At 46.1% G+C, this 144179-nt stretch overlaps 4 protein-coding genes across 4 annotated transcripts in view; all 4 read right to left on the reverse strand.

Moving 5' to 3' along the window:
* TEX11 (testis expressed 11) overlaps positions 1 to 34051 on the reverse strand; it is a gene marked incomplete at its 5' end in the record, with an annotated part of 118119 nt that extends 84068 nt beyond the window's left edge. Inside the window, 2 exons of the mRNA XM_082264254.1 lie at positions 5391 to 5512; positions 33919 to 34051. Coding sequence (XP_082120380.1) covers positions 5391 to 5512; positions 33919 to 34051 — 255 coding nt within the window. The remainder of the gene's footprint in view (positions 1 to 5390; positions 5513 to 33918) is intronic.
* A 7103-nt stretch (positions 34052 to 41154) lies between these two features.
* Positions 41155 to 42346, reverse strand: LOC309560261 (serine protease 23-like; the record flags this gene model as incomplete). Its single annotated transcript, XM_082263842.1, has 1 exon — positions 41155 to 42346. The coding sequence occupies one exon, from the start codon at positions 42344 to 42346 to the stop codon at positions 41291 to 41293; it is 1056 nt and encodes a 351-aa protein (XP_082119968.1). The 3' UTR covers positions 41155 to 41290.
* A 30841-nt stretch (positions 42347 to 73187) lies between these two features.
* SLC7A3 (solute carrier family 7 member 3) lies at positions 73188 to 118951 on the reverse strand. The gene is made up of 11 exons (XM_082262700.1): positions 118473 to 118951; positions 110454 to 110612; positions 96881 to 97052; positions 95272 to 95381; positions 91765 to 91987; positions 90058 to 90197; positions 86835 to 86937; positions 86362 to 86573; positions 83225 to 83391; positions 75972 to 76080; positions 73188 to 73386 (listed from the first exon to the last, which is right to left on the reverse strand). Exons 1-11 carry the CDS (start codon positions 118840 to 118842, stop codon positions 73247 to 73249), a joined length of 1905 nt encoding a protein of 634 aa, XP_082118826.1. The 5' UTR covers positions 118843 to 118951; the 3' UTR covers positions 73188 to 73246.
* Positions 118952 to 144065: 25114 nt separating this feature from the next.
* The window catches only part of LOC309560634 (uncharacterized protein), a gene marked incomplete at both ends in the record, with an annotated part of 9352 nt that continues 9238 nt past the window's right edge, over positions 144066 to 144179 (reverse strand). Inside the window, one exon of the mRNA XM_082264255.1 lies at positions 144066 to 144127. Within this exon, the coding sequence (XP_082120381.1) occupies positions 144066 to 144127 (62 nt within the window). The remainder of the gene's footprint in view (positions 144128 to 144179) is intronic.

Here is a 144179-nt window from a genome sequence, read left to right on the forward strand (position 1 = left end):
ATTTACCTTGACATTTTTGTTGCAGGGGATGCCTGAAATCTGACTTGTACCTTAGTGCAGACTTCTGGGAAAATCAGTGGACCAATCACATGCATGAAATTACATTTACTGGGGGGGGGGGGGGGGGGCGTTCTGTATACCATCTGTGTACAGAACTCCTCCAGGATACCATAATACCATATTGCATTTTCCTGATGCCAACATGGCAGCAAACATGTGATATAGGGGTGGAGGGGCGGAGCTATATCACTTGTATGCTGCAATTGGTGTCAGGAAAGGAAAATGATGGTATTTGCTATTTTTCAGTATCCACCCCTATATCACATGTATGCTGCCATGGATTGGCGTCAGGAAAGGAAAATTATAGTAAGTGTTTGATACAGTTTTATGTTTTACAGAAAATCACAGTGGCTGCAGAGTGAAAAGGAAAGCTTGTTTTTAATAACATTCAATTACAATCTGACTTGTGTAGCGATTGTGTACGCTATATTATTATTTTTTTTTATTTGCTATAATTTTCCCTTTAAATTTTTTTTTAATGGTTTAGTGTCATGTTATTTATCATAAACTTTTTTTTTTTTTTAATACAATTTTTGTGGTGCAGAGATTTGTTTTAGGTACTTTTTTTTTTTCTTTTTTTCTGTGAGAGAGCGGCGCGGTGTTGTTCTATTTTTTCCCTTTAAATGTTTTTTAATCTGTGGGTTATATTTGTAGGAAGTTAAAAATGGTTTAGTGTCATGGTATTTATCGTAAAGTTATTTATTTTTTTTTTCATATAATTTTTATGGTGCAGAGATTTGTATTAGGTACTTTTTTTTAATTTTGTTTTTATTTTTTTTAATTTTTTTATCTTCTTTCTGTGAGAGAGCGGCTCTTCAGTGTAATCCCCCAATCACTGTAGAGTGTTTCCTCCTGCTCTATGCTCACAATGAGTTTAGTGGAGGAGAAACGCGCCGATGTTTCTTATTAATCTGAACCTTTTATTCTCCATTATCAGCATATAAATGGAGTCTTTGCATAAATTGTGTAAAAAAAAAAAAAAAAAAAAGAAAAAAAAAATAGTTTTGCTAAAACTCAGAAAGCAGAATATTGGAATTTGCAGACAGACATTGTTCCCGGCAATCCTCCTTCAGATGAATCGTCCGTCTTCTGCGAGCCAATCCTACAAACTATTTGTTCCCCACATATTCAGCTATTTGTTCACATGTGTGTCAGTTGTTGAATAATTACTTTTTTTTTTTTCCAATTTTTTTGTGACCATGGGATCCCCCCTGCCAGGTAAATATTATAATTATATATTATAAATATTAAATATATAATAAATTAATATAATATAATATAATATACTATAATATAATATAATATACTATAATATAATATAATATAATATAATATACTATAATATAATATAATATACTATAATATAATATAATATAATATAATATACTATAACATAATATACTATAATATAATATAATATACTATAATATAATATAATATAATATAATATACTATAATATAATATAATATAATATAATATACTATAACATAATATACTATAATATAATATAATATACTATAATATAATATAATATAATATACTATAATATAATATAATATACTATAATATAATATAATATAATATAATATAATATAATATAATATAATATAATATAATATAATAATATACTATAATATAATATAATATACTATAATATAATATAATATAATATAATATAATATAATATAATATAATATACTATAATATAATATAATATAATATAATATAATATAATATAATATACTATAATATAATATAATATAATATAATATAATATAATATAATATAATATACTATAATATAATATAATATATATAATTAAATAATAAATATAAAATATTGTAAATATTATATTATAATATAACTATTAGAAATAATATCAATGAAGATTAACCCCTTGATGCTGACGTAACACATATACGCAGCCCCCACTGCACCGGGCTTTTTGCCATGAGGCCACATATCTGCGTATCTCCCTTTGTGCCCCAGGCCCGGCCCGGTACTAACGATCGGGACCCTGAAATCCTTATTCTGAGTCACCTGATTGCTGTGGTACCCTTTGATTAGCTATCACAGTGATCCGTCACTGTGAATCCCGCCCCTGTTTTGGGAATGGAGAAAAAGTGTGTGTACAATAAATAAATAAATATAAAAAAATAAAACAAAAAGTGTGTAAAATAAATAAATAAAAAAATAAAAATAAAAAAAGTGTGTGCAAAATAAATAAATATTAAAAAATAAAAAAGTGTGTGTAAAATAAATAAATATTAAAAAATAAAAAAAGTGTGTGTAAAATAAAGAAATAAACATAAATAAATAATAAAATAAAGGAAAAAATGCCTAGATTAAGGTTTGATCTAGGTCAGTGCCAGGGTTAGCGTTTGGGTCAAAGGTCAGGGTCAGTATACTGTATTTTGGGCAGGATTTTTTTGGTTATAAATTAGTGTGTTTTAGGTCAGATAAAAAAAAGAAAAATGCGCACTATTATTTCTGGGCGGTACTACAGGTACAAATAACATTCACGCGTGGTATCGCTGTGATAATCAGGAGCGGGAAACTTTATTTTGGGCTGTTCTTTGGTGGTAGGTTATGGCAGTAACAAGAAATACATAGATACACTTTGAATTTTTTTTTTTTTGGCCAGAGGCAGGTTGTGTGTGTGTGTGTGTGTGTGTGTGGGGGGGGGGGGGAATAAGTTCTGTAGTTCTCCTTTAAAACAAAGGATTTATAGCTGACACCCTCATCCCCTATTTCTATGGTAGAATAGGTCTCCCAGCCTGATCTGTAGCAGTATGTGTATATGGTGGCCTAAGCCAGTGCTGTTCCACTGGCCATGCCCACCGACGCGTTTCACACCGCCCACCAGGGCTTGAACTGGCCATAGACGGTTTGAATCTCAGAACCGGCCGAGGACCAAACTGTGTATGGGCAGGATAAATATACCAATCAGTTTGGGTACAACCAGCCTGCCAGATTTACTTGCGATTATCGCTAGCAACTGCCTATAGCCACCAGCAATAATGACTACCATCTCCCAGTGGGGATGGCTTCCCCCGCTCCCCCGCCAGGAGTATACAATGCCTCGGCAGGAGGGATTCCCATAAGCACTGTCTGTGGGGGAATCGTGGTTGCAGGAAAGAAATTTGCAACGTTTATGATCTGCCTTAGTCATAGAGGTCGGACGAAACTCGTCAGTGGATGTGACCACTAAAGTGGCGCTGGCTGAGGCCACCATATACAAATACTGGTACAGGTCGAGCTCCAAGAGTGTTGGATTTAGTTTCTATCATACACACACCTGGATTGTGATACCCCGGCACCCCTATTCCTGGGCACGAGTGGGACATCCCATTATTTTCCTGCTTAGAGCGCCACTACAAGGTATAGGTGGAACCTATTTCTAGGGGTGTCAGAGGAGCTTGAAGAGCGTCGGTTTTAGGTTCTATCATACACACTATTGGATTGTGATACCCTGACACCCCTATTCCCGGGCGCCAGTGGGACAACCCATTCTTTTCCTGCTTAGAGCGCCACTACAAGGTATAGGTGGAACCTATTTCTAAGGGTGTCAGAGGAGCTTAAAGAGCGTCGGTTTTAGGTTCTATCATACACACTATTGGATTGTGATACCCTGACACCCCTATTCCCGGGCGCCAGTGGGACAACCCATTCTTTTCCTGCTTAGAGCGCCACTACAAGGTATAGGTGGAGCCTATTTCTAGGGGTGTCAGAGGAGCTTGAAGAGCGTCGGTTTTAGGTTCTATCATACACACTATTGGATTGTGTTACCCTGACACCCCTATTCCCGGGCGCCAGTGGGACAACCCATTCTTTTCCTGCTTAGAGCGCCACTACAAGGTATAGGTGGAACCTATTTCTAGGGGTGTCAGAGGAGCTTGAAGAGCGTCGGTTTTAGGTTCTATCATACACACTATTGGATTGTGATACCCTGACACCCCTATTCCCGGGCGCCAGTGGGACAACCCATTCTTTTCCTGCTTAGAGCGCCACTACAAGGTATAGGTGGAGCCTATTTCTAGGGGTGTCAGAGGAGCTTGAAGAGCGTCGGTTTTAGGTTCTATCATACACACTATTGGATTGTGTTACCCTGACACCCCTATTCCCGGGCGCCAGTGGGACAACCCATTCTTTTCCTGCTTAGAGCGCCACTACAAGGTATAGGTGGAACCTATTTCTAGGGGTGTCAGAGGAGCTTGAAGAGCGTCGGTTTTAGGTTCTATCATACACACTATTGGATTGTGATACCCTGACACCCCTATTCCCGGGCGCCAGTGGGACAACCCATTCTTTTCCTGCTTAGAGCGCCACTACAAGGTATAGGTGGAACCTATTTCTAAGGGTGTCAGAGGAGCTTAAAGAGCGTCGGTTTTAGGTTCTATCATACACACTATTGGATTGTGATACCCCGACACCCCTATTCCTGGGCGCCAGTGGGACAACCCATTATTTTCCTGCTTAGAGCGTCACTACAAGGTATAGGTGGAACCTATTTCTAGGGGTGTCAGAGGAGCTTGAAGAGTGTTGGTTTTAGTTTCTATCATACACACACCTGGATTGTGATACCCCGACACCCCTATTCCCGGGCGCCAGTGGGACATCCCATTCTTTTCCTGCTTAGAGTGCCACTACAAGGTATAGGTGGAACCTATTTCTAGGGGTGTCAGAGGAGCTTAAAGAGCGTCGGTTTTAGTTTCTATCATACACACTATTGGATTGTGATACCCCGACACCCCTATTCCTGGGCGCCAGTGGGACAACCCATTATTTTCCTGCTTAGAGCGTCACTACAAGGTATAGGTGGAACCTATTTCTAGGGGTGTCAGAGGAGCTTGAAGAGTGTTGGTTTTAGTTTCTATCATACACACACCTGGATTGTGATACCCCGACACCCCTATTCCCGGGCGCCAGTGGGACATCCCATTCTTTTCCTGCTTAGAGTGCCACTACAAGGTATAGGTGGAACCTATTTCTAGGGGTGTCAGAGGAGCTTAAAGAGCGTCGGTTTTAGTTTCTATCATACACACTATTGGATTGTGATACCCCGACACCCCTATTCCTGGGCGCCAGTGGGACAACCCATTCTTTTCCTGCTTAGAGTGCCACTACAAGGTATAGGTGGAACCTATTTCTAGGGGTGTCAGATGGGGAGGGAATAATGCAGGGAAAAAAACACATGCAAGAAGACGAAAAAATGTACGCTTTCTACAAAACAGAAATTACATTTGGCTGAATTTTTTTTTTGGGGGGGGGGGGGAAGCTCAGGAAAAGCCTCCCTCTGATCAGGGAATCTCATTGGCATTGTACAAACCTGGGGATCAGGAGGACCCCGACCTCCATCCTCTTCTAGATTCTTCATTTCATGGTATATCTGGGTGATGAGGTTGCTGGCCTCCGTCGGGTTCTGCTGTTTCAGGAGGTTTTTAATGGACTCTTTAAATAGGAAAATACAGAAAAAGACCAAATTACTATTTTCATTCATGTTGCCTCGTGGCATTTTGTAAATATAAATTGCATGTAGAAAGTGGCCTGGTCATGAAGGGGGGGGGGGGGAGGGGTAAATAGGGTTGCCACCAGTTTGGGATTCACCCAGACAGTCCGGGTTTTTCCATCATGGGTCGGGGTTTCAAGCAGACTAAAACCCGGACACATTCTTCAGACCGGGCCGTGACTCCCCAAGTAACCAAGATAGTCACACAGAAATGTGTTGCCGTCCGGTAGCTGCAGGAGGCTGTCTGTGGGTTCTGCATCAGTGTGGGGCAGGGTGATGATTGGATGCTGCCATAACCCCGGTGTTTAACGTCAAAGTACCAACGTATAACTGCGGGGGGCGCTCCAGAACAGGTTAATATGTTTCTAAAGCATTCCCATTTCTCCTCGCCATTCCTATCTGTGATAGAAGGTCCAACTCCACCTCCTCCCTGTGTGCCCAGGCCCCCCTACAGGAGGACTGGTGGTCCCCCCCTATCAGCAGCCCTGTGGGTAAATCTTCTGAAGGTTAGATGGTTACACTTAACCTCCAGAAGATTTACCCCCTTAATGACCAGGCCATTTTTTGCGTTATGCATCTGGAAATGAACAACAAATGCATCTGGAATGCATCCAGAAACTAATTTCCCTGTCCCTGTCCCTGTCCCTTTACCTATTCCTGTCCCTGTTCCTGTCCCTATACCTGTCCCTGTCCCCGTCCCTTTACCTATTCCTGTTCCTGTACCTGTCCCTGTTCCTGTCCCTGTACCTGTCCCTGTACCTGTCCCTGTTCCTGTACCTGTCCCTGTCCCTGTCCCCGTCCCTTTACCTATTCCTGTCCCTGTCCCTGTACCTGTCCCTGTCCCCGTCCCTTTACCTATTCCTGTTCCTGTACCTGTCCCTGTTCCTGTCCCTGTACCTGTCCCTGTACCTGTCCCTGTCCCTATTCCTGTTCCTGTACCTGTACCTGTCCCTGTACCTGTCCCTGTACCTGTCCCTATTCCTGTCACTGTACCTGTCCCTTTACCTATTCCTGTTCCTGTTCCTATACCTGTAACTGTTTCTGTACCTGTCCCTGTCCCCGTCCCTTTACCTATTCCTGTCCCTGTTCCTGTCCCTGTACCTGTCCCTGTACCTGTCCCTGTCCCCCGTCCCTTTACCTATTCCTGTACCTGTCCCTGTTCCTGTCCCTGTACCTGTCCCTGTACCTGTCCCTGTCCCCGTCCCTTTACCTATTCCTGTTCCTGTACCTGTCCCTGTTCCTGTCCCTGTACCTGTCCCTGTACCTGTCCCCGTCCCTTTACCTATTCCTGTCCCTGTTCCTGTCCCTGTTCCTGTCCCTGTTCCTGTCCCTGTACCTGTCCCCGTCCCTTTACCTATTCCTGTTCCTGTTCCTATACCTGTAACTGTTTCTGTACCTGTCGCTGTCCTTGTCCCTGACCCTGTCCCTTTACCTATTCCTGTACCTCTCCCTGTTCCTGTCCCTGTACCTGTCCCTGTCCCTGTCCCCGTCCCTTTACTTATTCCTGTACCTGTACCTGTTCCTGTTCCTGTCATCCCTGCATGGCATGCCCAGAAGCTGTTTAGCAGGGAATGACGTGCCTGCACCGGAAGTGACGAGCGGGGCCGGTGCAGGCGCATTGATTCCTGAGAGTGATGACGTTCAGCTCCCAGGAGTCGTTGCAAACAGGAAGTGACGGAGCAGGCCGCGGCCACAGAGGGAGGAAGTGGAAGGAAGATGAGTATATTTTCTTCTATAACAAGGTAAGTAAAGAAAAAGAAATTCGGGAGCATCCATTTTTTTTCAGGGCAATCTCAGCAAGCGGATTGGCCAAAGTTGTTTTTGAGCCCGGAACTCCGCTTTAAGTGGTTAAAGGGGCCAGGAGGCACCGGCTCCAAGAGGTTTAATCCTGTGTCCGGGTTTTGCTGGATACCTGTAACCTGGCTGAGTACACAGGTGGGTCATTATATACTCCTGTAACCTGGCTGAGCACACAGGTGGGTCATTATATACACCTGTAACCTGGCTGAGCACACAGGTGGGTCATTATATACACCTGTAACCTGGCTGAGCACACAGGTGGGTCATTATATACACCTGTAACCAGCCTGAGCACACAGGTGGGTCATTATATACACCTGTAACTTGGCTGAGCACACAGGTGGGTCATTATATACACCTGTAACTTGGCTGAGCACACAGGTGGGTCATTAAATACACCTGTAACCTGGCTGAGCACACAGGTGGGTCATTATATACACCTGTAACCTGCCTGAGCACACAGGTGGGTCATTATATACTCCTGTAACCTGGCTGAGCACACAGGTGGGTCATTATATACACCTGTAACCTGCCTGAGCACACAGGTGGGTCATTATATACTCCTGTAACCTGGCTGAGCACACAGGTGTGCAGGGTCATTATATACTCCTGTAACCTGGCTGAGTACACAGGTGGGTCATTATATACTCCTGTAACCTGGCTGAGCACACAGGGGGGTATTATATACACCTGTAACCTGGCTGAGCACACAGGTGGGTCATTATATAATCCTGTAACCTGGCTGAGTACACAGGTGTGTGGGGTCATTATATACTCCTGTAACCTGGCTGAGCACACAGGTGGGTCATTATATACTCCTGTAACCTGGCTGAGCACACAGGTGGGTCATTATATACTCCTGTAACCTGGCTGAGCACACAGGTGGGTCATTATATACACCTGTAACCTGGCTGAGCACACAGGTGGGTCATTATATACTCCTGTAACCTGGCTGAGCACACAGGTGGGTCATTATATACTCCTGTAACCTGGCTGAGCACACAGGTGGGTCATTATATACACCTGTAACCTGGCTGAGTACACAGGTGGGTCATTATATACACCTGTAACCTGGCTGAGTACACAGGTGGGTCATTATATACACCTGTAACCTGGCTGAGTACACAGGTGGGTAATTATATACACCTGTAACCTGGCTGAGTACACAGGTGGGTCATTATATACACATGTAACCTGGCTGAGTACACAGGTGGGTTATTATATACACCTGTAACCTGGCTGAGTACACAGGTGTGCGGGGTCATTATATACTCCTGTAACCTGGCTGAGCACACAGGTGTGTGGGGTCATTATATACTCCTGTAACCTGGCTGAGCACACAGGTGGGTCATTATATACTCCTGTAACCTGGCTGAGTACACAGCTGGGTCATTATATAATCCTGTAACCTGGCTGAGTACACAGGTGTGTGGGGTCATTATATACTCCTGTAACCTGGCTGAGCACACAGGTGGGTCATTATATACACCTGTAACCTGGCTGAGCACACAGGTGGGTCATTATATAATCCTGTAACCTGGCTGAGTACACAGGTGTGTGGGGTCATTATATACTCCTGTAACTTGGCTGAGCACACAGGTGGGTCATTATATACACCTGTAACTTGGCTGAGCACACAGGTGGGTCATTATATAATCCTGTAACCTGGCTGAGTACACAGGTGTGTGGGGTCATTATATACTCCTGTAACTTGGCTGAGTACACAGGTGGGTCATTTTATACACCTGTAACTTGGCTGAGCACACAGGTGGGTCATTATATAATCCTGTAACCTGGCTGAGTACACAGGTGTGTGGGGTCATTATATACACCTGTAACCTGGCTGAGTACACAGGTGGGTTATTATATACCCCTGTAACTTGGCTGAGCACACAGGTGGGTCATTATATACTCCTGTAACCTGGCCGAGTACACAGGTGGGTTATTATATACCCCTGTAACTTGGCTGAGCACACAGGTGGGTCATTATATACTCCTGTAACCTGGCTGAGTACACAGGTGGGTTATTATATACACCTGTAACCTGGCTGAGTACACAGGTGGGTTATTATATACACCTGTAACCTGGCTGAGTACACAGGTGGGTCATTATATACACCTGTAACCTGGCTGAGTACACAGGTGGGTCATTATATACACCTGTAACCTGGCTGAGTACACAGGTGGGTCATTATATACTCCTGTAACCTGGCTGAGTACACAGGTGGGTTATTATATACACCTGTAACCTGGCTGAGTACACAGGTGGGTCATTATATACACCTGTAACCTGGTTGAGTACACAGGTGGGTCATTATATACACCTGTAACCTGGCTGAGTACACAGGTGGGTCATTATATACTCCTGTAACCTGGCTGAGTACACAGGTGGGTTATTATATACTCCTGTAACCTGGCTGAGTACACAGGTGGGTCATTATATACACCTGTAACCTGGCTGAGTACACAGGTGGGTTATTATATACACCTGTAACCTGGCTGAGTACACAGGTGGGTCATTATATACACCTGTAACCTGGCTGAGTACACAGGTGGGTCATTATATACACCTGTAACCTGGCTGAGTACACAGGTGGGTCATTATATACTCCTGTAACCTGGCTGAGTACACAGGTGGGTTATTATATACACCTGTAACCTGGCTGAGTACACAGGTGGGTCATTATATACACCTGTAACCTGGTTGAGTACACAGGTGGGTCATTATATACACCTGTAACCTGGCTGAGTACACAGGTGGGTCATTATATACTCCTGTAACCTGGCTGAGTACACAGGTGGGTTATTATATACTCCTGTAACCTGGCTGAGTACACAGGTGGGTTATTATATACTCCTGTAACCTGGCTGAGCACACAGGTGGGTCATTATATACTCCTGTAACCTGGCTGAGCACACAGGTGGGTCATTATATACACCTGTAACCTGCCTGAGCACACAGGTGGGTCATTATATACCCCTGTAACCTGGCTGAGTACACAGGTGGGTCATTATATACCCCTGTAACCTGGTTGAGCACACAGGTGGGTCATTATATACTCCTGTAACCTGGCTGAGTACACAGGTGGGTCATTATATACACCTGTAACCTGGCTGAGTACACAGGTGGGTTATTATATACACCTGTAACCTGGCTGAGTACACAGGTGGGTCATTATATACACCTGTAACCTGGCTGAGCACACAGGTGGGTCATTATATACACATGTAACCTGGCTGAGCACACAGGTGGATCATTATATACACCTGTAACCTGGCTGAGTACACAGGTGGGTCATTATATTCACCTGTAACCTGGCTGAGTACACAGGTGGGTCATTATATACTCCTGTAACCTGGCTGAGCACACAGGTGGGTCATTATATACACCTGTAACCAGCCTGAGCACACAGGTGGGTCATTATATACTCCTGTAACCTGGCTGAGTACACAGGTGGGTCATTATATACTCCTGTAACCTGGCTGAGCACACAGGTGGGTCATTATATACTCCTGTAACCTGGCTGAGCACACAGGTGGGTCATTATATACTCCTGTAACCTGGCTGAGCACACAGGTGTGCAGGGTCATTATATACTCCTGTAACCTGGCTGAGCACACAGGTGTGTGGGGTCATTATATACTCCTGTAACCTGGCTGAGCACACAGATGGGTCATTATATACTCCTGTAACCTGGCTGAGCACACAGGTGGGTCATTATATACACCTGTAACCTGGCTGAGCACACAGGTGGGTCATTATATACTCCTGTAACCTGGCTGAGCACACAGGTGTGTGGGGTCATTATATACTCCTGTAACCTGGCTGAGCACACAGGTGGGTCATTATATACTCCTGTAACCTGGCTGAGCACACAGGTGGGTCATTATATACTCAGGTCTGAGGAAAGCTCAGAGCTCCCAGTGGGGGAGATGGAAAGTCTCATTAAGGTGAGAGAGAGGCCAACCAGGAGCCAAAGCGTCTCAGTTCCAGGTCTTATTGGGGTGTCAGGAGAACCCCAATCCATAGGCCAGAGGTGGGGCGCTGTGACTAGAGAGCCAAGTATCCAGGAGAGTTGGACAACCCAGTCTCAGACACTGGGAAGAGGTACGGTATGCTACTGTAGTTGAAGCTGGGTGAGCTTATGAGCCAGGTGGCTTGGCATTTTCACAATTGTTTTCTGCTGAAGCTGGAGAAGATCCCGTGCATGGGAAGTCATTTGTTTGTGAACTTTTGCTTTCTTTTTATATAAAAGTGCCCCTTAAAAGATCGTTCCTGTCTGCCTTACCTGAAAACGCACTGAGCCAATCCCCCCCCCCCCCGCCGTGTCACAATGGGCAATAAAAGTCTATCATACATGGAGGGAAGTGCGGTGGGGGTCGGAGGGGTTAGGGCGGTGTACAGCGTTTGTTCACTTTCTCCCCCCCCCCCCCCTCTCTCTTTTTTTTGGAAAAATGTGAACTTACACTTTTTAATCGGTGCCTAATGCAATTATACTGCTGCAGGTGGCCCTCCTGTGCCAACCGGCGTAGATATACGTCAGTTGCACGCCTGCAGCTAGGGGGCAAGCTCACACCGCTGGCGGTGCGCTCCCGCCCCCACTTGTCAGCGGGGACTCCAATGCACGGCCACCCGCGATCGCTCCCCGCTGAGAGAGAAGGACGGTCGGATGTTGTAAACACAGCTGACCGTTCTTCTCTCTAGAATGATCACAGAGCTCCTTCTATATAGGAACACAGGTCTCTATGGTCATTTCACAAGCCCCTCCCCCATAGTTAGAAACACGCCCTAGGCTCACATTTAACCCCTTGATCACCCACTGTGTTAACCCCTTCCCTGCCAGTGTCATTAGTACAGTAACAGTGCATATTTTTAGCCCTGATTACTGTAGTAATGTCTCTGGTCCCCCCAAAAGTGTAAAAAAATGTCAGTCCGGGGTCCGATCTGTCCGCCGCAATGACGCAGTCCCGCTAAAAATCACTGATCACCGCCATTACTAGAAAATAATAAATCAATAAAAAATGACAAAAATCTTTCCTGTAGTTTGTGGACGCAATAACGTTTGCGCAAACCAATCAAAATACACTTATTGCATTTTTTTTTTTTTTACCAAAAATATGAAGCGGAAAACAAATTGGCCTAAAATGATAAACAAAATTAGATTTTTAATATTTTTTTATTGGGAATGTTATATAACAGAAAGTGAAAAATATTGGTGTTTTTTTTCAAAATTGGAGCTCTTTTTTCATTTTTTTGTTTATAGCGCAAAAAGTAAAAATCGCACAGGTGATCAAATACCACCAAAATAAAGCTCTGTTTGTGGGAAAAAAAAGGACATCAATTTCATTTGGGTACAGCGTCGCACGACCGCGCAATCGTCCATTAAATAATGCAGTGGCGAATCGCAAAAAAAGGCCTGGTCATTAAGGTGGGGGAGGGGTAAATCCTTCCAGAAGTGGTTAAATTGTTATTCCTGAATCATTTGTATTAAAGGGTAACTCCACTTTTGTTGCACTTTCCAGTTTTAGTAAATCAAACCCCTGTGCAGCTGCTCCAGACCTTAATAAATGAGGGGGGGGGGGGGTTGTAGGCTGCGCTGACTTACACCATCCAATCATGTGCAAGCAAAGATGCTGGGGTTTTTTTTTTTTTGTTTTCTTTGTTTTTGTTTTTTTTTTGTTTGTTTTTTTGTTTGTTTTTCCTTGCATGTGATTGGGTATTGCACTGACTTCCATCATCCTATCATGTGCAAGCAAAGATGCTGGGTTTTGTTTGTTTTTGTTTTTTGTTTTGTTTTTTTTGTTTTTTTTTTGTTTGTTTTCTTTTTTTCGTTTTTTTTTTTTTCCTTGCATGTGATTGGGTATTGCTCTGACTTCCATCATCCTATCATGTGCAAGCAAAGATGCTGGGTTTTTTTTTTTTTTTTTGTTTTCTTTGTTTTTGTTTTTTTTTGTTTTTTCTGTTTTTTGTTTGTTTTTCCTTGCATGTGATTGGGTATTGCGCTGACTTCCATCATCCTATCATGTGCAAGCAAAGATGCTGGGTTTTTTTTTTTTTTTGTTTTCTTTGTTTTTGTTTTTTTTTGTTTGTTTTTCTGTTTTTTGTTTGTTTTTCCTTGCATGTGATTGGGTATTGCGCTGACTTCCATCATCCTATCATGTGCAAGCAAAGATGTTAGGTTTTGTTTTTTTGTTTTGTTTTGTTTGTTTCCTTTTTTTTTTTTTTTCCTTGCATGTGATTGGGCATTGCGCTGACTTCCATCATCCTATCATGTGCAAGCAAAGATGCTGTTTTTTTTTGTTTGTTTTGTTTTTTTCCTTGCATGTGATTGGGTATTCTTTGCAAAATGAAGATTCGCCTCGTTTACTAAGCTCTGGAGCGACTGCACTTTTGCCGGGTGCTCAGTCTATTGGCCTTTAGTAAATCCCACCCAAATGTTTCTTGTGTTGGAGTATAAATTGTTACCTGATAATCCTACAAATGGAGACGCTTTCACCGTTGGGAACATTCTTGAAGAAAACCTGGTAAAATAGAAATGTATTGATTGTTATCAGATGCTCAGTGATGAATAATATAATACAATGGAAGCAATGTAGAGAATTCTGAATACCGGGTGCCATCGTCAGACTCGCCTACAGGAGTGGATGAAGCCATGGCCTGGAAAAGGGGTGGGGGTGGGCAGGAGGGGTGGCTGCCCTGCGCACAATGGTTTATTGCAGAGATGGGGGGCACTAATATATATCACAAATGTAAGTACACCCCTCCCATGTGACAACACTGAAGAAATGAGACTTTGCTACAATGTAAAGTAGTGAGTGTACAGCTTGTATAACAGTGTAAATTTACTGTCCCCTCAAAATAACTCAACACACAGCCATTAATGTCTAAACCGCTGGCAACAAAAGTCAGTACACCCCTAAGTGACAATGTCCAAATTGGGCCCAAAGTGTCAATATTTTGTGTGGCCGCCATTATTTTCCAGCACTGCCTTAACCCTCTTGGGCATGGAGTTCACCAGAGCTTCACAGGTTGTCACTGGAGTCCTCTTCCCCTCCTCCATGATGACATCACAGAGCTGGGGGATGTTAGAGACCTTCCCCTCCTCCACCTTCTGTTTGAGGATCCCCACAGATGCTCAATAGGGTTTAGGTCTGGAGACGCTTGGCCAGTCCATCACCTTTACCCTCAGCTTCTTTAGTAAGGCAGTGGTCATCTTGGAGGTGTTTGGGGTCGTTATGTTGGAATATTGCCCTGCCCCCCAGTCTCTGAAGGGAGGGGATCATGCTCTGCTTCAGTATGTCACAGTACATGTTGGCATTCATGGTTCCCTCAATGATCTGTAGCTCCCCAGTGCTGGCAGCACTCATGCAGCCCCAGACCATGACACCCCCACCACCATGCCTGACTGTAGGAAGACACACTTGTCTTTGTACTCCTCACCTGGTTGCCCCCACACACGCCTGACACCATCTGACACCAAATAAGTTTATCTTGGTCTCATCAGAGCACAGGAGATGGTTCCAATAATCCATGTCCTTAGTCTGCTTGTCTTCAGCAAACTGTTTGTGGGCTTTCTTGTCCATCATCTTTAGAAGAGGCTTCCTTCTGGGATGACAGCCATGCAGACCAATTTGATGCAGTGTGCGGCGTATGGTCTGAGCACTGACAGGCTGAACACTACAGGAACACTGACCTCTGTTTTATTCACTGGCTGAATGTCCAGCAGTCTACAAGGACATTTCTAATTAGGGCAGATGTGTGCTGCAGAGACCTGAGTACCCATCAGGGCCGGCCTTAGGTGTTTAGGTGCCCTGTGCGAGCTAATCCTGTGGCACACCCCAACCGCATGCGCGTGACCCCCCCCCCCCCACACACACACACACTTTCTTGCACCTTTTTTGCTCTTTATTTTACTTTTCTTTTTTATGATCACTAATAACTTAGCCCCCCCTTACATTAGAGACCCCCATAACATCAGAGACAGTCACAGAGGCCCCACTTACATCAGAGACCCTCACAGAGCCCCCCTTACATCAGAGACCCCCTTATATCAGAGATCCCCCACAGAGCCCCCCTTACATCAGAGAACCCCCCTTACATAAGAGGCCCCCCCTTACATCAGAAACCACCACACAGAGCCCCCTTACATCAGTGACCCTCCTCACAGAGGCCCCCCTTACATCAGTGACCCTCCTCACAGAGGCCCCCCTTACATCAGTGACCATCACAGAGGCCCCCCTTACATCAGTGACCCTCACAGAGGCCCCCCTTACATCAGAGACCCCCCTTACATCAGAGACCCCCCTTACATCAGAGACCCCCCACACAGAGCCCCGCCTTACATCAGAGACCCCCACACAGAGCCCCTCTACATCAGAGACTCCCCTTGCATCAGAGACCCCCCCACACAGAGCCCCCCTTACATCAGAGACCCCCCTTACATTAGAGACCCCCACACAGAGCCCCCCCTTACATCAGAGACCCCCCCACACAGAGCCCCCCTTACATCAGAGACCCCCCACACAGAGCCCCCCTTACATCAGAGACCCCCACACAGAGCCCCCCTTATATCAGAGACCCCACACACAGAGCCCCCCTACATCAGAGACTCCCCTTGCATCAGAGCCCCCCTTACATTAGAGACCCCCCTTACATTAGAGACCCCCCCACACAGAGCCCCCCCTTATATCAGAGACCCCCCACACAGAGACCCCCCCTACATCAGAGACCCCCCCTACATCAGAGACCCCCCTACATCAGAGACTACCCTTACATCAGAGACCTCCCCACACAGAGCCCCCCCTACATCAGAGACGCCCCACACAGAGCCCCCCTACATCAGAGACCCCCCACACAGAGCCCCCCTTACATCGCCCCCCCCCCCCATACATCAGATAGTTTACTTACCTCAGTAGGGAGGCACACGCTGTCTGCAGCTTTTCTTTTTTTCTTTAAACTTCCCGCCCACACATCCCCAGGGAGTGTGGGTGGGGCAGGAGGAGGAGGAGAAGGGGCGGGAGGAGGAGGAGCTGACGATCTCTCCTCTGGCATCCCTGCAGAGAGGAGGGATCTGTCAGCGGCGGCGGATCTGAGGCTGAGCTGTGTGAGATACACAGCTCAGCCCTGCAGCTATAGGAGACCGAGGTACAGCGGGAAGTAAGCAGCGGCCGCGGCTTGTGTTAACCTGTCCAGACCGCGGTCGCCGCTTACCTCCCGCTGTGCGGCCTGATCATCTGCGAGCTGTGATGGCCGCACGGCGCCCCTGTTGCCCATGGCGCCCTGTGCGGCCGTACAGCTCGCACACCCCAAAAGCCGGCCCTGGTACCCATCAGCAGATATCAAAGGCTCATGGCTGATTCACTGCATGACAGATAAAAGCCTCCTGTTGGCTTCTTCTCCACTCCAGGTGGTGTCCCTCAAGAAGCACATCCCGCTCCTTCCATCCACAGTAATAAAGTCCTGGGCCGCACTCTGTGTGTCTGTGTGTGTCAACCATTCTTCAAAGAGAAAGTACAAACTTCAGCTACAATCCCTGCCCGATGGCCCCAATTATGGCCACTTTGTGTCTGTCTATCCCATAAAATCCCAAAAAAACACATTTACGTTTTTGGTTGTAACATGAAAAAACGTGGGAAATTTCAAGGGGTGTGAATACTTTTTCAATGCACTGTTTCTGAATTAAGAGAAACTATAAAACGGGAAAAGTAGAAGATAACCGTATGTGGTGTTTACGGCCCCGTCTGTGGTGTTTACGGCCCCGTCTGTGGTGTTTACGGCCCCCGTCTGTGGTGTTTATGGTCCTCCCGTCTGTGGTGTTTATGATCCTCCCGTCTGTGGTGTTTACGGCCCCGTCTGTGGTGTTTACGGCCCCGTCTGTGGTGTTTATGATCCTGTCTGTGGTGTTTACGGCCCCGTCTGTGGTGTTTACGGCCCCGTCTGTGGTGTTTACGTCCCCGTCTGTGGTGTTTGCGTCCCCGTCTGTGGTGTTTACGTCCCCGTCTGTGGTGTTAACGTCCCCGTCTGTGGTGTTTACGTCCCCGTCTGTGGTGTTTACGTCCCCGTCTGTGGTGTTTACGTCCCCGTCTGTGGTGTTTATGGCCCCGTCTGTGGTGTTTATGGCCCCGTCTGTGGTGTTTACGTCCCCGTCTGTGGTGTTTACGTCCCCGCCTGTGGTGTTTACGTCCCCGCCTGTGGTGTTTACGTCCCCGCCTGTGGTGTTTATGGCCCCGTCTGTGGTGTTTATGGCCCCGTCTGTGGTGTGTACGTCCCCGTCTGTGGTGTGTACGGCCCCGTCTGTGGTGTTTGCGGCCCCGTCTGTGGTGTTACGGCCCCGTCTGTGGTGTTTACGTCCCCGCCTGTGGTGTTTACGTCCCCGCCTGTGGTGTTTACGTCCCCGCCTGTGGTGTTTACGTCCCCGCCTGTGGTGTTTACGTCCCCGCCTGTGGTGTTTATGGCCCCGTCTGTGGTGTTTGCGGCCCCCATCTGTGGTGTTTGCGGCCCCGTCTGTGGTGTGTACGGCCCCGTCTGTGGTGTGTACGGCCCCATCTGTGGTGTTTGCGGCCCCGTCTGTGGTGTGTACGTCCCCGTCTGTGGTGTGTATGGCCCCATCTGTGGTGTTTGCGGCCCCGTCTGTGGTGTTTGCGGCCCCGTCTGTGGTGTTTGCGGCCCCCGTCTGTGGTGTTTGCGGCCCCGTCTGTGGTGTTTATGGCCCCCGTCTGTGGTGTTTGCGGCCCCGCCTGTGGTGTTTGCGGCCCCGCCTGTGGTGTTTGCGGCCCCGCCTGTGGTGTTTGCGGCCCCGTCTGTGGTGTTTGCGGCCCCGTCTGTGGTGTTTGCGGCCCGTCTGTGGTGTTTACGTCCCCGTCTGTGGTGTTTATGGCCCCGATGTAGCTCACAGAACCCCCCCTCCCCCCCCCCCCCCCCGAGCCAGGACTGGGAAATTCCCGAGCGGCCATCATTATAAAATGCTGTATAATAAAGCTAATCTCACTAGAAGCCTCCATAGATGACCCTCTATTAGTAACGCCTCATCTTCGGATTGCTGTGATTTGTATTGGCTTTGTATATGAATCTGTAGAAAAGTCCCTGCAGGGATTTCGATTTGCTGGGTCTTTCGTTTTTTATAGAACCGTGTTGGAACAAGCCTGCGAATACAGATGAGTCAACGTCTGAAATAATCCGTCAGTTGTGGCGTTTTCAATATCGCCGACCTCAGCAGTCCTTCGTTTCTGAACTGGAAGTCTCGCCAAAGTCAAAAGGAATCCGAACCGATCTACAGAATGAGTGTACTGCAGAGCAGCCTGAAAGATGAGGGGGCCAAAAATACAGCCCGAGACCCTGTCCTCCATGATTCTACCAGGGGTCCTAACTAAGGAGGGTGGGAACCCATGAGACTGGCAGTCAAGATAAGGAAGTATGGGGCCTGGTGAGACTGGCAGTCAGTCTAAGGAAGTATGGGACCTGGTGGGACTGGCAGTCAAGATAAGGAAGTATGGGACCTGGTGGGACTGGCAGTCAAGATAAGGAAGTATGGGACCTGGTGGGACTGGCAGTCAAGATAAGGAAGTGTGGGGCCTGGTGGGACTGGCAGTCAAGATAAGGAAGTATGGGGCCTGGTGGGACTGGCAGTCAAGATAAGGAAGTATGGGACCTGGTGGGACTGGCAGTCAAGATAAGGAAGTATGGGACCTGGTGGGACTGGCAGTCAAGATAAGGAAGTGTGGGGCCTGGTGGGACTGGCAGTCAAGATAAGGAAGTGTGGGGCCTGGTGGGACTGGCAGTCAAGATAAGGAAGTATGGGACCTGGTGGGACTGGCAGTCAAGATAAGGAAGTATGGGACCTGGTGGGACTGGCAGTCAAGATAAGGAAGTATGGGACCTGGTGGGACTGGCAGTCAAGATAAGGAAGTATGGGACCTGGTGGGACTGGCAGTCAAGATAAGGAAGTATGGGACCTGGTGGGACTGGCAGTCAAGATAAGGAAGTATGGGACCTGGTGGGACTGGCAGTCAAGATAAGGAAGTGTGGGGCCTGGTGGGACTGGCAGTCAGTCTAAGGAATGGTGCGATTGGCAGTCAGTCTAAGGAATGGTGGGACTGGCAGTCAGGCTAAGGAAGGGAGGGACCTGGTGGAACTGGCAGTCAAGTTAAGGAAAGGTGGAACTTGGTGGCAGAGGCGGCTCTAGGCTTTGTGAGGCCTAAGGCAAAACTTGGACATGAGGCCCCAATCCCACCCATGATGGGAAAAATAATTCAAGCGATAAAAATGAACTGTATAAATTGCATATATTAAGAGCCTTCACCTTTGTACTATGAAGGTTAAAGTTTCTAGAATTTTCTCTAACCAATTCTTCTTTAATCAAAGATCATTAAACATCGGGTATATATATATATATATATATGTCTGCTCTTACATCACAGTCCCCAGCATTCCCCTATAGGTCATGATTCCCTGAGTCCCTCCTTACATCAGAGTTCAGTGTCCCCCCTTACATCAGAGTTCAGTGTCCCCCCTTACATCAGAGTTCAGTGTCCCCCCTTACATAAGAGTTCTCCTTTAAATCAGATTCCCCCCAGCATCTCCTCCTTACATCAGAGTCCACAGAATTCATTTTTACATTGGAGTCCCCCTCTTAAATCAAATTTCACAGAGCCCCCTTTACATCAGAGTCTCCCCCTTACACTGTAAGAGGGAAGTCTGAAGACTCTGATGTAGGAGGAGTTCTGGGAACCCTGATTTAAGGGGGAATGTTGGAGACTCTGATGTAAGGGGAGTTCTGGGAACCCTGATTTGAGGGGGAAAGCTGGGGACTCTGGTGTAAAAAGGAACTCTGTGGTCACCAAACCTCCCCCTTGCATCAGAGTTTCCAGAGACCTCCTTACACTTCCCTTCCTCAGTTCGCCACAGTCTAGGGCACGGCAAGTCCCACTGCAGAAGACTGCCGTACCTGAGTCCCCACAGAGGGCGCTGTAAATTCCAGTATAGTGCACTGCCATTCCTCCCTGAGGAACTACTGCCTGCTATGCTAAGACTTGTACTTCTCTCTGTGGGGACTAAGGCATGGCAGCCTGCTATTCTGGAACTTGTAGTGCCCTCTGTGAGGGACTGAGGATTCCTCAGTCCTCCACATTCTAGGGCACTATAAGTCCCAGCACAGTGGGCTGTCATTCCTCAGTCCCTCACAGCTGGGGGGGAAAACAACGGAGTTAAACATCTAAAGGACAACTCCAACCAAAACTACCAATAATGTACAGAGTCCATATGCTATATAATGTCACAGCCCCGCTACCCCTCACCTTCCACCTCGGGTGCTGTCATTGTGTTGGGCAAAGGGCTCCAGCTCCACCATGTTTGGCTTTGATGTCAGATATGCAGGACTGGCTCAGCTCCACTCTCTTCCCTGGCAACTGACTCTGGCGTCACGGGGGGCCTCTCCTCCTCCCCCAGCCACCCAGGGGCCCTCTCCTTCTCCCCCAGCCACCCAGGGGCCCCTCTCCTTTTTCCCCAGCCACCCAGGGGCCCTCTCCTTTTTCCCCAGCCACCCAGGGGCCCCTCTCCTTTTCCTACAACCACCCAGGGGCCCTCTCCTTTTCCTACAGCCACCCAGGGGCCCTCTCCTTCTCCTCCAGCCACTCATGGGCCCTCTCCTTCTCCAGCCACCCAGGGGCCCTCTCCTTCTCCAGCCACCCAGGGGCCCTCTCCTTCTCCTCCAGCCACTCATGGGCCCTCTCCTTCTTCTCCTCCAGCCACCCAGGGTCCCTCTCCTTCTCCTCCAGCCACCCAGGGGCCCTCTCCTTCTCCTCCAGCCACTCATGGGCCCTCTCCTTCTTCTCCTCCAGCCACCCAGGGGCCCTCTCCTTCTCCTCCAGCCATCCAGGGTCCCTCTCCTTCTCCTCCTCCAGCCACCCAGGGTCCCTCTCCTTCTCCTCCTCCAGCCACCCAGGGTCCCTCTCCTTCTCCTCCAGCCACCCAGGGTCCCTCTCCTTCTTCTCCTCCAGCCACCCAGGGTCCCTCTCCTCCTCCAGCCACCCAGGGTCCCTCTCCTTCTCCTCCAGCCACCCAGGGGCCCTCTCCTCCTCCAGCCACCCAGGGTCGTTCTCCTTCTTCTCCCCCAGCCACACAGGGGCCCTCTCCTTCTCCCCCAGCTACCCATGGGGTCCTCTCCTTCTCCCCCCCCCCCAGCTACCCAGGGGCCCTCTCCTTCCCCCCCAGCTACCCAGGGGCCCTCTTCTTCCCCCCCAGCTACCCAGGGGCCCTCTTCTTCCCCCCCCAGCTACCCAGGGGCCCTCTTCTTCCCCCCAGCTACCCAGGGGCCCTCTTCTTCCCCCCCAGCTACCCAGGGGCCCTCTCCTTCTCCCCCAGCCACCCAGGGGCCATCTCCCTCTCCCCCAGCCACCCTGGGGCCCTCTACCCCAGCCACCCAGAGGCCCTCTCCCCCAGCCACCCAGGGGCTCTCTCCTTCTCCAGCCACTCAGGGGCCCTTTCCTTCTTCTCCTCCAGCCACCCAGCGGCCCTTTCCTCCTCCCTCAGCCACCCAGGGGCCCTCTCCTCCTCCCTCAGCCACCCAGGGGCCCTCTCCTCCTCCCTCAGCCACCCAGGGGCCCTCTCCTCCTCCCTCAGCCACCCAGGGGCCCTCTCATTTTCCCTCAGCCACCCAGGGGCCCTCTCCTTCAGCCACCCAGGGGCTACTCACCCCCTTTGCGTAGTAGACACCACAAATCTATGACCAGCCTGCAGAGTGACAAGTCGGGGCCTGGTTACCTGTATGTTCCTGGGCCAGGGCAGAGCTCTCCTCCCAGAGCAACAACCGATGATAGCAGAGTGAGCTGACCGGGCAGTCACTTCCTACTGATGCAGGTACACCCACCGATTCCTCCACATTTTGGGATTACATGATCAGACGGCCAATCCCCAGGCAGAGAAGGCAGGGTAACTGTCAGAAGACAACAGACACCTGGCAGCCGCAGTGAAGGGACTGCAGCATACTGCTGCAACTTTTATATCCAAGGATTTCAATCTTTTACTTGGGAGACTGCGCCCTGCTAAATGTTGTCGCTCTACCACTGGCCGTGAGGCCCCTGTAGGTGCGAGGCCTTAGGCGACTGCCTAATTTGCCTAATTAGAGAGCCGCCTATGCTTGGTGGACCTGGCAGTCAAGGGATGGATGGGACCTGGGACACTTAGTCAAGCTAAGGAAGGGTGGGATATGGTGGCACTGGCTGTCAACCTTAGAAAAGGGTGGGACTGGCAGTCAAAGAAGGGATGGGACCCGGGCAGACTTTTAATCAAGCTAGGGAAGGGAGGGACCTGGTGGCACAGTCAATCTAAGGAATGGCAGAATTTGGTGGCACTGGCAGTCCAGCAAAGGAAGGATGGGACCTGGGGGGACTGGCGGTCAAGCTAAGGAAAGATAGGACATGGGAAGACTTCCAGTCAAGCTAAGGAAGGGGTGGGACCTGGTGGGACTTCCACTCAAGCTAAGGAAGGTTGGGACTGACAGTCAAGCTAAGAAAGGGTTGAGCCTGGTGTGACTAGCAGTCAAGCTAAGCAAGGGTGGGACTTCAGACAAGCTATGGAAGGATGGAACCTGGTGGCCCTGGTGGAACCTGGTGGCCCCGGCTGCCAATCTAAAGGTGGGTTGGGAACTGGTGGCACTGGTAGTCAAACTAAGGAAGGGTGGAACCTGGTGGCACTGGTAGTCAAGTTAAGAAAGGGTGGGACTGGCATTAAAGCTAAGGAAGGGTGGGACCTGGTGGGACTGGCAGTCAAGCTAAGGAAGGGTGGAACCTGGTGGGACTGGCATTAAAGCTAAGGAAGGGTGGGACCTGGTGGGACTGGCAGTCAAGCTAAGGAAGGGTGGAACCTGGTGGGACTGGCATTAAAGCTAAGGAAGGGTGGAACCTGGTGGGACTGGCATTAAAGCTAAGGAAGGGTGGAACCTGGTGGGACTGGCATTAAAGCTAAGGAAGGGTGGGACCTGGTGGGACTGGCATTAAAGCTAAGGAAGGGTGGAACCTGGTGGGACTGGCATTAAAGCTAAGGAAGGGTGGGACCTGGTGGGACTGGCAGTCAAGCTAAGGAAGGGTGGAACCTGGTGGGACTGGCATTAGAGCTTCCTCCATGGGATCCACCTATTCTGGTGGCCATTTTATGTTCCAATCCCCCTGAGCACACAGAAATGTGTCCTTCACAGTCCCCTTCCCACCATTTTACCACAAACTTGTACAGCTTGCACAAAAACTGTCCAGCGCTGTCATTTTCCCGCCATTTTACCTCAGAATCACGCAAAGTGCACAGAACTTGTCCGTGCTTGGTCAACTTCCCGCCATTTTACCACAGAACTGCACAGAGCACACAAAAACTGTCCAGCATTGTAATCTTCTCCATTTTATCCTAGACTCACACAAAGCTCACAGAATATTGTTTGGCATTTGTCACCTTCCTGCCATTTTACCTCAGAATCCTGCAAAGTGCACAGAACTTGTCCGTGCTTGGCCGCCATTTTACCACAAAACTGCAGAGAGCACAAAAAAACTGTCCAGCATTGTAATCTTCCTGCCATTTTATCCTAGACTCACACAAAGCTCATAAAATATTGTTTGGCATTTGTCACCTTTCCATTATTTTACCTCAGAACCGCACAGAGCACACAGTTACCTTTCTGTCCGCCTAGTTGTAATGAAGAAGCACACCCTCACATCTACTAATGTCATCATGCAGTCAGACACACAGATACATCGTGAGAGGATAAATGAGGAATTTACTAGTAGGGGTCCAGGAAACGGGGTTTTGGGGTACACAGACACCCCATTTGCAGGAGGACCTGTCTACACATAATTCCCTATTGTCTTCCATTGCTCCATGTTTTGTCTGTCCTTCACCATGATGGTTCTCTGTCAGGAACTATTTATAACAATGACATTACTAATGTATGGGGTGTACAGATAAGGGAGATTGTACAATCTAATCCTAGTGTATGGCCAACTTCAGAGAGATTTCACCTCACTTCCTGCCAAGGTGACAACTATTTTTTTTCCCAGCAGGAAGTAAAGGAAAAATATGCAACAAAAAAGAAAAAAAAAAGTGTCTGTTGTCATCACCTTGCCGCCATTTTACCAAAGAACCACACAAAGCACACAGAATATTGTCCGGCATTGCCACCTCCCCGCCATTTTACCACAGTACCAGACAGGATGCACAGAAAACTGTCTGGTGTTGTCACCTTCCCGCCATTTTACCACAGAATGCACATAAAGCTATCTGGTGTTGTCACCTTCCCGCCATTTTATCACAGTACCAGACAGAATGCACAGAAAACTGTCTGGCGGTGTCCCCTTCCCATCATTTCACTACAGAGCGCACATATAACTGTCACCGTTGTCACCTTCCCATCATTTTACCACAGAGCGCACATATAACTGTCCGGCGTTGTCACCTTCCCGCCATTTTACCATAGAGCGCACATATATCTATCTGGTGTTGTCACCTTCCCGCCCTTTTATCACAGTACCAGACAGAGCACACATATAACTGTCGGCCGTTGTCACCTTCCCGCCATTTAACCACACAGCGCACATACAGTATAACTGTCACCATTGTCACCTTCCTGTAATTTTACCACAGAGCGCACATATAACTGTCCGGTGTTGTCACCTTCCCGCCATTTTACCACAGAGCGCACATATAACTGTCTGGTGTTGTCACCTTCCCATCATTTTACCACAGAGCTCACATCTGTCTGGCGGTGTCACCTTCCATTCATTTCACCACAGAGCGCACATATAACTGTCTGGTGTTGTCACTTTCCTGTCGGCCTAGTTGTAATAAAGAAGTACACCCTCACATATAGTAATGTCATTTTTATACACAATATACAGTCAGACATGTATATAACAAGAGAAAATAAATTGAATGAATCATCATCAGATATAAAAGTGGGGTCCAGGAAGTGGAGTTTTGGGGTACACAGACACCCCATTCTCAGGAGGACCTGTCTACATAATTCCCTATTGTCTTCCATTGCTCCATGTTCTGTCTGTCCTTCACCATGATGGGTCTCTGTCAGGAACTATTTGTGACTTTAATATAACAATGACATTATTAATGTGTGGGGTGTAAAGATAAGGGAGATTGTACAATCTAATCCTAGTGTATGGCCAACTTTAGAGAGATTTCACCTCACTTCCTGCCAAGGTGACAACTATTTTTTTCCCAGCAGGAAGTAAAGGAAAAATCTGCAACATGGATCAGGTAAAATAAAACTGTCTGGTGCCATCACCTTCCCGCCATTTTACTACAGAACCGCACCGAACAGAGTATTATCCAGTGTTGTCACCTTCCCGCCATTTTACCACAGAACCACACCGAACAGAGTATTGTCCAGCGTTGTCACCTTCCCGCCATTATACTACAGAACCACACCGAACAGAGTATTATCCAGTGTTGTCACCTTCCCGCCATTTTACTACAGAACCACACCGAACAGAGTATTGTCCAGTGTTGTCACCTTCCCGCCATTATACTACAGAACCACACCGAACAGAGTATTATCCAGTGTTGTCACCTTCCCGCCATTATACTACAGAACCACACCGAACAGAGTATTATCCAGTGTTGTCACCTTCCCGCCATTTTACTACAGAACCACACCGAACAGAGTATTGTCCAGTGTTGTCACCTTCCCGCCATTATACTACAGAACCACACCGAACAGAGTATTATCCAGTGTTGTCACCTTCCCGCCATTATACTACAGTGCCAAACAGAAGCCATAGAAAACTGTGCAGCATTGTCCCCTTTCTGCCATTTCACCACAGAGCGAACATATAACTCTCCGGCAGAGAGATTTCACCTCACTTCCTGCCAAGGTGACAACTATTTTTTTCCCAGCAGGGAGTAAAGGAAAAATATGCAACAAAAAAGTAAACAAAAGTAAAAAAAAAAAAAAAAAAAAAGTGTCTGGTGCAGTGGTTCTTAACCTGCGTTCGGTGAGTCAGTCTCGCGGGTTTGGCGGAGGACTCATATGATTCGTGATGACACGCACACCCTCCTCCGCTAGCACCACTTTACTGTCAGTGACTATTTCTCCAATTTCGGGAGTGTCCTTCCGCTCCCGCTCATGGAAACACACAACATCCCCACAGTACAGAGCCCGGACCTGGCGGAGTGCTTCACATGTCATGTGACACTGACACGCTTTGAGTCAGTGCACTGACGGCGAGGACAAGGACAGACTGAGCGGAGTGAGAGCGGGGACTCGGAAACTGGAGGGGAGAGAGGTCCAACTCCTAGGCCTAGGAGGAGGCTTAGTGAGTGGCGGCTCACTGAGTGAGTCTGACACCAGTCTGACACCAGACCCAGGCCAGAGCAGGCCGCCCACTACTAGGCCAGAGCAGCAGCCAGCCCAGAATCAGGAGGACTAAGGTAGGTAGATGTGGTGATGTGGTGTTCTCTAGAGAAGTGTTTTACTAAAAATGGCGCCCACCCACTGTGTATAACAGTTATACACAATGAGTGAGTGCAGTATTGGTATGGCATTTTTTTTTTTTTTTTAAGTTAGGAGAGCCATTTTTTATTTTGGTTAGTTGGTTGGTAAAGCCAATGGTCAGCGCTCAGTGTTAATGCAATAGTTTTGTTCTTTAATGGTTTTGTTCATTTTGTGCACCTATGTATAAATATATACCATCCTAAATATATACCTATGTTTTGAATTTGAAAAAATCCTATTTTATTTTTCCAATTAAGAAGGGTTCGGTGAATGTGCATATGAAACTGGTGGGGTTCAGTACCTCCAACAAGGTTAAGAACCACTGGTCTGGTGTCATCACCTTCCCGCCATTTTACCAAAGAACCACACAAAGCACACAGAATATTGTCCGGCATTACCACCTTCCCGCCATTTTACCACAGTACCAGACAGAATGCACAGAAAACTGTCTGGCAGTGTCACCTTCCCATCATTTCACTACAGAGCGCACATATAACTGTCTGGTGTTGTCACCTTCCCATCATTTCACTACAGAGCGCACATATAACTGTCTGGTGTTGTCACCTTCCCAACATTTTACCACAGAGCGCACATACAGTATAACTGTCACCGTTGTCACCTTCCCATCATTTTACCACAGAGCGCACATATAACTGTCTGGTGTTGTCACCTTCCCTCCATTTTACCACAGAGCGCACATATAACTGTCTGGCGGTGTCACCTTCCCATCATTTCACTACAGAGCGCACATATAACTGTCTGGTGTTGTCACCTTCCCATCATTTCACTACAGAGCGCACATACAGTATAACTGTCACCGTTGTCATCTTCCCATCATTTTACCACAGAGCACACATATAACTGTTTTGTGTTGTCACCTTCCCATCATTTCACTACAGAGCGCACATATAACTGTCTGGTGTTGTCACCTTCCCATCATTTCACTACAGAGCGCACATACAGTATAACTGTCACCGTTGTCACCTTCCCATCATTTTACCACAGAGCGCACATATAACTGTCTGGTGTTGTCACCTTCCCTCCATTTTACCACAGAGCGCACATATAGCTGTCTGGCGGTGTCACCTTCCCATCATTTCACTACAGAGTGCACATATAACTGTCTGGTGTTGTCACCTTCCCATCATTTCACTACAGAGCACACATATAACTGTCTGGTGTTGTCACCTTTCCGCCATTTTACCACAGAGCACACATATAACTGTTTGGTGTTGTCACCATCCCGCCATTTTACCACAGAGCACACATATAACTGTTTGGTGTTGTCACCTTCCCGCCATTTTACCACAGAGCGCACATATAACTGTCTGGTGTTGTCACCTTCCCGCCATTTTACCACAGAGCGCACATATAACTGTCTGGTGTTGTCACCTTCCCGCCATTTTACCACAGAGAGCACATATAACTGTCTGGTGTTGTCACTTTCCTGTCGGCCTAGTTGTAATAAAGAAGTACAGCCTCACATATAGTAATGTCATTTTTATACACAATATGCAGTCAGACATATATATAACAAGAGAAAATAAATTGAATGAATAACCCATCAGATATAAAAGTGGGGTCCAGGAAGCGGAGTTTTGGGGTACACAGACACCCCATTCGCAGGAGGACCTGTCTACACATAATTCCCTATTGTCTTCCATTGCTCCATGTTCTGTCTGTCCTTCACCACTGAAGGACAGACAGAACATGGAGTTCTGGGGTGTATAGATAAGGGAGATTGTACAATCTAATCCTAGTGTATGGCCAACTTCAGAGAGATTTCACCTCACTTTCTGCCAAGGTGACAACTATTTTTTTCCAGGCAGGAAGTAAAGGAAAAATCTGCAACATGGATCAGGTAAAATAAAACTGTCTGGTGCCATCACCTTCCTGCCATTTTACTACAGAACCGCACCGAACAGAGTATTATCCAGTGTTGTCACCTTCCCGCCATTTTACTACAGAACCACACCGAACAGAGTATTATCCAGTGTTGTCACCTTTCTGTCACTTCACCACAGAGCGCACAAATAACTGTCCATGCTGTCACCTTCCCACTATTTTACCACAAAGCACACATATAACTGTCCAGTGTTGTCACCTTCCCGCCATTTTACCACAAAGCACACATATAACTGTCCGGTGTTGTCACCTTCCCGCCATTTTACCACAAAGCACACAAATAACTGTCCGGTGTTGTCACCTTCCCGCCATTTTACCACAAAGCACACATATAACTGTCCGGTGTTGTCACCTTCCCGCCATTTTACCACAAAGCACACATATAACTGTCCGGTGTTGTCACCTTCCCGCCATTTTACCACAGAACTGCACAAAGCACACAGATACCTGTCCGGCGTTGTCACCTTCCTGTCAGCCTAGTTGTAATGAAGAAGCACACCCTCATATCTACTAATGTATTATACACCATACAGTCAGACATATAAATACAACAAGAATGAAATACCCAACAGATATAAAGTGGGGTCCCGGACTCCCGGCAGAGTTTTGGACCCTGACACCCTATTCTCGGGAGGGTCTGTCTACACCTAATTCCCAATTGTATGTCATTGCTGCGTGTTATATCTGTCATTCACCTTAAAGGATCTCTGTCAGGAAATTGTGCAATCAGAATATATAGTGTATGGCCAGAGATTTCACCTCATTTCCTGCCAAGGTGACAACAAGTTCTCCAGGCAGGAAGTGAAGGAAAAATCAACAAAGAGCAGTTAAACTGTCAGGCGTTGTCACCTTCCCACCATTTCACCACAGAGTGCATATATTACTCTCCGGTACTGTCACCTTCCTGCCATTTCACCACAGAGCGAACATATAACTGTTCAGTGATGTCACCTTACCGCCATTTTACCACTGAACCAGGCAGAATGCACAGAACATTGTCCAGCGTTGTCACCTCCCCGCCATTTTACTACAGAACCACACAGAGCGCACAGAACATTGTCCAGCGTTGTCACCTCCCCGCCATTTTACTACAGAACCACACAGAGCGCACAGAACCTTGTCCAGCATTGTCACCTCCCCGCCATTTTACTACAGAACCACACAGAGCGCACAGAACATTGTCCAGCGTTGTCACCTTCCCACCATTTTACTACAGAACCACACAGAGCGCACAGAACCTTGTCCAGCGTTGTCATCTTCCCGCCATTTTACTACAGAACCACACAGAGCGCACAGAACATTGTCCAGCGTTGTCACCTCCCCGCCATTTTACTACAGAACCACGCAGAGCGCACAGAACCTTGTCCAGCGTTGTCATCTTCCCGCCATTTTACTACAGAACCACACAGAGCGCACAGAACATTGTCCAGCGTTGTCACCTTCTCACCATTTTACTACAGAACCACACAGAGCGCACAGAACCTTGTCCAGCGTTGTCATCTTCCCGCCATTTTACTACAGAACCACACAGAGCGCACAGAACCTTGTCCAGCGTTGTCATCTTCCCGCCATTTTACTACAGAACCACACAGAGCGCACAGAACCTTGTCCAGCGTTGTCACCTTCCCGCCATTTTACTACAGAACCACGCAGAGCACACAGAACCTTGTCCAGCGTTGTCACCTTCCCACCATTTTACTACAGAACCACACAGAGCGCACAGAACCTTGTCCAGCGTTGTCACCTTCCCACCATTTTACTACAGAACCACACAGAGCGCACAGAACCTTGTCCAGCGTTGTCACCTTCCCACCATTTTACTACAGAACCACACAGAGCGCACAGAACATTGTCCAGCGTTGTCACCTTCCCACCATTTTACTACAGAACCACACAGAGCGCACAGAACCTTGTCCAGCGTTGTCACCTTCCCACCATTTTACTACAGAACCACACAGAGCGCACAGAACATTGTCCAGCGTTGTCACCTTCCCACCATTTTACTACAGAACCACACAGAGCGCACAGAACCTTGTCCAGCGTTGTCACCTTCCCACCATTTTACTACAGAACCACACAGAGTGCACAGAACCTTGTCCAGCGTTGTCACCTTCCCACCATTTTACTACAGAACCACACAGAGCGCACAGAACCTTGTCCAGCGTTGTCACCTTCCCACCATTTTACTACAGAACCACACAGAGCGCACAGAACCTTGTCCAGCGTTGTCACCTTCCCACCATTTTACTACAGAACCACGCAGAGCGCACAGAACCTTGTCCAGCGTTGTCACCTTCCCACCATTTTACTACAGAACCACGCAGAGCGCACAGAACCTTGTCCAGCGTTGTCACCTTCCCACCATTTTACTACAGAACCACACAGAGCGCACAGAACATTGTCCAGCGTTGTCACCTTCCCACCATTTTACTACAGAACCACACAGAGCGCACAGAACATTGTCCAGCGTTGTCACCATCCCACCATTTTACTACAGAACCACACAGAGCGCACAGAACATTGTCCAGCGTTGTCACCTTCCCACCATTTTACTACAGAACCACGCAGAGCGCACAGAACCTTGTCCAGCGTTGTCACCTCCCCGCCATTTTACTACAGAACCACACAGAGCGCACAGAACCTTGTCCAGCGTTGTCACCTTCCCACCATTTTACTACAGAACCACACAGAGCGCACAGAACATTGTCCAGCGTTGTCACCTTCCCACCATTTTACTACAGAACCACGCAGAGCGCACAGAACATTGTCCAGCGTTGTCACCTTTTCCGCCATTTTACCACAGAGCTGCACAGAGCGCACAGAACCTTGTCCAGCGTTGTCACCTCCCCGCCATTTTACTACAGAACCACACAGAGCGCACAGAACATTGTCCAGCGTTGTCACCTTCCCACCATTTTACTACAGAACCACACAGAGCGCACAGAACATTGTCCAGCGTTGTCACCTTCCCACCATTTTACTACAGAACCACACAGAGCGCACAGAACATTGTCCAGCGTTGTCACCTTTTCCGCCATTTTACCACAGAGCTGCACAGAAGATTGTCCAGTGTTGTCATCTTACCGCCATTTTACCACAGAGCGCACACATACTTTCCGGCGTTGTCACCTTCCTGTTTTTTCACCACAGAGCGCACATATAACTGCCCAGTGTTGTCACCGTCCTGTCGGCCTAGTTGTAATAAAGAAGAAGTACACCCTCACCTATAGTAATGTCATTTTATACACAATATACAGTCAGACATATAAATACAACAAGAGAGAATGAATTACCCATCAGATATAAAAGTGGGGTCGAGGGGGAAGAGTTTTGGGGTACCCTGACACCCCTTCTCAGGAGGACCTGTCTACACCAGATAGTATTGTAATGCTCCGTGTTATGTCTGTCATTCACTATGGGGGTTCTCTATAAGGGACTGTTGTGGGGGTGCTTGTCCCTTACCACACCCGGGTGATGTTTTGGGGTGACAGGACGGTACCCCCTGAGTTTATAATGTCTAGATGTCTTTATAGATGGGTGTGTGGTGTTCCTACCTTCCTGTCAGTGAAGAGGACCTGTCTCATCTCACGGAGGTGACCAAAGTCCCGCCCCATACAAGATGGAGGCCAGAAAGGGCCCCAGCAGGGAAGGGAAACCTGTGTATGTACACCAGGAATAGGGATCTCACCCTCAGTCAGGTCTTAGTCATAGGGATCGTTGAGCTTTGACGGAGAATGACCTGTATTAAGGAGGGGTCCGGCGGCGGAGAAGATGTCAGACTGGTCATGAAGCGATGTCAATAAAGTTTATTGTAATTGAAGAAAAAAGCATAGTAATGTATGGCCTGCAATACAGTTTATGGACGCCACTACATGGCCATTCTGACATCCAGACTTAATGCCTCCTCTAACGCATTTCACTCTGTCAGAGCCTTCTAATACTTACGAATAAAGCGGAACTAAACATTCCAATCCTTTACGGCCAAGGAAGCCGCCATCTTAGCTCTTGTTTGATCTGAGGTCGCCATGGTTCCGCACATGTAATCAGTCTCCCGCCCTTTTATCTTCCTCAATGCATGTTGGGATTTGTAGTACACCCCCTATTTTGTAGCAGAGTGTGACCCCCCCCCCCCCCGATGTGCGGATATATGGGAACAGCCTGTCATTGCTTTGTAGAGGCTCCCCACCCTCTGCTGTTCACATCCACCTGTGATCCCAGCTGTAGGAACCCATTGTACGCCCCCTAATCCCCCTTGGGAATGCAGCCCAAATCCTCCGTTAGGCTTTAGAATAGGTTGGTTGGAGAAAAAACCCAGAAACCTTTCTGCCCTTTGTACAATGGTGATAACTCCGTGAGTCAGCAGATCTGTAGGAGCAGAATAGAGGGGCGCTAGTCTGTGTGGGGACACCGGGAGGTGGGACAACATGAGGCAGGGTGGGGGACACAGAGCGGAACTCTAGCTTGGAGCCCCTGAGCACCACATCTCTTACCTGAGCATCTGACCAGGTGACCCCAAAGGCCAACAGACGTCCCCCCCCCCCACCCACTTAGGAAAGTGGGGGAATTCCTTCAGGATGTTTAGGAGGACCTGTCTGCAGGTTTGGGAGATTTAGGGGCCCAAGGCCTGTGACTGAACCGGGCCCCTTGCTTAGGTCTGGCCCTGGGGTTTGAGTCCTGGGAGGAAGAAGGGGAACTCTTCTTGACTTCAGGGACGGGAGGAGTCTTTCCAGCTTTCTTTAGGCTTTTTCTGCTGGAGAAACGAGAACTTTTCCTGCAAGTGAAGTCCTTCATGGAGTTGTCTATGGGTCAGGATTGGAGGCACCAAAGACAAGTTCACCATCAGAAGACATGAGCAGCAAGCGCTTCTTCCATCGCTTATCCACAGACCAACATTTCAGATGAAGAGTTCTCCGCATGTTCACAGACTCAATGTAGGAAATAAGATGGACAATGTCAACCACCCTTCCATGTCATAAAAGTAGAGCTGAAGGCAACATCACTAAGCTCTATTGGACATCCTCCCTCCACCTCCTAATCGCTTTGAGTGGCTGTAATTGACTTACCCTGCTCACCTGGGCCTTGGTCAACTCCATGAAGGAGGTCACTGTTGGTTCACTATGGGTCAGGGATAAGGTTGGAGGCACCAAAGAGTCCTTCACCATCAGAAGACATGAGCAGAATGAGCTTCTTACATGGCTGATCCACCGACCAACGTTTCAGATTAGGAGTTCTCCGCATGTTGAAGACCTTGTCAACGAACCCGTCCACATTATAATGAAGAGCTGAAGGCATCACTGTACCCTACTCAGTAAGGGTGGGCCTTAGTGAACCAACAGTGACATCCTTCATGGAGTTGTCTATGGGTCAGGGTTAGGGTTGGAGGCACCAAAGAGACCTTCATTATCAGAAGACATGAGCAGCAAGCGCTTCGTCCATCGCTAATCCACAGACCAACATTTCAGATGAAGAGTTCTCCGCATGTTCACAGACTCAATGTAGGAAATAAGATGGACAATGTCAACCACCCTTCCACGTCATAAAAGTAGAGCTGAAGGCAACATCACTAAGCTCTAATGGACATCCTCCCTCCACCTCCTAATCACTTTGAGTGGCTGTAATTGACTTACCCTGCTCACCAAGGTTGGGCTTTGGTCAACTCCATGAAGGAGGTCACTGTTGGCTCACTATGGGCCAGGGATAAGGTTGGAGGCACCAAAGAGTCCTTCACCATCAGAAGACATGAGCAGAATGCCTTTCTTACATTGCTGATCCACAGAACAACATTTCAGATTAGGAGTTCTCCGCATGTTGAAGACCTTGTCAACCAACCCGTCCACATTATAATGAAGAGCTGAAGGCATCCTCCCCAAGTTCTATCACTGACTTACTCTGCTCAGCGGGGGTGGGCCTTTAGAGAACAGAGGCTGCATATGGGCAGCACAGAGGCTTAGTGGTTAGCACTTCTGCCTTGCAGCACTGGGGTTCTTGGTTCAATCCGGACAATGACACTACCTGCATGGAGTTTACATGTGGATTCATTTTCTCTGCCATGACCACCATTTTCGGGGGTATGGGGGATTATCTTTCTCTGCCACTGTCTACCAATACAGAGCAGTTACATTTTACTGCCACTGACTACCAACGCGTATGGTTTGGGGGAATACATTTTCACTGCCAGTGACCACCAATGTGGGGATGGGGAGGTTAATAGTACTGACACCAGTGTTGGGGGTTGTTATTTGGGGCCACCAATGGTTGGTGTGCGTGGGATGCACTCCTTCCTGCCTTCCCACGCTAATCTCCTGACATTCCAGCTATCTGGTGATCTATGGTGTTCAGTCCGCCGTGTGTTTTGGTGTTCAGGCCGCTGTATATTTTTGTTATTTTTGCTCTGCGGGTCATTATGGGGTCCTGAGCAAATGAAGACCAACGTCAAGCAGTGTCACCGAATGTTCTCTCATGTATGTCCATTATACAAACACAGCTCAGCACCCGCTCTGCTCTCCGGGCTTTTCCAAGGTCAGCTGGAATAAGAATGATCAAATGACATGTAGAGGGGCCCCAGACACTGTGAGGGGCCTCTAAAGTCCTAGCGGAATGCAGGTCACCACCATGAAAGCCAATGTAATCCCACCAGACTTCTAACCCTAAACTGGATGTGATCATTAATCCTGCCTAATTCTCAGTATCTGCTCCTATTCTGTACAGAGTCCGCACAATACCACTTCTTATGTGTCCTGTATGGGGGACAGGTGTGTCATAGGGGGTGTCAAATATTGGGGACAGGTGTGTCCCATATAGGAGACAGGTGTGCCATGTATAAGGGACAGGTGTGTCATAGGGGGTGTCAAATATTGGGGACAGGTGTGTCCCGTAAAGGAGACAGGTGTACCATGTATATAGGGGACAGGTGTACCATGTATGGGGGATAGGTGTGTCATAGGGGTGTCAAATATTGGGGACAGGTGTTTCCCGTAAAGGAGACAGGTGTGCTATGTATAAGGGACAGGTGTGTCATAGGGGTGTCATGTATAGAGATCAGGTGTGTCAAAAGGGTGGGTAGTATAGGTAACAGGTGTGCCATGTATTGAGGACAGGCATGTCCTGTATAGGGGACATGTGTGTAGTAGGGGTGTTGAGTATAGTTGACAAGTGTGCCATGTGGGGCAGATGTGTCAAATATGGGCGACATGTGTATAGGGGACAGGTGTGCTATGTATAGGGGACAGGTGTATCATAGGGGTGTCATGTATAGGAGACAGGTGTACTATGTATAGGGGACAGTTGTATCATGTATAGGGGACAGGTGTATCATAGGGGTGTCATGTATAGGAGACAGGTGTGCTATGTATAGGGGACAGGTGTATCATAGGGGTGTCATGTATAGGAGACAGGTGTGTCATGTATAGGGGACAGGTGTATCATAGGGGTGTCAAGTAAAGGGGACAGGTGTGCTATGTATAGGGGACAGGTGTATCATAGGGGTGTCATGTATAGGGGACAGGTGTGTCATGTAAAGGGGACAGGTGTGTCATAGGGGTGTCATGTATAGGAGACAGGTGTGCTATGTATAGGGGACAAGTGTATCATAGGGGTGTCATGTATAGGGGACAGGTCTGTCATGTAAAGGGGACAGGTGTGTCATAGGGGTGTCATGTATAGGGGACAGGTGTGTCATGTAAAGAGGACAGGTGTGTCATAGGGGGTGTCATGTATAGGGGACAGGTGTGTCATGTAAAGGGGACAGGTGTGTCATAGGGGTGTCATGTATAGGGGACAGGTGTGTCATGTAAAGGGGACAGGTGTGTCATAGGGGTGTCATGTATAGGAGACAGGTGTGCTATGTATAGGGGACAGGTGTATCATAGGGGTGTCATGTATAGGGGACAGGTGTGTCATGTAAAGGGGACAGGTGTGTCATAGGGGTGTCATATATAGGGGACAGGTGTGTCATGTAAAGGGGACAGGTGTATCATAGGGGTGTCATGTATAGGGGACAGGTGTGTCATGTAAAGGGGACAGGTGTGTCATAGGGGTGTCATATATAGGGGACAGGTGTGTCATGTAAAGGGGATAGGTGTGTCATAGGGGTGTCATGTATAGGAGACAGGTGTGTCATAGGGGTGTCATATATAGGGGACAGGTGTGTCATGTAAAGGGGACAGGTGTGTCATAGGGGTGTCATGTATAGGAGACAGGTGTGCTATGTATAGGGGACAGGTGTGTCATAGGGGTGTCATGTATAGGAGACAGGTGTGCTATGTATAGGGGACAGGTGTGTCATAGGGGTGTCATGTATAGGGGACAGGTGTGTCATGTAAAGGGGACAGGTGTATCATAGGGGTGTCATGTATAGGAGACAGGTGTGCTATGTATAGGGGACAGGTGTGTCATAGGGGTGTCATGTATAGGGGACAGGTGTGTCATGTAAAGGGGACAGGTGCGTCATAGGGGTGTCATGTATAGGGGACTGGTGTGTCATGTAAAGGGGACAGGTGTGTCATAGGGGGTGTCATGTATAGGGGACAGGTGTCTTGTTTAGAGAACAGGTGTGCCATGTATGGGGCACAGGTGTGTTTAGAGGGGTGTCGAGTATAGGGGATGGGTGTGTCATAGGGTTGTCATGTATAGGGGTACAGGTGTGTAATAGGGGTGTCGAGTATAGGGGTACAGGGTGTCATTTGTAGGATGGAGGGGAAAACATGCACATCTAAAGGGATGTTGGGGATTCAGCAGATAATATTTCCTCTCCGTCTCTCCTCCCCCGCCCTTAGCTGTTCCCTCTTTCATATATATATATATATATATATATACACACCCTGACACTTCATCACTTCTGTGACTTCCTCCAGCACCCCACATGTCAGGCTGGGGATATCGGGGTGCTGTGGGTTGTTATATATTATACTAGAAGTTGGTATCACTCCGGCCTCCCGGCTTGGTGGCCAAACATGCATTTCTCTGCAAGGTAACGCAACTCGCATCACCGCATGGCGCTCCGTGCATTGCATTCAATGTTAGTATAACGCACAGCCAACCAACCCGCAGTACAACGCAGGGGGGGTCACACACTAACCAATAAAAGCTGACCAATCCGTTTTTCTACCTTAAAAGGCAAATAAAGTATCATTTAAAAATTAGGAAATTTTTGCTTAATTAAGGATATTATTTAGAACAATGATGTAACATTGTAACATTGCTTCCTCCAACTTTAATTCTGAGGAATCACAATTGTTTGTAACTTTTTTTTTTTTTTTTTTTAAAGGTTTATATTTTGTATATATAATTTTTTATTCTATCAAATTTACAGTGTGTAAATATAATATAGTAATAAACTTTTTTTTTTTAGTGTGTGTGTGTATATATATATATACTAAATGTATATGTGTGTGTAAGTGTATATATACAGTATATAATATATATATATGTATGTGTGTATATATATATATATATATATATATAATCAGTATCTCACAAAAGTAAGTACACCCCTCACATACTGTGTGTATGTATGTGTGTGTATGTGTATATATATATATATATTTAATAATAATCCCAAAAATAGAATAATAAAAAAAAGTTAATAAAATTGAAGTTCATAACAAAGAAAATGTATAAGTTGAAGCTGATTGGCTCCCATGCACAGATGCACCAGATTTTGCACCCTCCCGTTTTTAGTAAATCATCTCCTATGGGTCAGTAATGATTAAGGCAGTAAGGATCCAAAATGCGTTTAGCGGACCATTTGATGTAACCCCTTTTTTGTATTGAAAACATTTCGGGGCTCACTGCTGTGTGCAGGATTTCATACTTTGCATTCTTGGATTGCAGGTAAACCGGCAGTGGCTGCAATGAGGCGGCAGGAGATCAGCAGCACTGAGATGGAACAAAGGATGGGGGAAAACAAAAGGTAAAAACAAGGATTTTATTAAATAAAATGACAATGGTCGATCGTACACAGAGAAATGTCACCCGATTTTCGGGGTTCATCTACCTTTTAATACAAAAATAATAAAGTCCAGACTAGCAGACGATGCAATATATTAATTTTTATCATAAGGTGCGCGTTGTCTCATTAGAAGGATCTCTATGTATATTCCATCGTCCCCGGCTCGCGGTCTTCTCACTGTCAGACGTATTTCGGTTGGTTGAATCTCTGGGATTCGGGGGGGGGGGGGGGGATGTGTAAGTGCAGATGCTGATTCTTCTCATTAACGATCCGGAATAGAAATCCGGGGAAGAGCCGGAGGTGGCAGCCGGGGGAAACACTCGGCAATGCTGACTGATTGCTGCTGGGATTGCGTCCTGCAGATGTGATGTGTTTAATAGAACATCTGTCCCGGAGGAAATCCTGGCCTGCCGCTCAGGTCCGTCTATTAATGAAAGCAGACCTTATCTGCCCCCCCCCCCTCCTTCCTCCCCACTGAAAGGGAATCTGTCGCTGTTTTTAAAGCCCAACTGAACTTTCATCTAAATCAGCGAAACTCATTTTGGATGCAACAAAAAAAGTTGTGTAAATTCTTAGTTTTCTTTGTTTGTGGAAGCAGTGGTCTCTCTGCAGAGGTCTCCTGAATCCCTGCTAGAGCTCTTCAATCAGCCGGGAGCCTGAGCTTTGTGGATTGCAGGGCTTTATGTGCGGGGGGGGGGGGCGTGCTGGACTTCTCCAGAGAGACCGCTGCTTCCACACAAAGAATGAAGGTCCCCCTCTGCAGCATGCTGGCAGGAGACGGGTTTCTCTACTGGCTAAAGCAAAGGTGATCACCCCGGTGAATGCAACCTAAAGGAGCCAGGTAACTCCTGAGCTGGATAACTCTCCGTTATTCCATACATTGTATTCAAAGGGACAATTGGAACCCTGATGAAGGGGGACTTTATAGACCCTGAAATGAGTCGGCTTTGTTTCTCTTTTGACTTCTGAAATAAAACAGGTTTTGACTTTCTATAGACTTGTTAGCCCCCCCCCCCCTTGGCTTTATGTCTGCTTCTAGTCAGTTGGGTGAGATCTGGATGTTAGTCAGCCATGTGGATCATGGAGGGTACAGGTAAGTAGTCCCTGCGGCTACAGTGCTCGGTGTATACAAACAGCTGTATGGAAACCTATTTAAAGGCCAAATTGAAAAAATCCTCCATTGCAGTGGGGTCCCCCCCCCAATTATAAGGGTTGAATGTCCATTATATCTGAGGCAGGGGTCCCAAAACTTTTGAGTACGAGGGTCACATCATATAGTTTACAAATATTCAGGGGCTGAAAAAATACAGATTTTATAAATTAATGTATGAACACGTTCCAAGAAATAACTTCACATCAGAAGCTCCCCTTACTACAGAGTCCTCTCCTTCACATCAGAGTTCCAGTCAGGGTCCCTTCTTACATCATAGTGCCCCAGGATTCCCTTTCAGAGTTCCCCTTTACAGCAGGATTCCCTTTCAGAGTTCCGCCTTAAATAAAGGTCCCCTTCCGAGTCCTCCCTTACATCGGGATCCCCTTCCGAGTCCTCCCTTACATCGGGATCCCCTTCCGAGTCCCCCCTTACATCGGGATCCCCTTCCAAGTCCTCCCTTACATTGGGATCCCCTTCCGAGTCCTCCCTTACATCGGGATCCCCTTCCGAGTCCTCCCTTACATCGGATCCCCTTCCGAGTCCTCCCTTACATCAGGATCCCCTTCCGAGTCCTCCCTTACATCAGGATCCCCTTCCGAGTCCTCCCTTACATCGGGCTCCCCTTCCGAGTCCCCCCTTACATCGGGCTCCCCTTCCGAGTCCCCCCTTACATCGGGATCCCCTTCCGAGTCGTCCCCTTACATCGGGATCCCCTTCCGAATCCCCCTATACATCGGGATCCCCTTCCGAGTCCTTCCCTGCAACGGGATCCCCTTCCGAGTCCTTCCCTGCAACGGGATCCCCTTCCGAGTCCCCCCTTATATCGGGATCCCCTTCACAGCGGGATCCCCCTTTGTGGTCAAGTCATGGTCGTGGACGAGCTTTATGTCATTATGTTTTAAGTTGTGGTCAAGCTTCAAGTCCTGGTCAAGGTTTAAGTCGTGCTCAAGCTTCAAGTCCTGGTCAAGGTTTAAGTCGTGCTCAAGCTTTAAGTCATTCTCAAGCTTTAAGTTGTGGTCAAACTTCAAGTCAAGGTCAAGCTTTAAGTCATTCTCAAGCTTTAAGTTGTGGTCAAACTTCAGGTCAAGGTCAAGCTTTAAGTTGTTGTCAAACTTCAGGTCAAGGTCAAGCTTTAAGTTGTGGTCAAACGTCAGGTCAAGGTCAAGCTTTAAGTCATTCTCAAGCTTTAGGTTGTGGTCAAACTTCAAGTCAAGGTAAAGGTTTAAGTCATTCTCAAGCTTGAGGTTGTGGTCAAACTTCAGGTCAAGGTCAAGGTTTAAGTCATTCTCAAGCTTGAGGTTGTGGTCAAACTTCAGGTCAAGGTCAAGGTTTAAGTCCTGGTCATGGTTTAAGTCTTGGTCAAGCTTTAAGCTGTAGTCAAGCTTCAGGTTATGGTCATGCTATAAGTCACAGTCAAGCTTTAGGTCCATCATTCATCATGACAACTTCCATTGGCCTTGCGTATCCAGTAGCAAATCTGAGCATATTTTGGAGGAGTCAACCTAACTGCCACATTATATTCTCTGGACTCTCCAGATACTTCCACCCACTGATGTCCAGAGAAGACCCCAATAACTTTCCTCTTCCAGCGGCCGCCATGCCGCAATCTCCCATAAACCCCCGAGCCGCTGGCCCCGGGACGGGCATCACAGTGCTGGTACAGCAAATGTGGTGTTTGCTCCTGCACTCTGCATGATCGGTAGACCAGCTCTCCAGGCCGGTCGCTGTCAAATCCCGAGAAGTGGACGCGTTTTCCAGCAAGATCCCGCAAGGGAGGGGAGGCCGCTAGGTCCATATAAGGGCGCGGCTGCGCGCGCCGAAGTTCCAGCAAAGCGTAATCATAATCCATGCTCAGTTCTGTTGGGGCCCCGATCCACGCTCGGGGTAACCGAGTACTTTTCACACGTACCCAACGCAGGGAAGGCTGGGCTCCAGGTCTTAGGAAACCAACGCTCAGCTTGCGTGCTCCTTGGACGTAGTCCTGACCATCGTGGATGCAGTGAGCCGCTGTTAGCACATGGCGTTCTGTCACCAGCACGCCAGTGCAACCTGTGGACACGCGAACAGCTGCTGCAAAAGGGTAATCTCTCAGAAACAATCGACCAATAGAAAAGCGAGCATCTGGTCCATAAATCTGCCTCCGGGTTCTCCTAGACTTTACATTTCTTTCCTTTGAATGTCTTCTGCTGCCCCCAGGCACTTTCACTGATACCATCGTCATCATCCGGCTACCGTTGGGGTACACGGTCTCATAGTCGAGCTGATGATCCTCATCAAATGTTTCTGGCTGAGACTCATGCAGGACGCAGGACTCCCGGCAGACTGTGGTGAACTCTGGGGTGCCATTGGCTGTGAAATGAGATGGCGGTAAAAGCAGCGTCTGTCTGGCCGCCAGCTGGATGACTGGGAGGTCAGAAGTGACGATGGGGAGGGTGACCAAATAAAGGAGTAAGATAGAGGAGAGCCAGACGTTCATCATAGTCATGTCACTGCGGAGAAACCACAAGAGAGAAACCGTTAAATCATACAGAAAACCGATCACTAAAATCTCAGAAGATTCTACAACTTCAAGTCCCCACATTCACCCTTCCAACGCGAATCCCCAACCCTCCCACCTCGCATGAATACCACAATGGTCAGAGGAGCTGCCCCTCCTGCCCACTCCTTGTCCCGGGCCTGGGAGGAGCCCAGCCGGTCCCACCCTCTACAGGAAAACTACAGGAGGAGCAGAGAAACTACAGGAGGAGCAGAGACTAGACCAGTCACTTTGTACAAGGAGAGAGAACAGAGCTGTGGGAGGGGCGCAGCAGGCACCACCCAGTACAAAAAAATACAGGAGGGGACGGAGACAAGACCAGTCTCCCTGCACAAGAGAGCAAAGCTGTGAGAGGGTCCCAAAAGGCTCCACCCACTGCAGAAAACTACAGGAGGGGACGGAGACAAGACCAGTCACCCTGCACAAAGAGAGCAGAGCTGTGGGAGGAACCCAGCATGTCCTGCCCACTACAGAAAACTACAGGAGGGGACGGAGACAAGACCAGTCTCCCTGCACAAGAGAGAGCAAAGCTGTGGAAGGACCCCAAAAGGCTCCACCCACTACAGGTGGGGACAGAGACAAGACCAGTCTTCCCGCACAAGAAGAGAGAGCAAAGCTGTGGGAGGGGCCCAGGAAGACCTGCCCACTATAGAAAACTACAGGAGGGGGTGGAGACCAGACCAGTCTCCCTGCACAAGGAGAGAGAGCAGGAGTGAGCGGCCTTCTTTTCAGAGGGCAGTAAAGTCTGCCACCAGTGGGAGAGGTCTAATACCGGTGTCATTGGAACAGACTGGTCCATTTTATAATGTACTAGTGCTCATTTCATCTGCAAGTGAGGACAAGCTTGAGCTGATTTATATTACTTATAGTCTTAGGAACATTCGACCAGAGGAGAAACACCCTAAGGAAATTCTATCGGAATAGAAAACACACTAAGAACATTCAACCGAAGGAGAAATACACCAAGAACATTTAATCAGAGGAGAAACACACTAAGGACATTCAACCAGAATAGAAAACATGCTAAGAACATTCAACTAGAGGAGAATACACACTAAGAACATTTAACCAGAGAAGAAAATACCCACAGGAAATTCTATCAGAAGATTAAAAACACACTAAAGACTTTAAACCAGAATAGAAAACACACTAAGGACATTCAACCAGAATAGAAAACACACTAAGGACATTAAACCAGAGGGGAAACGCACTTAGGACATTTAACCAGAGGGGAAACGCACTAAGGACATTTAACCAGAGGGGAAACGCACTAAGGACATTAAACCAGAGGGGAAACGCACTAAGGACATTTAACCAGAATAGAAAACACACTAAGGACATTCAATCAGAATAGAAAACATGCTAAGAAAATTCAACCAGAGGAGAAACACTTTAAGAACATTCAGCCAGAATAGAAAACACACTAAGAACATTTAACCAGAGGAGAATACACGCTAAGAACATTCAATCAGAGTAGAAAACACGCTAAGAACATTCATCCAGAATAGAAAACACGCTAAGAACATTCAGCCAGAGGAGAAACACGCTAAGAACATTCAGCCAAAATAGAAAACACACTAAGAACATTTAACCAGAGGGGAAACGCACTTAGGACATTTAACCAGAGGGGAAACGCACTAAGGACATTTAACCAGAGGGGAAACGCACTAAGGACATTAAACCAGAGGGGAAACGCACTTAGGACATTTAACCAGAGGGGAAACGCACTAAGGACATTTAACCAGAGGGGAAACACACTTAGGACATTAAACCAGAGGGGAAACGCACTTAGGACATTTAACCAGAGGGGAAACGCACTAAGGACATTTAACCAGAGGGGAAACGCACTAAGGACATTTAACCAGAATAGAAAACACACTAAGGACATTCAATCAGAATAGAAAACATGCTAAGAAAATTCAACCAGAGGAGAAACACTTTAAGAACATTCAGCCAGAATAGAAAACACACTAAGAACATTTAACCAGAGGAGAATACACGCTAAGAACATTCAATCAGAGTAGAAAACACGCTAAGAACATTCATCCAGAATAGAAAACACGCTAAGAACATTCAGCCAGAGGAGAAACACGCTAAGAACATTCAGCCAAAATAGAAAACACACTAAGAACATTTAACCAGAGGAGAAAACACACTAAGGAAGAGAAAGCACACTAAGGAAATTCTATAGGGAAAAGAAAGCACTCAAGGAACATTCGACCACAAGAGAGAGCACACTAAGGACATTTAACCAGAGGAGAAAACCCACTAAGGACATTCGGCAAGAAGAGAAAACTAAGGACATTCTATAGGGAAAAGAAAACATTTGAGGAACATTCGACCACAGGAGAGAGCGCACTAAGGACATTTGATTTGTGCCCCATTCTCACCCCAGCTGGTTATGTTGCACAGAATTGATATACAGGAAGTTCTGCTGGATGAATATAAATAGCCTCCTCAATTTAGAAATCACGTTCGTCCAGATGGCCTGACTAAGGACTTCCTCGGTCTGCGATCAGATCCGTCTCATGTATTCAGAGTCTGGCCGTATACCGGAGGAGACCCGTCACACATGACAGGGGAATAGAATTTCAGGGAAATTGGAGGCTGCAGGTGATAGACGACCCGGAGAACGATCGTTCGGCAATGCCTGAAAGCGTCCTCCAGCGTTCCTCACCAGGAATGTGCGTTTTCTGATACAAAGTATTTTGGCTCCAGGATAATTCTTTCATCTCCTGGAAGAGAAATATTTCTGAAGAATCCTTTTTATCACATAGAAGAATTTACTGAATCCTTTCCATGCGCTGAATCTCCTCTTATAACCAAATCTATTACCAGGTTTATTTATTTTTATACTTTACAGCAGAGCTCAGACTGGGAGAGGGAGAAGCAGCACTGGGTGGTAATCGGGTATGCTGCAATGCTCATGCGCTAACAAGGGGTATCCTGATAGGAGGAAAACAGTAGGGTAAAATAGATGAGCTGCTTCTCCTTTCATTGTCCAATCACAGGCCTGAGAAAGGGACCATCCACAGAATATTGCACATAAATTATAAAATAACTGGAAAAGCTTCTAGATCCCAACAACTCTGGGCCGTTATCCATCTGATAGAGTGTAGATGTCCCCGCCGCTGGAAATCAAAGACCTAACAACTCAACCAAGGGCTAAAAGGGGGAAGGAGGACCTCAGTTATGGGGGATGGAGAACCTTGGCTTTGGGGGATGGATGACCTCAGTTTTGGTGGATGGAGGAGCTTAGCTATGGGGGGATGGAGGCCCTCAGTTATGGAGGACCTCAACTAGGGGAATGGAGGGCCTCAGCTTTTGGAGATGGAGGAGCTCAGTTATGGGGGATAGTGGAGCTCCGTTAGGGGGGATGGAGGTGCTCAGTTATAGGGGGATGGAGGAGCTCAGTTATGGGGGATAGAGGAGCTCCGTTAGGGGGGATGGAGGTGCTCAGTTATAGGGGGATGGAGGAGCTCAGTTATGGGGGATAGTGGAGCTCCGTTAGGGGGGATGGAGGTGCTCAGTTATGGGGGGATGGAGGAGCTCAGTTATGGGGGATAGTGGAGCTCCCTTTAGGGGGGATGGAGGTGCTCAGTTATAGGGGGATGGAGGAGCTCAGTTATGGGGGATAGTGGAGCTCCGTTAGGGGGGATGGAGGTGCTCAGTTATGGGGGGATGGAGGAGCTCAGTTATGGGGGATAGAGGAGCTCTGTTAGGGGGGATGGAGGTGCTCAGTTATAGGGGGATGGAGGAGCTCAGTTACGAGGGATACTGGAGCTCAGTTTTGGGGGATGGATGACGTTGGTTTTGGGGGATGGAGGAGCTCAGCCATGGGGGATGGAGGCGGAGGCCCTCAGTTATGGAGGATGGAGGACCTCAACTAGGGGGAATGGAGGACCTCAGTTTGGGGGGATGGAGGAGCTCAGTTATGTGGGATGGAGGGCCTCAGTTTTTGAGGATGGAGGAGCTTAGGGTTAGTGGAGCTCCGTTATGGGGGACAGAAGGGCTCAGGGATGGAGGAGCTTAGCTATGGGTGATGGAGGAATTTAGTTATGGAGGACATCAACTAGGGGGAATGAAGGACCTCAGTTTTTGGGGATGAAGGAGCTCTGTTATGAATTTGAGGGGAATTTGTACTAGGAAGGGGGATTGAGGGGGGATTTGTGCTGGGTGGGGGTGGAGAGGATATGTACACGGAGGGGAAATTTTGAGGGGTAGAGGATTTGTGCTAGGAGGGATGATTTTCTTCGGAGGGGAAATGTAGGGGAGGTGTGCTAGGGAGGTGTTGGGAAGGGGGGATGGGGAAGAGTATTTCTGCTAGGAGGGGAGGTTGTGATATAGTAGGGGGGGGGTTGTACTGGGAGGGTTTTTTTGGGGAGGGATTTGTGCTAGTAGGGATGATTGGGGGATGTTTATGCTAGGAGTGGTGATTCAGGGGTATTTATGCTGGGAAGGGGAAGTGTATTCCTGTTAGGAGGGGGGGGCATTTTTTGTACGGGGGGTATTTTCTGTTTGGGAGGAATTTGTGCTAGTGGGGATGATTCGGGGATGTTTGAGGGGAATTTGTACTGGGTAGGGGGATTGAGGGGGAATTTGTGCTGGGGGGGGGGATGTGTACTCAGAGGGGATATTATGAGGGGGGTAGAGGAATTGTGCTAGAAGGGATGATTTTTTTTTTTTGGGGGGGGGGGGTCATTTGAGCTACAGGGGTTTGGGGGAAAGGGGTGAGAAAAAATGTGTACTGGGAGTGGAATTTCAGCAGGGGGGTAAATTTGTACTGGGAGGAGGGGGGTTTTGTGCTTGGGGTAAGCATTCAGATCAGTGCTCAATTTTAACTTTTTTTTTTTTGTGGGGGGGGGGGGGTTGCTGACACCTAATGCTCATACATCTTGGGGGGAGAGCGCAGTTTGGTATGTTTGCCCTAGGAGGACTGGGGCAGGGGGGCAATTGCCCCCCGGGCCACTCTGATGCCCTGTAAAAAGGCTGCACTGCTTCTGCCACAGACAAGCCTAAAGGATTCCTGGTGAAGAGAAGTAAAAAGTCCCCACCACTGACCTACTGAGTGCGGGTTGAAGACCAGGACAGAGCTCAGGCCTCCCCTACCAGCATGGATGGTGTAAACTGTGTCTGAGCAGAGGCCGGTTCCATGCCCCACTGGAGACTCTCCTCCCCTGGCCAGCCTCGACCTAGCTGTCCCAGCTATACCCTGGTGGCCAGATCAGGAACCTGGATTTGGCCAGCGAGTAGAGAGTACCTGGAGCGGAGCTTCAGCCTGGAATGCGGGTCAAGAGGAGGACAGGAAGAGGAAGAGTGGGAAGAGGCACCATGGGCCTCTGGTTTGTACTTACCTCCTGGGCCGAAAGTTGCCAGTCAGCCCCTGGCTGTAGAAGACCTTGTCTCGTTTGTCCCCGTTGCCTTGTTTGTCCCCATTGTCTCGTTTGTCCCCATTGTCTCGTTTGTCCCCGTTGTCTCGTTTGTCCCCCGTTGTCTCGTTTGTCCCCCGTTGTCTCGGTTTTCCCCCATTGTCTCGTTTGTCCCCGTTGTCTCGTTTGTCCCCCGTTGTCTCGTTTGTCCCCCGTTGTCTCGTTTGTCCCCCGTTGTCTCGGTTTTCCCCCATTGTCTCGTTTGTCCCCGTTGTCCTGGTTTTCCCCTGTTGTACCGTTTGTCCCCCGTTGTCCCGGTTTTCCCCTGTTATACCGTTTGTCCCCCGTTGTCCCGGTTTTCCCCTGTTGTCTCGTTTGTCCCCCGTTGTCTCGTTTGTCCCCGTTGTCCTGGTTTTCCCACGTTGTCTCGTTTGTCCCCGTTGTCTCGTTTGTCCCCCGTTGTCTCGTTTGTCCCCGTTGTCTCGTTTGTCCCCGTTGTCTCGGTTTTCCCCTGTTATACCGTTTGTCCCCGTTGTCTCGTTTGTCCCCATTGTCTCGTTTGTCCCCGTTGTCTCGTTTGTCCCCTGTTGTCCCGGTTTTCCCCTGTTATACCGTTTGTCCCCCGTTGTCCCGGTTTTCCCCTGTTGTACCGTTTGTCCCCGTTGTCTCGTTTGTCCCCGTTGTCTCGTTTGTCCCCCGTTGTCCCGGTTTTCCCCTGTTATACCGTTTGTCCCCCGTTGTCCCGGTTTTCCCCTGTTGTACCGTTTGTCCCCGTTGTCTCGTTTGTCCCCGTTGTCTCGTTTGTCCCCCGTTGTCCCGGTTTTCCCCTGTTATACCGTTTGTCCCCCGTTGTCCCGGTTTTCCCCTGTTGTACCGTTTGTCCCCGTTGTCTCGTTTGTCCCCGTTGTCTCGTTTGTCCCCCGTTGTCCCGGTTTTCCCCTGTTATACCGTTTGTCCCCCGTTGTCCCGGTTTTCCCCTGTTGTACCGTTTGTCCCCGTTGTCTCGTTGTCCCCCGTTGTCCTGGTTTCCTCCGTTGTCCCGACACTTTGTGTCTTTATTCAACCTTTATGTAACTGTAATATTGTTACAGGAAATGTAGAGGATCAGCAGGTGATTGATACCTAATAGCATTGACCATATCAGGAGCCTCTACTCATACATAGAACCTTCATCCTCACCCAGAGGAAGACTTTCATTCTAATGTTCTCCTCCGGTGACACCGATGTTCTCTATTCTCCTCCCTCCCGGCCCTGACATGATATGCTATAAGTTCATTCATTTCCCACCAATTGAGGCTTCCTTACCTCGATGACAGCCAGGTCCCCGCATTAATGGAACTCCATCTTCCTGCCGGCCAAGGTCGGAGCGGTGATCACTCTGTCACAAAACAAAGAACAGACGCCGGAATATTAGAAACTCTGGCAGGAGAGGCAGAGCAGTGCTGGAGCTGCAATGAACGCCTGACACCCGGTGTGACATTTCAGGAGGCGCTGAGGTCACCGGGGCTCAGTGTCAGGTTATGGGCCGGTGTGCGATGTCAGACATTGTATGCGATTCGTACCGCACTGCTCTGCAAATCACACCGACTCTGTCACTACATCAACATTCATTGGACAGGAACCCAATATAAAAACAAAAGTCATCATCTGATATGATTATAGTATACATACCCAATCACTGACTGACGTACAGAGCCTTGCAAAAGTATTCACACCCCTTGACATCTTCCACATTTTCTCATGTTACACCCAAAAAGGTAAATTGGGATTTTATGTGATGGACCGACACAAAGTGGCCATAATTGTGAAGTGGAAGGAAAATGATACAAATAAATCTGTGCAAAGTGTGGGAGGGGCATGATTGTCTACCAAAAAACAACAGATCTCCCAGTAGCTAGCAACAATAGACCCCTCTCTCAACAGTAGATCCCTCGCCAGCATCAATAGATCCCTTACCAGCAACAAAAGACTCCCCCAGCAACAGCAGATCCCTCACCAGCAACAGCAGATCCCTCACCAGCAACAATAGATTCCCTCACTGGCAACAATAGACTCCCCCAGCAACAGCAGATCCCTCACCAGCAACAATAGACTCCACCAGCAACAATAGACTCCCCCCAGCAACAGCAGATCCCTCACCAGCAACAACAGACTCTCTCAGCAACAGCAGATCCCTACCAACCACAATAAACTCCCCCAGCAACAACAGATCCATAACAGTAACAATAGACTCCCCCTCCCAACAACAGATGCCTACCAGTAACAATAGACTCCCCCCAACAACAGATCCCTCACCAGTAACCATAGAATCCCCCCAACAACAGATCCCTCACCAGTAACAATAGACTCCCCCCAACAACAGATCCCTACCAGTAACCATAGAATTCCCCCCAACATATCCCTCACCAGTAACAATAGACCCCCCCCAACAACAGATCCCTCACCAGTAACCATAGACTCCCCCCCAACAACAGATCCCTCACCAGTAACAATAGACTCCCCCCAACAACAGATCCCTACCAGTAACCATAGAATTCCCCCCAACAGATCCCTCACCAGTAACAATAGACTCCCCCCAACAACAGATCCCTCACCAGTAACCATAGACTCCCCCCAACAACAGATCCCTCACCAGTAACAATAGGCTCCCCCCAACAACAGATCCCTCACCAGTAACAATAGACCCCCCCCCAACAAACAGATCCCTCACCAGTAACAATAGACTCCCCCCCCCAACAAACAGATCCCTCACCAGTAACAATAGACTCCCCCAACAACAGATCCCTCACCAGTAACCATAGACTCCCCCCAACAACAGATCCCTCACCAGTAACAATAGGCTCCCCCCAACAACAGATCCCTCACCAGTAACAATAGACCCCCCCAACAAACAGATCCCTCACCAGTAACAATAGACTCCCCCAACAACAGATCCCTCACCAGTAACAATAGACTCCCCCCCCCAACAAACAGATCCCTCACCAGTAACAATAGACTCCCCCAACAACAGATCCCTCACCAGTAACAATAGACTCCCCCCAACAACAGATCCCTCACCAGTAACAATAGACTCCCCCAACAACAGATCCCTCACCAGTAACAATAGACTCCCCCCAACAACAGATCCCTCACCAGTAACAATAGACTCCCCCCAACAACAGATCCCTCACCAGTAACAATAGACCCCCCCCCCAACAAACAGATCCCTCACCAGTAACAATAGACTACCCCCAACAACAGATCCCTCACCAGTAACAATAGACTACCCCCAACAACAGATCCCTCACCAGTAACAATAGGCTCCCCCCAACAACAGATCCCTCACCAGTAACAATAGACTCCCCCCAACAACAGATCCCTCACCAGTAACAATAGACTCCCCCCAACAACAGATCCCTCACCAGTAACAATAGACGCCCCCCAACAACAGATCCCTCACCAGTAACAATAGACTCCCCCCAACAACAGATCCCTCACCAGTAACAATAGACTCCCCCAACAACAGATCCCTCACCAGTAACAATAGACCCCCCCCAACAAACAGATCCCTCACCAGTAACAAAAGACTCCGATAAACAACAGATCCCTCACCAGTAACAATAGACTCCCCCCAACAACAGATCCCTCACCAGTAACAATAGACTCCCCCCAACAACAGATCCCTCACCAGTAACAATAGACTACCCCCAACAACAGATCCCTCACCAGTAACAATAGACTCCCCCCAACAACAGATCCCTCACCGGTAACCATAGACTCCCCCCAACAACAGATCCCTCACCGGTAACAATAGACTCCCCCCAACAACAGATCCCTCACCAGTAACAATAGACTCCCCCCAACAACAGATCCCTCACCAGTAACAATAGACTCCCCCAACAACAGATCCCTCACCAGTAACAATAGACCCCCCCCCAACAAACAGATCCCTCACCAGTAACAAAAGACTCCGATAAACAACAGATCCCTCACCAGTAACAATAGGCTCCCCCCAACAACAGATCCCTCACCAGTAACAATAGACTCCCCCCAACAACAGATCCCTCACCAGTAACAATAGACTCCCCCCAACAACAGATCCCTCACCAGTAACAATAGACTCCCCCCAACAACAGATCCCTCACCAGTAACAATAGACCCCCCCCCCCCAACAAACAGATCCCTCACCAGTAACAATAGACTCCCCCCAACAACAGATCCCTCACCAGTAACAATAGACTCCCCCCAACAACAGATCCCTCACCGGTAACCATAGAATCCCCCCAACAACAGATCTCTCACCAGTAACAATAGACTCCCCCCAACTTCCTGCTGACATAAAGCCCTGGGCACAGCCCTCCTCCCACCACTAACCACCCCTAAAACCTCATTATCATTTGAAAAGTAATTATCAATCTTTTTAAACCGGCAACATTCCATGAAATAATCCCCCGGTGATCCCGCCATGAAGGCCTTGCATAGACACTTCCTGTTATAGGGTGACAACGCTCTGTCCCCGTCTACCAATTGTGTTCCTATGTTGTCACCTTGGGATTCCGATGGACACACATTACACAAGCAGGGTCCACTGTTGTCACCCTCAATGAGAAATGCAGTGCAGCCATCACTGGAGTGCACAGAGACAGGAAGTGGCTGTAAAGAGGCTGCGGGAGATCCGCAGCACTCAGATGGTACAAAGGAGGAACAAAAAATAAAATAACAATTGCGGGAAAAGGAACTAAATTGAGCACAAAGGCAACTGAAGTTCCTCCAGTTGATTTGTAGGCAGTGAGTGAACGGGTGACACGGAAGCCGATCTTTGCTGCCGTTGTCACTGTGAAGCACAAAACATGGAGAAGACAAACCCCCCCCCCCCCTCAACCCCAATCCAGGGTGAGGACACGCCAAGGAGGCCATTCCAGGTGCTTAGGGTTGTCCACCTTCCAATGGTCAGCAGCTGTACTCACCTCTCGGTGGAAGTGAAATCAGAACCGGCTCCCCGTAGAGAACACCAGATTTCTGAGCGAATAAATAATTGTCCGCTCACAAAGCCGCTGTTGTTCCAGTCACTCCACCCAACTCCGAGCCCGACATGCACAGAATATCCAATCCCCCGGGAGAGGAGACCTTTCTTCTCTATTCAGACCTGACTTCACTGACTCTATAGAAAGACCTCTGTCTGAGCATAGAACTCTGCTTGTCCCAAGACTTACCTACCTCTGCCCGAGCTCTGCCCCAAGCATCAACTACTCTTTTGGTAAAATAATACTTTCTAAGATTCACTTTGAACCAGGGGCGTACATACAGGGGTCGCCATTGCGACCCAGCCTCATGCTGCTCCAGGGGGGCTGTGTGCCCCCCCCCCCCTGTACACCTGGATTGGAGGCCACGGGGCAGGCACAGCGACATGTAGAAGATCCCTCCATGTACCGGCTTCTCCTCCTCTCCCACCCGCAGACATTCAGCAGCTGCAGGAGGAAAATGGAGGGCTTTGGTTCCTCTACATGCCACTTCCACTACCTTTCTATCCCTGTCCTGCTGCCCCCGGCCCCTATGTGCTTTCCTTGCCCCCCTGCAGCTCTGCCAGGTTTCCTCCTCTCAACTCCCGCAGACATTCAGGGGCTGCAGGAGGGAAATGGAGGGCATGGGTTCCTCTACATGCCGCTTCCACTACCTTTCTATCCCTGCCCTGCTGCCCCCAGGCTCCTGTGTGCTTCCCTGGCCCCCCTGCAGCTCTGCTGGGTTTCCTCCTCTCACCTCCCATAGACATTTAGCGGCTGTAGGAGGGAAATGGAGGGCTTTGGTTTCTCTACATGCCGCTCCCACTACCTTTCTATCCCGGCCCTGCTGCCCCGGGTTCCTGTGTGCTTCCCTGGCCCCCCTGCAGCTCTACTGGGTTTTCTCCTATGACCTCCCACAGACAGTCAGGGGCTGCAGGAGGGAAATGGAAGGCATTGGTTCCTCTACATGCCACTTCCACTACCTTTCTATCCCTGCCCTGCTGCCCCGGGCTCCTGTGTGCTTCCCTGGCCCCCCTGCAGCTCTGCCGGGTTTTCTCCTCTCACCTCCCACAGACATTCAGGGGCTGCAGGAGGGAAATGGAGGGCATCAGTTCCCCTACATGCCGCTGCCTTCCTATCCCTGTACTGCTGCCCCGGGCCCCTGTGTGCTTTCCTGGACTCCCCTCACCCGCGCAGAGCTGTCGGGTTTCCTCCTCTCACTTCCCGCAGACATTCAGTGGCTGCAGGAGGAAAATGGAGGGCATTGGTTCCTCTACATGTTGCTCCCACTACCTTTATATCCCTATCCTGCTGCCCTGGGCCCTGTGTGCTTTCCTGGACTCCCCTCGTCTGCCACAGCAATGCTGGGTTTCCTCCTCTCGCCTCCCCCAGACATTCAGCGCCTGCAGGAGGAAAAAGGAGGGCATTGGTTCCTCTACATGCCCCTCCTGCTGTCTTCCTATCCCTGTACTGCTGCCCCGGGCCCCTGTGTGCTTCCCTGGCCCACTCACCCCCCTGCAGCTCTCCAGGGTTTTCTCCTTTTACCTCCCGAAGACATTCAGCGCCTGCAGGAGGGAAATGGAGGGCACCGGTTCCTCTACATGCCACTCCTGTTGCCTTCCTATCCCTGTCCTGCTGCCCTGGGCCCCATGCAAATTCAAGTTCCATGTACAAACTCCTCCAGGAATATCAGCGCCGGTTCCTCTACATGCCCCTCCTGCTGCCTTCCTATCCCTGCCCTGCTGCCCCGAGCCCCATGCAAGTTCAAAGTCCCATGTAAAAACTCCTCCGGGAATATCAGCGCCAGTTCCTCTACACGCCCCTCCTGCTGCCTTCCTATCCCTGCCCTGCTGCCCCGAGCCCCATGCAAGTTCAAAGTCCCATTTAAAAACTCCTCCGGGAATATCAGCGCCAGTTCCTCTACACGCCCCTCCTGCTGCCTTCCTATCCCTGTCCTGCTGCCCTGGGCCCCATGCAAATTCAAGTTCCATGTACAAACTCCTCCAGGAATATCAGCGCCAGTTCCTCTACACGCCCCTCCTGCTGCCTTCCTATCCCTGCCCTGCTGCCCCGGGCCCCATGCAAGTTCAAGTCCCATGTAAAAACTCCTCCAGGAATATCAGCGCCAGTTCCTCTACACGCCCCTCCTGCTGCCTTCCTACCCCTGTCCTTCTGCCCTGGGCCCCATGCAAGTTCAAAGTCCCATGTAAAAACTCCTCCAGGAATATCAGCGCCAGTTCATCTACATGCCCCTCCTGCTGCCTTCCTATCCCTGTCCTGCTGCCCTGGGCCCCATGCAAGTTCAAGTCCCATGTAAAAACTCCTCCAGGAATATCAGCGCCAGTTCATCTACATGCCCCTCCTGCTGCCTTCCTATCCCTGTCCTGCTGCCCTGGGCCCCATGCAAGTTCAAGTCCCATGTAAAAACTCCTCCAGGAATATCAGCGCCAGTTCATCTACATGCCCCTCCTGCTGCCTTCCTATCCCTGCCCTGCTGCCCCGGGCCCCATGCAAGTTCAAGTCCCATGTAAAAACTCCTCCAGGAATATCAGCGCCAGTTCCTTTACATGCCCCTCCTGCTGCCTTCCTATCCCTGCCCTGCTGCCCCGGGCCCCATGCAAGTTCAAGTCCCATGTAAAAACTCCTCCAGGAATATCAGCGGCAGTTCCTCTACACGCCCCTCCTGCTGCCTTCCTATCCCTGCCCTGCTGCCCCGAGCCCCATGCAAGTTCAAAGTCCCATTTAAAAACTCCTCCGGGAATATCAGCGCCAGTTCCTCTACACGCCCCTCCTGCTGCCTTCCTATCCCTGTCCTGCTGCCCTGGGCCCCATGCAAATTCAAGTTCCATGTACAAACTCCTCCAGGAATATCAGCGCCAGTTCCTCTACACGCCCCTCCTGCTGCCTTCCTATCCCTGCCCTGCTGCCCCGGGCCCCATGCAAGTTCAAGTCCCATGTAAAAACTCCTCCAGGAATATCAGCGCCAGTTCCTCTACACGCCCCTCCTGCTGCCTTCCTACCCCTGTCCTTCTGCCCTGGGCCCCATGCAAGTTCAAAGTCCCATGTAAAAACTCCTCCAGGAATATCAGCGCCAGTTCATCTACATGCCCCTCCTGCTGCCTTCCTATCCCTGTCCTGCTGCCCTGGGCCCCATGCAAGTTCAAGTCCCATGTAAAAACTCCTCCAGGAATATCAGCGCCAGTTCATCTACATGCCCCTCCTGCTGCCTTCCTATCCCTGCCCTGCTGCCCCGGGCCCCATGCAAGTTCAAGTCCCATGTAAAAACTCCTCCAGGAATATCAGCGCCAGTTCCTTTACATGCCCCTCCTGCTGCCTTCCTATCCCTGCCCTGCTGCCCCGGGCCCCATGCAAGTTCAAGTCCCATGTAAAAACTCCTCCAGGAATATCAGCGGCAGTTCCTCTACACGCCCCTCCTGCTGCCTTCCTACCCCTGTCCTTCTGCCCTGGGCCCCATGCAAGTTCAAAGTCCCATGTAAAAACTCCTCCAGGAATATCAGCGCCAGTTCCTCTACACGCCCCTCCTGCTGCCTTCCTATCCCTGCCCTGCTGCCCTGGGCCCCATGCAAATTCAAGTTCCATGTACAAACTCCTCCAGGAATATCAGCGGCAGTTCCTCTACACGCCCCTCCTGCTGCCTTCCTACCCCTGTCCTGCTGCCCCGAGCCCCATGCAAATTCATGTTCCATGTAAAAACTCCTTCAGGAATATCGGCACTTTTACACACCTTTTGTGTCTTCAGCAAAAAGAAATACCTTGCCCAGCAGACCTTCAGTTACATCGTATGACCAAAAGCCGGTTGACTCCTGACTGTCACATCTATATGAGCTCCATTAGACATCCAGTTCCCAAGCCATAGGCAAATAATACAAAACCCCCCTCCAACCCCTTTGTGGCTATAATATTCTCCAATATCCAGGGAAGACTTTCCACAAGATTTTGGAGGGTGTCTGTGGGAATTTGCGCCCATTATTGACTGGTACTAATGTTGGATGAGAAGACCTGGCTCACATGTTTGGCCTCACGTTGGGCACCAAAAAAAAAAAGCCCTTGGTCACGATCAGGGTTCCAATTCATCCCAAAGGTGCTCAGTAAGTTTGAGGTCAGGGTTCTGGGTTTGTTGGACATCCAATTCCAAAACCATAGCAATTATTATGGAGTTGCCCCCTTTGTGGCTATGATATCCTCCAATCTTCTGGGAAGACTTCGTCCAACATTTTGGAGGGTGTCTGTGGGAATTTGTGCCCATTTGTGAGGTCAGGTACTGATGTTGGATGAGAAGATCTGGCTCACCATCGGCATTCCAATTCATCTCAAAGGTGTTCAGTAGATTTGTGGTTAGGACAATCGAGTTGGACACCCATCCCATCTTAAAACCCTGGTCATTAATATGGAGCTAACATCCTCTGCTTTTTCTTGTAAGGTTTTCAACAAGATTTTGGAGGGTGTCTGTGGGAATTTGTGCTCATTTGTAAGGTCAGGTGCTGATGTTGGATGAGAAGACCTGGCTTCCATGTTGGGTCTCACGTTGGCACCAGGAAAAAAGCTCTGGTCACCATTGGCGTTCCAATTCATCCGTCAGGGCTCTGTGCAGGACATTCGTGTTCCTCCACACCACACTGGTCAAACCATGTCTTAAGGGAATTGCCAAGCCATGGACATTGATGGGGTGCTTGAGGGCTGAAGCTGGGAACTCGAGTTCCTCCACATCAGACTGGTCATCCATGTCCTTATAGAGCTGGCTTTGTACAATGGGGTGGGCACAGTCATGCTGGACAGAAAAGGGTGTAGGATTGAGGTCCAAAGGTGATCAGTAGGGATGAGGTGCAAAGGTGATCAGTAGGGATGAGGTGCAAAGGTGATCAGTAGGGATGAGGTGCAAAGGTGATCAGTAGGGATGAGGTGCAAAGGTGATCAGTAGGGATGAGGTGCAAAGGTGATCAGTAGGGATGAGGTGAGGACACTGGAGTTCCTCCACAATAAACTGGTTGTCCATGTCTTTATGGAGCTGGCTTTGTACACCGGGGGGGGGGGGGGCAACGCTAGAATAAAAAAGGGTCTTAACCAAACCTGCCACAAGGTTGGAAGAGCACAATTGTCTACAATGTCTTTGTTTGATGGAGTATTACCAGGACAGTTCACCGGAGACACCTGAACTGCATAATTTGGAAGGGATGTACCTTTGGCAATATGGGTTGGTTAGGTGTCTAAAACATTACATTAAACCATATGGTGTATAAATCACTTCCACACAAATAGAGCAGGACTTGGTACCAAGCCTTGTGGCACACCACTGTTTCAAATGTCCAGGGCTGCCATCAGAGGGGTACAGCCCATACACATGTAGGGGGCCCAGGAGTCCTGAGGGGCCCCAAACACGGTAGAGGTTGCCACCTGTCCTTGCAATACCATTCAATTTCAAGCTCCGCCATTCTCCACAGACTGGCACTATGTGGGGGGTCCTGCCCCTCACTAGCCTTCACACACAGCTGTGGACCCTGCCTTCCCCTGTTCACTCCTGGACAGGAGGAGCAGCATTTACTAGAACCATTCACCTTTATGTTCCTGGGATTGAGGACATGAGACTGGAGGAGGAGGACATGGGACTGGAGGAGGATGACGACATGGTAGGCAGGCCCTGGGAATTGTTGGTGGTCAGGCCGGGGGGGGGGGGTCAGGCCTAAAACTGTGTAAGGGGCCTCAAAATTTCTGATGGCTGCCCTGAATGTCCTTCTGTTACAAACACACTTACCTCTTTCAGTTCTGGTAGCAGCATTTACAATCCCGTACTGCCATGTGCTCTGCATCTCGTGCTGCCACTTGTAGGGTTGGCAATGGACCTCACAGACCCGGGCATAGGCTGCAAGGAGAAAATCATTCGTGGTCAGTTCATGAAATGCATCTACTGATGTCTCAACAGTTTTCATCCTTCATTTCCTTTTTAATGAAGAATAATAATAATAATAATAATAATATTTTCCTTCTTTGTGGTTCAAATTTTACCATTTGGAAGATTTGAAGTCAATATATTTTTACCTGCTACATTCCAGAGCACACCTCAGAATGGTTTCATTATTTTCTATGCTTGGTGTGCCTGGAAGGGTTGGGATTAGTATGAAGTTACAGTTAGGATTAGGTTTTGTATGAGGTTAGGGTTAGTATGAAGATTAGGGTTAAGGGTTAGTATGGAGATGGGGTTCAGGGTTAGTATGATGTTAGGGTTAGTGTGAAGTTAGGGTTAGTATTAACATAGGGTTCAGGATTAAGGGTTTGGGTTAGGATTAAGGGTTTGGGTTAGTATAAAGTTAGGGTTCAAGGTAATGGTTATTATGATGTTAGCTTTCAGGGATAGGGTTATTATGAAGTTGGGGTTAGTATAAGGTTAGGGTTAATATGAAGTTAGGGTTAGAAGGAAAATAGGGTACAGGGTTTGGGTTAGGATTAAGTTAGGGTTCAGGGTAAGGGTTAGTATGAAGTTGGGGTTCAGGGTTAGAGTTGGTATAAGGTTTGGGTTAGTATGAAGTTGGGGATCAGGGTTAGTAAGAAGTTGGGGATCAGGGTTAGTAGGAAGATAGGGCTCAGGGTTTGGGTTAGTATGATGTTAGGGTTCAGGGTTATTGTTAGTATGAGGTTAGGAGTTTGGGTTAGTGTGATGTTAGGGTTAGTATAAAGTTTGGGTTAGTATAAGGTTAGGGATCAGTACGATGTTAGGGTTCAGTGTTGGGGTTAGTATGAAGTTTGGGTTCAGGGTTGGGGTTAGTATGAAATATGAGTTAGTATGAATTTGTACACATTTTTTTTTTCAAATAACCCCCCATGATAAAATGTATAAATTTGTCTTTTTACTAAGTGAACATTTCTAGAACCCTCTTTAGCCCTTTAGTTTGTGCCCCCCCCCCCTTTATAAACTGCACATTGACAAGTCCAGCATTGGATTATTTGCCTCCTGAAATGAAGCGTGGGAGTCGAGATTTGAATATTATTTTGAGTGACATAATAAAACCCAAATTTCCCATCCTGGAAATGAATCATCTGCATTTTATTTCATCCTCCACCCAGGCTTCTCCCAGCTAATTGCCCAGCTTACCTATCTCTGCCAGGTAATTGGTAGCACGCAGGTCCCGCTCAGTGAAAGCTGTAACCCACTTTTCCTTTCCCAGGTAGTCTGCTCTGCCTCGTGTCACCCAGCTCCCTCCCCGTACAGGTAGACTCAGTGATTGGAGGGGGGGGGGGGGTTGGACAAGCTACTGCATGACAGGAATGCTCGCTCATACTGACAGCGAGCGAGCGGAGGGATAGGTCCCAGTCACCTGCTGGAGAGCTTGTAAATGGTACACATATTAGGTAAAGTGGTGGATTATTATATCACGGGCCCGGGGGGGGGGGGGGTTGCTTTCACTTTAAGCCCCGGGGGGGGGGGGGTTGCTTTCACTTTAAGCCCCCCTGCTAATTTAAAGCTGAAGTTTTATCTGCTTATATTTTGCCTTTACTGCCCCCCCCCCCCCCCAACTCATGCATCAATATGCCAATAACCTTTTTAATTCCATTCTATACATTATTATTACTATATTCTATACCTAGTGATGTCACTATTGGGCCTCTGTTCTTCTCTATGCAATGCAGGCAGATCATGGCTGGTGGGAGGGGCCAGCAGGGTGTTGTACATAGCTTCCTGAAAACATCACAGCGCCGTGCCTCAGGGCTCCTCTAATAAGCACTGATGTGAACAGTGGGAGGAGCTATGCAAATATTTAAATGGCTTGATGGGTGGGTGGGCAGTCCTAGGCAGACCTAATTTGAATGAAACTAAATTATTAGTCTGCAAAAAAAGAAAACGAATGCAGCCACCACTGAGAACTCTTATAGACTATAGACTTTTTATCAAGTAGACGGTATCACTCCTGTCTGGCCAAATCCATTCCCACTTACCTATCAACATGCTTTAGGGTTTGTTCCCAGCCGGGTATGATGGCTCATATCTGGTGGAGGTGAAAGGAGCTTCTGTAACCCTCAGGAGACATTTAAAGCCAATCCAATCCCTAAAAAACAACTTTCCCAAATTGCCACATTTTTACCAAATCTGATTTTCCAAATAAATTTTGTTGGAGAAACGTGATCTGTCAGTTCTGCTCACCGCCAAGAGTTACCTATATACTGTAATGGTGGCAGAGAATATGGAGACAACGCATGGAGTGTGCAGGCGTGGTTGTATTATTATTAAAAAAAGAATAGCGCACACATGCAAAAGAAATGACTATCAAATATGGAGACAATCCATAAATAAAAATGGGGGTTTGGTCCCACCATATGGCCATATCGTGCTCAAGCCCACCACTGCGTCAAAGTACCCCATTATCAGTGGGTTGTATTCTTGTTTAGGAGACCTGGTCACCTCATTATGGAGAGTTTGGCAGCCTTGGATTACGTACTTACATGTGGCAACTGACCACTCGCTACTTCTTCTTAACTATTTGGACAGACCATGACTCCTGGACCCACCATTTCTTTTTCCCTTTCTCTTCTTCATTGTCTCTTCTATCTGCATCCTTTAGGGTTTGTAGCAAACAGGGCATTGATGGCTCATATCTGGTGGAGGTGAAAAGAGCTTCTGTAACCCTAAGGAGCCATTTATAGTCAATCAAAGCCCTAAATGAAAACACTTTTCCCAAATTGCCACAATTTTACCAAATCTGATTGTTCAGGAAATTTTGGAGAAACGTGATCTGTCTGTTCTGCTCACCCCCCAAGATGGTATACTATGTTCAAGTTACCCATATTATGGTGGCAGAGAATATGGAGACAATGCATGGAGTGTATTTAATTTTTTAGGAGACCCGATCACCTCATTAGGGAGAGTTTGACAGCCTTGGACAATGTACTTTCACGTTGTGATTGACCGCTCTCAATAACTTTGTTAACTATTTGGACAGCAGATGACTCCTGGACCCCCCATCTCTTTTTCCCTTTCCCTTTGCTCTTGTTAACAGGCCAATGGTGAACCCTCATAACCTATAATTTTATGTCCCAATAGGTTGACCATCAATAGAACCTGGAAAACCCCATCTCTGTGAAACAAATTAAAAAAACAGATAAATGGCATAATGATCAAAGAGAAAGTCATGGCCATGGAAAGTAATGGAGAGTTTTGCCGCCTTGGACAATGTACTTTCATGTTGCGATTGACTGCTCTCAATAACTTCTTGTTAACTATTTGGATGGCAGATGACTCTTGTACCCCCCCCCCCCCCATTTTTCCTTTTCACTTTCTCTTCTCTATTTTCTCTTTTTAACGGGGTAATGAGGAACATTTTTGGCCCTGGACAGGTGAAAAGAGCTTCTGTAACCCTCTTCTGGAGCCATTTAAAGCCAATCAAACCCTTCAAAAAAAAAAACACCTTTCCCCAAATTGCCACAATTTTACCAAATTTGACTGTCCAGGAGATTTTGGAGAAATGTGATCTCTCAGTTCTGCTCACCCCCAAGATAATATACCATTTGCAAGTTTTTTTTTAAGAAACACACTTGAACGAACACCCGGTGCATAAAAAACACGCAAACGTGCAACACACAAAAAGTGCACAGGGCATACACATGGCCCTCCTCCGAAAAGGAAAGGCCCTGACCCTGATCCCCCGGGGCTCAAGACTCCTGACAGGGATTGAGGTACTCACTATGGCCTGCCCAGCTGAGACCAGGCAGACCCCGTTCTCCAGGGGGACTGCCGAAACAGCCCACCCCCAAGTACTAGGTGGGGCTCCCCCAAAGGGAGACCCCATGAGAGAGGGCGAACTTAGCCAGAAGGCCATATCCACCCCCTCCCAAGACTTTCAGGGCAGGCCTGAGGACCTACGCCGTACTAATCGTGCAAGTGACAACCAGAAAGGACAAACGTGAACACACGACAAATAAAAAAGAGTGGGGAAGGGGAAGTGGAGAAGTGCAGGTAGTGTCAAGGTGCCTTGACATACCATTTGCAAGTGTCCCATTATGATGGTGGTAGAGATAATATGGAGACAACACATGGAGTGTGCATACATATTGAGTATAATTGTTTAGTAGACCGTCCCCTCATTATGGAGAGTTTGGCAACCTTGGACGCACTTGCATGGTGTAGCTGAAAACACTTAATAGCTCCTAGTTAACTATTTGAACGGCAGACGACTCTTGGACCCCCCATTTTTTTTCCCTTCCTCTTCTTCACTTTGCTTTTGTTAACAGGCTAACGGTGAAACAATCGCCTATAATTTTATGGCCAACAGTTTGACCATCAATAGAACCCTTTAAAACTCCACCCATGCATATCACCAAAATAAAAAACCAGATCAATGGCAGAACTATCATTGAGAAAGTAATGGCCACCTAAACGGACAACCCCTAAAAATGATGGCGAATTTGGCCGCTCTCAATAGCTCTTTGTTAACAATTTGGATGGCAGATGAGTCTTTGACCCCCCATATTTATTTTTCCCTTTTATCTTCTTCATTTTCTCTTTTTAAAAGGCTAATGAGGGACATTTTTGGCATTGGACAGTTTCTGTAGCCCCCAGGAGCCATTTAAAGCCAGTAGAACCCCTAAAGAAAACCCCTTCGCCAAATTGCCATCATTTTACCAAATCTCATTGTCGAGGAAATTTTGGGGAAATGTAATCTCTCATGTCTGCTCATCCCCAAGTTGGAATACCATTTGATGGTGGCAGATAATATGGAGACAATGCATGGAGTGTGCATGCTACTTATTGTTTAGGAGACCCTGTCACCTCATCCATTCATGGTAAAGTGAAGGGTTCTGTGTGAAGCCCCCTACCCCGCCACCTAATACTCCCTTAGCAGCATTCCATCTCCCATGACCGCCATTGAAAAATTCTGTGTTGACAACTTTTTAGGATACAAGAGGCTTTATCATCCCTAAAACCCAACTCTGGTCAGGTCAACTAAATGAAGTGTTTTTCCAGACTGGAGATCACCTTAAATGTCATCCATTCAGGGTTTACACCTTCTAAAGCAATAATTGGTGTACAATGGATTTCATCCTCAGGCCACCATCCTGAGTAATTTACGGCCGCACATTACTTTCAGAATATTTAACCCTTCACATAAGGATTGGTCGTTGAATAACTTGCATTCCTCAGCTCGTAAACTACCATTGATGAGCCTCGAGGTGTCTACAGGTGTGAGAATGACTCCTCCGATTCCTGGCCATTAACGTCAGAGGTTATCTACAGTAGGGTAAGACCTAGGAGCAGAGAAAGCCAAGTGCAGCACCCACCTCCACCAATCAGAATCCATCTTGTAGTCTGACTTTGGAAAGGCAAACTCTGATTGGTTGTTTGCTCCATGCAGCCCATAACTCTACTCAACCCGATGATGTCTGCTAATTCAAAGCCAGGCAAAACCCGGGTCAGGAGCAATATTTCTAATAAATGGTGTAATTTGGGGGGGGGGGGGGAGCTGTTATGGTCTGAAGTTGCAGTTAGACTGAGAACAGAGAAGGAAAATCTGTGTGTAACCATACATGAAGAAGTTACAGTGTCTTGAAAAAGTATTCAGACCCCTTGAAATTTCCCACATTTTCTCATGTTACAACCAAAAATGTAAATGTATTTTATTGGGATTTTATGTGATAGACTGACACAAAGTGGCCATAATTGTGAAGTGGAAGGAAAATGATACAAATAAATCTGTGAAAAGTTTTGCATTTGTATTCACCCCCCGGAGTCAATACTTTGTAGAACCGCCTTTCCCTGCAATTACAGCTGCAAGTCTTCTTGGGGGTGTCTCTACCAGCTTTGCACATCTAGAGAGGACATTTCTGTCCATTCTTCTTTGCAGAATATCTCAAGCTCTGTCAGATTGGATGGAGAGCGTCTGTGAACAGCAATTTTCAAGTCTTGCCACAGATTCTCAATGGGATTTAGGTCTGGACTGTGACTGGGCCATTCTAACACATGAAACCATTCCATTGTAGCTCTGGCTGGATGTTTTGGGTCGTTGTTCTGCTGGAAGGTGAACCTCAGCCCCAGTCTCAAGCCTTTTGTGTTTTTTAGTTGTAACATGACAAAATGTGGGAAATTTCAAGGGGTGTGAATACTTTTACAATGAACCGTATTTGCCATTCTTAAATAAACTTTCAAGTACTTTGACTTGGTATCAATCTCATGTAGTCCTTGTACAGCACAACATTGGGAGCATGAAACTGTCCAAAATGTCTTGGTATGCAGCTTAAGAGTTCCCTTCACTGGAACTAAGGGGCCAAGCCCAACCCCTGAAAAACACCCCCGCACTATAATCCCCCCTCCACCAAATGATTTGGACCAGTGCACAAAGCAAGGTCCATAAAGACATGGATGAGCGAGTTTGGGGTGGAGGAACTTGACTGGCCTGCACCTCAACCCGATAGAACATGGAGACTGCCAGCCAGTCCTTCTCTCCCAACATCAAATGCCTGACCTCACAAATGCCCTTCTGGAAGAATGGACAAACATTCCCATAGACACTCCTAAACCTTGTGGACGGCCTTCCCAGAAAAGTTGAAGCTGTTATAGATGCAAAGGGCGGAGCCAACTCAATATTGAACCCTACGGACTAGGATGGGGATGCCAATAAAGCTCATGTGTGTGTAAAGGCCGGCGTCCCAATACTTTTGACAATACTTTTTGACTATTCTGGAAGTACGGACAAACATTCCCATAGACACTCCTAAACCTTGTGGACAGCCTTCCCAGAAGAGTTGAAGCTGTTATAGCTGCAAAGGGCGGAGCCAACTCAATATTGAACCCTACGGACTAAGACTGGGGCGCCATTAAAGTTCATGTGTGTGTAAAGGCGTCCCAATACTTTTGACAATTCTGGAAGAATGGTGAAAAATTCCCATAGACACTCCTAAACCTTGTGGACGGCCTTCCTAGAAGAGTTGAAGCTGTTGTAGCTGCAAAGGGCGGAGCCAATTCAATATTGAACCTACAGACTAAGACTGGGATGCTATTAAAGTTCATGTGTGTGTAAAGGCAGGCGTCCCAATACTTTTGGTAATAGAGTGTATATCTTGACATTTTTTTGGGGGGGGGGGGGGGATTGGTGGGCAGGGGTTGGTTGAAAGGCCTAGATGACCTTGTCCAACCACTGGGGAAGCAGATTTTTTTTAATATCCTCATCAAGACCTAACCGACCAATTACCCATTGCAGTGGGGCTGGGCCAAAGGCTGATTTTAACATTTAGTTGGGCTTTAACTTATTGCCAGTGACGGATCCAGGACTTTGTAATTTTTGAACCAATGAAAAGCCAGAAAACCAACGAATAAAAAAAAGACACAATATTTATTTGTACAAAAATACAGTTAGCAGTACGTCTGATATTCTATAATATACGTTACATTAGAATCCTACATAAAAAAAACATCACTTTTTATACAACAAACAGGAAGGCCATTTATAAAATATAAAATATAATATACAATATAGGAGTTACATTACACAACTAGATCACATAAATACAATGTTTCCTTTCTGATTCCTGCAATTCATAACACAGTTACAGTGCAATAAAACAACGATGGAAATGACACCGGATGAATGCAACTCAATAAATACGGGAAAAAAGGTATAAAATATTTCCTGCTGAGCTGTCACAGTAAGGGCCATTTATATCTTTGTGCTGTATAAAAATGTGCGTTATCACAATGCACAGCAATCATTACGGGGGGGGGGGGGGATTTACTAAACTGGAGCACTCAGAATCTGCTGTGCATGGCAGCCAATCAGCTTCTTTAATTATTTACTTGCTGCCCGCCCACCACCAAATGAAGGCGGGGCATTGTGGCTCTCCTCCTGGGACGACATCGTATGACAGCGCCCCAGAGTGGCCGCTCTTGCGGGCCCACAGCGCGGCGATTGCAGTTCCTAGGACCCTGATCTTGGTAAAGAGCCAATGTAATCGGCTGTGTCCAATCACACTGCTCCTAGCCTCACACTGTCAGAGCATGCGAAATCTGGTGCAGCTCTGCACAGAAACCAATCAGCTTCCAGCTTTTATTGTCAACGCTTAATCACTTAAGGAGCAGGCTTATTTCTGACACTTATTTACACGTTAATCTTTTACCAACCGCCCACCGTAGTATTACTGCAGCAGGGTGGTTTGGCTGCGCAAAATCACGTAGTACTACATGATTTCGTGCATATGGTCTCGGCGGCGCGTGAGCCGATCTCCTGCTGCGATTAGACACAGCAGGAGGCGGGCCGCAGGAGGAGCCGCGCTGTCCTCCCGCGATCTTCAGAGAAACTGACAGAAGACCCGCCTGTTTATGTAAACAAAGCAGGTGGATCTTCTGTCAGACAGGCAGAGAGAGATTAGCAGTTTCATCTAAGCTACAACCCCCGATCTCTCTGTGACTGTCAAAGAGCACTTCCCCCACACAGTTAGTAATCACAGTTAGGCATACATTAACCCCTTTGATCACCCCCAGTGTTAACCCCTTCCCTGCCAGTGTCATTTATACAGTAACAGTGCATATTATTTAGCATTGATTACTGTAGTAATGTCACTGGTACCCCCAAAAAGTGTCAAAAGTGTTAGGGGTTCGATCTGTCAGCCGCAATGTCGCAGTCCCGCTAAAAAACGCTGATCGCCGCCATTACTAGTAAAAACAAAAAAAAATTAATAAAAATTCCAAAAATCTATCTCATAGTTTGTAGATGTGATAACTTTTGTGCAAACCAATTAAAATACGCTTTTTGGGATTTTTTTTTTTACCAGAATACAAATTGGCATAAACCGATAAAAAAATTTTTTTTTTATTTTTTATTGGGACTGTTTTATAGCAGAAAGTAAAAAATGTTTTTTTTTTTTTTTTAAATCGTCGTTCTTTTTTTTGTTTATAGCGCATAATCTAAAATTCGCAGAGGTGATCAAATACCACCAAAAGAAAGCTCTGTTTATGGGGGGAAAAAAAAAGAACATCAATTGTATTTGGGTACAGAGTCGCACGACCGCGCAATTTGTCAAAGTAATGCAGTGCCGAATCGCAAAAAAATGGCCTGTCATTAAGGGGGGTAAAACCTTCCGGAGCTGAAGTGGTTAAAATAAGTATTTTTTTTGCCAGAAAATAACTTGGAACCCCCCCCCCCCCTAAAAAAAAAAAAAAAAATAATATATAATATTTTTTTATATATATATATATATATATATATTTATATTATATATATATATTTTTTATATATATATATATATATATATTTTTTTTTTATATTATATATATATATTTTTTATATATATATATATATATATTTTATTTTATATATATATATATATATATATATTTTTTATATATATATATATATATATATATATATATATATATATATATATATATATATATGTATAGCAAAGACTCTGGAGACTAAAATGGTGGTTGTTTGTCACGCTGTATTTGCGCAGCGCTCTTTTAAATGCAGTTTTTTGGGAAAAAATACACTTCACTAAATTTTAAAAAAAAGGAAACCGTAAAGTTAGCCCATTTTTTTTGGTATAATGTGAAAGATGATGTCAGGCCGTGTAATTAGATACCCAACATGTTACAGTGTAAAACTTGCGCACGCTTGTAGAATGGCGGCAAACTACGATACTACAATCTCCATAGGCGACGCTTTAAAACATATTTTTAACGGTTACCAGTTTCAAGTTACAGAGGAGATCTAGCGCTAGAATTATGCCCCCCCCCCAATTCTATTGCATGGTTTGCAATGAGCAGCATTAACACAAGGCACAACGTGGGGGGTAACACATCACAAACATGTAAATGGTCCTTAATGCAGGAAATTAAAACAAGTCTTCTAGATCACAAACACAAATGTAAGAGGGGGGGGGGAACCTAAAAAAACAGTAGTACAAAGATATAAAACCAAATTAGTTACAGTGTATCTCCAACCAAAATATTTTTATTTTATTTTGGATAAAATTGGGAAATAGTATCCTGGCGGGATATAAACCAGATATCAGACAGTAATAGAAACCTGACAGGGGTTCTTCTAACCTTTCCCCATCCTATCCAAAGAATAAAAAAATAAATGTTTTGGTTGGACGTACATTTAAAACATGAATGGCCGTCTGCGGTTGAGGTTAGTCCTCACTACAAAAAATAAAAAACAAAATACATGTATACTATTATTTTGTATAAGCTCCCACCTCTCACACACATGGCGGCAGTTGAATAAAATAAATAAAACTCACTAATCAAGTATCAATGTGTTCCAGTATTCAAACATTATGGAAATAAGTGCTCAAAATAACGAATTTACCTATTGGAGCAGTGGAAAGTCCTTTGAAGCTCTACTGAACAGAACCAGAAAATGTATTTTCCTTTACTCGTTGCCCTTTACTAGAGTAAATCATGTAAGGCTACTGCATGGCAAGTATATGACCAATGTTTGTATACACCTGACCATCACACCTACAACCCCCCTCCTATATAAATTATATGGACACCTCCCCAAATGATGGAGTTCAGATGTCTCCAGTGAGAGATCCTGGCAATCCTCCATCATACAAAGACATAGACAAATATGCTCTTCCGACAGTTTGGTGAAGACCCCTCTCTGTTCCAGCATGACACCCCCCGTGTACAAAGCCAGCTCCGTAAGGGCATGGTGTGACCAGTTCCATAAAAACATCAGTTGATTGGTTTTGACCAGCTCCATAAAGATATGGGTTGACCAGTTTGGACCAGCTCCAAAAAGACATGGGTTGACAAGTTTGGACCAGCTCCAAAAAAGACATGGGTTGACCAGTTTGGACCAGCTCCAAAAAGACATGGGTTGACAAGTTTGGACCAGCTCCAAGAAGACATGGGTTGACCAGTTTGGACCAGCTCCAAAAAGACATGGGTTGACAAGTTTGGACCAGCTCCAAAAAGGACATGGGTTGACCAGTTTGGACCAGCTCCAAAAAGACATGGGTTGACAAGTTTGGACCAGCTCCAAAAAGACATGGGTTGACCAGTTTGGACCAGCTCCAAAAAGACATGGGTTGACAAGTTTGGACCAGCTCCAAAAAAGACATGGGTTGACCAGTTTGGACCAGCTCCAAAAAGACATGGGTTGACAAGTTTGGACCAGCTCCAAGAAGACATGGGTTGACCAGTTTGGACCAACTCCACAAAGACATGGGTTGACCAGTTTGGACCAACTCCACAAAGACATGGGTTGACCAGTTTGGACCAACTCCAAAAAGACATGGGTTGACCAGTTTGGACCAACTCCACAAAGACATGGGTTGACCAGTTTGGACCAACTCCACAAAGACATGGGTTGACCAGTTCCATAAAGACATGGGTTGACCCGTTTGGACCAGCTCCATGAAGATATGGTGTTACCAGTCTAGGAACTCCAGTGTTTTGTACAGAGCCCTGACCTCAACCCTACGGAACACCTTTGGGATGAATTGGCACACTGATGGTGGGCCAGGTCTTCTCATGGAACATCAGTGCCACAAGTTCCCACAGACACCCTCCAAAATGGGATGTTCAACAAGCTCATCTAATTAGAGGAACTTCAGTGTCCTGAACAGAGCCCTGACCTCAACCCTACTGAACACCTTCGGGATGAATTTGGAACGCCAGAAGTGAGCCAATTATTATCATCCAACATCAGTAGTTGACCTCACAAATGGGCACAATTAAGACACCCTCCAAAATCTTGCGGAAAGCCTTCCCAGAAGAATGGAAGAGTTTATAGGCACAACTCCATATTAATGGCCATGGAGAAGGGTGAGGGAGGGAGTCAACTCTATATTAATGGCCATAGTGAAGGGTGAGGGAGGGAGTCAACTCTATATTAATGGCCATAGTGAAGGGGGTGGGCATGGTTTTGGACTACGATGTCCAACACGCTCATAAAGGTGTGATGTTCAGATGACCTCAACTGTTTGGTCTTCTAGTACATGTGGAACCTGCAACTTATTAGAACAAGCTTCATAAACTGCTCCATATGAGATAGCAGCTGTCAGATTTCGGAAAATGGTACAGTCAGTACTGGTTGGGTATTACGTTCGATCCTCTAATAAGGGATGAACAATGTTTTAGAAAACTCACACAAGTGAAAACAAAATGAGAAAGGTGGATGAAATGTAGATCTCCACTATTCGGTAACATTAAGGTTCAAGTAGCACTTTGAGAAGACACTGAATATCAAGTAGAAGTTAAATACAATAAATATTTCCTAAATCTGTAAACTTTAAAGTTCTTCATCACTTCAGTCCGGAATGTTTAAAATATGTCTTCCATGTGTAAAGACGGCGAGTACAATATCAGCCGGGGTATCGGGGAAATCTTGTGCTTTCAGTTCATTTTAAACGTTATTAATAACTTTTCTGGCACGTTGCAATGGGAATGTATCATCAGCATTACAACACTGCTACTGATTGTGTTATTTTGTATCTCATTATAAATGAGACAAAAGAAACAGATATAAAAAAAAATAAAAAAATGTGTAAGTGAGGAACATGAAGGCTACAGTACTAGAGATGATACTGGCAGTATCATTTCACTCTTCTCATGTAGTCTTCATGTTCCTCACTTACACATTTTTATTTTCTTTGGCAACGTACGACCATCATGGAGTCTCCCCATTGAGACGATGTAATACTGCACTAGCTGCCTGAGAAGAATGAAAAGTCACCATCACTCCAATGAGGGTTCTCCTGGATTTATTGGTGGAACGTCACATTGGCAAGACACAGTTGACTTTTCGGGGGTTGTGACGGTGTTCACCCGTCACTGGGAGTGAAAGACAGATACTTAATGGTTTGAATTGCTTCAAGTGGGACAGTAATGTTTGTCAGCCATGTATCTCGAGAAATATGTGAGGACTTTTCCTGTTTTGATTCTGAACATGTTCATTGAAAGAGCTAATCACATTGTCTTCTGTTCCATGTCCTTCAATGTCAGAGACAGGCTTTCCCTATTGTTTGTGTATTGAGATAATGTGTTTTCCATGTCCTTCAATGTCAGAGACAGGCTTTCCCTATTGTTTGTGTATTGAGATAATGTGTATTCCATGTACTTCAATGTAGGAGATGGACACACTGTCATTGGCAGTCTTGTCCTATTGTCTATTGAGGTGGGATGTGTATTGTGTTAAGTCTGCCTGTCCCATTGTTAAATGTTAATGTCCTCACTGTTTGATTCTGAACATGTTCATTGACAGAGCTAATCACATTGTCTTCTGTTCCATGTCCTTCAATGTCAGAGACAGGCTTTCCCTATTGTTTGTGTATTGAGATAATGTGTATTCCATGTACTTCAATGTAGGAGATGGACACACTGTCATTGGCAGTCTTGTCCTATTGTCTATTGAGGTGGGATGTGTATTGTGTCAAGTCTGCCTGTCCCATTGTTAAATGTTAATGACCTCACATTGTTCTGCCCAGATGGCCAGATAATTAGTTCAGGTTAATTCTGTTTCTGTATACAATTTCATCTGCATAGGATAATGTAATCAGGCAACACCTGACCTGTGTGTAGTAATTTGATCAGGAGGGGGATGTGCTCATGTGTGTATAAATTGAGTGTGAGACTGTTCAATAAAGAGTGCTACTTCACCCTCAATCTAGATCAGTGTTTCTCAACTCCGGTCCTCAGGGCACACTAACAGGCCAGATTTGAAGTATTACCTTGGGGAGATGCAGACTAGAATACTGCAATCACTGAGCAGCAAATAATACCACCTCCCTTGAATAATCACTAAGCTCTTGTAACAGCTTGTTCCTGTTCCTGCTTCACTCTCTGGGGAAAGAGAGGTTCACCCACGGGAACCTGGAGCCTTGTCGTAGGTCCAGGGTGGGTAGGAGACTGTGAGACCCCAACCAAGCTGCGGTGGTTTGTAGGGTCTGAGGTGGTTATGGTGTCTAGAGCCCTCAGGAAGCACTAGGAGCATCCGCCAACGGAGGTACCCAGTCGGGGTGCCAGTTCATCCGTTACAGGGGTCTTGTAGGGTTCTTTCTTCAAGGCAACATGGTGACGAGGAAGATGGCAACCATATCAGACTATTGCAACTTTCCACCAATAAATCCATGAGAATCCTCAATGGCGTGTTGATGAATTTTCAGTCTGTCACTGTGGCTTCACACGGCGCCATCTATCGCCATCACTACAAACACCCTCCCTTTACATTGGTTGAATACTGCGAGGAGTGCAGCCCAGATCTGCATTACACTAGAAGCTGCCCGGAGAGTGACCAAGCAGATCTGAGGACCGCAAGCTGTAGGCAGGAGAAGCCTGGACTGCAGAGCTTGCCATCTGTAGGTCTCGTGATCTCACCCTACAATAGACTCATGCACTGGAAGAAGAATAGACGACTGTCGTCATTGATGATTACCACCTGTCGACCACAGAAATGAAGATGTAACAATTGGGTCCATCATTATTTGAAATGGATGAAGGCAGATCCCCCTAATAAATATACTGTACACGCCATCATTCTCCGAACTCAGAGAGGTCAACACACCGCCGCTTCTGAGAGTTCCTGTCCGTTCGACTTAGGAAGAGCTTCCTTTTCTGTAAGAAGACTGTCCTTATTTTTATCCTTGCGCTCCTCTGTGCTGTTCCATATACCGTAAGCAAAATAGATGAGGAACCCTAAAACATTAAAAAAAAGAAAAGATCATCATAAAATGTTTCATAGTAACATAGATAGTCTCAACTGGATAGACTTGTCTTTTTTTTTTTTTTTTCAACCAGACTATGTAACTGTGGGTATAGGATTGTATCATTCTATTTATTTTTACCTTCTATTGATTGAACTGGGTAGACTTGTGTCTATTTTTTTTTTTTCAACCATTCAATAGAAGGTACAAATCCTGTGGCTGCTGACTTTTACTATAAGCAGTGCTTTAAGTGCCCCAAAAGAGGTGCCGGTACTCTATTATAGCCTATACATTTATTTTAAATCAGGGCCCCCACAGAGCGCCCCCTCCACATTAGGGTCCCCACAGAGCACCCCCCATCCCACATCAGGGTCCCCACAAAGCACCCACCCTCCTCACATTAGGGTCCCCACAGAGCCCCCCCCATCCCATTCCATCCCACATCAGGGTCCCCACAGAGCACCCCCCTCCTCACATTAGGGTCCCCACAGAGCACCCCCCCCCACATCAGGGTCCCCACAGAGCGTCCCCCACCCCACATCAGGGCCCCCACAGAGCACCCCCCCTCCTCACATTAGGGTCCCCACAGAGTCCCCCATCCCACATCAGGATCCCCACCCACAGAGCACCCGCTCTCCTCACATTAGGGTCCCCACAGAGCCCCCCATCCCATATCAGGGTCCCCACAGAGCACTCCCCCTCCTCACAGGTTCCGCACAGAGCCCCCCCATCCCATATCAGGGTCCCCACACAGCACTCCCCCTCCTCACAGGTTCCCCACAGAGCTCCCCCATCCCATCCCACATCAGGGTCCCCACAGAGCACCCCCCTCACATTAGGGTCCCCACAGGGTCCCCAGAACTGCTCCTACTCACTGTGCTGTGCTGGCCTGGAGTAGCTGGAGGGAGGAGGTGGGTGGAGCCAACACTCCACTCAGCGCGCAGCAGAGGAGGAAGGAGGCTCTGCAGTGTACGCCGGGGCCTCGCTCTCCTCCTCCTCAGATGACATCACTGGTTGCTAGACGCCGAGCGGCGATAGCAACCAGTGCACTGCAATACAGGCCAGCAGCGTGGCAGCTCTGTCGCTGGCCTGGGCTGGGACTCCGGAGCATGGGGACTCACTGGTGGTGACTGGTCTGGCTCTGGAGTGGGAAATGAGCGTACCGGTATGCTAAGGCGCACGGAGAGGTGGCGGTATGCTCAAAAGCCATATTTGGAAGTGGCGGTACTGAGTACCAGTGCGTACCGGCCCACTTAAAGCACTGACTATAAAGGACACACACCTGTCCAGGGATCCCGCGATGTCGGCACCCCAAGCCGATCTGTCCATCAGGCAGCGGCATCTTCACTAACGGAAGTGGGAAGTGAAGCCTTGCGGCTTCACAGCCTGTTTCTTGCTGCGCTTTCTGAATGGTCCCGCTGTCTTCTGGGACCTGTGTGTCCCACGTGACTAAACCTTGAGGGGCGGAGCGAAACAAGTTGGGGGGCATGGCCTGGCAGGACCCCAGGCAGAGGCCATCTCTCCTACTATTGTACTACTCGCATGGTTGTGTGGCATTGGGGATCCCTTCCCTCCACTCTCCAGTGTCTCCCAGAAGGCAGCGGGGGGTAGAAGGAAGGCCAGGGAGTTCGTAGAGTGCTGCAAAATGATTGCGATGATCTTCCCTGGAGGTGGGACCGGGTACCTGGTTTTGTCAGGTATCTGCTCCCCCCGAAAGGTGCCAAATGTGGCAGCAGAAGCAAACAAGCAGAGCTTCCCCTTTTGGGTCAATCTGTGCTTGGTTAGCTGCTTTGAAGGGCAGGGGAGATGTTAGGGGTCTAATAGGCCCCTGATGTCTTCCTAAGAGAACCTGTTAGAGCCAGGGAGGCAGCTAAACAAGCACAATCTATGCTTGATCAGCTGCTTTGGAAGGCATGGGAGACATCCTGGGTCTAATAGCCTCCTGATGTCTCCATAAAGACCTGTGAGCTGTCCAAAGCTATCAAACAGGGGGCTTGTTAGCCCCTTAGTGGTAGCAATGAAGTTAACTGAAAAAAAATAAAATAAAATAAAGTGTAAATAATTTATTAAATAAATGTAAAATATTAAATCTAAATATATAAATTTACATACAAAAAAAAATAAAATGGTAAAACATTTTTTTTTTAAAGCAGCACCGCCCCCCACATGCTTATGTGAGGTTTTCAACATGAACATCGGAGTGAGAGCAATAAATAAGGGCCACCATTCACGATTTCCTTTAAATTGATAACCTTAAAGCGCCCCCTATGAAAAGTTTTAGGTACTGTCTTTTATCGTCATTTTGCAATATAAAGTCTTGACATGTTTGGTATCTATTTTCTCCACCCAACCTCCTCTTTTCTACCCAACCAAAAACTGGGCATCAGATTGGGTTTGTGTACACTAAAATTAATTTTAGTGCATTTTTTTCCCTTTAAAATTTGCCCGTAATAAATGACTGCACAAAAATCGTGCATCAAAAAAAAAAAAAAAAAAAATTGTAAAAAAAAAAAAAAATATGAATTTAGCAATAACTTTACATAAGCAGATAATGTCATCTAAGTCCATAATTCTCACCTATCGCCATCCACACTGCGAATCGGATCCAAGTTTCAGGCTTCAGCTGCATCATGAAGTACAGGTTTATGAAGACGCTGAATAATGGGAGGACGGGGAGGGCCGGCACCTGGAGGAGACACGACATTAAACTAAATTTACTTCTGAAGCCATTATCCTCCCATACAGAGGTCATCACAATGATAAGATAGAGAGATACACACCTGATAACAAGACATTTTATTCATGATATAAAAAAAATGGATTTTTGTAAAATCTTACCGTAAAATCCTTTTCTCTTAGCTCATCGACAGACGTAGTCCTCGGTGATACACCACCTTCGGGTTATGTTACCTCCGCAGGAGCAGGACTAGACAGGAAATTAAAAAGCTCTGGCCACACCCTAGGGGCAGTCCCAGAGGGTATATCCTCTCTCTCTCTGCCTCAGCAAATCAGTTATGTGAAAAAGCAGTGCTTAGAGAATTTAACCCAACCCAACTCCAAAACAGAGGGGCGGGGACTACGTCTGTCGATGAGCTAAGAGAAAAGGATTTTACGGTAAGATTTTACAAAAATCCATTTTTCTCTAGCGCTCATCGACAGACGTAGTCCTCGGTGATACACCACCTTCGGGACGTCCCAGAGCAGTATCACAACTGAGGTGTGGGAAAATGGAAATCAAATCCCAATCTAGAAGGCCCAACCGGTGCCAACTAGAAGTTTACAATGCTCATCCTTAATGATGAGACTCAACCAAAAAAGAGAAAACAATTTTTTTTTTTTTTTTTTCAAACAGAAAAAAACCCTCGAGGTAGACCACCGGTCTCCTCAAATTGCGGCCTGCAAAACCTTGCGGCCAAATGAGGCATCCGCCGATGCCGTCACATCAATTTTATAGAATTTTGTAAAGGTATGTACCGACGACCAGGTGGCCGCCTTACATACCTGGACCACTGACGCCTGATGGCGAAAGGCCCAGGAAGTACTGAGCGCTCGAGTGGAGTGCGCCCTAACAGGGAACGGAGGACTCTGACCCTTAATAGAATAAGCCTGTACCACCGTTTGTCTAATCCATTTGGCAATGGTCGCGGCAGATGCAGGCAAACCCTTTCTGGGGCCATCCGTGATCACAAAAAGTGAATCCGTCTTACGGAACGATTCCGTAGCCTTCAGGTATACTCTGATTGCCCGAACCACATCCAAGGAATGCAACGCATGTTCCCGATGATGCTTGGGCTGAGGACACAAGGAAGGTAGTACAATATCTTCATTCAGATGAAAATCTGAAACCACCTTGGGAAGAAAAGATGGCTTAGGATGAAGTACTACCTTATCCCTATGAATCACTAGGTATGGGGACTGGCATGATAATGCAGCCAGTTCTGACACCCTGCGAGCAGAAGTAATAGCCACCAAGAAGGCCACCTTCTAGGATAAAGTAAGCAAGGGAATCTCCCTGATGTTTTCAAAGGGAGGTTTCTGTAGAACCGACAAAACCAAATTAAGATCCCAGGGCGGTAAGGGCGCGCGGACTGGAGGAGCCAGGTGCCGCACCCCCTGGATGAAATTCCGCACCAAGGATTTGGTAGCTAAAGGCTTCTGAAAGAAGATTGCTAATGCTGAAACTTGACCCTTGATGGTGCTCAAGGCTAGCTTCTGCTCAACCCCTTGTTGCAAAAAGGCCAATATTCGAGTCACCGAATAGGTACGTGGAGGAAATCCTAAAGATTCGCACCACGCAATATAAGACTTCCATGTGTGATAATAGACTTTGCTGGAAGTCGCTTTCCTTGCTTTAATAAGGGTAGGAATGACTGAAGTAGACAAACCTCTGTCCTTCAGTACTTGGGTCTCAATGGCCAGGCCATTAAAACCAGCGACTGTAAAGCACGAAGGTAAATTGGTCCTTGAGACCACAGACACTCCCTGAGACGAAGTTCCCACGGAACGTCTGCGACTAACATGTCCAAGTCGGCCAGGCCGGCTTGAGGAGGCCAGCCTAGAATTTCTAGGACCACTGGCGCTGATTGGATCTGAACCAGGCGTCCCTAGAGCTATCTGGCCCCGACCATCCGAGAAAGTCTGGTCGTTTTCTGTTCCCACACATTTATCAGATACCTGATAGTTATCAGGAAAGGTGATCTTTTCTGGTTGAACCTCAGGGACCGAAGTCACCCGACTAGAGGCTACTTGGCCTATCTGGTCAACCAGATCCGATTCCTGTGAGGTATCGGGACTAATCTTAGGAAAAGGTAAAGGAAAAGATCTTTTCAGGGAACGGTAACTACCGCTTCCTGTTGTACTTAACTGTTGGAAGGGAAGAATCGCACCGGTAGTAGTGGTTGATGCTCGATCTAATGTCCTGAATACCGGTGAAAACGTCCCCCCACCCTGAAACCGGGTGGGGGCGCACCTTCAGGCTGTGTACTCCTTTGCTTCGGGTTTGGCTGGGTTGGTCCCCTTCTTGAACCCTCCTGGAGGAGTCTTGCCTTTCCCGCTAGTACCAGCCGGGCGCCCTTTATGGGCGGTAAAGAAAGGTCCTCGCTTGTTGCGAGGTCCCTTAGCTTTTGCAGCCTGTGGCAAAAAAGTGCTCTTGCCCCCAGTGGCATCCTTAATGATTTCATCTAGGTTGGCTCCAAATAGACGATTCCCCTGAAAGGGGAGATTGGTCAAGGTCTTTTGGAACCTAGGTCAGCTGACCAGCATTTTAACCACAGCACACGTCTGAGGATCACCGCTGACATAGATGCATGCCCTAATAGGGGAGTAGTGTCCAAGGCTGCGTCACAGATAAACCGTAGCCCTTGTATGATCTGTTCCATCAAATCAGATGTCTCCTGGGGAATATCTTTCCCCCTAAGATCTTGGCGTACCAATCTCGCCCATTCCATAAGTGTATGGGAAACTAGACCAATAACGATTACTGGTCTAAATGCTGACCCTATCAGAGAAAAGATAGTGCGGGACTCTGCTTCTATCTTTCGATCCACCGGGTCCTTAAAGGACGAAGTGTCCTCCACTGGAATAACCGTGGCTTTATTCAGCCTGGAAATAGGCGGATCCACGACTGGTGGTACCGTCCATTTCTTAATGATGGATTCCTCAAACGGATAGCGTCTAGCAATACGCTTGGAAATAGTAAAGGTACGTTTAGAATGCTCCCATTCTCCTTTAATCTGATTACCAAAACATTTAGGTACAGGAAAAGCCTTCGCCGTCTTGATGGGCTTATTAGTCCCAAAAGGCCTCTCTGTTTCAGTTGCCTCTGCCGGTAAAGCCTCAAGTTTTAAGGTTTCTTGCACTGCCACAACTAGTGCGTCCACCAATGCTTCTTCCTGAATTATAGCAGGAGAAGAAGCGTCCTCCTCACTGTCTGAGGGGGCTTTACCTGGGATAACAGCCCTTGCAGAGGAACCTGCAACTGCCGTGACCATCTCTGAATCTGAGTCAGAGGTGTCAGATGGTATAGGGGTAGGCGGGGGTCGCTTCCTAGACCCCCGTCCCTGACAGGCCGCCTCCACCCGAGCCACCATAGACTCCAAAATTGCTGTAAATGACTCTATACTCTGTGCACCGGCGGGTCCCGAGGCCCCCTCGAGGGAAACAGGTGGGGGAATATGTGTGGCAGGGTCCATAATAACTCCAGTTACTTCCTGGATAATATAATTCAAAAGTAAAGAAAAAAACTTTTTTTTTTTTTTTTTCTTTTCTGACCCCCAGCGCCACAAAAAAGCCCCTTAGTGTTACCTGCTTAGGGATCCCTATCGATCGAGAGAGAGAGAGATAGACCCCCAGGCTCACCACTTGATGCTCAGAGTTAAACTGCAACAGCTTACAGCGCTGTCTTGACAAACAGGAAGTCTTTTGGCTGGCTGCCCAAGAAGAAAGGAGGCGGCTCCGCCCCTCTGCACGCCTTCCGGCGCCTCCCCCAAGCTCCACGAGGTGTAGAATCACCTCAAACATGGCCGCCCCCATGCTGGAGACACGAGGCTACGCCAAAATGGCGGCTCGTGCGATCCAGCAAAAAAAATGGCGGCGGCCTAAACTGAATAGCGGTGTGCTGCAGGGCACACAACACTCTCTCTGCATGGGGATATGGCGTGGTTGGCGGTACCGGCCCTGGCGGACCGCATGGCCGTTCGGGAGGCCTGCTAATAGCTGGAGATCTGATTTGGAAGGCAGTCTACATGTCCGTGGCTTCTGACTGGTAGGTAGCTTATACTTAACCCATAAGATTCCCAGAATGCCACAGATTACATCTTTAAAACATGTATACAATAGATAGTTAGCTCCCAAGCCAAGCCTCCTGGCTTTTGCACACATAAATCACACTCAAAGTAGGAGGATTTGTGACATGTTATAGGATAGAGAGGGACTCTATCTTACCATACAGAGAGGGGCCCGCGTTCACCACAAAACCCGTCAGAAAAAAAGGGGGAACATACTACTCACCATACCGGAACCAGGCGGGCACCAACTCCTGACAGTACCCCTCTCCACCGGGGCGGGAGGGCTGTCGACCAATACGGACGCCGTGACTCATGGTCTTTGGCGTTTCAGCGAGACGTTTAACTCGCGGGGTCAGTCCCTTAATGGGACTTTGTCGCGGCCGACCCAGCGCGGAGCTATGGCCTGCACGCGCTCGTAGGCTGAACTGGGGTGACCACCGGATCTCAACATCCAGCCCGTCGCCCAGTTCAGCTTTCTTGCTTGAAGATCTCACAGGAACACTGGAGAAAAAAGCTGTCTAAAAAATCTTTTTAAGAAAAAAATCTTGCCAGGACCGAAGATCCCAGCAAGGTATCTAGGTCCTTACTCCTAACTAGACAGAAAATAACTGATTTGCTGAGGCAGAGAGAGAGAGGATATACCCTCTGGGACTGCCCCTAGGGTGTGGCCAGAGCTTTTTAATTTCCTGTCTAGTCCTGCTCCTGCGGAGGTAACATAACCCGAAGGTGGTGTATCACCGAGGACTACGTCTGTCGATGAGCGCTAGAGAAAAATATATATATATAAATGTAAAGTAGTGAGTGTACAGCTTGTATAACAGTGTAAATTTACTGTCCCCTCAAAATAACTCAACACACAGCCATTAATGTCTAAACCGCTGGCAACAAAAGTCAGTACACCCTTAAGTGACAATCTCCAAATTGGGCCCTAAGTGTCAATATTTTGTGTGGCCGCCATTATTTTCCAGCACTGCCTTAACCCTCTTGGGCATGGAGTTCACCAGAGCTTCACAGGTTGTCACTGGAGTCCTCTTCCCCTCCTCCATGATGACATCACAGAGCTGGTGGATGTTAGAGACCTTCCCCTCCTCCACCTTCTGTTTGAGGATCCCCCACAGATACTCAATAGGGTTTAGGTCTGGAGACATGCTTGGCCAGTCCATCACCTTTACCCTCAGCTTCTTTAGCAAGGCAGTGGTCGTCTTGGAGGTGTTTGGGGTCGTTATGTTGGAATACTGCCCTGCGGCCCAGTCTCTGAAGGGAGGGGATCATGCTCTGCTTCAGTATGTCACAGTACATGTTGGCATTCATGGTTCCCTCAATGATCTGTAGCTCCCCAGTGCCGGCAGCACTCATGCAGCCCCAGACCATGACACTCCCACCACCATGCTGACTGTAGGAAGACACACTTGTCTTTGTACTCCTCACCTGGTTGCCCCCACACACGCCTGACACCATCTGACACCAAATAAGTTTATCTTGGTCTCATCAGAGCACAGGAGACGGTTCCAGTAATCCATGTCCTTAGTCTGCTTGTCTTCAGCAAACTGTTTGTGGGCTTTCTTGTCCATCATCTTTAGAAGAGGCTTCCTTCTGGGATGACAGCCATGCAGACCAATTCAATGCAGTGTGCGGCGTATGGTCTGAGCACTGACAGGCTGACCCCTCCCCCACCCCTTCAACCTCTGCAGCAATGCTGGCAGCACTCATACGTCTATTTCCCAAACACAACCTCTGGATATGACGCTGAGCACGGCACTCAACTTCTTTGGTGGACCATGGTGAGGTCTGTTCTGAGTGGAACCTGTCCTGTTAAACCGCTGTATGGTCTTGGCCACCGTGCTGCAGCTCAGTTTCAGGGTCTTGGCAATCTTCTTATAGCCTAGGCCATCTTTATATAGAGCAACAATTCTTTTTTCAGATCCTCAGAGAGTTCTTTGCCATGAGGGGCCATGTTGAACTTCCAGTGACCAGTATGAGAGAGTGAGAGCGATAACACCAAATGTAACACACCTCCCCCATTCACACCTGAGACCTTGTAACACTAACGAGTCACATGACACCGGGGAGGGAAAATGGCTAATTGGGCCCAATTTGGAGATTGTCACTTAGGGGTGTACTCACTTTTGTTGCCAGCGGTTTAGACATTAATGGCTGTGTGTTGAGTTATTTTGAGGGGACAGAAAATTTACACTGTTATACAAGCTGTACACTCACTACTTTACATTGTAGCAAAGTCTCATTTCTTCAGTGTTGTCACATGAAAAGATAGAATAAAATATTTACCCAGCTGTCATACATATGAGTGCATGCGGCTCTGTGGTTCTGTTCTAAGAGCGCATTCACCCAGCAGGCTGTCACTAACACCCAGTCCTGGGACAAGATTACTAAGCACCCAGGGCAAAGACGACAAATTGCCCCCACCTTCTATTAGGATCAGGGCGGACCCATCCGTGCTATAAACCATTGCGCCCAGAGCAGCCGTCCCTCTTGCCCACTCCTTGTCCCAGTCCAGCCAACACCTCCCTGCCTGACTTAAGAGCCACCTAAAAGGGTGCAGCTATGGGGCTAGCAGTGCTGAAACAAGGCCATCTAGCCCCCAGGACAAAGATGACAGTCTGCATCCCCCCTACCCTTCCCTAAGAGTTAGGGTCAGGGTGCCAACATCCCTGCAATAAACCATTGCGCCCAGGGCAGCTGCCCCTCCAGCCTAATCCTTGTCTTGGCCCTGCCAACACCTCCCTGCCTGCTTTAAGATCCACCCAAAAGGGTGCAGCTATGGGGTTAGTGCTGAAACAAGGCCATCTAGCCCCCAGGACAAAGATGACAGTCTGCGCCCCCCTACCCTTCCCTAAGAGTTAGGGTCAGGGCACCCCCATCCCTGCAATAAACAACTGTGCCCACGGCAGTCACCCCTCCTGCCCACCCCTTGTCCCGACCCTCGGAGATAGTATCAGTTCTTTCTTTGTATATCAGCACCGGCCAGGGTTCATTCGCCTACTGATTATAAGATCTTCGGCCATGGCGGGGGGAGGCGGAACCTACCTTAAAGGACAGTTTGGTTTGGCATTCAGGCTGCCTCCAGATGATCCCGGTAATGGCGGCGGCGACCGCGGACATTACCACTAAAGACACGATACAGGCGGGGCACCCGTTCAGAAGATCTTCAATATTAAAAGACAGCAGAGCGCACAGGGCAACGAAAAGGACCGCTGTACAGGAAAACGGGACAATTAGGGGAAAGGCAGAAAAAGGCAACACGAGAAGCTGAACTCCGGGCAGAAATAGAAGATGGATAACAATGTATACATCATATAGATACACACACATTCTCTTAATAAATGCAAAAAGCATTTTAAAATGAATTAATGTATTTTTTTTATTTTTATTTATTTTTTACAATTTTATCTTGTTTCATTAATTTTTATTTATATATATATAATAATTTATTTTATTATAATTTACAATTTATTTTGTTTTATTATGTATTATTATTTTATACAGTTTATTTTTACAATTTTTTTTAAAAGCCTTGGTGGCGGGGGGGCTTTAGTCATATCAGGGGTCCAAACTGGCCCCTGATGTCTTACGTTTGAAAAAGAGAGAGGGACTGAGGACAGAGGATCCCCAGTCCCTTTCTCTGCAACCTCAGCTGCACTGAATAGTGAACGAATGGGAAGTGCTCTGTGCTGAGCGGCTTCCTGTTCATTCACAAACTGAAGCATAGTAAACACACTCCTCCAGATTTACTCCCACCCATCAAGGCAATTTCGACACACACACACACACACACATTAACCACTTGCCGACCGCCGCACGACTATCTACGTCGGCGGTCAGCCCCTCACAGGCAAACTAACGTAGGGCTACGTTGCTTGCTTGTGAGGGTCTAGGGAGCGAGCGCGCGCCCCCGGAGGCGCGCTCCCGCGTGGTCACGGACCCCCCCGCGCGTGTGACCAGCGGACCCGATGTCCGCCGGTCACTCGGCGATCGGCGGGGGAGAGGGAGAATGTCAGGCAGCTTGTGTAAACAAGCCACCTGTCATTCTCCTCGCTGTAAAGACACTGATCACATGGATCTACTATGTAGATCCGTTGATCAGTGTCCTTACAGCTCAAGCCACAGCCAATCACAGTAGAAAGCACGCCCCTAGGTACACACACAGCCCCTCCCTCCCAAATAAAGTTAACCCCTTCACTACCAGTGTATTTTTACAGTAACAGTGCATATATATAGCACTGATTACTGTAGTAATGTCACTGGTAACCCCAAAAGTGTCAAAAATGTCAGTCAAGGGTCCGATCTGTCCGCCGCAATGTCGCAGTACCGCAAAAAAAAAAATCGCAGATCGCCGCCATTACGCGTTAAAAAAAAAAACAACAAAAATGACAAAAATCTTTCCCTTTGTTAGTAAACGCGATAACTTTTGCGCAAACCAATGAAAATACGCTTTTTGCGATTTTTTTTTTACCAAACATAGGTAGCATAAAACAAATTGGCCGAAAATGTTAAAAAATTTTGATTTTTACATTTTTTTGGGGGGGAATTTCATATAAAAAAAAAGGGAAAAATATTGTTATTTTTGCAAAATTGACGCTCTTTTTTTGTTTATAGCGCGTGATCAAAAAATCGCACAGGTGATCAAATACCACCAAAAGAAAGCTCTGTTTGTGGGAAAAAAAGAACGTCAGTTTCATTTAGGTACAGCGTCGCACGACCGCGCAATTGTCCGTTAAAGTCACGCAGTGCCGAATCGCAAAATACCCCCTGGTCGGAATGGGGGTAAAATCTTCCGGGGCTTAAGTGGTTAAGATATATATATATATATATATCTTATAAATAAATGTAAAAAGCATTTTAAAATGTAGTAACACATGAACAGTGTCAGTAAGGCAGAGATTGGTGTCAGTAAGGCAGTGGATGCTGTTGGTAGTTTTTTTTTTATTATTATTATATATATATTTTTTTTTTACTAATATTTAATTTTATTATTTTTATACTATTTTATTTTGTTTTATTATGTATTATTTTTTTATTTTATTATTTTGTACAGTTTTTTTTTTTATTTTTAGTATTTTTTACAAATTTTTTAGAAGCCCTGTTGGGGGGCTTTGGTGAAATATGACCCCGGATGTCTTACATCTGAGACTGAGGACAGAGCTTCCCCAGTCCCTTTCTCTGCTGCCTCAGCTGCACTGGACAGGGAGTGAATGTATGGGAAGTGATCTGTGCTGAGCGGCTTCCATTTACTGAAGCATAGTAAACACACTCCTCCAGATTTATTCCCACCCATCAAGGCAATTTTGACACCTATATCTTATAAATAAATGTAAAAAGCATTTTAAAATGTAGTAACACATGAACAGTGTCAGTAAGGCAGTGGATGCTGTTGGTAGTTTTTATTTATTTATTTAATTAATATTTAATTTTATTATTTTTTACAATTTTATTTTGTTTTATGTATTTTTTTTATTTTATTTTGTATAGTTTTTTTGTTTATTTTTAGTATTTTTTTCAAATTTTTTAGAAGCCCTGTTGGGGGGCTTTGGTGAAACACGAGGGGTCTAACCAGACCCCGGATGTCTTACATTTGAGACTGAGGACAGAGCTTCCCCAGTCCCTTTCTCTGCAGCCTCAGCTGCACTGTACAGTGAGTGAATGGGAAGTGATCTGTGCTGAGCGGCTTCCTGTTCATTCACAAACTAAAGCCTAGGAAAATCAGTAATGATCACTCACTGTGTTCATTCAGGAAAGGAAGAAGCTGGTAAATGACATCCTGAAACATCCCTCCGTGTGCCTGCAGCAACAGCTGGCAGGAGAGGAGGGAAGCTGGCAGTGCTATTGGGTTTGGGGGGGCCATCATGTAGAATCTGTACTGCACAGGGACGATTAGGGTGTGCCCAGGCATACCCAGCGCACCCTCTGCGCACACCCATGGTGCTAACAAAGGGGCACGTTCATAGGAGGAGAGAGCAGAGAGATGAGCTAATCAGTCATCTGCTTCTCCTTTCACTTTCCAATCAGAAGCTGGGGGAGGGACTAGGCTTGTGCTGTGCTGTGTGAAAATCTCAGGACTGGACGGACACAAATGCTAACCCCCCCCCCCCCCCCACATATGAATCTCATCAATGTATTTGCCCGGAGTTCGGCCTTCGTAGATCTTAGTGACAGTAAACACTCACATAGGACGGTCACACATCCGTAGACGATGTATCCCGAGTTCTTGGTGGGCTCTTTGCTGGTTGGGAACAGAAGATGTTTCGGCAGGAAGGTGTCGGGTTGGGTGGAGTATGGGGTGATCTGGAGGTCGCTTTCGGCTGCCCCGTTGTCGGCATCATTCAGCTTGACCATCTCGGTGTCCTTGTGTCGGAGGATCATCAGCTCTGGTTGGTACCTGAGGGGTCCAAAGACAACGGTCAGATGGTAATGCCTGCGGCCAGGATAAGGGGTGGGCAGAAGGGACGGTAGCCCTGGGCGCAATGGTTTATTGCAGGGATGGGGGGGGGGGGGGGGCACCTTGACCCTAACTCTAAGGGAAGGAGGGCACAGTTTGTCATCCTCGTCCTGGGCACGGGGTACCGGGGAAGGCAAAATATAAGCAGATTAAACTTCAGCTTCTGTAAAACATAGAGAGACATTATAGAAGATTTCTTACCGGAGGATGACGACGCAAGCCGCAACCAGAGAATACGCCAACAAAGTGCCGATGGACATCAACTCCATCAGAGCGTCCAGCTCAAACAGGAACGCCATGAGAGCTATGAGGGGGGCAGAATAATAGACCAAAATTATATTATAATAATAAATAATAATAATAAATAATAGCAACCAAGGAGAACAAATAATGACATAATAACAAAAATAATTACTAATAGCAACCGATAATAACTACTACTGCTACTACTAATAATAATAGATCATATTAGTTATCATTATTAGTTATTGTTATTTTTATTTTTTTATTATTATTAACAATAACTCATAATAATAATGATGATAATAATAATAATGATAATGCCATTGTTGTTTGTAGCTCTTATTTATTGTTGCTGTTATTATACTTTTTTATTAATATTTTTATTATCATTATTATGAGTTATTGTTAATAGTAATAACAGCAGCAATAAATAAGAGCTACAAACAACAACGGCATTATTATTATTATTATTATCATTATTATTATTATTATTATTATGAGTTATTGTTAATAATAATAAAAAAATAATAAAAATAACAATAACTTATAATAATAATAATAATAATAATAATAATGATAATAATAATAATAATAATAATGCCGTTGTTGTTTGTAGCTCTTATTTATTGCTGCTGTTATTACTATTAACAATAACTCATAATAATGATAATAAAAATATTAATAAAAAAGTATAATAACAGCAACAATAAATAAGAGCTACAAACAACAATGGCATTATTATTATATTAGTTATTGTTATTTCTATTATTATTTTTTTATTATTATTAACAATAATACTCATAATAATAATAATAATAATAATGCCATTGTTGTTTGTAGCTCTTATTTATTGTTGCTGTTATTATAATTTATTATTATTATTATTAACAGCAATAACAATATTAAGATTAATAATAATAAAAATAATAATTATTAATATTAAAATAACAGCAATAACAATAATAAGCGTAATAATAGCAAAAAAACAATAATAATTATTAATATTTTTATAATAACAGCAGTAAAAAAAATTTTAATCATCATCATCAATTATAATACCAGCAATAATAATAATAATTTTAATAACAATAATAATAATATTGATCCTTGAACAGAGATGTGGATCTGGATATGTTGCAGACCTCATATTGGAATATTCTCTGTACAGAAAGAAGGTGACCATGAACCCGGACAGATTTCGGATTATATTGGCAGTTTTGGACGTGTTGCACAGAGCGATATCAATGTAACTCTTTGGCTCCATCGTTTAGCCGTGGTGCGATACTGACTGTCATTTTACGGATGTCCTCCAGCATTTCAGACATTTTTAGAGGCGCTCGCCTTTTTTTTTTTTACACCGTAAATATTGAGATTTTACTCTGCCGGGACTGATCTCCATTTAGCAGCAAATTAATGAAGCAGAAATTATTTCAGAATTCCCATCTGCCGCAAAATATTCAGAACATTACCATCATCCCATTTGCAGATTGTCCAAAATGATAAACTATAAAATTGTGTAATATAAATCTGTGGGAATGTTTAGACCTGACACACCATGGAAATACGGGTCTGCTGTGAAAGAATTTACAGTTTTAAAAATTTACTCCAGGCAAATTGCTACATACATATACTTTAGTTTCTTTAGTTTGCAGTCTTGAAACCGAGCTCAGGTTATCTGGTTGTGGTCTGGAGCCGAGCTCAGGTTATCTGGTTGTGGTCTGGAGCCGAGCTCAGGTTATCTGGTTGTGGTCTAGGGCTGAGCTCAGGTTATCTGGTTGTGGTCTGGAGCCGAGCTCAGGTTATCTGGTTGAGGTCTAAAGCCGAACTCAGGTTATCTGGTTGAGGTCTAAAGCCGAGCTCAGGTTATCTGGTTGTGGTCTAGGGCTGAGCTCAGGTTATCTGGTTGTGGTCTAGGGCTGAGCTCAGGTTATCTGGTTGAGGTCTAGGGCTGAGCTCAGGTTATCTGGTTGAGGTCTAGGGCTGAGCTCAGGTTATCTATTTGACGTCTAAAGCCGAGCTCAGGTTATCTGGTTGAGGTCTAAAGCAGAGCTCAGGTTATCTGGTTGTGGTCTGGAGCCGAGCTCAGGTTATCTGGTTGAGGTCTAGGGCTGAGCTCAGGTTATCTGGTTGACGTCTAAAGCCGAGCTCAGGTTATCTGGTTGAGGTCTAGGGCTGAGCTCAGGTTATCTGGTTGACGTCTAAAGCCGAGCTCAGGTTATCTGGTTGAGGTCTAAAGCAGAGCTCAGGTTATCTGGTTGTGGTCTGGGGCTGAACTCAGGTTATCTGGTTGTGGTCTGGGGCCGAGCTCAGGTCATCTGTTGGTGGTCTGGAGCTGAGCTCAGGTTATCTGGTTGTGGTCTGGAGCTGAGCTCAGGTTATCTGGTTGAGGTCTAGGGCCAAGCTCAGGTTATCTGGTTGAGGTCTGGGGCTGAACTCAGGTTATCTGGTTGTGGTCTGGGGCCGAGCTCAGGTCATCTGTTGGTGGTCTGGAGCTGAGCTCAGGTCATCTGGTTGAGGTCTGGAGCTGAGCTCAGGTCATCTGGTTGAGGCCTGGAGCTGAGCTCAGGTCATCTGGTTGAGGTCTGGAGCTGAGCTCAGGTTATCCGGTTGTGGTCTGGAGCTGAGCTCAGGTCATCTGGTTGAGGTCTGGGGCTGAGCTCAGGTCATCTGGTTGAGGTCTGGGGCTGAGCTCAGGTCATCTGGTTGAGGTCTGGGGCTGAGCTCAGGTCATCTGGTTGTGGTCTGGAGCCGAGCTCAGGTCATCTGGTTGTGGTCTGGAGCTGAGCTCAGGTCATCTAGTTGAGGTCTGGAACCAAACCCAGTTAGTAAAGTACTCCTGTAAGACTCAGACATGAGGATCCTCCATGTGGGTGGTGAGCTCGGGACCAGGCTGAAGGGTAGGCAGAAGAGTTGACTGCTTCGGACATTGCAGCTGGGGAAGGGGAAGCATAAAGAACAGGACCTACAACCTAGGCTGCTGGGGAAGTTTACAGCTCATGGTGAGAGAAGGGAAAGAAAGAAGGTGAACTTTGACCTTTTCAACCTGAGTGCTAAAGCACTATTGCAACATATTTTGGCCAAAACATAATGTTTGTATGTTACTGTCAGCATATAAAGGGTTGCCTGGGTGTGGCCTGGGTGTGACCTGGGGCCAAGCTTTTGTAAATCCACATTTTCCCACCTGATATAATTCCAGACACGATGGTTGCTATCAGTGGCGTCTTGGTCCTCTTGTTGACTTTAGCAAGGAATCTGAAAAGCAGCCCGTCTTCAGCCATGGCATATATCACCCGCGGCATAGGAAACATGGAGCCCAGCAAGCTGGAGAGCAATATACAGGTTATGAATAAGGGTTGGTTACTATATTGAAGTTAAATTAAGATTCTAATGAATGAGATACATGTATTCATTTCTTTATGAATGGACTGTATGTACATGTTCTATACAAGAGCGGGTCATTACAATGAACTTAAATCAACTTTGAATGCAAATGATGAGATACAGTCTCTTCATAAATCTTATGAATGGACTGCATGCACGTGTTATGAATGAGGGCTGGTCATTATAATGAACCTAAATCAAATTAAGATTCTAATGAATGAGAAACATCCATTTTTTTGATGAATGGACTGTATGTACAATTTATAAACAAAGGCAGGTCCATAAAAATAAATAAAATTTACTTGAGTTTCTAATGAATGAGATACAGTCCATTCATAATTCTTACGAATGGACTGCATGTTATGAATACGGATTGTTCACTGTAATGAAGTTAAATCAAATTTAGATTCTAATGAATGAGATACATCTATTATTTTTATTTATTTTATTATTTTTATTTATTTTATTATTTTATGATTTATTATTTTTATTTTTTTATGAATGGACTGTATGTAAATGCCATAAACAAGGGCGGGTATTTACAGAAAACCTAAATTAAATCAAGTTTCTAATTGAGATACAGTCCATTCATAATTTTGTATTAACTGACTTAATGCACATGTTATAAATGAAGGCAGGTAATTCCACTGAAGTTAAAGCAACTTAAAATTCAAATCATTAGATACAGTTCATTCATAGTTTTTTTTTTATGAATGGACTGCATATGAGCTGGTCATTGCAATAAACCTAAATCAAATTAAGATTCTAATGAATGAGATACATCTATTATTATTTTTATTTATTATTTTATTATTATTTATTATTTTTTTCTTTTTTTTATGAATGGACTGTATGTAAAGCCCATAAATAAGGGCGGGTATTTACAGTGAACCTAAATCAAATTAAGATTCTAATGAATAAGATAAATCTATTATTTTTATTTATTTATTATTTTTATTTTTTTTATGAATGGATTGTATGTAAATGCCATAAATAAGGGCGGGTATTTACAGTGAACTTAAATCAAATTAAGTTTCTAATTAATAAGACACAGTCCATTCATAATGTTTTTTATGAACTGACTGTATGTAGATGTCATAAATAACAGCAGGTCATTGTAATGAACTTAAAACAACTTAAGATTCTAATGAATGAGATACAGTCCATTCACATTTTTTATTTTATGAATGGACTGTGTGTATATTTAATGAATGAATCATTAGAATTAATTGTAAAATGTGAATCCCATTTGGATTCCTGGTGAAAATTCATGTTAGGCACATTACTATTGAGGGTGGGGGATTAAAATAAGTGGCAGTTGAACACAGTGGCAGTTTAACACAGTGGCAGTTTAACACAGTGGCAGTTTAACACAGTGGCAGTTTAACACAGTGGCAGTTTAACACAGTGGCAGTTTAACACAGTGGCAGTTTAACACAGTGGCAGTTTAACACAGTGGCAGTTTAACACAGTGGCAGTTTAGTAAATTGTGGCTACATTGTGTTACCTAGTTGAGAGGGCGCATAGGGAGCCGACAGAGACCACGTAACGGGCGGGTTCCCAGCCCACGTGTCTGAATGCTTCGGGAAGGGGGCTGCTTTTGTTCAGTAGAAAGTACGGCATCATCAGCGTGAGAGCCGCAGACACACCGAAGTACGCGACGAAGCACACCAAGAGGGAGACGATGATCCCGATAGGGATGGAGCGCTGGGGGTTTTTGGCTTCTTCACCTGCAATAAAAAAATATATTAATATTTTCAGAACTATTTACAAAAAAGCCAAATCCAAAACAATGGTCATGGCCCTCTGGGGTGAGCATGCATTTTTTAATGTGAATAGTATACTGCACTGATATATACATGGCCTGGCTGAAACAAAACAGTTGTACCTGTTTATCTGTGGCACTTTCTCCTCTACAGCCTCCTAAAACACACAGAGCAAAGGCTATTTATAAGCTTCAACAGTCAGGGACGGGATCCGCCGCGTCCGCCAGCCGGCCACACAGCCAAGCAAAGCAAAACCAGGATTGGCTTTGATCAGCGGTTTATAATAATAACCCCCTGAAGCGATGACATCACTTCCAGTTTACTCAAAAACCATCAGTGCCAGTTTTTAAAAAATTTAAAACATTCAAAAACACTGATCCTAACATTTTGAAACCTTTTAAAGGGCAGAGAAGGGATTTGGGGGGATTATTGACCCCCAGATCTCCCCATAAAGAGGACCAGTCACATGCCTGTGGATGTTTATATTTCTTTTGACAGCAATAAAAGTGATAAAAAAAATAAAATAAAAATGAAAGCAACAGTGTATTTATTTTTTATTTTTACAATTTTACACTGTTGCTTTCCTTTTTTTTTTTTCCCCCATAAAAGATTTTATTGAAAATAAATGAATACAATGTAAAACAGGAAACATCAACATGTTGCAGGAAAATTACAAAATGCATCTTTAAAGTAACACTCTTAAACCCAAATATAGAGATCCTATCATATATATATATATATAATGTTTCAAAGTAATTTTCTAGCAAAAAATACTGATTGTTACATGTGGAAAAAAGTGCCAGAAAAAGGAACTGGGATTGGTTAATTCACCAAATTCATTTTCATTTTCTTTTTCATTTTAATTCATCAAAGGATTGACCAATACCATGAATTCAATGTAAATATAAGTGGAATATCCGATGGTACTGACACGTCTGGTCTCTTAAGAGACGCATTGTGCAACGTTTGTTCTTAGAATACAATGTAACTTCCTGTTCTAAAATATACATTATTCATACCGCTGACAACCAATCAGTGAAGTCATATTTCCCAACACCGAGCATAATTACATCACATATACAGTGCATTGCGAAAGTATTCGTCCCCCTTGAACTTTTCGACCTTTTGCCACATTTCAGGCTTCAAACATAAAGATATAAAACTGTAATTTTTTGTGAAGAATCAACAACAAGTGGGACACAATCATGAAGTGGAACGAAATTTATTGGATATTTCAAACTTTTTTAACAAATAAAAAACTGAAAAATTGGGCGTGCAAAATTATTCAGCCCCCCTAAGGTAATACTTTGTAGCGCCACCTTTTGCTGCGATTACAGCTGTAAGTCGCTTGGGGTATGTCTCTATCAGTTTTGCACATCGAGAGACTGAAATTTCTGCCCATTCCTCCTTGCAAAACAGCTCAAGCTCAGTGAGGTTGGATGGAGAGCGTTTGTTAACAGCAGTTTTCAGTTCTTTCCACAGATTCTCGATTGGATTCAGGTCTGGACTTTGACTTGGCCATTCTAACACCTGGATATGTTTATTTGTGAACCATTCCATTGTAGATTTTGCTTTATGTTTTGGATCATTGTCTTGTTGGAAGACAAATCTCCGTTCCAGTCTCAGGTCTTTTGCAGACTCCATCAGGTTCTCTTCCAGAATGGTCCTGTATTTGGCTCCATCCATCTTCCCAACAATTTTAACCATCTTCCCTGTCCCTGCTGAAGAAAAGCAGGCCCAAACCATGATGCTGCCACCACCATGTTTCACAGTGGGGATGGTGTGTTCAGGGTGATGAGCTGTGTTGCTTTTACGCCAAAAATAACGTTTTGCATTGTTGCCAAAAAGTTTGATTTTGGTTTCATCTGAGCAGAGCCCCTTCTTCCACATGTTTGGTGTCTCCCAGGTGGCTTGTGGCAAACTTTAAACAACACTTTTTATGGATATCTTTAAGAAATGGCTTTCTTCTTGCCACTCTTCCATAAAGGGCAGATTTGTGCAGTATACGACTGATTGTTGTCCTATGGACAGAGTCTCCCACCTCAGCTGTAGATCTCTGCAGTTCATCCAGAGTGATCATGGGCCTCTTGGCTGCATCTCTGATCAGTCTTCTCCTTGTATGAGCTGAAAGTTTAGAGGGACGGCCAGGTCTTCGTAGATTTGCAGTGGTCTGATACTCCTTCCATTTCAATATTATCGCTTGCACAGTGCTCCTTGGGATGTTTAAAGCTTGGGAAATCTTTTTGTATCCAAATCCAGCTTTAAACTTCTCCACAACAGTATCTCGGACCTGCCTGGTGTGTTCCTTGTTCTTCATGATGCTCTCTGCGCTTTAAATAGACCTCTGAGACTATCACAGTGCAGGTGCATTTATACGGAGACTTGATTACACACAGGTGGATTCTATTTATCATCATTAGTCATTTAGGTCAACATTGGATCATTCAGAGATCCTCACTGAACTTCTGGAGAGAGTTTGCTGCACTGAAAGTAAAGGGGCTGAATAATTTTGCACGCCCAATTTTTCAGTTTTTTATTTGTTAAAAAAGTTTGAAATATCCAATAAATTTCGTTCCACTTCATGATTGTGTCCCACTTGTTGTTGATTCTTCACAAAAAATTACAGTTTTATATCTTTATGTTTGAAGCCTGAAATGTGGCAAAAGGTCGCAAAGTTCAAGGGGGCCGAATACTTTCGCAAGGCACTGTCTGTGTGTATATATATATATATATATATATATATATATATATATATATATATATATAATGTATATAAGGTTTCAAATGAATTTTCTAGCAAAGAATACTGATTGTTACATGTGACAAAAAGTGCCAGAAAAAGGAACTGGGATTGGTTAATTCACCAAATTCATTTTCATTTTCTTTTTCATTTTAATTCATCAAAAGATTGACCAATACCATGAATTCAATGTAAATATAAGTGGAATATCCGATGGTACGGACACGTCTGGTCTCTTAAGAGACGCATTGCGCAACGTTTGTTCTTAGAATACAATGTAACTTCCTGTTCTAAAATATACATTTATTATTCATACCGCTGACAACCAATCGGAGAAGTCATATTTCCCAACACCGAGCACAATTACATCACATATAATGACTACAGACAAGAAGAGGGTGCGGATATTAGGGGTGGTTGTGGAATCAGGAATGGTTATTCTACAAGGAAATCAATGAGTGACAGAGGGGGATTGAGGAGTGCCGATATTCTGAAATAATAATATTACCTGTAGTTGCAATGCAGTCGAATCCTACAAAAGCATAAAAACAGATGGCTGCCCCCGATACCACTCCACTGAATCCAAACGGAGCAAATCCCCCCGTACCGAAAGGAGAGCTGAAAGAAAAAAGGAAACAAAATGGTACAAAATATGTTTTTCTTATTGTGGTCCCATAGATACAACTCTATGGTCAAATGATTGTGCACACCTGACCATCACACCTGAGCTTGTTGAACATTCTATTACCAAAACCATGGTCATTGATATAGAGTCGGTCCCCTCCATGGCCATTACTATTAGGGTTGGTCCCCCCTATGGTCATTATAATGGGGTTGGTCCCCTCCATGGCCATTACTATGGGGTTAGTCCCCTCTATGGCCATTACTTTGAGGTTGGTCCCCTCCATTGCCATTACTACGAAGTTGGTCCCCTCCATGGCCATTACTATGGGATTGGTCCCCCCTATGGCCATTACTATGGGATTGGTCTCCCCTATGCCCATTACTATAGGATTGGTTCCCCCTATGGCCATTACAATGGGATTGGTCCCCCCTATAGGCATTATTATGAAGCTGGTCCCCTCCATGGCCATTACTAGGGGATTGATCCCCTTTACACCCATTACTATGGGGTTGGCCCCCCTACGGCCATTCGTATGGGGTTAGTCCCCCTAGACTATTACTATAGAGTTGGTCCCCCTACAGCCAATACTATGGGGTTGGTCCCCCATATGGGCATTACTATGGGGTTGGTTCCCCCCTATCACCATTACTATTGGGGTTGGTCCCCCTATGGTCATTACACTAGGGTTGGTCTCCTCCATGGCCATTACTATAGGGTTAGTCCCCTCTATGGCCATTACTATATGGCCATTACTATGAGATTGGTTCCCCCTATGGCCATTACTATGGGATTGGTCCCCCCTATAGCCATTACTATGGGATTGGTTCCCCCTATGGCCATTACAATGGGATTGGTCCCCCCTATGGCCATTATTATGAAACTGGTCCCCTACATGGCCATTACTATGGGATTGATCCCCCCTACGGCCATTACTATGGGGTTAGTCCCCCTAAGGCCATCACTATAGGGTTGGTCCCCCCCTACAGCCAATACTATGGGGTTAGTCCCCCCTATGGTCATTACTATGGGGTTGGTTCCCCCCTATGGCCATTACTATAGGGTTGGTTCCCCCCTATGGCCATAACTACGGGGTTGGTCCCCTCCATGGCCATTACCAGGGGATTGGTCTCCCCTAGTAATCATATGTGCACAGACATTTGGGTATATAGTGTAATACCAAAGTTATTAATGGGTGATTAGTTATGCCATAAATCTTGTGGAAAGCCTTCCCAGAAGGGCCAAACTGTTACCACAAGGTTGGAAGAGCAGAGCACAATTGTCTACAATGTCTTTGCATGGTGGAGGATTACCGGGACCCTTCACTGGAGACACCTGAACTCCATCATTGGGAAAGGGTTCACATACATTTGGCCATATAGATTGGAGGGAAGGTCAGAGGTCAGGTGTCCGCATACATTGGGTCATATAGTGTGATAGGTTCGTAAAATATTGAAGAAGTAGCCGCTGATGAATTTTTTTTTTTTTTTTTTACCTGCTGTTATCTATTTTGGTTAAGTTGTCATAATCTTCTTGAGTGAGTTTCCAGTTTTTGATGTCGCCTTTTATAAAACCCGACAGGATGACAAAAGCCAAGACCAGCAGATTGATGGCGGTGAAGATTTTATTTACCAGGGCCGACTCGCTGACACCGACAGCAAGGAGAACTGCGAAGAGAAAACATGAAAGTAAGGTACCGACAATCACACCAACAGGTGGGGGGCAGGGAGAGCGTTGGGTCATATACATGACGGGGGCAGGGAGAGAGTTGGGTCATATACATGACGGGGGCAGGGAGAGCGTTGGGTCATATGCATGACGGGGGCAGGGAGAGTGTTGGGTCATATACATGACTGGGGGCAGGAAGAGCGTTGGGTCATATACATGACGGGGGCAGGGAGAGCGTTGGGTCATATACATGACGGGGGCAGGGAGAGTGTTGGGTCATATACATGACTGGGGGCAGGAAGAGCGTTGGGCCATATACATGACGGGGGCAGGGAGAGCGTTGGGTCATATACATGACGGGTGCAGGGAGAGTGTTGGGTCATATACATGACGGGGGCAGGGAGAGCGTTGGGTCATATACATGACGGGTGCAGGGAGAGTGTTGGGTCATATACATGACTGGGGGCAGGAAGAGTGTTGGGTCATATACATGACGGGGGCAGGAAGAGCGTTGGGTCATATACATGACGGGGGCAGGGAGAGCGTTGGGTCATATACATGACAGGGGCAGGGAGAGCGTTGGGTCATATACAGAGAAGAAGACAATACTGATGGAAGCAAATACTAGGAAACCTGATTTGCAGCAACTAAAATAGGAAGTCCATGGAAGACCCCTCCCACACAGTATACCCCAGCACTAGATCAGATGTATATAATCAAATGGACCGCATTTACCATCTCATCAAATTTAAATTTTTACTTGCTATAAAAAAAAAAAACGCCCTTGAAGTATATTGGACGTATGCCTTACGCCCCAATCCCTCTACACCAGTGGTCCTCAACTCCGGTCCTCAGGGCACACTAACAGGCCAGGTTTGCAAGATAACTAAATTACATCACAGGTGATCTCATATCCTGCTCAGTGATTGCAGTATTCTAGTCTGCATCTCCCCAAGGTAATACTTAAAATCTGGCCTGTTAGTGGGCCCCGAGGACCGGAGTTGAGGACCACTGTTCTACACCACCACTGCAATTAGGCCGCTATTTATGCCTGGATTCGTTTTTTATTTTTATACTCTGTAACGGATCAACTGGCACCCCGACCTGGTACCTCCATTGACAGATGCCCCTAGTGCTTCCCGAGGGCTCCAAGCACTCCACCAGACACCATAACCACCTCAGACCCCACAAACCGCCGCAGCTTGGTTGGGGGTCTTGCTGTCCCCTACCCATCCTGGACCTACGACAAGAATCCAGGTTCCAGTGGGTGAACCCCTCTTTCCCCAGAGAGTGAAGCAGGAACAGGAACAAGCTCTTACAAGAGCTTAGTGATTATCCAAGGGAGTATGAAGAGCATAGAAATCCCTTGTAGCCGATTCCTCCAAACATGAATCGAGACTTCATGAAGGGGTAAAAACAAACTGTTAATTCAAACACATGCACAAAGAGATATACACTGTGGGACAATCCCCCCTTCCCCTTAGCAGCCAATCCACATACACATATACATCCCATAATAAGTTTATCTTAAGGCAGACAGAAACAACAGAACAATGGAATACAGGCACTTACCAATAACAAACCCCACCCCCATCTCACTATCTAGCAATCTGAAAAGTCAAACCATTCTGTTTGCTTCTCATCAATAAACTTGATTATCTATGAAAAATAAAAAAAGATAATATATATATTTTCTGGATTGTAAGCTCTAACAAGCAGGGCCCTCTAATTCCTCCTGTATTGATTTGTATTGTAACTGTATTGTCTTCCTCCACATTGTAAAGCGCTGCGCAAACTGTTGGCGCTATATAAATCCTGTATAATAATATATACATATACTGTATATATATATTCCCAGTTCTGTGCACCAGTCTAGTACTTATTTTATTTATGTGCCTAAACTATTTATTATGACAGAATTTTGTTCCTGTAAGTAAAATGACACGGCCATGTGTGGCCCCTGGCACTGTGGCCCTATGATGTTATTGGAGCAGGGCCCTGTGGAGATGACTGGACCTTCTAGAACAGATCTGCATTTTTTTGGGAAAGGACTTTTGTTGTGATTGAATTCTCCCCCAACAAGAAATAATTTCTAGGAGCCGCATTTATTCCAGGCACACCTCCTTCCAGTTTAATGAATATTTGTAGTGGGGATTATTGCGCTTCCACTGACAAGGAATTATTCGGCTTCAGAGTCAGCGGTGTGTTCGGTGTAATTGGTGACGGCTCCTGAAATTTGCTCGGCTCTACTCTAATGAAAACAAATGGGCTGAATAAATCAGGGCCAGGAACAAGAACCGATCATATGCAAAGTGAAACAAAATAATGAATGGAGGAAAACAGAGGCGTAATTAGAACCTTCAGGGCCCCAGTGCAAGAATCCATGAAGGGCCCCTTTCCTTCAAGTCTGGGGCTCTTCCCACTGATCCTGGGGTCCTTTATTCTCGTTGCGGGGCCCTTTATTACATTCCTGCAGTAGAACCCTTTTACAAGTTCTGCAGCGGGACCCTTTCACAAGTTCTGCAGTGGGCCCCCTTCCTGCCATCTTGGGGCCTCCCCACAGTGGTGAAATGCCAGGGCCCGGTCACAAGTGTGACCTTTGTGATCCTGAAAGGTCACCCACTGGTGTCAGTAGTTTTTATTTTTTGGTATTTTAATTGTATTATTTTTTATCATTTTTTTTTTTTTTTTTTTACAATGTGACTGACTATGACTCTGTCCATTCAGAAAAGGAAGGAGCTGGTAACTTACATATTTACCGACCCCTTCCTCATTCTCTATTGTGACAACCCCTGCAGCAGCCGGCAGGAGAGGGGAGGGAGCACAGTGGTGGGGGGGAACCAGGGGAGCACACAGGGGCCCAGAGACAGCAGAACACAAGTGAAGTGGATAGGAGGAGTGGGGGGGGGGGGCAGCACACAGAGGAACCAATCTCCTCCATTTTCCTCTTGCACCTACAGGAGGAAAAAGGAGGACAGTTATTTCTCTACATGCTGCCCCCCGTCCCCCCTCCTATCCAGGTGTACGGGGGGGCAGCATGAGGCCCCCTGGGGCATGGGGCTCGGTTGCAACTGCAACCCCTGCAACCCCTGTAGTTACGCCCCTGGAGGAAAATAATGAATGTAATCCATGTTGGAATGAGGCTGTAAGATAAAATGTGGAAGAAGTGAAGCGCTGTGAGAACTTTCCGGATGCGCTGTATCTGCTGATTTTTGTTTTTATTTTATCACCATAATTCGATTTTCCCGTCTTCATTCACGTTGTCATTTCAGAATGAGGTTTATGATGACATTTCAGTGTCACCGTTTGGGTTGAGTGGCCAGGTGAGTGACAGCTGACCGGTGACTTTCTATTCTCTAGAAGAGATCTGGAGCCATTCAACCTTTTCACACTTGATTGGCTCTTCCAGAGAAGACTCCTCTCTATAGAATGTCAGCTCTGCGGTGAGAACGGAACCCATTGATCTCGTTTAATTGCGGGATATGCAATTCTTATTTAATCCCACCTGTTCCTTTCTGTTAATCACTCTCCTCTCACATCCAAGTGATAACAGCTGGCGGCCTTCCCAAGGTGCTCCGATAATGGAGGCCGTGCTGCGTAAGAGGCAGCGGAGCAGTGAAAGCCTCTGATAATTAGTTTGAAGATTCACTCGGTAAAATGCAGAACGTTCAGACTTTGGGGGAAAAAAAGTAACTCTCAGCAAATTATATACCAGCAAGACGGCTAAAGCTAAAAATAGCGAGACAACACTTTGGATGGAAGAAGGGAAGATGGATGATCCTACAGACCCAAGAGGCAAGGGGGTGCAGGAGCAGGGAGCGCAGAGGCAGGAGGCACAAGGGTGGGAGGTGAAAGGGCAGAGGGCGCAGGTTTAGGGGGCGCAGGGGCAGGAGATGCAAAAGCAGAAGGCAGAGAGGCAGGAGATGCACAGGCATAGAGGCAGGGGGTGCAGGGGTAGGGAGCACAGGGGCAGGAGATGCAGAGGCAGGAGATGCAGAGGCATAGAGGCCAGGGATGCAGAGGAAGGAGGCGCAGAGTTAGGAGGGGCAGAGGCAGGAGATGCAGGGGTCAGAGGCGCAAGGGCAGGAGGCGCAGAGGCAGGAGCCGTAGAGGTAGGAGATTAAGTGGTCAGAGGTGCAGAGGCAGGAGGCAGAAGCAGGAGGTGCAGATGCAGGAGGCGCAGAGGCAGGAGGTGCAGAGGCAGGAGTCTGAGGCACAAGGGCAGGAGATGCAGAGGCAGGAGATGAAGGGGTTGGAGGTGCAGAGGCAGGAGACACAGAGGCAGGAGACGCAGAGGCAGGAGACGCAGAGGCAGGAGGCGCAGAGGCAGGAGATGGAGAGGCAGGAGGTGCAAAAGCAGGATATGCAGAGGCAAGAAGCACAGAGGCAGTAGATTTAGAGGCAAGAGGCGCAGAGGCAGGAGATGCAGAGGCAGGAGATGCAGAGGCAGGAGATACAGAAGCAGGAGGCGCAGAGGCAGGAGGCGATAAGGCAGAGTCGTATCATGTGTGCTGCTATGGCCCACAGATTGTAGAAGACACCAGCCTGTTACACCCAATCCTGCACTGCCAACCTTCCTTTTTAGGGTCTTTCACCACCGGCTTCTATTACCATGGCTAGAGGCAATGGTCAGACATCTTGGTGGCCGGGATGATATCACGGTAAAAGGTGTAATGAGAATAATTTCACGACACGGGGATAAAGATTCTAAAGATCTGATGTAACAGAGGGTCCCAGTACCCACATCTATTACAGATGGGCCCCTAATCCCTAGTGGGCCCTTCTGCAGCTGCACAGTCTGAACATATTATGTCCACCCTTAGTCACACCCATAGAGTGCGAGCTCTGCTCCTCAAAGCTCCATTGGGGTCCAGTGCAGATACCCAGTCCAGCTATTGGAATACCTGGACCCGGCACGGAACGCACATTTCCAGTAAAGGAGCCTCATATTCACTCCAGTATATTTGCATGGAGCAGGGTTGTCCCTTGGTGGCTACAAAAAAAAAAAGGGAGGGCGCACTAACCAAGTGCAATATCCTCTGATATTTATTAAGACACATTCGTCCTAAAATATACTCACAAAACTAAGGATTAAAATCGCTCATCGAGCTTCTCAACCATGGCCCTGTAGTCCTAGGTACAACGAACTCCAAAGTACAGCGGGACCTCTCTGGGGTCCTTACTGGTGATGCGTTTCGAAGGCAATGCCTTCTTCTTTAGAGCCAAGTCATACAAGTTCCTTCAGCTACAATATATACTCTACCATACACGGCATGAAGACCACGAGCCCCACCCCTTGGATGGAAGGAGACCTATCAGTGGTCAGGAGAGGGATGGACCAATCATTAAAATACAAAAGAACACAATTGAACCAACAAAACTAGCAATAAAAAGTCCCACCTGCTGCTACCTAACCCCACTTTATAATACTTTACAAGTGCAGGATGTGGCCCTTTGTGGTGTGAGGACTATATGCGTACTTTCAGTATTAGGTGTTCCTCCCCTCCCCCTCCCCCCCCCCCCCCCCCCATAACAATAAAAGTGTATTCATAACCCAGAAAATTCGGCTGTCGTGTTCCTGACAGTGCAGTTTTGGTAATTTATTGCTCACATGCTCCGCTCACCAGAAATGAACGTTCATTAGCCTAATGAGGCCATTACTTCTCATTATTTCTCGTTATTTCTCATGATATCTCCCTGAAAGCCGGGTCCCTCTGTCAATTAACCGCTCATTATACAAAATGTCATCGATGAAACAAACCGCAAACAAGAGGAAGCCGTGCCAGGAACCCTACCATAGGGAACATCAATACCTACTTTATATCGAGGATCCCCACATAGGAGCTACTAAAGGCCAGTCTACTCAACAGTGATAACCGTTATAGGGGAAGCCCAGTGGGCTCAGTGATGACCACCACCTGAACCCAGCACAGGGATGGAGGGAACCCCTCATAATGGGCACAGCGGGTGTACAGACCCGGGAACTCAGCAAAGGGATGGTGGGAACCCCTCATAATGGGCACAGCGGGGGTACAGACCCAGGAACTCAGCACAGGGATGGTGGGAACCCCCCATAATGGGCACAGCGGGTGTACAAATCTGGGAACTCCTCATAATGGGCACAGCAGGTGTACAGACTCAGGAACTCAGCACAGGGATGGAGGGAACCCCTCATAATGGGCACAGCGGGGGTACAGACCCAGGAACTCAGCACAGGGATAGTGGGAATCCCTCATAATGGGCACAGCGGGGGTACAGACCTAGGAACTCAGCACAGGGATGGTGGGAACCCCTCATAATGGGCACAGCGGGTGTACAGACCCGGGAACTCAGCACAGGGATGGTGGGAACCCCTCATAATGGGCACAGCGGGTGTACAGACCCGGGAACTCAGCACAGGGATGGTGGGAACCCCTCATAATGGGCACAGCGGGTGTACAGACCCAGGAACTCAGCACAGGGATGGTGGGAACCTCTCATAATGGGCACAGCGGGTGTACAGACCCGGGAACTCAGCACAGGGATGGTGGGAACCGCTCATAATGGGCACAGCGGGTGTACAGACCCAGGAACTCAGCACAGGGATGGTGGGAAACTGCCATTCCACTCCCTGACAGCGAGGTGTGAGGTTGCTGATTCCTTAGCTCGTGTGCTTCCAGAAGCCAGGGGCTAGAGTTGTTTCTCTGCCCCAGGAGGGATGCTGGATCCTGGGGAGGACCCCGGCGGGGGCCCCCTGGATAGGCCTGAGACTAGGCCTCAGCCTATGGAAGACATGGAGCTCGGCCCAAGGAGGGGTGAATCCCTATCTACCTTTAGACGGAGGATTGTGGACAAGCTGACAAGGATTGAGAAAGAGGAGGAGAAATTGGCAGCTTTAAAAACTGAATTTAAAAAGAAAAAGTTGTATTGTGCCAAACTGTACAGTAAGAAGAGACCGGCTCTGAGGCCTGAATTAAAGGACTTGGAGCAAGCTTTGAGGAAGCAGAAAGAGTTGGTGAGCTCTCTGAAGGAAAGTAGCGGAGCTTTTAAGGAAAAATACAGGAATGAGGAACGTTTCAGCCGTATGAGGAGAGGAGCCGTTTCCAGCATGGAGAGTGACCCAGCCAGTGAAGAGATGCAGGTACCGACAGAGTCAGCAGAGAGTGAGAAAGTGGGCCCGGAGGATGAGCCCAGCTCTTCAACACCTCAGACATCTGCTGAGCCCCCAATGGCGGAGGCCTCTGTCTCCCTCCCTCTGCAGCAGCAATGTGGAACATCTGAGCAGGAGGTTGAGGGGGGTACTGGCATGTTGGAGTTCATCGCTGAGCTGGAAACCCCTCTGGATGGAAGAAAGTTACATTTTTCTGCGGATTCCTCAGATGAGGATATGGATACCGTTCCTCGCCCTATGAAAGAGAGACCTGTGGAGAGAGGAACATTCACCATGAAGCCTGCAACAACCAGGAGGAAGTTTGATCCCACCATCAGCCATGACACTGCAGAGGTAACAACACAGCAAGCAGGTACAGTGTGTGTGCAAGGTGGTGATGTGAACTTTAATGACAATGTGCTTGCTGAGGGTTGTAGTGCTATGGGCTGTCAGCCCACACCCATAGACAATGTGCAGCATGCAGTGCAACCTGATGCACCTGCTAAAAAAACTTTAAATGCGATTGGTGGGAAAACTGAAAATAACTTTGAGCTTTTGGTTGAAGTGTCTGCAGAGAGGAGCACCACGGACATTGCAAAGGCTTTTCCTGACCCAGATAAAGCTGTTGTTCCTGAAAATGGTGCAGGAGATGCTGGGAGCAGTAGTACTACAACTGTTGGGGATTCTGCAGTAAAAAAAACTGTGATTGAACCCAGGAAAGCAGCTGAGTGCTCAGAGAAGGGGGAGGGGGTGGGTCTTGTCTCTGCTGCTCCAAAGACTGCAAGGGTTGATTCAGGCTCCTTGTCAGCAGGTGTGGTTGTGTCTAAGGACAATGCTGTAATTACTGGTATGTCTGGGAGGAAAACCTATGCTGGTGCTGCTACAGGATCTGGTAGGGGGGAGCATGGAAATGGTTTATCTTCCTCACTATTTAAAAGGAGGAATGTGGTTCAGCTCAGATGGGAAGGCGAAGGTATTCCCCCATATAGGAGAGCTGTGGTTGATAAGATTCTGCAGATGGGGTTTAGACCCGAAGATATCTTCGCCCTGATCAGTCCGACCGGCTCCTATGAGTATGATTTGTCCTTTATCCGTCCGGAGTCTTTGGACATATTTTGGGAGAAATATGAACATGTGTGTAGGAGCCTGCCGGACTGGAGAGGGCTCATCCCCAAAGTTGTGTCACGTCAGCCACTTATTAAAATGGTGACGATTCTTGTGCGCAATGAGTCCATACCACAAGGGGATTTATCTGTATGGCTGAGGAGATATGGAGACATCCTGAGCCCCTTACACAAAATTATGGATGACCGAGGAATATGGACGGGGGGATGGTCTGTGCAGCTAAAACTGAGGGTTATTGATAATGTCATCCAGCATCTGCCATCCTCAGCTTTCCTGGGAAGGGACAGGCTGACCATCTTTTATCCAGGCCAGCCAAAACTGTGTAATAAATGTGGGGATAAAGGGCACTTTGCATCCTCCTGTCCAGTGATGAAATGCTCTCTGTGTCAGGATTTAGGGCATTTGGCAAAGGATTGCAACATTATAAGGTGCAACTTGTGCAATTCGGTTGGGCATCCTTATAGCCAGTGTCCCGAGGCAATGCATAACCAGCCTGAGCTCATGAGAGAGTTCTTCCGCCTGGACATGGAGGATGCTCAGAGCTCAGCAGCTAGGGTGCCTGCGATTCCCTCTGAGTCTGTGCCAATGCCCAGTGTGCCTGTGTCTTCCCAGTCTGTGCGTTTGCCTAGTGTGCCTGTGTCTTCCCAGTCTGTGCGTTTGCCTAGTGTGCCTGTGTCTTCCCAGTCTGTGATTTCCCAGTCTGTGCCAATTCCCAGTGTGTCAGTGTCTTCCAAATCTGTGGTGCCCCAGTCTGTGCGTTTGCATGTATCAGTTACCGAGAATGTGTCCAATCCTTCTGTGTCTATGTCCTCCAAAATTGCAGAGGCCGCAAGAGGTGCTGATGCAGGGGCATCAAGTGCAGTGCCAGTCCCACCCCCTCGACATTTCAGGGCTTCTATTGGGGACCAGGGGATGCAGAGGAGTGGGGAAAATGGTGAAGAGGCTGGCCTGGTGGCAGATAAGGTAAGGGAGAGTGGGGGTGAAGGGGAGGCTAAGAGTGGGGAGACTGTAATTTGCAGTTTGTCCAAGGATGATGTGGAATGGTTGGAGGAGAAAAGGAAGAAGGGCAAAAGAAAAAAAAAAAGGTGTTCAGTTGCCCAAAGTCCTAAGGTTTTGCCCTTGAAAAATAAGTTTGGGGTCCTGTCAGATGATGACGATGAATGGGACTCGTTGAGTACGGCGTCTTCTATGGATGATGAGTCCCAGGGTGCATTGAAGCGCACTGGTTCTCCAGGGAGAGAGAGTAGTCAGGCTAAGAAACGGCTGCCTCAATTATCCTAATGGCAGTTCCCACTCCGTTAAAAGTGGCAACCATTAATGTTGCCAGCTTAAAATCAGTGAGTGCTCGTCATATGGCCTTATTTTTGCTCAGCGAGTTTGATGCTGACATTTTGTTTTTGCAAGAGACCCATCTCAGTAATCTGGCTGATATACATCTGGCAAAGAAGGAGTGGAAGCGTGGTCCCTCCTTTTGGTCTCTTGCGGCCGAGCCTTACAGCGGGGTTGCGGTCCTTTTTTCTGGTATGGTAACATGCCGACGGGTAATTGAGGTAGAGATTGGGAGATGCATGATTTTGGATGTCTCTGTGAGGGGGCAGGACCTGCGCCTGATTAACATCTATGGTCCCCAGACAAAATGGGACAGGAAATGCCTCTTTACAAAGATTAAGCCTTTTCTTTTTACGGCTCAGCAGGTTATCTTTGGAGGTGACTTCAACACCATTACTAGGCCTAAAGACAGGAGAGGTTTCAGAGATAAGCTGGGCTATGACAGCCTTTTCCTGAATGCAATGGTTAGGGAAGCAGGTCTGGTAGATGTGCACATTAAGCGCTGCCCAGACAGCACGGGGTTCACTTTTCAGCGAGGTAATAGTCAGAGTAGGATAGATAGGTTTTTTTTAAAGGAGGACTCTGCTTTTTCGGCACCTGTTTGTCGGGCAGTGGAGTTTTCTGATCACTGTATTCTATATTTGACTCTGAATGCCTCAGGCGTGCCACCTAGGGGGAGGGGTATCTGGAGATTGAATTCGGCCCTCCTGGATGACGAGGAAGTAAGACAATCCTTTGAGGAATTTTTTCAGGCACAGGTAACTATCCTAGACTTTTGCAACAGTAAGTCAGAATGGTGGGAGCTTATAAAACAGCGGACTGTTAGGCTTTTCAAGGCCATAGGGAGAAAGAGACAGCAAGATAAGTATATCACCTACCAGCGTTTGCGGAGGAAACTTGACCGCCTTGTATCGAATGGAGGAGATTCTGGGGCGATCTCTGAGGTGAAGCTCCTCCTGAGGACCCATCAATATGACCGGCACGCCTCTTTGGTTCAGGAAAGGGACTATGGGAAATACCATTCGCCTGACCCTTACCAGAATTGTAAACAGAGCGTAGCAGTTAAGACGGTCAATGGCCTGAAGGACAGTACGGGCTCTCTGACGAAGTCTAGGTCAGGGATCCTGGAGGTCGTCAGGTCATACTATGCTGATCTCCTGGGAGGAAAGAACCTTGATCGGACAGGGATGTTGAGTTTTTTGGACTCTACGCCAGGTCTGGAAAATATTGTTCCTTTGATGAATTTGACAGATGAAATCACTGCAGATGAGGTGATCCAGGCTATTGATAAACTAGCCATCAGGAAAACGCCAGGGCCAGATGGTTTGACAGCCGAATTTTATAAATGTTTTAAGAAGATCCTGGCTTCACACCTTGCGGAGGTTTTTAATGGCTGTTTGCATGAGGGTTCTCTCCCTCCTTCCATGAGGCAATCTGCAGTGGTTCTTCTGTCAAAGGGCAAAGATCCTTCGATGATTGAGAATTGGCGCCCCATTAGCCTTCTTAATGTCGATAGAAAGATACTGGCAAAGATTTTTTTCTGGCGATTATCATCAGTGGCAGGCGATTTGTTATCCCATCACCAGCACTGCGCAATCCAGGGTAGAAGCACTTTCTCAGCTGTGTTAGCTGTCCGGGAGGCCTTGGAGCGTTGTAGGGCTGCTGGTTGGGGTAAATATCTGCTGACATTGGATCAGGCTAAGGCCTTTGATAGGGTTAATCATGAGTACCTATGGCTCCTTCTTGGCAAGTATGGCCTGGAGGGGGGTTTCATTGATTGGCTCAAGATTTTGTACAAAGGGGCTGAAAGCTTTCCTCTGGTTAATGGTTGGGTTGGGCAGCCCTTTGTGGTTGGCTCAGGTGTGCGTCAGGGGTGTCCTTTGAGTCCTCTGCTATATGCGTTTGCAATCGACCCCTTCATTAGAAGGCTAGAGAGTGGACCATTGTGTGGGGTACCTTTGGGCATCGCTGGTGAGCCTCCTTTGAAGGTTGTGGCTTATGCTGATGACGTTTCTGTTTTTGTCTCTGGGACTGGGGAAGCGCAGGAGGTGGTCTCAGTGACAAGGCAGTATGCGGAAGCATCAGGTTCAAAGGTCAACCAGGACAAGTGTGAAGCTTTCTGGATGGGCGTGGAAGGTGAGAGCTTTGTTCTCCCGGATGACTTCCCGGAGCCCCAACAAAAAATTAGAGTTCTAGGCATTGAATTTGGCCCAGGTGACTATGGTCATGCAAATTGGGTGAGCAGGCTGGAGAATGCCAATGCCAAGGTGGCGAGCTGGAAAAGTTGGCGGTTTTCCTTAAGGGAAAAGGTTGATCTGATCAAAGGTTACCTGATTCCAATTTTTCTGTATGTCAGTTTTGTCTGCATTTTGCCAGTGTCTCTCTATACCAGGATCTATAGTTGTTTCTTCCAGCTGTTATGGGGAAACAGAATAAACCTTGTCAAAAGGAGTGTGACTTATCTTCCTAGGCGGGAGGGTGGTCTAGGAATGATCAACCCTGTAGTCTTTTTCTCTCTGATGTTTGTAAAGTACAACCTTGGTAACATGTTGGCAGAGAGACCGCCTGGGTGGGTTGGTATTTTCCAGTCCTGGTTTAGGCCCTTTCTGCGAAACTGGGAAAATGGTGGGCCAGTGAAAAGCCTGAGGGTCAAGCATGATAAGCTCCCGACTTATGTTGCCCCGTGTTTGAAAATACTTCGGCAGTGGCAAGTAACGGCAGGGGAGATCAGATCTCTTCCAAGGAAACTTCTTGAGAAGCGGATCATGAGCTCTGTTTTTTGCGAACCACTGGCCTTAAGGGATTGCCCAAGCCTAGTTTTGGGGGAGGGTTTGCGTTTGATTAATTTGGAGAGAATCCCAATGAAGTTTAGGGATCAGGCTTGGCTCGCTTTCCATGGAAAACTATATGTGAAGGGCAACCTGAAGTTTCTCTCTGTGAGTGATCGTGGCTGCCCGAGAGTAGAGTGTGGAGGTGCGGTGGAGTCCATGGATCATTTTTTGCTTCAGTGCCCTTTTAATATAGAGGTGTACAAGAGGGTAGGGAGGGCTCTGAGTGTACCCTTCCTCCCCCATATGAGTTATGCAGAGTGGGTGTATGGGGCATTCCAGACTCGCCGGGATTATGATTTGGAAACACTTTTTTTAGTTAGTGTAGTAGTCCGTTATTTCACGTGGAGTGCACGGTGCCAGGTATCCTTACGGAGTAAAATCCTCCCTGTTGAGGTGGTGGTGCAGAACATTCTGGGTGAGGTTGGGAAGATTCGGGGTCTTGAGAAAGACAGGTGGCAGCAGGAGGCCTGGATAAAGGCGTGGAGGAATATCAGGACTCTGTAGCTGCTGCCTGTTGATCTCGGGGTGTGCGGCTTTTCTTTCTGTCCTTGCTTCACTCCCCTAGATTTTCAGATAAAATATATTTTTGATAAAAGGCTACATGCATGGTGACGGTGATGTTCCTTAGTCTGGCTCTCTCGTAGGGTTTATGCTGTGCGCTATTCGGTTTATTTATTATGTTCTTGTTTGGTTTTTGGTTTTGTATAGTTATATTTAATTATTTTGTAAATATGTTATTTATTAATTTATTTATTATGGTTTTATTGTATATAAGTTGTTGTTTGTAAGATTTTTCAATAAACAAAATTAACCTCTCATAATGGGCACAGCGGGTGTACAGACCAAGGAACTCAGCACAGGGATGGTGGGAACCCCTCATAATGGGCACAGCGGGTGTACAGACCCAGGAACTCAGCACAGGGATGGTGGGAACCCCCCATAATGGGCACAGCATGTTCAAAAACTAGTAAGAATGGGCAACTCACTGGTTAGGAGGATGACCAGAATCAGAGCGAAGAAGTCCGGGTATTTGGCCAGGACATGTGGGACTTGGAAGGCGACTCTCTCTTGGAAGAATGTGCTGATTCCTTTGCCGATCATATCATCAAAAGTGGAGCTCCACGCTCTCGCCACGCTGGCTGTACCTGAAATCAGAAAATATTACATTTTCAATTAATGGGAAAACAAATCCAACCATCATTTCTACATTAGATTGACGGTTCAAAGAACTCAACTGCCACCGCCCAGGAGTCTCCTAGATCCAACCGCCCAGGAGTCTCCTAGATCCGACCGCCCAGGAGTCTCCTAGATCCGACCGCCCAGGAGTCTCCTAGATCCGACCGCCCAGGAGTCTCCTAGATCCGACCGCCCAGGAGTCTCCTAGATCCGACCGCCCAGGAGTCTCCTAGATCCGACCGCCCAGGAGTCTCCTAGATCCGACCGCCCAGGAGTCTCCTAGATCCGACCGCCCAGGAGTCTCCTAGTTCCGACCGCCCAGGAGTCTCCTAGATCCGACCGCCCAGGAGTCTCCTAGATCCAACCGCCCAGGAGTCTCCTAGATCCGACCGCCCAGGAGTCTCCTAGATCCAACCGCCCAGGAGTCTCCTAGATCCAACCGCCCAGGAGTCTCCTAGATCCAACCGCCCAGGAGTCTCCTAGATCCAACCGCCCAGGAGTCTCCTAGATCCAACCGCCCAGGAGTCTCCTAGATCCAACCGCCCAGGAGTCTCCTAGATCTGACCGCCCAGGAGTCTCCTAGATCTGACCGCCCAGGAGTCTCCTAGATCTGACCGCCCAGGAGTCTCCTAGATCCAACCGCCCAGGAGTCTCCTAGATCTGACCGCCCAGGAGTCTTCTAGATCTGACCGCCCAGGAGTCTCCTAGATCTGACCGCCCAGGAGTCTTCTAGATCTGACCGCCCAGGAGTCTTCTAGATAAGACAGAGATCCTTCACAGAGTGTCAGACGCCTGTGTATCCCGACATGTATAGTGGTTCCTTCCACTGACCCAGAACACAGAGACTGGTGAGAGGAACCACAGTGCATGACGGGGGTACACAGGAATCTCTCACTTGCCGGTGTTGCTCTGGCTTTTACCGGCGCGCCAGAGATGGGTTGGCGCAGCTGGCCACAGAGGTTACCAGAGATCAGATCGTCTCTGATCATCTCTATGATCTTGGAGGACCGGAGGGATGTCATGACGTCACTTTCAGTCTAGGGAGGAAGTAAACTTTTTTTGTATTTTTTTATTTCATGCTTTTAAAAATAGAGGAGAGATTTGGGGTCTTATAGACTTCAGATCTCTCCGTAAAGAGGACCTTTCACCCCTAAAGAGGACCTTTCACCCCTTATTTTTATTACAAGTGATATTTACATTCCTTGTAATAGGAATAAAAGTGATTTAAAAAAAAAAAAAGATGAAAGGAACAGTGTATAAAGAAAAAATGAAAAAGAAAAAAATGTAAAGCGCCTTCATCCCTCCGTGCTCGCACGCAGAAGCGAACGCATACGCAAGTCGTGCACGCACATGTAAACTGTATTTACACCACATGTGAGGTATCGCCGCGAACGTTTTACCAAGAGCAATAATTCTAGAGCTAGACCTCTTCTGTAACTCTAAACTGGTAACCTGTAAAAATTTTTTTAAAGCGTTGCCTATAGAGCATGCGCAATTTTAAAGCCTGACATATTAGGTTTCTATTTACATCATTTTATATACCATATATTTTTATCACATATTACCAAAAAACGTGGGTTATATATTGTGTTTTTTACTAAAGATTTTTTTTTTTTGTGGAAATTGCCTTTGAAAAACTACTGCGCAAATACAGTGAGACATAAAAAAATTGCAACAATTGCAAATTTATTCTCTAGGGCAGAGGTCTCCAAACTATGACCCTGCAGTTGTTCAGGAACTACAATTCCCATCATGCCTAGTCATGTCTGTGAATGTCAGAGTTCCCTGCTCTAGGATCTCTACTAAAAAAAAAAAAATGTATTTTATTTATATTATATATAATATAAATAAATAAATTAAATAATTTTTTTTACATATATTTTATATATATATATATATATATATATATATATATATATATATATATATATATAATGTTTTGGGGGTTCTAAGTAATTTTGAAGCAAAATATACTATATACTGATTTAAACTTGTAAACAAAAAGTGTCAGAAAAAGGCAGGTCAGCAAGTGGACACAGAATGCACAGAAAAAACACACAATAACCGTCCGTCTCAAGTTTTTTCTTTTTTTTTTTTCCTTTTTCCCTAAATTGTATTGTTTACTGGATAATTTGTACAGGCAAAAAAGATATTAAACAGAATGCGTCAAACAGCACTTATTGTGGAAGAATGGTAAATACAGTATGTGCAGTTCATCGAATAATAATAATTTCTATTCTTAACTTAATAGGTTTTGTAAAGCATGGATGAACTATTGGACCATTTTACAATTTAACATTTTAACAATTTTATATTCCTTCTCAAAAACCCATTCTAACAGTAATTTACAGCGTAATAAAATAAGAATAAAAAAAAATAGAAATAAAACAAAATATAAAAATAAACTTTTTTAAAAAGGTATGTGTATATATATATATATATATATATATATATTCTTTATTTTATTTACTGTTGTTTTTATTCATTATATTTAATTTGCATATTTTATTTTTTTTGCATTTTATATTTTGGAATATTATATTTTCAATTTATTATAATTTATTTATTATATTTTTAATTTATTATATTTTTTTGTTATTATTTTTGTTTATTTGTATGCTTTTATAACATAAAAGCCTAAAGCGTTTACAAATAAAATGTTCATGTCTTAACTTTTTAAAAAGGTTTAGCTTTATTTTTTACATAAATTCTTTATTTTCTTTACGATTTTTATTAATTATATTTAATGGATTATATTTCATTTGCATTTTTTATTTTTTTACATTTTATATTTTGGAATATTATATATATATATATATATATATATATATATATATATATATATATATATATATAATTTATTATAATTTATTTATTATATTTTATTATTTTTGTTTATTTGTATGCTTTTATAACATAAAAGCCGGAAGCTTTTACAAATAAAATGTTTACGTCTTTGGGACGAGTCGTTTTTTTTGTTTGAGTTATTCTTGAGTTAAAGAAAACACGAGGCGAGAGCGGAACTCTGAAGGTTTCGTCAGAAGGGCGAGTTATTGGGGCGTGTGCCTAACGACACGCTTTCCAGTCTATACGGAAAGCACACTGTTCCAGGAAGCACGTGTCGTCATGTAAAGGGTGGAAAGGGTGGAGTCCGGCGTCAGTAGTAAAGTAAATACAAATGTTTATACAGTGTAACCTAGAGGTGACAACGCGGTGAAATCCATCGCATGGTTACAGGAGATGTAAACACAATCCCTACAATCTCATGTCAACTTTCATGTGTTCATGTCACTTCAAAAGTCTTTATAAAGCTTCGACATTCATTGTAATAATTCCCGGGGATCCCGCCATGGAAGTCCTTATTCAGGCACTTCCTGTTATAAGGTGACAACGCTCTGTCCTTGTGTGGAAAAGTCACATGAGTGCCAAACAGTTGTCACAATAGTCCTTTAATAGTAACTAAAGTAATAAGGATACAAAATTTATCAAATGTGTTTTGGAGGCCAACGATCCTCCGACAACAATGTAGCAAAATGTATCTAACTGGATTCTGGTGGAAGGAACAATTCTCAGGTGACTGCGTCTGGATTGGCTGGGTATTGTGCGAGTAACAACCAAATATAATCAGGAAATGGGGTAAAGAAAGGCATGTCCCCTTCCGTGTTCACATGTACTCTGTAGAGGAAGACACGTCTCCTACGTTAACATGTACCCTGTAGAGGAAGTCAGGTCCCCTTCTACATTCACATGTACTCTGTAGAGGAAGACATGTCTCCTACATTCACATGTACTCTGTAGAGGAAGACACGTCTTTTACATTCACATGTACTCTGTAGAGGAAGACACGTCTTTTACATTCACATGTACTCTGTAGAGGAAGACACGTCTTTTACATTCACATGTACTCTGTAGAGGAAGACATATCTCCTACATTCACATGTACTCTGTAGAGGAAGACATGTCTCCTACATTCACATGTACTCTGTAGAGGAAGACATGTCTCCTACATTCATATGTACTCTGTAGAGGAAGACATGTCCCCTTCCGTGTTCACATGTACTGTGTAGAGGAAGTCAGGTCCCCTTCTACATTCACATGTACTCTGTAGAGGAAGGCATGTACCCTTCTACATTCACATGTACTCTGTAGAGGAAGGCATGTACCCTTCTACATTCACATGTACTCTGTATAGGAAGTCATGTCCCCTTCTACATTCACATGTACTCTGTAGAGGAAGTCAGGTCCCCTTCTACATTCACATGTACTCTGTATAGGAAGGCATGTCCCCTTCATTCACATGTACTCTGTAGAGGAAGACATGCCCCCTTCATTCACATGTACTCTGTAGAGGAAGACACGTCTCCTACATTCACATGTACTCTGTAGAGGAAGGCATGTACCCTTCTACATTCACATGTACTCTGTATAGGAAGGCATGTCCCCTTCATTCACATGTACTCTGTAGAGGAAGACACGTCTCCTACATTCACATGTACTCTGTAGAGGAAGACACGTCTCCTACATTCACATGTACTCTGTAGAGGAAGACGTGTCCCCTTCTACATTCACATGTACTCTGTAGAGGAAGATTCGTCTCCTACATTCACATGTACTCTGTAGAGGAAGACACGTCTCCTACATTCACATGTACTCTGTAGAGGAAGTCAGGTCCCCTTCTACATTCATATGTACTCTGTAGAGGAAGACATGTCCCCTTCCGTGTTCACATGTACACTATAGAGGAAGGCATGTCCCCTTCCGTGTTCACATGTACTCTGTAGAGGAAGGCATGTCTTCTACATTCACATGTACTCTGTAGAGGAAGGCATGTACCCTTCTACATTCACATGTACTCTGTAGAGGAAGGCATGTACCCTTCTACATTCACATGTACTCTGTAGAGGAAGACATGTCTCCTACATTCACATGTACTCTGTATAGGAAGTCAGGTCCCCTTCTACATTCACATGTACTCTGTATAGGAAGGCATGTCCCCTTCATTCACATGTACTCTGTAGAGGAAGACACGTCGCCTACATTCACATGTACTCTGTAGAGGAAGACACGTCTTCTACATTCACATGTACTTGGTAGTGGAAGACACGTCTTCTACATTCACATGTACTCTGTAGAGGAAGGCATGTCTCCTACATTCACATGTACTCTGTAGAGGAAGGCATGTCTCCTACATTCACATGTACTCTGTAGAGGAAGACATGTCTCCTACATTCACATGTACTCTGTAGAGGAAGACATGTCTCCTACATTCACATGTACTCTGTAGAGGAAGGCATGTCTCCTACATTCACATGTACTCTGTAGAGGAAGACATGTCTCCTACATTCACATGTACTCTGTAGAGGAAGACATGTCTCCTACATTCACACGTACTTGGTAGTGGAAGACACGTCTTCTACATTCACATGTACTCTGTAGAGGAAGGCATGTCTCCTACATTCACATGCACTCTGTAGAGCAAGACACGTCTCCTACATTCACATGTACTTGGTAGTGGAAGACACGTCTTCTACATTCACATGTACTCTGTAGAGGAAGACACGTCTCCTACATTCACATGCACTCTGTAGAGCAAGACACGTCTTCTACATTCACATGTACTCTGTAGAGGAAGACATGTCCCCTTCCATGTTCACATGTACTCGGTAGTGGAAGACACGTCTTCTACATTCACATGTACTCTGTAGAGGAAGACACGTCTTTTACATTCACATGTACTCTGTAGAGGAAGACACGTCTTTTACATTCACATGTACTCTGTAGAGGAAGACACGTCTTTTACATTCACATGTACTCTGTAGAGGAAGACATATCTCCTACATTCACATGTACTCTGTAGAGGAAGACATGTCTCCTACATTCACATGTACTCTGTAGAGGAAGACATGTCTCCTACATTCATATGTACTCTGTAGAGGAAGACATGTCCCCTTCCGTGTTCACATGTACTGTGTAGAGGAAGTCAGGTCCCCTTCTACATTCACATGTACTCTGTAGAGGAAGGCATGTACCCTTCTACATTCACATGTACTCTGTAGAGGAAGGCATGTACCCTTCTACATTCACATGTACTCTGTATAGGAAGTCATGTCCCCTTCTACATTCACATGTACTCTGTAGAGGAAGTCAGGTCCCCTTCTACATTCACATGTACTCTGTATAGGAAGGCATGTCCCCTTCATTCACATGTACTCTGTAGAGGAAGACATGCCCCCTTCATTCACATGTACTCTGTAGAGGAAGACACGTCTCCTACATTCACATGTACTCTGTAGAGGAAGGCATGTACCCTTCTACATTCACATGTACTCTGTATAGGAAGGCATGTCCCCTTCATTCACATGTACTCTGTAGAGGAAGACACGTCTCCTACATTCACATGTACTCTGTAGAGGAAGACACGTCTCCTACATTCACATGTACTCTGTAGAGGAAGACGTGTCCCCTTCTACATTCACATGTACTCTGTAGAGGAAGATTCGTCTCCTACATTCACATGTACTCTGTAGAGGAAGACACGTCTCCTACATTCACATGTACTCTGTAGAGGAAGTCAGGTCCCCTTCTACATTCATATGTACTCTGTAGAGGAAGACATGTCCCCTTCCGTGTTCACATGTACACTATAGAGGAAGGCATGTCCCCTTCCGTGTTCACATGTACTCTGTAGAGGAAGGCATGTCTTCTACATTCACATGTACTCTGTAGAGGAAGGCATGTACCCTTCTACATTCACATGTACTCTGTAGAGGAAGGCATGTACCCTTCTACATTCACATGTACTCTGTAGAGGAAGACATGTCTCCTACATTCACATGTACTCTGTATAGGAAGTCAGGTCCCCTTCTACATTCACATGTACTCTGTATAGGAAGGCATGTCCCCTTCATTCACATGTACTCTGTAGAGGAAGACACGTCGCCTACATTCACATGTACTCTGTAGAGGAAGACACGTCTTCTACATTCACATGTACTTGGTAGTGGAAGACACGTCTTCTACATTCACATGTACTCTGTAGAGGAAGGCATGTCTCCTACATTCACATGTACTCTGTAGAGGAAGGCATGTCTCCTACATTCACATGTACTCTGTAGAGGAAGACATGTCTCCTACATTCACATGTACTCTGTAGAGGAAGACATGTCTCCTACATTCACATGTACTCTGTAGAGGAAGGCATGTCTCCTACATTCACATGTACTCTGTAGAGGAAGACATGTCTCCTACATTCACATGTACTCTGTAGAGGAAGACATGTCTCCTACATTCACACGTACTTGGTAGTGGAAGACACGTCTTCTACATTCACATGTACTCTGTAGAGGAAGGCATGTCTCCTACATTCACATGCACTCTGTAGAGCAAGACACGTCTCCTACATTCACATGTACTTGGTAGTGGAAGACACGTCTTCTACATTCACATGTACTCTGTAGAGGAAGACACGTCTCCTACATTCACATGCACTCTGTAGAGCAAGACACGTCTTCTACATTCACATGTACTCTGTAGAGGAAGACATGTCCCCTTCCATGTTCACATGTACTCGGTAGTGGAAGACACGTCTTCTACATTCACATGTACTCTGTAGAGGAAGACATGTCTCCTTCCATGTTCACATGTACTCTGTAGAGGAAGACACGTCTTCTACATTCACATGTACTCTGTAGAGGAAGTCAGGTGAAATCTGTAGTCACCACGAGGTATATAGAAGCCTCGGAGACATGCTGAAAATCTCTCATTCATCATGCAGAGCAGAGGGAAAATCGAATGTAATAAAAGGAAACCCTGAAGAAATTTTGGCTTACCCAAGACATAGGACAGAATTAAGTTCCAGCCGGTCGTGAATGCCCAGATCTCGCCCACGGTCACATAGCTGTACAGGTAGGCAGAGCCGGTCCTGGGGACTCGCGCTCCAAACTCTGCGTAGCACAACCCGGCGAGCACGGAGGAGAGGGCTGCCGCCAGGAAGCACAGGACGATGGCGGGACCGGCTTTCTCATTGGCGACCTCACCAGCCAGAACGTAGACCCCGGCGCCCAGCGTGCTGCCCACCCCCAGGGCTATAAGGTCCAGTGTGGTCAGGCATCGGGCGAAGCACGATTCTTCATTGTTGAGATCCATAACTCTCCTTCGGATCAGCTTCTTCCCAAACCTGAGCAAACCTCCGCCACTCATCTTCTGGGTGATTAGTGAGGGTTATACAAAGCGAATAATTCCTAGAGAAGAGCGAGGAGAAAAATGTGCGTTGGTGGTTTATGCTACTAATTCTGGAGGGAAGACAGAAAAAAAAGGCGGTTAGAGAGTGACAGAGGAGAGCTTTATGTATAGAGCCTCCAGGGGGCGGGGTCAACAAACTCTTCCATTCATATCTAATGTAGCAAGCAGCCTCCCCGGCATCCCCTTAGATGGGCATACCCCTGGTTCCTTTCCTGGATACATTGTATCAGTCAAGCTCAATGTCCAGTACATTGTATCAGTCAAGCTCAATGTCCAGTACATTGTATCAGCCAAGCTCAATGTCCAGTACATTGTATCAGCCAAGTTCAATGTCCAGTACATTGCATCAGCCAAGCTCAATGTCCAGTACATAGTATCGGGCAAGTTCAATGTCCAGTACATTGTATCAGTCAAGTTCAATGTCCAGTACATTGTATCAGTCAAGCTCAATGTCCAGTACATTGTATCAGTCAAGCTCAATGTCCAGTACATTGTATCAGCCAAGCTCAATGTCCAGTACATTGTATCAGCCAAGTTCAATGTCCAGTACATTGCATCAGCCAAGCTCAATGTCCAGTACATAGTATCGGGCAAGTTCAATGTCCAGTACATAGTATCAGTCAAGCTCAATGTCCATTACATTGCATCAACCAAGCTCAATGACCAGTACATTGTATCAGCCAAGTTCAATGTCCAGTACATTGCATCAACCAAGCTCAATGACCAGTACATTGTATCGAGCAAGTTCAATGTCCAGTACATTGTATCAGTCAAGCTCAATGTCCAGTACATAGTATCGGGCAAGTTCAATGTCCAGTACATTGTATCAGCCAAGCTCAATGTCCAGTACATTGTATCGGCCAAGTTCAATGTCCAGTACATTGTATCAGCCAAGTTCAATGTCCAGTACATTGTATCAGCCAAGTTCAATGTCCAGTACATTGTATCAGCCAAGCTCAATGTCCAGTACATAGTATCGGGCAAGTTCAATGTCCAGTACGTAGTATCGGGCAAGTTCAATGTCCAGTACATAGTATCTGGCAAGTTCAATGTCCAGTACATTGTATCGGCCAAGTTCAATGTCCAGTACATTGTATCGGGCAAGTTCAATGTCCAGTACATTGTATCGAGCAAGCTCAATGTCCAGTACATTGTATCGAGCAAGTTCAAAGTCCAATACATTGTATCGGGCAAGCTCAATGTCCAGTACATTGTATCAGCCAAGCTCAATGTCCAGTACATTGTATCAGCCAAGCTCAATGTCCAGTACATTGTATTGGGCAAGTTCAATATCCAGTACATTGCATCGGGCAAGTTGAGTGCTGGTGGGGATCCTCAGAAGAGAAGGAGCAGAGAGCGCTGGTGGGGAACACCAGAAGAAAAGGAAGGAGCAGAGAGCGCTGGTGGGGAACCCCAGAAGAGAAGGAAGGAGCAGAGTGCGCTGGTGGGGGACCCCAGAAGAGAAGGAAGGAGCAGAGAGCGCTGGTGGGGGACCCCAGAAGAGAAGGAGCAGAGAGCGCTGGTGGGGGACCCCAGAAGAGAAGGAGCAGAGAGCGCTGGTGGGGAGCCCCAGAAGAGAAGGAAGGAGCAGAGAGCGCTGGTGGGGAGCCCCAGAAGAGAAGGAGCACAGAGCCCTGGTGGGGAACCACAAAAGAGAAGGAAGGAGCAGAGAGCGCTGGTGGGGGACCCCAGAAGAGAAGGAAGGAGCCAAGAGCGCTGGTGGGGAACCCCAGAAGAGAAGGAAGGAGCAGAGTGCGCTGGTGGGGGACCCAAGAAGAAAAGGAGCAGAGAGCGCTGGTGGGGAACCCCAGAAGAGAAAGAGTCGAGAGCGCTAGTGGGGGACCCCAGAAGAGAAGGAGCAGAGAGCACTGGTGGGGGACCTCAGAAGAGGAGGAGCAGAGAGCGCTGGTGGGGAACCCCAGAAGAGACGGAAGGAGCAGAGAGCGCTGGTGGGGGACCCCAGAAGAGAAGGAGCACAGAGCCCTGGTGGGGAACCACAAAAGAGAAGGACCCGAGAGCGCTAGTGGGTGATACCAGAAGAGAAGGAGCAGAGAGCACTGGTGGGGGAACCCTAGAAGAGAAGAAGGAGAGAGCACTTTTGGGAGGCCCCAGAAGAAATGGAGAAGAGCGCTGGTGGGGGACCCCAGAAGAGAAGGAGCAGAGAGCGCTGGTTGGGGACCCCAGAAGAGAAGAAGCAGAGAGCCCTGGTTGGGGACCGCAGAAGAGAAGGAGCAGAGAGCGCTGGTGGGGGACCCCAGAAGAGAAGGAGCAGAGAGCGCTGGTGGGGGACCCCAGAAGAGAAGGAGCAGAGATCGCTGGCGGGGGACTCCAGAAGAGAAGGAGTAGAGAGCGCTGGTGGGGAACCCCAGAAGAGAAGGAGCAGAGAGCGCTGGTTGGGGACCCCAGAAGAGAAGGAGCAGAGAGCGCTAGTGGGGGACCCCAGAAGAGAAGGAGCAGAGAGCACTGGTGGGGGACCTCAGAAGAGGAGGAGCAGAGAGCGCTGGTGGGGAACCCCAGAAGAGACGGAAGGAGCAGAGAGCGCTGGTGGGGGACCCCAGAAGAGAAGGAGCACAGAGCCCTGGTGGGGAACCACAAAAGAGAAGGAGCCGAGAGCGCTAGTGGGGGACCCCAGAAGAGAAGGAGCAGAGAGCACTGGTGGGGGAACCCTAGAAGAGAAGAAGAAGAGAGCACTTTTGGGAGGCCCCAGAAGAAAAGGAGAAGAGCGCTGGTGGGGGACCCCAGAAGAAAAGGAGCAGAGCGCTAGTGGGGGACATTAGAAGATTAGGACCAGAGAGCACTGGTGGGGGACTCCAGAAGAGAAGGAGTAGAGAGCGCTGGTGGGGAACCCCAGAAGAGAAGGAGCAGAGAGCGCTGGTTGGGGACCCCAGAAGAGAAGGAGCAGAGAGCGCTAGTGGGGGACCCCAGAAGAGAAGGAGCAGAGAGCACTGGTGGGGGACCTCAGAAGAGGAGGAGCAGAGAGCGCTGGTGGGGAACCCCAGAAGAGACGGAAGGAGCAGAGAGCGCTGGTGGGGGACCCCAGAAGAGAAGGAGCAGAGAGCACTGGTGGGGGACTCGAGAAGAGAAGGAGCAGAGAGCGCTGGTGGGGAACCCCAGAAGAGAAGGAGCAGAGAGCGCTGGTGGGGAACCCCAGAAGAGAAGGAGCAGAGAACGCTGGTTGGGGACCCCAGAAGAGAAAGAGCAGAGAGCGCTGGCGCGGGACTCCTGAAGAGGAGTAGAGAGCGCTGGTGGGGACCCCAGAAGAGAAGGAGTAGAGAGCGCTGGTGGGGAACCCCAGAAGAGAAGGAGCAGAGAGCGCTGGTTGGGGACCCCAGAAGAGAAGGAGCAGAGAGCGCTGGCGCGGGACTCCAGAAGAGGAGTAGAGAGCGCTGGTGGGGACCCCAGAAGAGAAGGAGTAGAGAGCGTTGGTGGGGAACCCCAGAAGAGAAGGAGCAGAGAGCACTGGTGGGGAACCCCAGAAGAGAAGGAGCAGAGAGCGCTGGTTGGGGACCCCAGAAGAGAAGGAGCAGAGAGCGCTGGCGCGGGACTCCAGAAGAGGAGTAGAGAGCGCTGGTGGGGACCCCAGAAGAGAAGGAGCAGAGAGCGCTGGCGCGGGACTCCAGAAGAGGAGTAGAGAGCGCTGGTGGGGACCCCAGAAGAGAAGGAGCAGAGAGCGCTGGCGCGGGACTCCAGAAGAGGAGTAGAGAGCGCTGGTGGGGACCCCAGAAGAGAAGGAGTAGAGAGCGTTGGTGGGGAACCCCAGAAGAGAAGGAGCAGAGAGCACTGGTTGGGGACCCCAGAAGAGAAGGAGCAGAGAGCGCTGGCGCGGGACTCCAGGAGAGGAGTAGAGAGCGCTGGTGGGGACCCCAGAAGAGAAGGAGTAGAGAGCGTTGGTGGGGAACCCCAGAAGAGAAGGAGCAGAGAGCACTGGTGGGGAACCCCAGAAGAGAAGGAGCAGAGAGCGCTGGTTGGGGACCCCAGAAGAGAAGGAGTAGAGAGCGTTGGTGGGGAACCCCAGAAGAGAAGGAGCAGAGAGCACTGGTGGGGAACCCCAGAAGAGAAGGAGCAGAGAGCGCTGGTTGGGGACCCCAGAAGAGAAGGAGAAGAGAGCGCTGGCGCGGGACTCCAGAAGAGGAGTAGAGAGCGCTGGTGGGGACCCCAGAAGAGAAGGAGTAGAGAGCGCTGGCGCGGGACTCCAGAAGAGGAGTAGAGAGCGCTGGTGGGGACCCCAGAAGAGAAGGAGCAGAGAGCGCTGGCGCGGGACTCCAGAAGAGGAGTAGAGAGCGCTGGTGGGGACCCCAGAAGAGAAGGATCAGAGAGTGCTGGCGGGGGGACTCCAGAAGAAAAGGAGCAGAGAGCGCCTGGTAGGGGGCCCCAGAGGAGGAGCAGAGAGAGCTGGGGGGGGGGCCCCAGAGGAGGAGCATAGACTGCTAGCCGGGTGTGAATGGGGGCTCAGACAGATTTCCCTTCATCTCCTCTACTTATGACAACCCAAACATTTCCTCTCACCCCCTGCATTCGTGACACGGGGACAAAGAGGGTGAATCTACATTGCGGGGACACAGACTGAGATGAAAACATGAAAGCTGAAGCTTAAAGTCTTAGTAGCATGTTGATGGGGGTGGGGGAGGTAAAATATAAAAACGGTCAGAATGTCTGCGCCGGCGCTCACCGGATCGCACCGCGGACAGAGGAGAGACATCTGACTGGTGATTATCACCAATGATCCATGGTCTGCGTCTCTCCGGAGTAATATGGAAAACTCCAACCGCCATTATCTCCGGCCAGAGCCAACCGCCGATCAATAGAGGAATACGGGAAATAAATGATAGCTCAGAGAGGTCATCAATATCACTTACTGCTGTCACCAGGATGGGGCGCTCTTCCCCAATCATCCCTGATAATACTTTACACATCAGCATTAAAGTGGACCGGACATCACATAGACTTCTGTGCTGTGTAATGAGTCAGTGAGAGTTTATCACAGTACAATGCATTCATCTTCCTTCTCTCCAGGAGGACGGAGCCATCTTTGTTCAGGCATCATCCAGGACCACCATCTAAATACGGGAGTCAGATTCCCCTTTTTGAAATGTCAATCATGTAAATCCCGGTGTCTGTGCAGTTCTTGGGTGTTCACAAACGTCTGACACAGATCAGTCCCTGCTGCAGCCTCTCATCTTGTGACTTTCTACAAAGTTACAGTGTACAGTCTGATCACTGGGGGAGGGGAGACTGAGGAAATGCTTCCCCCTCCTTCTGCTACAAAGCTACAATGTACAGTCTGATCACTGTGGGAGGGGAGACTGAGGAAATGCTTCCCCCTCCTTCTGCTACAAAGCTACAATGTACAGTCTGATCACTGGGGGAGGGGAGACTGAGGAAATGCTTCCCCCTCCTTCTGCTACAAAGCTACAATGTACAGTCTGATCACTGGGGGAGGGGAGACTGAGGAAATGCTTCCCCCTCCTTCTGCTACAAAGCTACAATGTACAGTCTGATCACTGTGGGAGGGGAGACTGAGGAAATGCCTCCTCCCCCTTCTACAAGGTTGCAATGTACAGTCTGATCACTGTGGGAGGGGAGACTGAGAAAATGCCTCCCCCTCTTTCTACAAAGTTACAGGACATCTGAGGACCCCCCGCCCACTCAGGACTTCTGAGGACCCCCCGCTCAGGACTTCTGAGGACCCCCCGCTCAGGACTTCTGAGGACCCCCCCTGCTCAGGACGTCTGAGGACCCCCCCTGCTCAGGACGTCTGAGGACCTCCGCTCAGGACTTCTGAGGACCTCCCCCCTCAGTACTTCTGAGAACCCCCCCCCCCCCCCCCACTCAGGATTTCTGAGGACCCGCGCTCAGGATTGCTGAGGACCTCCCCCCCTCAGGACTTCTGAGGAGCCCATCCCCGCTCAGGACTTGTGAGGACCTCTGAGGATGCCCACTCAGGACTTCTGAGGACCTCCCCCCTCAGGACTTCTAAGGACCTCCCCCCTCAGGACTTCTAAGGACCCCCCCCCACTCAGGATTTCTGAGGACCCGCGCTCAGGACTGCTGAGGACCTCCCCCCCTCAGGACTTCTGAGGAGCCCATCCCCGCTCAGGACTTGTGAGGACCTCTGAGGATGCCCGCTCAGGACTTCTGAGGACCTTCCCCCTCAGGACTTCTGAGGACCCGCGCTCAGGACTTCTAAGGACCTCCCCCCCTCAGGACTTCTGAGAACCCCCCCCCCCCCACTCAGGATTTCTGAGGACCCGCGCTCAGGACTGCTGAGGACCTCCCCCCCTCAGGACTTCTGAGGACCTCCCCCCCTCAGGACTTCTGAGGATGCCCCGCTCAGGACTTCATCAGACCATTACTCAAGTCATTCATTTAATTAAATCAGCAAATTTATACTTGTGAGGAAAGTATCCAAATCACACACATATATCATTTTTTTTTTAAACATAGAATTAAAAAATGATTATTACGAATATATACTGTGTATATGTATGTTAATGTAATTACTAGAGCCTATATATATATATATATACACACATACTCTATGGATTCTATAGATTATCTCCATGATTAGAGATCCATGAAAGGTAAAGGAGTTGCAGAGGGACGGATACAGAGAATTATACAAACTGTGTAAAATAGAAGTGAAAAGAATTCTTTTTTTATTTTTATTTTTTACATTGAAGGGGTTAGGAGTCGGGAGTGTCAGAGCGATCCATGCGTGTGACAGGAAGACAAAGGGGGCCGTCACCATCCCCCGCCCGCTCTATGATGGGGTCATCTTTTCCCAGCATTGTTCAGCAAACATTGAGAGGTGATGGACATGCAGTGCACAGAGCGTGGCCCTCCATATAATGTATGCAGAATTTTTACTTGAGTAAATAAATATTCTAGATGTCATAAACAAAACAAAAAAAAAAAAACACAGGAGAAATCTTAGAAGTCCCTCATTTTATTCGACAAGAATACCGGACAAAGATGGAAACGTCAGTCTTTGTGGTGGATCGTGCTACGACCCCTTTAGGGAGACAACCCTGGGACATTATTCCCCTTATAGCTCCATGCGGTTGTCTTGCTGTATATTTCTATCCAATAATCACATCTGCCTGTATGATGAAGTTTAGTTGCATGTGAATGTGAGGGCAAAATACAATTCCTGGCCAAATAAAAAGTCACCACCTGGAATTAACTAAGCAACTAACTTATTCCCATGGAGAATCTTTGGGATGTGCTGGAGAAGGCTTTGCGCTCCGACTCTCCCATCATCAATACAAGATCTTGGTAAAAAAATGAATGCAACACTGGACGGAAAAAAGTCCCCTCTTTTCAGAGACTGGGCTGCAGGTCTGCATGGCTGTCGTCCCAGAAGGAAGCCTCTTCTAAAGATGATGGACAAGAAAGCCTGCAAACAGTTTGCTGAAGACAAGCAGACTAAGGACATGGATTACTGAACCGTCTCCTGTGCTCTGATGAGACCAAGATAAACTTATTTGGTGTCAGATGGTGTCAGGCGTGTGTGGGGGCAACCAGGTGAGGAGTACAAAGACAAGTGTGTCTTCCTACAGTCAAGCATGGTGGTGGGAGTGTCATGGTCTGGGGCTGCATGAGTGCTGCCGGCACTGGGGAGCTACAGATCATTGAGGGAACCATGAATGCCAACATGTACTGTGACATACTGAAGCAGAGCATGATCCCCTCCCTTCAGAGACTGGGGGGCAGGGCAGTATTCCAACATAACGACCCCAAACACCTCCAAGACGACCACTGCCTTGCTAAAGAAGCTGAGGGTAAAGGTGATGGACTGGCCAAGCATGTCTCCAGTCCTAAACCCTATTGAGCATCTGTGGGGAATAAGATTGGTCTTCCTGTGGATGAATCCTGAGAGTCTTTTAAACACAACGCACATTATTGTTGATTGTCTGGTAAGCAGATTTGGTTGTATCACGGTGGTGCGGTGTGCTTTATCCACACACAAGCTGGTGGAGGACCTTCATCTCTACATCCGTCCTTTCATCTCTAATCAACTATTTTCAACTAGGAGCGCTGCCTATGGACGTATAATAAAAAAAAAATAAAACCACTTCTGGACCGGTAGATTACCCCCCTAATGACCAGGCCATTTTTGCGATTCGGCACTACGTTACCTTAACAGACAATCGCGCGGTCGTGCGACGCCGCACCCAAATAAAATTGATGTTTTTTTTCCACAAATAGCACTTTCTTTTGGTGGTATTTGATCACCTGTGTGATTTTTATCTTTTGCGCTATAAACAATAAAAGAGCGACAATTTGGGAAAAAAAAAATTAATATGTTTCCACTTTCTGCTATATAACATTCCCAAAAAAAAAAAAAATAAAAATAAAAAAACGTAAAAATCTATTTTTTCATCCCTTTAGGCCAATTTGTTTTCTGCTACATATTTTTGGTAAAAAAAAAAAAAAAATTGCAATAAGCGTATTTTGATTGGTTTGCGCAAAAAAGTTATCATGTCTAAAAACTAGGGGAAAGATTTATGTCATTTTTTTTTTTTTTTTACTAGTAATGGCGGCAATCAGCGATTTTTAGCGGGACTGCGACATTGCGGCAGACAGATCGGACCCCTGACTGACATTTTTGACACTTTTGGGGGGACCGGTGACATTACTACAGTAATCAGTGCTAAAAATATGTACTGTCACTGTACTAATGACACTGGCAGGGAAGGGGTTAACCAAACACAGGAAGATAGACCGCACACCGAAGTGAAGATCAAATGGACTTTATTGAACAAAAATAATGTTCCATGGTACAGACATCAAGAACACATGAACAGGAGCAGTTGACGCGTTTCACAAACTAAATTTGCTTACTCGGGTAAGGGGTTGACCTGGGGGTGATCAAAGGGTTAAGTGTGAGCCTAGGGAGGTGTTTTCTAACTGTATGGGGTGGGACTTGTGAAATGATCATAGAGACCTGTGATCCGCACTCTGTGATCATTTCAGAGAGAAGAACGGTCAGCTGTGTTTACAACAGCAGACCGGCGTTCTCTCTCAGCGGGGAGAGCATCCCCACTGCCTAGTGGGGGCGGGAGCGTGCTACCCCCCAGCACCACGCACACAACCGACATACCCCTACAATGTTTCACGTAGACCTGCGTTCTCTCTCAGTGGGGAGCGATCGCGGGTGCCCAGCGGCAATCCCTCCTGCCCACCCCGTGGATCGGCATCCCCGCTGATTAGTGGGGGGCACGCTCGCCCCCAGGAGCGCTTACGCAAACTGCTGTACAGGTACCGCGGTTCGTGCAGCCGAGCCACCCTGCTGCAGTATATAGTGGGCAAGTGGTTAATGAAGACAGGAATGTGCAGGAAAGCCGCAGCAAAATCAAAGCTTGGCGGACTATTTACCATAACCCGGCTAATGGCGTTCACCTATTCTAGACAGGGAGAAAAATATCGCAGTGCATAGGAGGAGGCGAGGGGGCGAGAGGGCGGGTCAGGGGAACAACCATTTAGTAATAAAAAAATAAATAGTTAACATTCTCAGTGTGGCAGAAGAACGTTCTAGGTAACGTTCTCAGTGTGGCAGAAGAACGTTCTCAGTGTGGCAGAAGAACGTTCTCAGTGTGGCAGAAGAACGTTCGCAGTGTGGCAGAAGAACGTTCTCAGTGTGGCAGAAGAACGTTCTCAGTGTGGCAGAAGAACGTTCTAGTTAACGTTCTCAGTGTGGCAGAAGAAGACCCAATTATCATCAATAAAGGACATATAGTTCTTCTCATTTTAAAATTTGTTTAAAAATGTTACAGATCGGGAGGATGGAATGCCGCAAATTAAACCCGGCTCCCAGGAAGCGGCGTTTATGACTCATGTCGGTGTATTTGGGGTCCTCGAGCCTCCGAAAAAATTCAATCATTTCTATGCGGCTTCTGCTCCTCCTGTGAAAGTGGCTGCAGGCCGCTGTAAGTCAGGGAAACAGATGAGAAATGTCATCCAACGGTTTCCGAGAGACATCAATCACCACCTCAGCGCCACACAGTGTATGATCTGCACACCAAAAGGAAAAATGTCAGCCGTTTAGTTCCGATTATAACAAAACGAGAAGGTTGCAATGGTGTACAATGAAAATTAAAATAAAAGGCAGGTTTCATCCAACCACTGGCTTGTATACAATTTTGGGGCAATTTTTAGGCATTTTGCCAAGGCACCCCTGAAGAAACCTCAAGGCACCCTGGTTGAAAAAGGCTGCTTTAGATAACCCTGCAGAGCACGCAGGTCACATCGCTGGATTTCTGGCAGGATCAGCATGTATGCTTTGTTCTTAACAGATAACAAAACACTTTTATGCCTCGTTTCCACAGAGTGGTACGGTACAGCTCGGTTCAGAACGGCACGGCTCGGTTCAGTACGGTACGGTTCAGAACGGTACACCTTGCGTTTCCACTGCCAATAGTACCCTTTCATGATAGGCGTGGTGTAGTCGGAAAGCTGTGATGGACTATTCTCTGTCAACCAATCAAAGTTCTACAGAGTGTAGCTCCACCCTGTTGGTACGGTAATAATGTGCTTGGTACCCCAACGAAAGGGTACCAAAAAAGTGGTGCGGTACGGTTCGGGACTAGGGTACCATTCACAATGGAAACGGCAAAAATTGGGCAACGAACCGTACCAGAACGCTCAGTGAAAACAAGCCATAAGTGGTATAATTTATCAAACCATAAAATTTATTGGTAAAAGTTTAATTTAGCCGTGCAGCAAAATCCTAGGAAGATAAGACTCACAAATCACAAGGGACGGCCACAGTCTACATCCATCCAGCTGTCATCGCTCCGCAGATCTTCAGTAGCTTTAGTAATCTAGCACTGGATACAGTTAAACAAATGAAAGATCCCAGAACTACGAGCCCAATGCACCTTCCTGTTATTTACACGGCAGCAGCGTTGGCTAAAGCCAATCCGTTCTCCATACAGGACACACGTATGGAGAATCTATTCTCTATACATGACACTCAGGACATCTCCGGTCCCTCATACATTTGGGCTCCTACAATGAATATCTGCCATGGCTAGCATTTGTCTCTTCAGTTCCAAATAAATAGAGAGGAACAGAACACGACGCAGATGCAAGATTAGATGCAATCTGTCATTGCCAAAAAGCGGTAATTGCATCTGGATATATCCTGGACATCTCCTGCCTAGGATGGGTGAAGGAGCCGCTCATACAGGAAACAGAAGCTCATCTGTAACTGCGGCTGGAAAAAAAAGAAGGCATCAGACTTATTACTACTACTAAACAGGAAAGCCACATCCTGCAAAACAGCAGAAGCCCTCCACCATGAGGTCCAGCAATTGGTAAAGGAAAATTGTATGATAAATGTGCTCTGAGGATGAATCACCATTGATGTAGTAGGTTGTAAGACATAATAAAAGGTTTTCTGGATGGTCAAGAGGGACATTTCAATAAAGGACAACTGTATCACAAACAAAATGGAGCAGAGGAACATCCCCACGGCATGCGAGACCAATATATATGTGAGGAGTGTATGAATAATATAGGGATTGGAGTTCACAGGGAGAGTACCACCCAAGAGGCCTACTAACATAAAATGAGAACCATTAGCACCTCACACCAGCATCAATGGATGGGTACCAAGGTCCCCCAGGGACACTCTCTTCAGTGCACCCTGGTTCAAATGCTCCCTCTGTCTTAACGGGCAGAACTGCACAAGGTCCCAGGCCCACTACTTGACCTCTAATTAGGGACAGCAACCACCCATCTCTCAGGAGACTTCATGAGTGAAAACTAAATTCCTATCCAAGACAGTCACCAGATCTGGTGGAATCCTTCGCCATGTTCTCTTCACCTTGCGTCTTCCCAGACTTCAACTAAATTCAACACCCTAGCTCTTTCTTCATCCATTGTCAACCCTATCCAAGATGGTCATCAGCTCTGGTTATGATTTGGTTGCCATGTTCTCTTCACACACCTTTCTTCCACCACCTCTTGTAAACTACACATCTTCCCAAACTTCAACTAAATTCAACACCATAGCTCTTTCTTCATCCATTGTCAACCCTATCCAAGATGGTCACTAGCTCTGGTCATGACTCGATTGCCATTTTCTCTTCACACACCTTTGTTCCACCACCTCAAGTAAACTACACTTCTTCCGAACCTTCAACTAAATTCAACATCCGAGCTCTTTCTTCATCCATTGTCAACTCTATCCAAGATGGTCACCAGCTCTGGTCGTGACTCGATTACCATGTTCTCTTCACACACCTTTCTTCCACCACCTCATGTAAACTACACTTCTTCCCAAACTTCAACTAAATTTAACATCATAGCTCTTTCTTCATCCATTGCCAACTCTATCCAAGATGGTCACTAGCTCTGGTCATGACTCGATTGCCATGTTCTCTTCACACACCTTTCTTCCACCACCTCACATAAATTACACTTCTTCCCAAACTTCAACTAAATTCAACACTCTAGCTCTTTCTTCATCCATTGTCAACCCTATCCAAGATGGTCACCAGCTCTGGTCGTGACTCGGTTGCCATGTTCTCTTCACACACCTTTCTTCCACCACCTCAAGTAAACTACACTTCTTCCGAACCTTCAACTAAATTCAACATCCGAGGTCTTTCTTCATCCATTGTCAACCCTATTCAATCCCTATCCAAGATGGTCAACGGATCTGGTCGCGACTCGGTTGCCATGTTCTCTTTACCTTGCTTCTTCCACTACCTCAACCAACTACCCTGGGCCTTTCTTTAGCCAACCCCTTCCCCCTTTACCTTCAGACGGATCATTTTTGTGGTAAACCCATTTTACCTTGCATTGCAGAATAATTACCATTGACAGAGTGGGCTGTATGTCATAGTGAAGGCTTCCTCCATGAGAAACAGGCTAAAAAACGATAACTAAATTGCAATCCTAAAATAAAAAGGAAGAAGAGGAACATCCTCCAAAGAGTGTCAGGTAAGATGAAGTATAGAACGAGAGTATGGATAACATTGGGATTGGGATTCAGAGGGAATGTACTACACAAGAGAAGGAGAAGGCCTACCAAGGTAAAGTTAGATCTCCATCAACATACTGGATGCTCTGCATTAGCACCCCACAACCGCAGCAATGGATGGGTACCATGGGCTCGCAGGGACACTCTCCTCCCTCCATACACCCCGCTTCAAATGCTCCCTCTGTCCTCATGGGCAGAACCTCACAAGGCCCCAGGCCCTCTACTTGCTCTCTCATGACTCTACATAGTTACATAGTTACATAGTTAGTGAGGTTGAAAAAAGACATCAGTCCATCCAGTTCAACCTATGATGTGTGTGTGTGTGTTTGCTTTTAACCGTACATTGTATACCCCTGTATGTTGTACATTGTATACCCCTGTATGTTGTGGTCTTTAAGGTGCCCATCTAATAGTTTTTTGAAACTATCAATGCTCCCTGCTGATAAGACTGCTTGTGGAAGAGAATTCCACATCCTTACCGCCCTTACAGTGAAGAACCCCTTACGCATTTTAAGGTTAAACCGCCTTTCCTCTAGTTTTAGTGAGTGGCCACGTGTCTTATTGTATCTCCTTTCTCTGAATAGTTCCTTATGCTTGGGTCACCAGTACAGTATTTGTACATTGATATCATATCCCCCCTCAAACGTCTCTTCTCTAGAGAGAATAGGTTCAGTGCTTGTAGTCTTTCCTCATAGCTGATGTCCTCCATTCCCCTAATTATTTTTGTTGCCCTTCTCTGGACTCTTTCCAATTCCAGCACATCCTTCCTGAGGACCGGTGCCCAGAACTGGACAGCATACTCCAGATGTGGCCGGACAAGAGTCTTGTAGAGCGGGAGAATAATCTCTTTATTTCTGGAGTGAATCCCCTTTTTTATACATCCCAATATTCTGTTGGCTTTGCTTGCAGCTGCTTGGCATTGCATGCCACTGCCAAGCCTGTTGTCTACCAGTACCCCCAAGTCTTTTTCCATCCTAGACTCCCCCAGGGGTTCCCCCCCTAGTGAGTAGCTTGCTTTCTGGTTTCTGGCCCCCAAGTACATTACTTTACATTTATCAACATTAAAGCTCATCTGCCATGTAGTTGCCCACCCCGTTATTTTGTTCAGGTCCGCTTGTAAGGTTTCCACATCCTGTATAGAAGATATTGGCATGCTTAGTTTAGTATCGTCCGCAAATACTGAGATTGTACTCGATATCCCCTCCTCTAGATCATTTATGAATAAATTAAACAGGATTGGCCCCAGGACAGAACCCTGGGGGACCCCACTTTCCACCCCCGCCCAATCCGAGTACTCCCCATTAATCACCACCCTCTGTACTCTCCCCTGGAGCCAGTTCTCTATCCAGGTACTCACCTTATGGTCCATACCTACCTTCCTTAGTTTGTACAGTAAGCGTTTGTGGGGAACGGTGTCAAAGGCCTTTGCAAAGTCCAGATACACCACATCCACAGGCTTATCTTTATCTAGATGGCAGCTCACTTCATCGTAGAAGGTTAATAGATTGGTTTGGCAAGAACGATTTTTCATAAATCCATGCTGATTACTACTAATTATATTGTTTTCATTACTAAAGTCTTGTATGTGGTCCCTTAACATCCCCTCCAAAATCTTGCAGACTACAGATGTTAGGCTGACAGGTCTATAGTTACCCGGGATACACCTCGGCCCCTTTTTAAATATTGGTACTACATTGGCCTTTTTCCAATCTGCTGGCACCATACCTGTCTGTAAACTATCCTTAAAGATCAAGAATAATGGTCTGGCAATCACCTGGCTGAGCTCTTTAAGAACCCTTGGGTGCAAGCCATCCGGTCCCGGTGATTTATTTATGTTAAGTTTCTCAAGTCTGTCTTCTGTTAGCCATGGCGGCACTTCCTGAGGTGTGTTGTTTAGATTGGCCTTACAAGCTGGGTTCGTGTAGCCCCCCGATTCTTTTGTGAAGACTGAAGAGAAGAAATTATTTAACACTTCCGCCTTTTCCCTGTCCTCAGTGGCCATATTTCCTTTGTCATCTTTTATGGGGCCAATGTGTCCTGGCCTCGCTTTCTTACTGTTTATATACTTAAAGAACTTCTTGGGGTTCTTTTTACTCTCTTCCGCTATATGTCTCTCGTGTTCTATTTTAGCCGCCCTGATTTCATCTTTACATTTCTTATTACACTCTTTGTAGTGCTTAAATGCTGCCAATGACCCCTCAGTCTTGTATTTTTTGAAAGCCTTTCCTTTAGCACTAATATGCATTTTTATGTTGGAGTTTAGCCACCCAGGGTTTAATTTTGCTCTTTTAAATTTATTTCCCTTTGGAATGCACTGGTCAATCCCCTTGTTAAGTATGCTCTTGAAGCACTCCCATTTTTCCTCCGTGTTCTTTGTTCCCAGGGTTCTATCCCAATTGATATTTTCTAGCAGCGAGCGCAGTTTTGGGAAATTGGCTCTTTTGAAATTCAGCGTCCTTAAATTACCCCTCTGCTTCCTATTACTATAATTAATACTGAAACTTATTGACCTATGGTCACTGTTTCCTAAGTTCTCCCGTATTTCTATATCCGTGAGCAGGTCTCTAGTTAGGGACAGCAACCATCCATCTCTCTCCAGACTTCATGAGTGAGAACTAACAATTCCTATCCAAGATGGTCACCAGATCTGGTGGATTTCATCACCATGTTCTCTTCACCTTGCTTCTTACCAGACCTCAACTAAATTCAGCACCCTAGCCCTTTCTTTGTCCATTGTCAACCCTATCCAAGATGGTCACCAGATCTGGTGGACTCCATCACCATGTTCTCTTCACTTTGCTGCTTCACAGACCTCAACTAAATTCAGCACCCTAGAGTTTTCTTCATCCATTGTCAACCCTATCCAAGATGGTCACCAGATCTGGTGGACTCCATCACCATGTTCTCTTCACTTTGCTTCTTCACAGACCTCAACCAAATTCAACACCCTAGCGTTTTCTTCATCCATTGTCAACCCTATTCAAGATGGTCACCAGATCTAGTGGACTTCATCACCATGTTCTCTTCACTTTGGTTCTTCATAGACCTCAACCAAATTCAACACCCTAGCACTTTCCTCATGCATTCATGGACGACTTGGTTGCCATGTTCTCTTCATCTTCCAGTACCTCAACCAACTACCCTAGGCCTTTCTTCAGCCATTGTCAAACCCTACTCCCAACATATAGAACTCACCCACTGTTACAGGAAAAGCTTTTTAATGATCCCGGACTTTAAAAAATGATGTCCTGATTGACACCACCGCTACAGAAAGAAAAATATACAAAAACTTTAACTGGGTTTGCGGCACATCCTTACACACAGAAAAATAAATATGAATTTTTTTTATGTAATGCACCCCAATGTACAGACGGTCCAAGTGCGCTGCGGGGCGCTGCCCAGGTGCATTGGGAGTCCAAATGTTTTGCGCTGCAGTTGCAATATTAAGGTGCCTAAAGATCCTTCACAGAGCTCCAGAGACTAAAAATATATACTGTATATATATATATATATATATATATATATATTTTTTTTTTTTTTCTTTTTCTATTATTTTAGAAAAATAAAAATGAAATATAAATGGAAAAATCTGTAATCTAAAAGAAAATATATTAGATAAAAATATAATCTAAATTAAAAAATATAATATAAAAGAAAATACAGGTAAGTATAAAAATATAATCTAAATAAAAACATAATGGATGCAAGTATAATCTAAATAAAAATAAATATAATGGGTAAAAATATAATTTTAATGAAAATAAATCTAATAGATAAAACTATAATCTAAATGAAAATGAAAGCTAAAAATATAATCTAAATTGGGGATCTCCAAACTTCGACCCTCCAGCTGTTGCAGAACTACACGAAGCACTGAAAAACTCTGACATTCACAGACATTACTAGACGATGGGAATTGTCATAAAATGACAGTGATTTTATGATTTATCGGTTTGGTATTTTGGCCCTTTGTGTTCAGCTGCTTTTCATTATATATTTTATTTTCTGTGGTGCGCTGATTTTAGTTTCTGCTTCAATGATGGGAATTGTAGTTCCTGAACAACTGGAGGGTCATAGTTTGGAGACCCCTGATTTAAATAAAAAAAAATTAAATAATAGACAAAAATATAACAAAAAAAATAAATATCATGAAAAAAAAAAATATATGATCTAAATGAAAATAGATAAAACTATTTAGATTATAGTTCCTGAACAACTGGAGGGCCATAGTTTGGAGACCCCTGATTTAATTAAAAAAAATAAAATAGACAAAAATATAATAAAAAAATAGATATCATAAAAAAAAATAAAACTGAAATAAAAATAGATAAAACTATAATCTAAATGAAAATGATAGAAAAAAATATAATCTAAATCAGGGATCTCCAAACTTCGACCCTCCAGCTGTTGCACAACTACACGAGGCACTGAAAAACTCTGACATTCACAGATATTACAAGACGATGGGAATTGTCATAAATGACAGTGATTTTATGATTTTTCTGTTTGGGATTTGGTATTTTGGCCCTTAGTGTTCAGCTGCTTTTCATCACATATTTTATTTTCTGCGGTGCGCTGATTTTAGTTTCTGCTTCAATGATGGGAATTGTAGTTCCTGAACAACTGGAGGGCCATAGTTTTGAGACCCCTGATTTAAATAAAAAAAAATAAATAGTAGACAAAAATATAACAAAAAAATAAATATCATGAAATAAAAAATATAATCTAAATAAAAATAGATAAAACTATTTAGATTATAGTTCCTGAACAACTGGAGGGCCATAGTTTGGAGACCCCTGATTTATTAAAAAAAAAAAAATAGACAAAAATATAATAAGAAAAAATAGATGATATGAAAAAAAATATATAATCTAAATGAAAATGATAGATAAAAATATAATCAAAATCAGGGATCTCCAAACTTCGACCCTCCAGCTGTGGCAGAACTACAGGAGGCACTGAAAAACTCTGACATTCACAGACATTACTAGACGATGGGAATTGTCATAAAATGACAGTGATTTTATGATTTATCGGTTTGGGATTTGGTATTTTGGCCCTTAGTGTTCAGCTACTTTTCATTACATATTTTATTTTCTGTGGTGCGTTGATTTTAGTTTCTACTTCAATGATGGGAATTGTAGTTCCTGAACAACTGGAGGGCCATAGTTTGTTAAAAAAAAAAAAAATAGACAAAAATATAATAAAAAAAATAGATATAATGAAAAATATATAATCTAAATGAAAATAGATAAAAATATAATCAAAATAAAAATACATATAATAAAAAAAAATCATAATAGCTAAAAATATAATCCAAATAAAAATACATATAAATGGAGAAATAAAAATAGAAAACAAACAAAATAAAAATAAATATAATTCTACAAATAGAATCTGAAACCGGTTATGTGAGAAGACATTGCAAAGCTCCCGATCCCTGCTGATTATACAGCTTTAGAGATGTGTGTGGGAGTGTGATTGGAGGAGGGGGGGTACTGGACGCATGCTGAGAGATTGCTGCAGCCGAGTGGTCCTTTTCTGCAGCCTGAGGGAAGAGAAAGCGGTTCATACTGGTGTTGGGGCTCCATTATAATGCAAAGTTTAATGCAGCCTCAATTAAAATGAATATTGTTTGCTGCAATGTTAAAAATGATTATTAATATTCATAATAATAATAATAAAAATAATAATAAAAAAAATAATATTATTATACAGGATTTATATAGCGCCAACAGTTTGCGCAGCACTTTACAATAGGTTTTAACTATTGTATATACTGCCAGCTGTCACTGGAGTGCATGTAGACAGGAAGTGACTGCAAAAAGCATGCAGGAGATCAGCAGCACTGATGCAAAAAAAAAAAAAAAAAAAATTTAAGATTTCTTTTTTTTTTTTTTTAACTTGACAATAGTTGAAAAAATAAAAAAAAGAATTTTAGGATTTTTTTTTTTTTTTTTTTTTTTAAACTTGACAATAGTTTACAGAAATGCACAGAACAAAGTAAGCGTCATCCACTTGGGATTTAGAAGTACAATTCATCGGAACTGCAGAAAATTTTCACTATGGTGCCAAAGCAAACAAAACATTCCGTCAGCCTTTTCAGAAGTCCATTTCATATGTAGAGAGGGGGGCGTTCCCTACCCGGGGGGGAGGGGTGTACTGTACACTGAAGGAGTCACATGACCCCCAAACCCATGAATGGGAACTGATGACACGGAAGGTGCAGGTTGCATCATGTTCTCAAGTCCGGATCAGTCTGGTTCAATCTCTCCGACTATTACATCAGAAAGAAAGTTCAGAGATCTTTCCTTCCAGGAGAGACACAATTGTTACATTGTTACACCCAGAGAAGTCTCCAGTCCTTCCAGTTCAACCAGAAGAAAAAAAAAATGACCTAAATCCTCCATATACAAAATTCTGTACAGAGGGAGAAAAAATAAAAACACAGAGCCGGGGTCACAGCAGGAGAATTTCATTTGTTGTTTTTGTTGTTGTAAGAACGTTCGTTTTTCTAAATGAAAAATAGGAGGTCAAATCAACATTCATTTTCAATCGCAGCGACGGGAAGTCGAAGGAGGCGAATGAAAAATATTTCTCAAAATGAAACAGGGAATGCGCTCTTCGTTTAGTAAAGTTCATTCGTTCCAAAATCCAATGTTAAAACTCAAACAAAAATTTGAGCTGATCCTAAAGCAGAAAAACTCCTCAAAAACACCCCAAAACGCCGATATGTGAACGTAGCCTTAGGATTTGAAAAGAAATATCACATCAGGGACTTTGTAGTCTTCCAGTAAAAATTGTGCTTAAAACTTTATCCAAAAACATTTTAGACTGGAAGATGGGAAAATAGGTAAAGAGAAAGAAAAAAAGGAAACAAACAAAAAAAAGGAAACAAAACGAAAACAAACAAAAAAAGGAAACAAACAAAAAAAAGGAAACAAACAAAAAAAGGAAACAAACAAAAAAAAGGAAACAAACAAAAAAAAGGAAACAAACAAAAAAGGAAACAAAACGAAAACAAACAAAAAAAGGAAACAAACAAAAAAAGGAAACAAACAAAAAAAGGAAACAAAACGGAAACAAACAAAAAAAGGAAAAACAAAAAAAAGGAAACAAACAAAAAAGGAAACAAAACGAAAACAAACAAAAAAGGAAACAAACAAAAAAAAGGAAACAAACAAAAAAGGAAACAAACAAAAAAAGGAAACAAAACGAAAACAAACAAAAAAGGAAACAAACAAAAAAAAGGAAACAAACAAAAAAGGAAACAAACAAAAAAAGGAAACAAAACGAAAACAAACAAAAAAAGGAAACAAACGGAAAAAGGAAACTAACGGAAAAAAGAAAAAAAAAGGAAACAAATAAAAAAAAAAAGGAAAAAAAAAAAAAGGGAAAAGAAAAAGAAAAAAAAAACGAAAAAAGAAAAAAACAAAACAAAAGAAAAGAATAAAAAAGAAGATAAAAAAGACAAAAAAAACCCTAGACAATTAATGAAAATATGAAGAAAATAAAAAAAATAAAAGAGAAAAAAAAAAAAAGGAAAAGAAGAAAAGCAAAAATGTTTTAGTGCAGCACTCCAGTGGCCACAGCCCCTCCCCCTCTTGCTGGGCCCGACTTCCTGCCTGCTGGGTGTGTATACCCGCAGAGAAACGTTCACATGAAATGAGCAGAAAGTTTTTCTTGTTGCAGGAGATATTATGGAGCATGCAGAGATTCACAATCTCAATGACAATATACAGTGCGCTGTGTATGTATAGAATGTACTGGTGAGCCCCGGCGCATGCACAGCGGTTACATCATCCCGACCAATTAAGATAGCTGAAGACCCAAATCCAGAGGAAGACCCGGCTAAGATATCGACCCAAGCGAGGGGGGGGCCTGCAGACCCCTCATGCAGACCTCCCGCTGGAGGAGAGAATAGTTTCCCTTTAAAAAGAGACATTAAAAGGATATCCTTATTTTTCAAAAATAATTCACTATTTAATGACCCGGTAATCTATTTTTCATGAAATAATTTCTTTTTGATTTTGCACCTCCTTGTACCGTCCTCCATGCCCCCCCCCGACCCTCTCCTACCCCCCCCCCCCGCCACTACAGTTTGTGTGGAACAAGCAGTGCAGGTTAGTTGTGGTCCTGTGCACTGCTATTTACACACTATATAGTCCACAACCCATAGCCCATAACACCGAGTCCATAGCCCAGAGTCTATAGCCCCGAGCCCATAGCTCATAGGCCCCTAGTCCATAGCCCCCTGTCCATAGCCCCTAGCCCCAAGTCCATAGCCCCTAGCCCCAAGTCTATAGCCCCTAGCCCCAAGTCTATAGCCCCTAGCCCCAAGTCCATAGACCCTAGCCCCAAGTCCATAGACCCTAGCTCATAGGCCCCTAGTCCATAGCCCCCTGTCCATATCCCCTAGCCCCAAGTCTATAGCCCCTAGCCCCAAGTCTATAGCCCCTAGCCCATAGACCCTAGCCCCAAGTCCATAGACCCTAGCTCATAGGCCCCTAGTCCATAGCCCCCTGTCCATATCCCCTAGCCCCAAGTCTATAGCCCCTAGCCCCAAGTCTATAGCCCCTAGCCCATAGACCCTAGCCCCAAGTCCATAGACCCTAGCTCATAGGCCCCTAGTCCATAGCCCCCTGTCCATAGCCCCTAGCCCCAAGTCTATAGCCCCTAGCCCCAAGTCCATAGACCCTAGCTCATAGGCCCCTAATCCATAGCCCCCGGTCCATAGCCCCAAGTCCATAGACCCTAGCCCCAAGTCCATATACCCTAGCTCATAGACCCCTAATCCATAGCCCCCAGTCCATAGACCCTAGCCCCAAGTCCATAGACCCTAGCCCCAAGTCCATAGACCCTAGCCCCAAGTCCATAGACCCTATCTCATAGCCCATCTTGGGAGCAACCAAGATGCAAGGGTGGGAGGGGTGGCTATATATATATATTTTTTTTAAATTTATTTTTATTTCCTTTTTATAATATCTTGAAGATGCAAGGGTGGGAGGGGTGGCTATATTCCTATATACAGTGGGACCATGGACAACAAACATAGCCGCCTTCTATATTCATATTACAAATATAAAAAACTTTGCTGGCAGCAAAAGAAGGGACTTTTTGGAGTCAACCAGACATTCCTATATACAGTGGGATCATGAACAACAAACACAACCGCCTTCTAACAGGGAGTCAGATTACAGCTGAAAAAAAAAAAAATATATATATATATATATATATATATATATATATATATATATATATATATATATATATACACACACACAAACATATATAATTTATTTATTTTTTAAAATATCTTGAAAAGAAAAAAAGAAAAAAAGGAGAAATAAATTTGGAGGAGGCTGAGAGCAATAGAAGGGACAACCAGACATTGGTGCCACCTTAGTTTTCCTGACTTTTATACATTGCAATGCTGCCCTCTGCTGGCTGTCTAACAAAATGCAGTCACAGCTCAATTTATCTCATCACAATGGGATTATTTGGACTGTTCAGGAATCTTAAAACAGTATTTTGCATTCCCATACTTCTATTGTACAGGCATACACTTTATTTTTTACTGCTCTACAAGGGACTTTGCACCATTTTGGTGACTTCCTGCCATTTTGGAGACATTTCCTCTCGCTTCCTGTTGGTTCTCTGGGAAAGGAAGTGGGGGGAAATTCTCCAACACCCCCCCCCCCTCCCAAAAGGAAACAGGCCACTCTAACCAAGAAGGAGGGGGGGGAAAATGCCAAGACTTTTTACCTTTGATATAACAAAACACTGGAACAACCTTGAAGAAACAATGTTACCCCCTCCGGTTGCACAGATGTTGGCTGCTCACTCATAAATTGGCAGATATGAGAAAGATTTCATAAGAGGTCCAATACAGGTGTTGTTCTACTGCAAGGGGAAAAAAAAGAACACAACCATAGCAAGGGACATAAAAAAAAACTTAAAACTTTATCCAAAAACATTTTAGACTGGAAGATAGGAAAAGAGGTAAAGAGAAAGAAAAGAACGGAAATAAACAAAAAAGGAAACAAAACAGAAACAAACAAAAAAAAAAGGAAACAAACAAAAAAGGAAACAAACGGAAAAAAGAAAAAAGGAAACAAAAAAGGAAAAAAGAAAAACGAAAAAAAAAAAGGGAAAAGAAAAGAAAAAGATAAAAAAAACGAAAAAAGAAAAAAAAAATGAACAGAAAAAGAAAGAATAAAAAAGAAGATAAAAAAAAAGAAAAAAAGACAAAAAAAAAAAACGCAAAGACAATTAAAGAAAATATGAAGAAAATAAAAAAATAAAATAAAAAAGAGAAAAAGGTTGAGTTCTATATTTATATTTCTAGTATGAATATAGAACACAACCATAGTAAGGGTCATAGCACTGGTAAAATCTACATAAGGTGTTACTAAATCTTCAACCAATGGGGTGTACAACCAATCCATTTAGACTTATGTCCTTCATCTTCATGGCAGCTAAACACACCCTGGCCAATGTTTGGTGGTCCAGTACGCCATTAGTCAGAAAATGGCCTAGAGAATAAAAACTTCTCAAGTCTAGAAGGATTGGTCCTCTTGGATCACACATTTTCCAGGCAATTTTGAGGATTCTCTGTGGACCTTTCCACACTCACATAGAGAAGAGGGAGACGGCTCCAAGGGTGACAATGTTCTGGCTGATCTTGCCTCTTCCCCATCCTTCTCCAAGCCCCCCCCCCCCCCCATCTACCTTCCTTCTCCATTTCCACTTTCCACCTGGACTTCTTTCTTGTCTCAGGATTAGTAGTAGGGCTTGGCACTATCCCTCAAGGTTCCCCAATATAATAAAGTCAATGTGTACATATAACTTGCATGGCCACCTATTGGTTGGACTCCAGGTAACAGGCCTATACAGTAGCAGAAGGTGTTTTCAGCCTCCAATTAAATGTATTCTGTTTCCCTATGTCCATCTCTGTCCAACCATCTCTCTATCTAACCATTAAACTCCTATTTTACCCACCATCTCCGTCCATCAGTGTCCTTCTCACCGTCCATCAATGTCCTTCTCACCGTCCATCAGTGTCCTTCTCACCGCCAATCAGTGTCCCTCTCACCGTCCATCAGTGTCCCTCTCACCGTCCATCAGTGTCCATCTCACCGTCCATCAGTGTCCCTCTCACCGTCCATCAGTGTCCCTCTCACCGTCCATCAGTGTCCCTCTCACCGTCCATCAGTGTCCCTGATACAGCCCTTATGCTTCACTAATAGCAAAATAACAGGTGTGCTTTACCCCCCCCTCCCCCAATCACAACATTTACTTACCTTGGCTGACTAACAGCTAAACCATCTGCTCTGTGTAGCTTCAGGCCAACTACACCACAAAAAGTAGAAAAAAGGCAAGGGGAAAAAAAAACAAACAAAAAAAAGCAAAAGGGGAAAAAAAAAAAAAAAAAAAGGGGAAAAGAGGAAAAAAAGAGGAGGGAAAAAAAGGAAAAGGAAAAAAAAGAGAAGGGGGGAAAAAAAAGGAAAAAGAGAAGGAAAAAAAAAAAATAAAGAAATAGAGAAGGGGAAAAAAAAGAAGAAAAGAAAGGGAAGATGTATGCATCGGCTCCTGTTTAATGTCTTCTTACATTGCCCAGGAAGACTTCAGACGGTCTTTGTAGGCCCTATGACATCACAGGGATTATGGTGCTCTACAGGCCACTGGAGTCAGAATTGAAGAGGAGGCCCCACATCTCTTCTGTCAGACAGGGGGCGCTCCGGTGGACTGCTTACCCAACCAAAATTAGGTTATGTGGGCTGTTCCAACACCAGGGGGGAGGAGCCAAGTGTAGCCGGTGCTGACCAGGGGTGGTTTTCAGCGGTGACAATATGAGCAATGGTGCCTCTCTATTGTCCATGTATCAGAAGAGATAACATTGTCACCCCGCCACTGGCAGGATCACCATGAAAAAGAATGAAGGTGCAAATCTGAACTAAAGCAAACAGCAAATTTTATTTAAATGCAGTTATTTTAGAGTTTTCTTTTATTATTAATATTATTGTCTAAAAATTTCACTTTAAATTACAAGAAAGTGGAAATATTACAACATGTGATATTGGCTCTGGCTGAGTCGGCACCGTCTATTGGAAGGAGATAATTTGCAGTTCTTTGGAGAAAGGTTTTCGGGATCGGATGGTAAAATGTGGGGGCTGTACATGAGAATTCCTCACTGGGGGCCCCGGGTGCTGCGGAGGATCGGAGCCGCTTGTAATTTCCTTACTGGTAATGCTGAAAAAAGACCAGAAGATGAGAAGTCGACACAATTTATTACAAACACATT

This window comes from Pelophylax lessonae (assembly GCF_965119305.1).
Source record: "Pelophylax lessonae genome assembly, chromosome: 7".
Lineage (NCBI taxonomy): Eukaryota > Metazoa > Chordata > Amphibia > Anura > Ranidae > Pelophylax > Pelophylax lessonae.

What these genes read in the sequence shown, in the direction of transcription:
- SLC7A3 (XM_082262700.1), bottom strand. Translation starts at nt 118,842, where the DNA reads ATGAGTGGCGGAGGTTTGCTCAGGTTTGGGAAGAAGCTGATCCGAAGG. An exon ending in TCTGGTCATCCTCCTAACCA is followed by an intron (nt 97,053 to 110,453) that starts GTGAGTTGCCCA and finishes TTCTCTTCGCAG; the next exon opens with TTCTCCTTGCTGTCGGTGTC. An exon ending in CTATGCGCCCTCTCAACTAG is followed by an intron (nt 90,198 to 91,764) that starts GTAACACAATGT and finishes ATTGCTCTCCAG; the next exon opens with CTTGCTGGGCTCCATGTTTC.